The 144,179-nt window shown below is 34.0% G+C and overlaps 2 protein-coding genes across 3 annotated transcripts; one reads left to right on the top strand and one right to left on the bottom strand.

Moving 5' to 3' along the window:
• The first annotated feature begins 50,365 nt into the window (after positions 1-50,365).
• Positions 50,366-68,352, top strand: POU1F1 (POU class 1 homeobox 1). 2 transcript variants are annotated; one of them, XM_045557692.1, is made up of 6 exons: positions 50,366-50,628; positions 53,358-53,507; positions 63,361-63,585; positions 65,627-65,791; positions 66,912-66,972; positions 67,861-68,352. In XM_045557692.1, exons 1-6 carry the CDS (start codon positions 50,487-50,489, stop codon positions 68,069-68,071), a joined length of 954 nt encoding a protein of 317 aa, XP_045413648.1. In that variant the 5' UTR covers positions 50,366-50,486; the 3' UTR covers positions 68,072-68,352. The 2 variants fall into 2 exon arrangements, with proteins under 2 accessions (XP_045413648.1, XP_045413655.1); XM_045557699.1 differs by having other exon boundaries at positions 53,436-53,507.
• Positions 68,353-71,893: 3,541 nt separating this feature from the next.
• On the bottom strand, positions 71,894-96,946 carry CHMP2B (charged multivesicular body protein 2B). Its single transcript, XM_045540448.1, has 6 exons — positions 96,660-96,946; positions 84,265-84,356; positions 80,301-80,495; positions 77,707-77,809; positions 73,778-73,884; positions 71,894-73,586 (listed from the first exon to the last, which is right to left on the bottom strand). Exons 1-6 carry the CDS (start codon positions 96,691-96,693, stop codon positions 73,476-73,478), a joined length of 642 nt encoding a protein of 213 aa, XP_045396404.1. The 5' UTR covers positions 96,694-96,946; the 3' UTR covers positions 71,894-73,475.
• Between the last annotated feature and the right edge of the window lie 47,233 nt (positions 96,947-144,179).

Here is a 144,179-nt window from a genome sequence, read left to right on the forward strand (position 1 = left end):
AATTATTACTTCTGAGAATGAATAAAAATGGCCCAAAAAGGCTTTTGTTCACTACAGAATATAGACATGATTATTAAATAACTTACAGTAATCAATCCATTCATTTGAAATTAGAGACCCAAAACTCATTTTATAACAAATTCAACTATCATTGCTCCTAAATCAACACACACACAAACATGCACACACATATTTGGTATCATTTTTATGAATCTCTCTTTAATGATTCTAGCAAATAATAATTTTTTGTAGGATATGGCGGTAACAGTGATGCAACTCCCCTTTTTTCCACTTCCAATCCAATTACTACAAATAAGGGGAACACAGTTGTCTTGAGAAGTGAACCAACTCTTCAACTCATAATTACATAATACTCAAACTACGGAACCATAACATTCATTTAACCCTAGATTAGTCAATGATGTGTTTGTAAAAAGGAAAGATAACCAGAAAGAAAAAGCAGGGTGCATGAGATAAAATGTGATGGTGCAGGTCAGGCATGGCCAAGGTGGTGCTGAGCCTGCAGAGACAATAAACTAGTTGTAAGAGAGAAGTTCATGCAGAGGAACAATGGTATTTCATCAGGTTTCATCCTGGCCTGGAAAAATAGCCAGCAAGTCAATCTATATGCCTTTGCTTTAATTCTGTACTTATGACTCAGCAAACTTCTGACCAGCAACACAGATTCTCAGGTATCTTCCAAAAGAGAAATATGGTGCCCTAGATAATGGATGTGAGCAGCCCAGTGACTGGAAAGTCCTCACTCTAAATTAGCAGAGACATCAGTAGGTGTTCATTATACACTGGTATCAGGTGAACATAGTTATTATTGTGCTGTTCCTAATAACCAAATTATTCCTAATTATATTAATAAAAGTTCCATTTCCCACCTACAATGATGAGGCCCCTACACCTTAAGCCTTGGTAAATTTAGCACAGTAATATCATTCTTTGAGCCTGCTGACTTTTCTCCTGAACTATAGCATGACTTCATGACTCTGCTAAACATTACTGACAGAAATGTTATTTAATTGTACATTATACAAATTATCTCAATATATTCAATAATTTCCTAGTTATGTTCCCAACATTAAAATCACAAAACTACTATTTAGTTTAACCATATAAAATTTCCAATATTAGATGTCTTTGACCTAAAGATGACAATTTCATATGATTTTACTCAAAACTTAGTCTCTCTCATCTTGTTTCTTTACTAAGTTCACTCGTTTCACAATGAACATGTTATACATTTTCCTTGATCCTTAAACTTTCCACTTCTCATCTCTCCTTCTCCTCAATTTACACCAATGAGATTACTTTATACTTGTGGGTGCCTTGGCCCTGCTTGCTCTCAGCTGCATCCTCTTCCTATTCCCTACTCTGGACTTCTCTGTGGCATAAAAATAACTCCCAGAGCCGGAGCTTCCGGGGTCCTCTTCTCAACTGGTTGCCTGCTGGGTTTGCCAGTGGGAGGCACTGGTGGGTGATTCTAAGACATCAGGAAGGAAAAACCCGGGGCTATCCTTGTCCTCCTTCATCAGCACATAGTGGAGTCTCTGGCAGTTGCTGAATCTCCTCCTGCTTTCACTGAGCAGACTGGCTCTATTTCCAGATTCTGTGGGGTAACCTCAGCCCCTGGAACCACCTCCTACTCCATTCGTCTCCAATGGAGGGGTGATAGCTATGCCCTGCTGTCTAAATTTTTGTGTTATCCCAGTATCCCTGTATGGGTACTTACCTCTTTTGTGTAATTAATTTCCTGCGCTGTGTTCTTTCTGTTGTAAAAACTTGAAGTGATTTCTCTTTTCTCACTAATGGCTGACTGATATAATACCAGAAAAAATACAAACTACTAGATTTGTGTCCCATTTTATTTCATCATTAAATCTCTAAATTAGTTGAGTCTGAATTCATTTTCTTCTCCCCTCCTATTATATTAAAGAAATTGTCCCTCCCCTGTCAATGGCAAATTTCTCCACGTTTTTTTTAATCCCATCACTTCTGCTTTTCTAAATAACTTCTTTCTTCATTGTCAACTTTTTAATTATGCATATGGTTCATAAATACAATCAGATTCTAACAGAATTTTCCTTCAAAAAGCCCTACATTGGCTCTAAATTCTTATTTAGAAATTGCCTTAATTTCTCTGCTGTCTTTATTAGTAAATCTAATCAAAAAGTTGTCTAAACTTACTGTGTCCACTTCCTTACATTCTGGTCTATTTCAAATTAACTTCTATCTTCATCACTCTACGTAAAACTTGTCAAGTTGCATCAGACTTTAAATCATGAAACCCAGTGTACACTTTTCTGTTCTCATTTTAATTTCTCGAACAGTAGCTTTTACAATTAGCCAGTCTTTTCTTCCTGAAAGCTCCGGCTTCTCTTAGATTCTAAAAGTCCACAGTCATCTGGGTTTCTTGTTTATTGGTTTGTTTGTTTACTGGATGCTTTCAATTTCTCTGTCTCATTTGCTGACTCTGACTCCAGGATTTTCTAAAGGTTTAGAAAAGGTTCCCTAAACCTCTCTGACTTCATTCTCTCACCAGGGGATTTAATTTTCTGTGGGTTTATTTAATTTTTTCTTGAGTGATTCTTTTTCTATGGATCTAAACATCATCTCTGTAGTGATGGTTTCTAAAATTTTAACTTAGTTAAGACCACTTTTCTAAGATTCATATCCAATTCCTAATTGAAATCTCTACTTGGATATCTCATGGATAGCTTATATTTAACCTGTAATAATTTAATCTCCATTTTCTTCCAGTCTTACCTTGTCTTACTTAGCTAATGAAATAAAATAAACACAAACTTGGTAGCCCTTGCCAGAATTCTAGGAGATATATTTAAGACCCTTCTAATTTTAATCCATTAGTGGTGTAAGAACGTTTATTGAAAGTATATTACATGCTATGCACCACACTGTGTTCATTACAAGCATTAATTATTTAATCTTTATCATCCACATATGAGGTATATACTATTATTCATCTCCTTTTTTACAAATGAGAAGATTGCATCAAAAAAAGCTTAAGTAATTCACTGAAGGGCATATAGCTAATAAGTGATGTAGCCAGGATTTCAGGACAGACCATTCAGTTTCAGAGCTCATATTTTTATAACCATTACACTATGTCTCAAATTATGATAAAACCATAGATAACATATTCATAGCACTTATCATGGGCCAGGCACAATTGTAAGTGCTTTAGATATAGTAAATCATTTATGGGGAATGCATTTTTATTATGCCTATTTTGTACATCAGGAAACTGCACAGAGGTTAATCAATTTTCCCAAGGCCAGTAACGTATAGAGACAGAATTTAAAACTTTTTGGCTCCAGAGTCTGTGCTCTTAATCATAGTGATACACTTCCTTTCAGGTGTCCCATGGCTTCTACCTGAAAAGTCCATTTTGATGTTTTTCATGGCTAAGAGGCAAAACCATGCTGAGGTTTTTAGTAAGGAAGCCAGTGTGCATAACTTGTTAGGGAGCTGGAGGGATAATCAAAATATTCCAAATTGGATGAACTAGGCTACAGAGGGCAGAGAGATGTTTAGGATTGTTATTAAAATGTCTGGGTCCAGCCAGTTGACAAATATAGGCCTCACAGTAGGAAAACCCACCACGAATTCCTTCAGCAAGCTAGGTAAACATTATAGTTAAGCAGGAAGCAAAAAACAAGTCTTTTTTAATCATTATGAGGATGTGATATGGATATACCAGGCAGAAATATCCATATTTTATAACCTCATTTTTTAAGAACCAGAGGGCTTATAGGAGGCATCATACTATTAAACTGATATGCAAGTGATCTGGGACTAAGACCTAGATATTCAGATTCATACTCAAGTGATATTCCTATTACATTATGTAGGCTTTCCCCTGGTTTTTCAATGAGATTTTCAGAGTAAGCTAAAAAATAAGGCATTAGGCTTGAGAGCAACTAAAGATACATGAAAAAGCAATGATGCAAGTTAAGAAACACAGAAATTGGTATCTGGTGATCATCTTTCTAGGGAGAAATTTTGAAAGGTTATCTTCAGTGTTGATAATTATTAGAGATACTTTTTCAAAATAAATCCCTGTAATTTGGAGAAGAAGAGAAAAGGAATGGGATTAACTTTTTTAAAAATTCTTTTTTTTTTTTTTGTTTAAGACAAAGTCTCACCCTGTGGCCATGGGTAGAGTGCAGTGGTGTCATCATAGCTCACTTCAACCTCAAATTCCTGGGCTCAGGCTATCCTCCTGCCTCAGCCTCCCGAGTAGCTGGGACTATAGGCCCATGCCATGAAGCCCAGCTAATTTTTCTATTTTTAGTAGAGACAGGGCCCCTCTTGCTCAGGCTGGTCTTGAACTCCTGACCTCAAGCAATTCTCTTGCCTCAGCCTCCCAGAGTGCTTGGATTACAGCTGTGAACACTGCACCTGGCCTACTTTTTAAAAAAATTCTACCTTCATGTCATGTTTGGTTAAAATATTTTAAACTGGGATGCTGATAAATACTGACAAAGATATTTCTACAATGATAAAATTATAAAATATAAAAATATATGTGTGGGAACAGCTCACTTACATATGATTTAAGTATATCATAAGAAAGATGAACAACAGAGAACTTCAAAAAGAACTATTAATTGTGTTAGAACTTAAGAACCTAAGTATGAAATCAAGATTTAATCAGGAAAACTTAAGAAGTATCTTTGTACCTAGATCACATTTTGTAACCTGTTAACTTTTTTTTAAAAGAAAGGTCCATATGTTCTCAAAGTTTAATTTTTACATTGACATATACTGTGGAAATTAAAAGAATACGGTTTATAGTAACATAATTAGGTGCATAATTGGGTGCAAAGATGGGTGAGATTAGAGCTATTATAGATGCATAGATTACAATTTAATAAATTCTTTTTATTATTATTGTCATTATCATATTCCCTGAAAAATAACTAAGGGATTGCTGGTATAGGACAAGAATCACTTATCAAAAACTCTTGAGCCAGATGGTTTTCAGAAATCATAACTGGTTGTATTTGAGAAAGGTAATGTGGAGCATATTTTAAATATTATATAACCCTCCCTGTGGGATTTGAGCAGCACTCTATAATCAATCATATTAATATTTACATTACACGGAGAAAGAAGACTATAAATAGTCTATCATCAGATCAAGTCAGATTTTTGCCGCATAATAAATTCAGGATAGGTCTGGTTTTGCCCTTCCAAAATATGTTAAGGTAACTCATGGTTTGCTGAGCTTTACGATTTCAAAACTGCGATAAGGCTTTGTGGAGCGATCCAAGAGCATCAGTGGTGATTAACAGTGACATCTAGTGGCTAAAAAGTTTATCTGCACACATAAACATTCAATGATCACAGTGCTGGTGACACTTAAATTTAGTCAAACAATTAATCAAGTATTTTATGTCTGGCCCTGCATAGAGGAATTTTTAGTCTACGAATAGAGTTAGGTACATGTACCGTCAATACAATATGATCGGTGTGATGGAAGATGATCACACAGAAGAGGTTTTAATCCAATGTACTGGGCAAAGACGACTTTCTGAAAGAAGAAACACCTGAGTAAAGTCTTGAAAGTGACATAAGTGAAAAAGGGGTGAGATTGTTTCTACAAAGAAAACGCAGAGAGGAAAGCAAAAGCAGAAATCAAAACCAATGTCAGTATTGATATAAGATGAAGCTACGTAGGCCACGGGAATGATCCCTGATTCATGTATAGTAACTTCCTGAATACAAACATTAAGCATGTTTATTTATTTCTATTTTGTAGTATTGGCTTAATTTCATTGCTCTTTATTATCAACCCTTAGTGAAAATAAAATTAAAACCAAATCTGGGTCCTATATCATAAAATAATATCAGATTTGTTTGGAAATTTTAAAAAACAGTATTTATAAATAATAAAAATTGAAAGTATTATTTTAAATAATTATTTGCAACCAATAATATAAACTTTAAGATATGCTCAATAATCTAGGCATAAGGATAAAATAAATGTCAATCAGAGAGTTATCAAGATTATTGCATTATAACAATTTGCCATCAATACAATTTACTCTCCTGTTACAGTCTTGTATATTCTTATTTCATAATTTTTCTTATAACTACTCCTTTTTTCATTTTTTTCTGCTATCACTCTTATTGATACCTATTTTATCCTCAATTGCTTTGAAATGTTTTTATGATATTTAGACATTCTGACCCACGTTTCCCAAATCATAGCTTTATTTTCCACATTTAATGTAATATGAATATTTGTTTTTCTATTGGACAGACCTCTCAGGTCCCCACTCATGGAACTTTGGTTTCTGTTCTTAGGCCTCTGGGTGGATCAAACCGGAAGGATTCAGGGCCATGGCAATTCAATGGTTCCTTATTAAGACAGAAAAGAAGAATTTGCCATGCTCCATAGGTAGTGGCCACATGTACCTGTGTATGCACACCCACATACCCCCCACCCCCCACACACAAATGCAACTTTAATTTTATCAAAAAATAATGAAACTTACTAGATGCATTACAGTCTAACATTTTCTAGTCTGTTTCTCCTTTTTAATTTCTCTTTATTTTGCTTGCTTTTTAATGTTGGTCATAGTCCTCTCTATTGATTTCATGATCTACTAATAGATCATGATTTGGAAAGTATTGTTCCAGAAGAAATATTAGTTTCCTTGAAAAGATTATACGTATAAATGAAATATTTGAATAGTAGGACAAAATTATATATGACATATAGATAATTATGGTTGGGGGTTCAAAAGAGAGAGTTCAGAAAGGGGCTTTGTTGTAAAAAATAAGTCTTGACATTGATTGGCCTTGAAGAATGACAGAATTGTATGTACAGGGAATGGGGCAACATCCCAGGAAGGGGAATCCTCTTTGGAGTAAAGATTCAGTTGGGTTGAATTAGTATCTATAGGGCACAAAAAGAATATCAGTGTAGTATAAAGAAAATATAAAGAAAACTGGTAGAACAGTATATTAATGATAGTGACAAACTATTTTTTATTGCTTTTTCAAGACTCAAAACTTTGAAACATACATGATCTAATTTACCTTTATAGCCAATTTTCTGATCCTAATGCCCATATCCTTAAATACTAGCATAGAGGCAGATTAATTAGGAAAAACTAGCTATTGTGTAGAATATGTGAAATACTGAAATGAACAGTTTAGTTTTATATCATATAGTCAGTGGGGACTATTAATAATGTTTGATCACAGAAAAACATGAAGACATTTTCTAAAATATTAATTCATCAGAGTGATGAACTGAGATATGAGTTTAATATTATTAAAGTGTTATTAGATATTCTAGGGTTAATTTATGATAAGGATTATATTATCATTCTTAAAATGTCATGGATACATTATCAAGAGCATTATCAAACTAGAATTGGCTACTGGCAGAAAGAAAAAATGTTCAACTCTTAAGTCTTATTTAGGGCTAAAAATAAAGGACAGAATCTGAGATAGAAAGCCTGCAGTTTCTAGATCCCACTTTCTCAAGTATATCCGTACTATTAGAACAAAATTACTTACTATCCATAAGAAAGAAATTCAAGCTTCAAGTTTTTGCGTGGAATTTACAATGTAAATTTAAAAGATACAAGATATTAAATAATACTTTTTAAGATCAAAGAGATAATATTTGGTCTATCGTAGGCTTTTAATATATTCAAATGAATAAATGAATATTCAAAATTTTAATTTTAAGAATAAAAATGAGAGAGAATATTCAAATATACACAATCTTACAAAATTTCTTTTTTTTTTTTTAATTTGTTTTTTGGAGACAGAGTCTCACTCTGTTGCCTGAGCTAGAGTGCTGTGGCATCAGCCTAGCTCACAGCAACCTCAAACTCCTGGGTTTTTAGGCATATGTCACCATGCCCGGCTAATTTTTTCTATATATTTTTAGTTGTCCAGCTAATTTTTTCTATTTTTAGTAGAAAAGGGATCTCACCCTTCCTCAGGCTGGTCTCAAATTCCTGATTTCGAGTGATCCTCCAGCCTTGGCCTCCCAGAGTGCTAGGATTACAGGCATAAGCCACCATGCCTGGCCCAAAATTTCAAATGTAAATAATCTCAATTAAAAATGTTAATTTACCTCTGGCCTAACTACAATTTGTATATGGGTGTTTTTACAATATGCTTTTCACATAGTGTGAAGTCAGTGAAAAAGAGAAGATTAGAAAGAAGTATTGGGGCTGGGCGCGGTGGCTCACACCTATAATCCTAGCACTCTGGGAGGCCAAGGCGGGTGGATCCCTCCAGGTCAGTAGTTCGAGACCAGCCTGAGCAAGAGCAAGACCCCATCTCTACTAAAAATAGAAAGAAATTATCTGGCCAACTAAAAATATATATAGAAAAAATTAGCCGAGCATGGTGGCACATGCCTGTAGTCCCAGCTACTCGGGAGGCTGAGGCAGTAGGATTGCTTGAGCCCAGGAGTTTGAGGTTGCTGTGAGCTAGGCTGATGCCATGGCACACTAGCCTGGGCAACAAAGCAAGACTCTGTCTCAAAAAAAAAAAAAAAAGAAGTATAAATTGTACACAAAAATTACAAAAATAAGCTCACTTTGCTCCTCTTAATTCCTGAGAAGAATTAGAAAAGTACTGAAAAGAAAGAGGGAGAGTGGTATTTCACACTATTAATAGAATGTCAAAATCTTTTTTTTTTGCTCCACCCCTCCCAAAATTTTAATAAGTCCTTTCCAATGGTCTTGAGAAAAGGGTTCTCCCAAAATACAGGCATTTTTGTCTGTTGGCAAAAATATTTTGGAATTCCTGGAATTTTGAAATACTGGAAAGCATGAGAATGATGCTTGGATTACTAGCTTTAACTGCTTTTGTAACCAATGAATCCAAGATGACTTTGAGGTTTGGGATTTGATTGCTTAGGTTTCCACTACTGATTCTGGATAAACTGGTTTTCTGGTGTTAGCAGGATATCAAATTAAAAATTAACAAAAATTCTCTGAAAATTCAAGCCTAGATCTCAAATATATTGTGCTTCTACTTTTGCCATATTTTGGTTTAAATACTTGCTCTTTGAATTGAAGCTACCCATTTTGCTAGCATGCTTTTCCTATTTTCTGACTGTTGAAATTCTAATTATGTTTCAAGAGCCACTTTAGTGAAAGATATTCATGAAGCTGTTCTTAGAAATCAACTCTAGACTTCACAACAGCTTTTGGACTGGTTTCCCTTCCACATTCTTCTTCTGCTCGTATATCCTCCTCAAAACCACAGTCATCTAATATCTAGACAGCAAGGGCATGGGAATGAACCTTGAGGAATGTCCACATTTGAAAGGCAGAAGGAGCAAAGGAGGATCCAGGGTAATGAGTCAGTAGAGATCTAAAAGGAAAACTAGGATTGATAAATAATCCATGAGAAAAAAAAAAAAAAAACATTTCATAAGGCATGTGAGACCAAGAATGCTATACACCTTAGATGAGCAAAGAGAACTAAATTCAGCAGAATAGTGACAATTAGAGCCAACCTGCAGAGGTTAGAAATGTCTCTTCATTTCCACTATATTTCCTTGGTACAAATCTTCTTACCTTTCCATGTTCTATTATAGTTATCTGATTACAGGTCTCTCTCCATAAGACTATGAAATTTTTATGAATAAGTCCACCTGTTGTTGACCTTTGTGTCCTTCGTGTGTTGCATAGTACATATTAATAATATGTGTGCATTTCACTTATTTGAATCTATATCCAAAATAAACAACTTCTTTATTACTTTGTGCAGACATGCATTCATCCTACCCGGTTAGCTGACCCTCGCACCCAAGAAGCCTGAACAGAGCTGTCCAAGCTAGAATGAGAACATGGAGTTCTTTAGCACAGCTCAGCGGCTACAACAATCTATCAGCGGTCCCTTCCATATTTCCTTATCCTCTGTTCTGATTCCCTTATTTCACCACTGAGGCCATGCGTCTCATCTTAAGTACAGTGAAATGTCAAGGAATATTTACATTACATATGTCACTACAGTACTCATTAGTTTTGATTAAAAATAATTTAATTGGTGAAACTGTCAGAAACTACAAATTTAGCCAATATCTTAAGACCCTATCAACTTTTTGTTTTAATTTCCATCTGTCAATAAAAGGATGCAATGTTATTCACATCTTCTATAACTAAGATAATTTTTATAATCATTTTAACTGGGAAAACTAAATATGAGTGAGCTAAAAGTATAATGAAGAAAGCACTAAAATATTCTACAAAGAATCTATCGGGAGTTGAAGAAACAAAGGACAGTTATTCAAAGCCATGAGTTAAAAAGAAAGAAGGAAGCAAGGAAATTAAAGGCAGAGAGGCCAGAACGGGAATCATGGATGATCACCCATTTGTTTTTTCTCAAATGTTTTACAACAACTTGGAGAAGTTCTTAAAATATTATCCCTTCAGATGTTGAGTGTTCTTTTTCCTTCACAAATAAGCTCTTTGAAAATGTTGATTAATATTATAAAATAGAGACAAAATTTTGTTAATTTTTTGACCTCTCCTGGTTGTTTCTCATCTTGATGAAAAGTGGAACATGAATCATTTCCTGATCAGCTCCTCTTGCAACCATTAATGTTCAATATCATGTCATTCCCTGGGCTCTTGAGTCATGGGATCCTGATGCTTTTTATTTCCTCTGCTTTTTCCTTTGGGCAGGGTTTCTGTGCAGCCATAGTCTGCCACTTGTCTTTTCATATTCTTTGCCAAGTAGAAATCATGTATCTTGCATCTACTCTTCTCATTTTCTTTGGATTGGCATCCATTCATCCACCCTTTTATCCCACTTTATATTGATTTTATAGCATCTTTTATTGTTGTTTTCCTTATAGATTTTACTTTTGTTTATATACATAAAAGTATATAACTGGGCTTACTTTTCATCAATTTTGTGACAGTTTATTCAATAATTCCACAAATCCCCTGATTTCTTAAATATGGTTTATATAATTTAACAAATGTCATATGTTCTGAAGGTGGTTTTTCTGCCATTTTCTTTTTGATCTTATGAATTTGGTTTCCATTCTTTCTGTCACTTTTAATTTTTTTTTTAACTAGTACTAGTCTTTTTTAAGCAGATAAGAGCCTGTATGGATTCAATAATATTACCTGAATTTGTATCCTTTTCTGCTGTGTTTTTGTTAAATTATAAAACACAAAAATTATATACTCATGTCAAAATCATAGTCTTCCTTCCTTCAGAGGAAGATATGTTAGATATGTTTGTCTTAAAATATAATTTTAGAAATCCCTAGAATTATGCAGTCTATTAGTTAATATACAGATACATACATATATAACCCAGAATGAAATTTTTTGGATTAAAAGAATAAACAAATTTATATGAAATAAATATTTATCCCATATTTACCAATACCTTTAACTCTTTCTTTTATCCTGCCAGTCCCACCTTTCAAGATAACAACTGATGGGAGTTATATGTCCTTCCTCACTTTTTGCTCTACTGATATGGACATAGCAATACACATGTCAATATGTATGTCTATATCTACAAATCTATATATGTACATATGTGCATATATAGGTACACATCTTATTACATATCAGTGTGTAACCTGCTTTTTGGCTTAAAATTATTACATATGGTATATTTCTTTTAATAGATGCATGATATTGATGGCATCTTAGATTACGCATATTTCTATGTGTATATATAGATATACCTACTTACAGACATTCATAATACATACATACAGATGTTCATATTTTATTATTTATGTGGAATAGATTATTACAAGAGGAATTTTTATACCATGGGATATATAATTTTTGTATTTTTATTTTCAATATTTTCTGATTGTACAAATAAATATAAGTGTAATTTTGTTCTATTTTCACTTCCCAATTCACTTTCTCACTCTCTAAACTCTTTTTTCTTTTTCTTTATTTCTTTGGATTGGGGGACAGAGTCTTGCTCTGTCACTCCATCATCATAGCTCACAGCAAACTCCTGGGCTCAAGTGATCCTGTTTCCTCAGCCTCCCAAGTAGCTAGGACTAAAGCCACATGCCACAACACCGGTTAATTTTTCTATTTTTAGTAGAGACAGGGTCTTGCTCTTGCTCAGGCTGGTCTTGAACTCCTGACCTCAAGTAGTCCTCCCACCTTGGCCTCCCAGAGTGTTAGGATTACAGGCATGAACCATGGTGCCTGGGGCTCTAAAATCTTAAAGTATGCTAAGAATTCTCACCAACTTTGTCCCGATGTTGACTTGTGCCAACTCCTCTCTCTTGTTTGAAAGAATGTTAATATCATGCCATGCTTTATTGATTGTTGCAATAATTTCCTTGGCATTCAACCTACATATTAAAATTCTATCTTTGTTTCTTCTCCCCTTCTATTTACTATTAATGTGATAATGTGACATGGAAACCATGTCTATTAGCCTTATCAGTCTGTTCTCCCCTCTTTTCCTGTTTAACCTTCATTTTTATTCTCTCGTTATATATTCACTGAAGAACGAATTCTCATTCAGCCAAGAATTACATGAACAGGCTCCTTTCTTTAATTTCCTTCATTTGTCTGCACAGGGACCACAATCACCCTGGCAGTCTGTGTCCGTGTTTGATCAACCATTTAGTCAAGAAGTCATTTGGAAAATGAGAGTTATAATTAAACGTTTCACTTTACCTGCAGTGGCTTTGATTACACTGGGCCTTTGGCCAAATCACCTCCATGACCTTGGTTTTTGGCAGTAACAGAAAGGTAATATCTGTTTAACAGAAATGAAACTGTTGCTTTTCCTTAGCACCCTTGAAAATTCAGACCTATAGCCACTCAAATGAAGCATAATGTTCTGCTAAAGAAGAAACAGATAACTGTGTGAAGCTAGATAAGATTCAGGTGAACATATTATATATTGTTGTATTCTTTTTAGTACACAGTATTATTTCCCAGACATTGTCTACCAACTTTGAATTTTATATTTTACAAACAAATAAACCAAAAGCATTTCTCATGGGTTCACCTTGATAAATTTTAATGCTTGAGTAGCATGAATTCCCTTTCTAGGTCTACTTTTAACTCTCTATGATATTTTTCTTTTTCTATGTGTACCATTTTGCCCAATGTTGATAGGTCGAAGTACCCTATACTTGGGCAACGTACAAGTGTAGTTCTTTAGCTTTTTTTTAATAATATAGATATAGATATTACTTTGCTACCTGTACATCTGCCATTTGGAGAAAATGACTCTCACTTTAATCAATGACACAAAATATTTGAACTCCAGGTACTGTTTGAAGGGTTAATGGTCTTATGTGATAATAGTGGGAGACATCAATTCAAGACCAAGTTAGAAACTCAGTTTGTTTTTGAGAAAAATAAAATGCATGTCAAGCAGTCATCACTTTGATTTTTAAAGCTTTATATTCATATAATTGCTAAGCTATATACCAAGACTATTCACATGCATTGCTCTAGAAATTACTTCCAAAAATGGTCATTTAAATAATTTAATATAAAGAAGTAGTCATGTAAGAAAATGTTTCTGCATCATTTACCAAAATGCTCTTATTTCTATCTGACCCAGGGCATATTGCTTTACCTTGCTAAGTCACAAATTTCTAGGGGGAAAATTAAAGTCTTAGATGACACTATCTTTTTGACATTTCTAATGTCCACATTCCATAAGTCTATAATGGTATATATTGAAGATGCTCAATTCTGACTCAAAACACAGGGGAAAATGTGTCTTTTCTACACAGGATGCTTCCTTTAATAAGACAATAGGCAGAAAATCATCCAATCTCCTTTCTTTCCCCCTTGGCTACTAGAAAACTCGCAATCAAATTTTATGTTCAGTTGATATGATTTTCTTATCCCAGTTTCCTGGCATAATAGCCAACCATCTCCATAATTGGTTTAATTTTTACTTTCTGAAATTAATTTTACCTGCACTATGTATTTTACTCTAAGCCATCTCATATATTTTGGGACTTAAATGCATGGTAAATATGTATAAAAATATTTTCACTTTGACTATCAGGCTATATTTTGTTTCATTTCTTCTTGCTTTTTTTTTACAGGTTTATAAATGTAAATGTCTTTTGCTTGACTATATATCTTAAACAATATAAAAATTTGGATAATTTAAAAAATAATAAAAATTCAAATTATGTACCATCCTTTCTGTGAATTGTTTGGTGGTAAGAAACATAAACCTCAACATGAACATAAACCTAAACCTAAATCTAAACCTAAACCTAAATATAAACATAAAGAAGCTAAAGCCAGAAAGGGCACTGGTTGAACAGAGTCAGGGACTTTTGTGAAACTCACAGCTAGAAAGGGCAGAGGAAACTTACAAGGGAAAAGTCAGGAGTTACAGGGATCTTGTTTCCCTTTTTCTGTTTGTGAGCTTTATTTCCTTTCTCTGTAAATTTGTTCTTGCTGTGTTAGTACACACGCAAATGTAATTAATCAATAATGACTGATCCATCCTTAGTCTTACCATGAATTCCAGTTTCAAATTCTGAATGACAGAAGATTTGCTTGGGTTATCCTGGGTCAGGTACCTACTAACAGAGATACATCTAAGGCCTAGACCTTCAACAGCAGCTGTGAATAACAAGTAGTTTTCAAAGAAGAGGCTATGGGTTGGTCTGACGTACTCTTCAAAGACAATCACAACTCCCATCACCTTACTATATAAATCACTGTTTATATTTTTGTAAACTTATTTTGATTTTTTCCCCCAGGTCATTTTATGAATACATATGGTATGTATGATTTGGATCCTATTTAACCATAAGACACACATTTTCTGTCCTTATAAAAAGTGACACTATGGATAATCACCCAGGTTCAAAAAATTGAAATCAAAGGACCAAAGGGCTTACCTTTATTCTTACAGTAACTATTAGAGGTCAGTGCTCCTAGGGGAGAGTAATTAAAATGCTCAAGATTAGCAAATGCTAATTCTTGACTTTAAAGCAGTTTGTACTTTTCTTAACCTTCTAGAGGCATCAAGTGCAAATATTTTGTAGTTTAAATATTTTTTTCCTTAAGTTTGTCCACTTGATGAATACTTAAAGTTAAAAAGATCTAATAACTAACTGGCAAAGATAAGGAAGTTGTATTATAAATTTTATGATATTTGAATCTTTGTTTCAACTACAGATGCTCCTCATCTTAAAATGGGGTTATGTCCTGATAAACCCAGTGTAAGTTGAAAATATCATGAGTCAAAAATATATTTAATATTTCTAACCTATTGAATGTCACAGGTTAGCCTAGACTACCTTAAACATGTTCAAAACACATTAGCCTACAGTTGGACAAAATCATGTAACACAAAGCCTATTTCATAATGAAATATTGAATACCTCACATAATTTATTGAATGTTATACTGAAAATGAATAGCATAATGGTTGTTTAGGTAATTGAAGTAAAGTTTCTACTGAATGTGTATCCCTTCTGCACTATCATGAATTCAAAATATTTTAAGTCAAACCATTGTTAAGTCAGGGGCTTTCTATAATTTAGAAATCCCTAATCTTTATTCAGTAAACAAAAAAATCCAATGTAAAGTTTGTTACTCTTTCTTTGAGAAAACTTATTTCCATGTTTTTATTTTCTTGGATAAGCTTCATGCATTGGCTACATTGATAACTACATTATAAAAGCAGGCAGCAATGTTTCTGAGGTGACAGCCAACGTTAAAAAATTATCAAATAAAGGAACTAAGCATAAGAAGAAGAAAATATCCTGAGATGTCAGGGTTGTTTCATGTTATTTTCCCAAGGTAGAATAGTGTTATTCAAAGTAAGGTTCATAGGCCAGTACAAGGCTACAAGGCCATGATAAGGTAAGTATTGAAATTGATAAGCATTTGGAAAATTCCATAGCAATTTTTTATTGCAGTGATATCCACACACATTATCATTACATTCATCTAGTTGGACAAGGTATAGAGCAGTTTGGGTGCTGGCAAAGCCATCTGGTGAGTTTCATATGGCATCAGCAATATAGCTAACCATGCACACCAAGACATGTATTGACTTGTAGCACGCACACTCGAAAAAAATGTAAATAAAACTGGTCCCTCAGAGATAATTTGAAAACTCTGCTCTAGAAATTTTGTGACTCTACAGTCCTTACATTTAAATTTGTCATGGAAAAAAATTTTTCAATTAAAAGTTTTGAAATGAAGACTGACTATGTGTTCTTCATTGTCCTCTGGCTAGGACACTGTTCCACTCCTTCTGAGTATAGGTCTCTGGTGCTACACTATGGGAAGTAACTCTCCACATGACAGTGACCATGAAGAAATGCTTATCTCCAAGGAAGTCCCTAAATATGTTTTCATAACCCTGCACTGACAATATCTGAAAGGATTTTAAAAGGGAAAAAAAGAAATGTTTTCTTTTCTTTGACATCATTTATTAATACAACTATTTCTCTTTAATTTTAGCAACCATTTATTTGCAGCCTCTGGACTACTGATGACAAACTCACATCCTTTATGGAGCCAAACAGGTGTCAGAAAAATTATCAAAAATTTAGAAATAGGCAAAAGAGATTACTGGAAGTTCATTCAGTGCACTTTTGTATTTGACATTATATTATCTGCCTATTTTACCACTACATAAAAAGAGAAGTTAACCTGTAAATTTTTTCCCATTAAAAGTCAAGAAAAAATTTCTTTTAGGAGGACCAAAAAAAAAGTCTCAAAGATTTATTGCCAGTTTCAAATCAACATCATATCCCCTTAGATGCATGTTTATTTTATATTTATATGAGTCATGATTTTACCATTTTGAATATTATACTTTAACATAATACAGTTAATATAAATTTTCTTTTTTTAGCTCATTGAATTAGGTTTCTTTAACTGTCGATTAAAATTCACAACATGTAGAAGGTTACTCATTTCTCACAATTTTAGATTTGTCAGTATCAGCAGGAATCTGATATGGACATCTGCGATCATGATTTTCAAGATGAACTAAAATATGCACTAAAGGACAAATTTTTACAGAATAAAGGGACACAAAACTAAATTTTTCACATGTGAAGAATAATTTGTATTCATAGACATAATTTCACTGTAAGTTTTATAAGTAAATATAAATGGTATATAAGAAAACATTGGCAAAATGACCATTTGAAGAAATATTCCTGTATCATGTTATTAACCCTGGCCAGTCACGTGACATGTTATTAAAGCATTTTTAATTGATAAGACAGTCCTCATCTTTATTCTGCTTTAAGATTATAACAAAACATTTCAGGGATATTAAAGTAGACAAAAATCTGCATGTTAGAGTTGATGAAATATGTCATTAACACTTGTCAGAGAAAGATAAGCATCATAGCAAAGATACAATCAAACATTTTTTGAGTGTGAAAGTGAGAGTCAAAGTGAGAAAGATTATTTTTGTTGAATTGATCAGGGAGGTATTTCTGGAGAAAGTGGTAGCTAAAATGGGATTCGACAAATCGGGATTTGACGATCTGAGCTTGTCTATCAATGTGACATATACTTAGAGAGGATAATAGGAACAAAGCAAAGAAAGCATGGGCATGGTTGGGAAATAGCAAGTACTTAGGGAAAAACCCAGAGAATGTGCAGCGATTGTTATGGACTAAACTATGTTTCCCCCAAATTCATATGTTGAAGCCCTAACCCCCAAGGTTACTGTATTTGGAGATATGGCTTTTAAGGAGATAATTAAGGTTAAATAAGGTCATATGAGAGGGGCCTTAATGCAATAGGACTGCTGTCCTTATAAAACAAGGAAGAGACACCAGATATCTTTCTCCACGAACACACAGAGGAAATGTGATGTGAGAACACAGTTAGAGGGTGGCTGTCTGCAACCCAGAAGAGAGGTCTCACCAGAAACCAATCCTACTGGCACCTTGATTTGGACTTCAAGCCTCCAGACTACAAAAAAAAATAAATATCTGTTGTTTAAGCCACCCAGTCTGTGGCATTTTGTTATGTCTATCTGAGTAGATTAAGACAGGGATGTAGGCAGATGTATCAGCAATAACAATACATACTCTTCAGTGAATGTCTATTATTTGCCAACATGTACATTGTTTTGCATTATAGCATCTCTATTTTTTAAAACTTCCAACATGTTAAGTTTTATTTTATAGATGAGAAAATAAACAGGAAAATTTAGTAATGTGACCTCAATTACATAACTCATAAATAATTGAACAAAACTCCAAACTGATTCAAGTACAACCAGAGGTGTTTGAGGCTGGCTTTTACAGAATTTTGATTATGTACATCTCTTTCCAAAAGACCATGCTCAAAATCAGCCACGGTTGGAGTATTCACATTATAGAAATAGGCAAACACTACAAAAAACACTAAAAATGGACTCTTATTTTTCAAAAAGCTGGTTGTTAAACATTTGCTATCATACCACTGCTAGCAATACATTACCTCATACATAAAGGAAAAGAAAAAATCAGGAAAGACAAGTTGAAGTCATATCATAGAGGGTTTTGGGTTAAACTTGTTTATTGCTGCTGTAGAAAAGTACTAATTCATTAAAGTTTAGTTGCTCTCCAAGATATTATAGAATTGTACTGAAGATTACAGTTAATAAGTACTTTTCTAATTGCTTGTTAATAAAAGAGAATGAGTAGTGGCTTATGTTCTCAGCCAAAAAAAGAATGCCATTATGGACTTTCCCAATTTCGTTGCTTTTTATGAACTCTTTTTTACTTTAATTTAGTCTCTGGCTTTATGTTGCAGTCTGGAGAAATCACATGAACTGAAATGGCTGGCAAAGCAGGTACAAAAAATAGTCCTAGAGGGACATCAAAATTCCTAGAAAAATTGTCACACTGGGTGTTCAAATGCAAATTTTATGAATGTTCAGGGCACATGCATGTTCCAGGAATTGGTGGAGAAAACAGATGGCAATGATAGATTATTAGGGATTGCTACACATTGTCTTATAAAGACCTCATAAACAATATTACAGTCTAGGCAGAAGTGAATAACAATGCATGCATGCATGCTAGCTGAAAGAAACTACGGTGGATGGCCAAATCTCAAACACTGAAGAGTTAAGAACAAGGAAACATCAACTGTTTTGAGCACATCTCCATAACATCTATACTCTAAAGACACTGTGTAGCTCATTTTGAGGATCATGCTCACCTTTTTAAATGTTTTAAAATTTATTTTTTATTAATTTTCTTTTCTTTTTAATTGAAATATAATAATTGTACATATTTATGGAGTACATAGTGATTTTTGATACATGTAATTATAGTGATCAGATCAGGGTAATTAGCATAGACATCATATAAAACATTTATAATTTGTTTTGGCAACATTCAATATCCATCTTCTAGCTATTTGAAACAATATGTTATTGCTAACTTTAGTCATCCTACAGTGGTATAGAACGGTAGAATTTATTTCTCCTATCTTCTTCTAATTTTGTATGCTTTAAAAAATCTTTCCCTGTTCCCCTCTTCCCTCACCCTTCTTATCCTGTAGTATCCTTTGTTCTCCTTTTTTAGAGTTCAATTTTTTTAAGCTTCCACATATGAGTGAGAACATGTGACATTTAACTTTATGTCCTTGGTTTACTTCACTTAACATAACGTTCTCCAGTTCTAGTCATATTGTTGCAAATGACAGGATTTCATTTGTTTTTATGGCTAAATAGTATTCCATTGTGTATATTTACCACATTTTTCTTTATCCATCCATCTGTTGTTGAACACTTAGGCTGATTCTATATGTTGGCTATTGTGAATAGTGCTGCCATAAACACAGGGTGTAGATGCCTCTTTGATATACTGATTTCCTTTCCTTTGAATAAATACCCAGTAGTGGGATTGCTGTATCATATATTAACAGTAGTTCTATTTGTAATTGGTTTGGGGAATCTCCGTATTGTTCTTCACGGTAGCTGCACAGGTTTATGTTCGAGCATACCCACCTTTAATAAACATCATCATCTGCCTATAGTTTTAACATTAAGTGGACAAGGAGAGTTTCTGACAGAATCTGGGTAAGAAAATTGTAAGTTGCCTTGAGTGTTATTTTCTCCTTAGAGAGGGAAACCAATTGAGGTAAATTAAATGTTACTTAACAGTGTGATTAGCTATCCTGGTTCACTCACACTGTATCTCTGCATTGTACTTTATTCAAACTGTCGTCTGTACATATTGATAATAAGTATAACATTATGGGTGACCATAAATGCATAGGATTTCACTTTAGTTAATAGCAAGTTTGACCTCAAATATAGATGATGTAAGCTGAGTATGTATGCTTTACAAGGAACCCAAAGGGTCTGAAAGATTAAACAATAATAGTATTAGGCAATTTGATAACAGCTTCTTAAAGAAAACTGAAGATATTCTATGAGATATCATATTAGAATTTATTTAACATTTTATTTAAAATGAACATATTTTATTTTGGTAGAAAGACAATTTACAAAGATATTATAGAAATAATGACATTAATATAGATATAAAATTATAATACAGATATAAAATATATAACAAAATAGTTTATGTTAATGTTTAAAATGTCTTGTAACTTATCTTGTTTTGTCCACATTTCTAAGCAAATATAAATTATAAGGATTATACTATAAAGAGGAAACTCATAACAAAATAACTGTTCTGTAATATTTCATCAATTAAATGTTTTTAATTGGAATAATAATATGCATTTTGATGAATATATGTATGATTTTTAAATGTTAAATTGCTGTCTTCAAATTTCGTCAAAATACATTCAAATATATGGAATGACATATCACCAACAACTCCAGTAATTTAATCCAATGATTTAAACAACAACAAAACAATATAATCAGTATATGTGCGAGGAAACAAATATCATGCTGACCTCAAAATGTATCTGTGCCACACTGAACAGCAGAAGAAAATGAAGCAGTATCTATAAAACTCTGAAGTAAAAAATGAGTGCCCAGGCATACATCATCCAGGTGTGATAAAGATGTAAAGATAGAGATCATCTTAAAATTAATCACAGAAAGACCTGCTAAAAACAGTGACAAATACTTAAAAATTAGGAATCTATAATCCAAGCTTTTACTGAAAATGATTGATTTTATGTATTAAACCATATAGACATATAGAGTTAAATTAATTCATTATACATTTTCATGCAAACTTAAATAATAGAGAAAATAAGATAAGAATTTCATCTTGAGTTAAATTAATGAAAATATGTAAATGGATGGGGATAGTGGAGTTCTGTACTCCAAAAGATGACACAAAAATACTATCTTTCTAACCTTTCTTACAGAAGTTTCAAAATGATCCTCTTGCTTTTATATTTATATGAAAAATGGGAACATAAATTTTTAAAGCTTTTTAACAAAGATATATTGAAACATTTTGACAGAACAATTTATTGTGAAGAAATAATTCCATATGCAAAAAATAAAGTATAGGCAGTAATATATTAAACATGAGAAACTTAGAAACAATCTTTGCCTAGGGGAATGGTTACATTAGTATATTTATCCATAATATAGTATTTAATAAGTAGTCATTAAAAGTAATGATGAGAAATATTGCATAATAATATGGAGAAATGTTTAAAATTTTGGATGAAAAATTCACATGTATGTAATCTATATGTACATGCATACACACACGTGGCATCCAAAGTACATAAAAATCAGGTACTAAACTCTGTAAAATATATATGTTGAAATAAATACACAAAAATTGTTCCTGTTTGTATAATGGTTGTGGAACTTTAGGTAATGTTTCTTTCCTTTAGCACACCTGCTCTCACTCTCTCTCTTTCTCTCTCTCTCTCTCTCTCTCACACACACATACACACACACACACATGCATACACACACATGATCAGATAGAGCTGATTGTTGTTATTCATGGTAGTTATGTTCCATAAAGTCACCTCAAACACTGAATTAGTGAACATTGAGCTATTTCTCCTGGGTAAAGTACAGGGTTAAGTTCCTACAAGCCTCTGGTCACAATCTTTGTATCAACTGATCAATACATAACTTTATTTTATGTGTGCTTGTATTTAAAGACATATTAATATATATTTCTTACAAATAATTATCGCAGTATTTCTTTATAATAAAACAGGAGTCACAAAGGGTTTAACATTTTTCTGACTTTGGGTACATAACTGTAAATTTCTTTGGCTTTCAGCCTCACATTTATGTCCACGACACGAATTCACAAATTTAGCCATTTTCTATTCTTTTCATAGATTTGAGAAGCACTGTAGGTGTTGTTTTAGTACTTTCTGGAGTAGTTTCACATATGAATCAATAAATTTCCTCTTCCTTTCCTGGATATATTGTATTGTTGATTCATTGACAATGAACTCAAAGCCAATGGCACTACAACTCATGCCTAAACTAATCTTACATAGCACATGTATTTTCTCCTCCTTAAGATACATTAAGCTTTCATATGCTTAGGGACACTAGGCAGCACTTCAGCCTTATGCTTGGGAGCCATTTTAAATGAGAAAAAAAATCACCACCAAAAAGCACAAAAACATAAAAAACTAGGCACTAAATGGAAAAAAAGCCCTTCTTGAGGCAGAAAAGCTGAATCAAGAAGGCAGAGCATTACCTTGTTTGACTTAAGCTGAGATGTGCATGGGCAAGGGACTCAAATTTTTCACTGCTCTGCTCATGTTCACAAATGATCTTGAATGACCATGAAAGCAATAGGACTATTGATATTGGGGTTACAAATAAATTTTAACGAGCAAGCATATTCACAAATATTTAATTAAGAATAAGGATCAAATATATGTATGTGTGTGTGTATACATATATGGCATAGTTTATTGTATTCATATGCTTTTATTCCTTGAAAATATAAGCCCACTGGATAAGAAACAGAATTAATGAAGTAAATTTGTTTATAAAAATCAACAGTTTCCTTGTATATGAAGGAAGAAAACCCACTCATAATAACAACGACAAATGTATTAAAATTCTACTAATGGAAATTATTGTTTAAATTAATATTAATTTTTCTTTAATTTCATATTTAATTGGTTAATCACAATCAAAATTACCAATAATTTCTTTGGGGAAACTTTTAAAATATTTTTTAAAGCATGGAAAATTATATATAAGAAATAGCCAAGCCATATTTTTAAAAGAGGAGTATTGAAGCAGAATATCCTAGCAAATACAAAAACAAATTTAGTTTACAGAAGAGTAAACAGAAAAAATGAAGCATAATAGACAAACCAGGAACACCCTTTATGACACCTATAAGTAATGAAGAAACTACATCTTAGCAAAAGAAATCAGTCAATAAATGGTGTTAGGTTAATTGAAATGCTTATTAATTAACGTGAGACGTGTGTCTGTGCATTTACACACATATTTTAGAGTTTCATCTCACATTCTCCTTCAGTGTTAATTACAAATATTGTTTTACCGAGTAATTATTTGATTTAGAACAAGTCACCTAAACCGTTTATATCTTGAATCCTTCATTTGTGAAATGAGGTGATGGATGCATCCTTCTATAAAGTGATTGAAAGTCTTATGCTCAATCGTGTCTTGGAGCAGCCTCACAGGCTCATGAGAGTTTATTGTGCACAGCTCTTTTCATGTCCATTTTTAGTGACAGCTAATTGGTAACTTGAAGTTGATCATGTTGAAAGTATTTACACCAGGCAAATTGGCCAATGCTACAAATTGGACGTTTCTCCCATAGAAAATTAGTGTTTAAATACCAACACACCACTGCTAATACCTTTATAGATGGTATCTGTGTTATAAAACATTTGTTAACCCAAAATAATTTTTAATGAGCAGGGATTGCAGATAGTGAGAAGGAATACTTTGTGGAAAATAAGAATGCTATGAAACTTTATCTAGTATAAACAAAGTTAGAGATTAAGAATAGTATCGAAATATATTTGGGATATAAAATACTGGGTGGTGTGGGTTCAGGCATTTAACTTATCTAGGGCAGCTCTGACTATACATTAGTATCACCTAAGGCACTTGCTGCCCCCCTCAACCCAAGGTTCATGATTTAATCAGGTTGGAACGGGCCGCAGGCATCAGAGTCTGTTTAAAAGTTCGCTGTACAATCAAATTATACTAAGGTAAGCATGTTCTCTAACTATATAATTAGGGGGCTTCACTTTCCAAGATCCCATTTGTGCTGAGATGTACTTGAGTTTAAACTATTGTTTAGTTTTAAAAGTTGCACTTAAAAAATTTGTCATTGTACCTCTGAACTTTAAAGATTGAAAAGGGAGAATGTGATAAAATAGAAGAGCTCAATGCTACTTTCTTTAGCTATAAAAAAGATCTATTGATAAAACTAGAGAATTAAGCTATGAATAGAGTGGCTATGCCTCTAAGGCTGAGATACAAATCAATACAGGAGAAAACTGGAAATAAGAAAAACTCAGCAACCCAACAATAAACAAAAAGGGAGAAAAGTAAAAGATGCATAGAAATAGCAGCATTTCCAAAAACACTAAGATAGTAGAAATAATTGCAAATATAACATCAATCACCATAACTATAAATGAACTCAACGAGACGGTTAAAAGATGAAGTCAGAATGAATTAAAGAATATTCCAATTATGTATTAATTATGAGAGGTATACCAGAAATATAAGTAAAGGGAAAGTTATAATCATTCATTTATTCCATCATGTATTCAACAAATGCATTTTCACTGAATGCCTTCTATGTGCTGAGCAATATTCTCTGTTCTAGCAATATAGGCATAAACCAAATCCCTGCCTTCCTGGAGCTTCTATTTTTAGTGAGTGGTGGGGTTGAGGGGATTGACAAATAATAAACAAAATAATTATGATTCATAGAATATTAGTAGGGATAAGTGCTGTGGGGAAAAATAAGGCAGATAGAGTCTATAGAAAATGTGGAGAGAATGCAATTTTAAATAGAATGATCAGGGGAGCAAACCTAGACGGTGAAATTTGTGTAAAGACTGAAGGGAGAAGGGTTCAGCAGCATGGTTCTCCCCAGCAAGGGCACAGCAGACAGAGGAAGTGCCTGCCTGGGAGCCTGCCTTGGATGCTCCAGGAAGCCTGAGTGAGCAAAGGAGGAGTAGAGAATATGAGGGTAGGGAGTTTGTGGACAGATTGAAAAGAGCTTTTTGAGCCATTGTAGGACTTCAGCTTTTATTCTGAGTAAAATTCACAGCCACTGACATGTTATGAGCAGCGGATGGGCCTGGCTTATGGTATAAGAGAGACCATCTTAGCATCCCCGTTGAGAATAAAATGAAGAGGGTCCGACAGGTTGGGAAGCCATAGCATTAATCCACGTGAGCGAAGATGATAACCTAATCCAAGATGATAGGAATAAAAGCACTAGAAGGTAGAGCCTACAGGATTTTCTGACAATTTTGTAAGAGCAAAGGGGAATCTGAGATGACTCTAGTATTTTGGCCTGAGTAACTGAAAGCATGAAGTTACCATTAACTGAGATGAGGAAGTTTTCAGAAGTTGCAGATAAGAGTGGGTTAAGGTAGAATTTTTGAGGTTAATTCACTTGTGACTTGTCACTGGTGACAAGAACAGTTTCAATGAAGAGGTAAATATTAAGGACACAGGTAGTGAATTTGAAGAGGATGGGAGTGGAGGAATTAGACAGAGTTAGTTTGCTCAACACTTAGTTTTCCTGTAAAGAAAATAGTTTTATTGTAAAGGAAAGAAAAAGAATGGGGTAGTAGTTGGAGGGCAAAGAAGTGTCAAGATATTTCATCCATGGGATATGTAAGAGAATGTTTGCTTACTGATGGGGAAAAACCTAAAGTAGGGAAATATTTTTGTTGAAGAGAGAAGACAAAATTCTTGGTAAGTACAGGCTTATCAACAGATGTACTGTAAGGCTAATGAAGTTTAAACTTCAGGGACCCTTGCTTTCACAGCCACTTCCAAGGCCCTAAGAGGTGCTCTAGCAACACACTGACATAGTCATATGTTTTTGTAAAATTTTCAGATGCAAGTTATTTTAATATAAATGATTAAGACCAGTTTTGTTCCCCATCTCAACTTCCCATCCATCCGTGATAGGGTGGTGTCAGAGTGGCCGTAGGTATCTTTGGGGATTAGGCTGAGTGGAAATACAATCAGGGGACACGTTTGGTTTGGGTTTAGCCAGACATATTTTTGTAGCTGGAAGTCACTTATGCATGATCTAATGTAGAATGGCTTGCAGAATTTCTACCTGCTTCTCTTACCACAGTGCTGACTCACCTGCATCTTGACATGGAGGTACAGGATCAGAGGTCACATTTCAATAAGAAAATGATGTACAATCCCCAGAACATGATTTATGTTAGTAGTGGGTGATTAAAAAGTTTACAGTGTGTGGAATAAGAACCTAGTCTTTAGAAAATTCTTCAAATTATCACATATATAAATTTGGAGGTAGAGGATTTGCTTCTCATTGATAGCTAGTCACAACACCAAGTATTCTCCTGTCTGGGGTACACATGATGATAAAATATGTAAAATCATGATTGTACTATGTAATAAAACCTTTTTTCATATATTCCTATATTAAGGCAATAGAAGTTATTTCTGACCTTGAAAAGCCAAATTCCTTCAATATTTTTAATCATATCATAATCAATAATTCAATAAGAAAAGATATAGTTTCTAATAGAAATGATAAACAGATGGATCATTTGATAGTCAAACTGATAAAAAGAAGTCAATCATATGAACACATTGAAAAATATTTAAATTTCTTGAAAATTTGGATCAAATAATGACATTAATAAACATGCAATTCATGACATCAATAACAAACTGATTACTGTCATCCAGAGTACAGATATTTCAAATTGTCACTTGCAAGAGTAAAATCTTATAACTCACATGTGAAAAAAAAACTAATAGATGTTGTCCCAATTTGACAACCATCTTTAAAATTTATACAATGTTACCAATATCAAGTTGAAATAAACTTCTCCAAGCTATCAATAATAAATTCAAATTTTGATCAACAGTGCTAAAATAATGATTGGTTACTATTCTATTCACTTTAATCTATTTAAGTAATTCTAAAATATACTGTTGTCATATGAAGAAGCAATCAAAAAGTATGCAACAAAAATATGGGGAAAAAGCATTATAGACACACATCAAGCTGTTAATAAACATATTACTTTTTGAATTTAAAGATTCTTGTAGCACTTTCCAAACTTTTTATATTTGAAATGTGTGATGATTTTTTAAATTTTATCTTAAATATTCACATTTGTATCTGATTTTATATTTATTATTTTATACTTACTCTTCCCTATAAAGGGTCCCCAAATTTATCATCTCAGATCCTACAAAACCTGGATCTACTCTGTTCACAAGATGTCCTTGAGAGGTTAAAAAGAGTAGAATCTAGAATACAAGAAGAAAGTTCATTCACTGAAATTGGAGAGGGTAGGGTACATGGACAAATAAGCTGGAAAGTGGGTAGAAGAGGTAACAGGAGTTACTAAAAGCTTCCAATTGCTTATATTTTCTCAATTAAATAGGAGGCAAGGTGGTGAGCAGAGAATGAAGATAAGAAAGGAGGTGTTAGAACATTGAGGAGTGAGAAAATGGCATGAAATCATTTCAAACAGAGTGGGAGAGTGAATGAACTGGAGAAATGTTTGATTCCTGAGCAGCATGCAGAGCGCATTTAAGGCTGGTGTTGGTGAGTTTGAAGTGAGACCACTCAGCCTGGTCTGTGAGTTCCCTGTGTGTGGGAGGATGCACAGAAGAGGAAGAGTGGCTAAATCTGTGTGATTTCATCAGACCTTGAGAAAAGGGACAGATAGTTGAAGAAGTATACCCGACACTGATTAGGACACTTGATAAGAAAGTTCAGGTGGGTAAGGAGGAGAATGAGAACACAAGAAAGCGAGGAACAATCAAAAGCAGTGGTATTGATAGAATATTGGTCCTTTCGGAGCACAAGCAATGGTGAAGTTGAATTACAAAAATATAGTACACAACACATGGAAAGCTGGATGTTTCTGATAGAGGTAACAGAGATGTTACGGTTGTTAGCAATGACGTAGCAAGTTGTGAAGATTTGGGGAGGAGGGAGCGGAGAATAATCTCAAAGCTGGAATGAGGAACACAGGGAAAGCCTTCTTTATCTCCTGGCTTGATAGCACCTAAGGAACAGAAAAGAAAACTTCCCTGCAGAGAAAGCCTTGTTCCCATGGGATATCAGCAGAAAGTGAAAGCCACAGTAAGGGAAGTAAAATTATGTAGCAGAGAAAATTAAACAAAACAAATTAGTGATGCTATATTAATTCAGCCAAAACTGACTAAGGCAAATGTTGAAACAATGTTAGGGATTGTTTTAAAATTTTTCTATTCCATCTATTCCTATAGACATTATCAAAATCCACACAGATTTGAAACTAAGGCTCAAGTGGCAAAACTCTCACTTCCTGTCCTCCAGAGAACCTACCTAGGAGGCTGCAATGCAAATGTACATCCCACAAGGGTGAGGGAGTTAACGCTGGTTCGTCCATCCTTGACCAGTGAGGATGGAAATGCTTATGCTTCCTGGCCCACAGTTCTCAGATGCATTCATAAATTAGTTCAGAACCTACGACTAGCCATCAGGAGCAATGCACAACTCCACAAGGCATCCTTGATTGGCTTTTGCATCTCTGTTCTGCCCTGTCTCTCACTGACATTCTCTAGAATCATTTCCAAATAAACTACCCGCCTGTGAGCCTTTGTCTCAGGCTCTGCTTTTGGATGAAGCCAAGACAAGCATGTGATAGTAATATTTTGTAGCTAGTTTATATGTGTGAATATATAGATAGAAATAAGTTCTTATGATCATTTTTGTCTTATTTGTGTACTTTTATGTTTCAAACACTTAAGAGGACCTGACATATTACTCATGAATATTCAAATGAATAATTAGGAGAATTTTATTAAATATGTTTAATAGATTCAAGATGTTAAGAACTCAGCCAAGTAATGGTAAGTTCCTCTTTGTGCAACATATATGCCCCCACACCCAGATATTGAAGATTTTGCAACAATTCTAATCATTAGGTATAAAGGGAGATTCTAGTCTTCCTCAAAAATTTATAACAGCCCTGAAGACGTGTAATCCAAGAAGCTAAGGGTGGGCTCTGGGTCTCAGAGCATCAAAGCAGCACAGCCATTAGGAATCCTGAGCAGTGGGATATGCTCCTCCAGTGGCCCCCAGTCTCTCCGTGTTAAATTTGGTCTTGGGTCCCCTATAACATATAAACACTTCACTTATTCCTATCCCTTTCTTAGTTTCTTGAAAGCTTAGGACCTCCACTTCTGTAGAGCATATCAGTTAACATCCAACTTCCATAGCATTCTGTTGTTTTCTTTCTCCCAAAGCCTGGATATTTCTCTTTATTCAACTTGTTCTCCCTTATACAAGGAAGCCCAGAACAAAGATTCCAAAATACTTCCTCTGAGAGAAGAGACAACTAAGAGAATGGTTTTTGTTATTAATTCACAATGGCAAAATAACCAAAAAGGTGAGGTATGGGGAACAGAAACTCAATCAATTGGTCAGTATGTTACCTGGTAATGAACATTTTATACTATTTTAAGTATTTATTTAGGAGAGACTCTCAGAAGTGAAATACTAAAGCAAAATTATAAAAAAGTGTGCTGTGTTTGATACACTTTAGCAAATTGAACCCTGTAAAGGTACTTGCAAGAACCGATAAATACACGTTTGCCATCAATATCACTGGCATTATCTTTTTAAAGAATTTGCTGATTTAATAGTAAAAAAAATCTGACCACAAAACCACTAGTAGACTCTTTTACATCTGCTTTTTCATAATGATATTCTGTAATTTCTGTAAATTATTTTAACATCAAGAAAGTGGAAGCAGCCCATTATTTGTATACAGTTCTCATCTGAAACAGAAATTGTTGTTTAATTATATCATCATCCATTGAGAATAGTCATCTGAGCAATTTACAGCCAGGGAGTCCTCATTATCTGTAAAAGCCAAGTGTAATCAATTAAGTTAAATGCTTCAGTGAAGCAGAAAGAATTGCCCCCAAATATTTATTCTGATTACCTGCCAAGAGTGTAATGTATACGTAACTAAGGCACAAGCTTCAGAAAGATGTCCTTAATCAGATTTGTTTCCCTAAATCTTAGTAGTAACTGGTTAACAATGACCACAGCATTTAATTATTATCAGCTAATATTGACTAATAATATGAACAGTAGATTAAAATCATTAAACATGTCAGGTAATAAGTAGCAGGAAGTTTACTCTCATTCTAAATAATGAAGTACATCTGATTTGGCCAGACTTAAGTCCTTAAGAATTACAGCTGAAGCCGCTTTCCTTGTTCGTTAACATTTAATAGAAATGTTTTTGTGAATGCTCCAGTTTATCTTCATCTGGCCAAGGTACAATTGGGAGACCTACAAAGTGTAAGTGTTTCTGAATTATTCTAATCTATATCTGTAGAAAATCTATGTATCTAATCTTGATATCCCATTGAAATTCAAATTTCTATATTCAATTACCTACTGGCTGTGCATAGAAGACTCAAATTCAAAATATCCAATATTGAGGCTTCATCTTTGTAGGCTTTGCCCATCCCTGGTGTTTCCTATTTTCTTGAGTGGCTCCACCACCCTCCCAACTGCATAAACCAGAAACCCAGAAACTCAGTTACCATCATTGACGTCTTCCTTAGCTCCATCTCTGTGCTCAGCCCATGGCCATATGCTATCTATTCTAACTTCATGCTGTCATCCAATATTTATTGAAGATGTAAAGTGTGCTAGTCCAGGGGTTCGTAGACTTTAATGCATACATGAATCACCTGAGATCTTGTTAAACTGAATTAGCTACCAATTCAGTAGTTCTGGAGCGGGGCCTGCAATTCTGCATTTTTAAGACATTCCCAGGTGATGACAGTGCTGCTGGTCCACAGACCATACTTTGAGTAGCAAGTTGCTTGAAACCTCTAAGGATGCAGGGAAGATACAGTGACCCAAAATTCCTGTCCTCAGGCAGCTGACATTTTAGTGGGGGGAGACAGAAAATACACAAATGACAGAAGAAAAGAAATATTATTACTATGAAAAAATAAAGCAGAGAAAAGGTGTACAATATGAAGACAGGGTAGTGAGTGATACTTGAGCTATTTTATAGGGTTGTCAGGGGTCAGCCTTTCTGATAAGGTGACATTTGAGCTGAGACACATAAGAAGTGAGAGGCTGAGCCATTTGGAAATATAGGGCCGAGGATCCCAGATAGATGCTGTCTGTCTCCGCTCCATCTCCACCACCTGGGTTGAAGCACCTTCCTTCCTAGCTCAGATCACTGCTGAAGGCCTCCTCCACTTGTGCTTGTCTCTGACCCATTCACTACACTATATTCAGAATGGTCTTTCTAAAACATAAATGCGATTATGTCATTCTTCTATAATCCCTTGTTGGCTTCCATTGCTCTTAGTATAAAATATGATTACATCACACTTTGTTAAGAGCACTGCATTAACTTTTCCCCTTTGCCAATACTACCATGGTAAAGTAAATAGTGGCTGGGTATTCTTAATGTAGAAAAGATTCCTTTTACTTTTAAATAACTGCCTGCTGTATCATTGCCATTTTTTTAGAGCAATACCAAATCTGTCCATGCATTGTTAAAATGCTCAACTGAATTTAAGACTTTTTTCTTCACTAATTTCTGTATTTACAGGGAAAATATAGATTATTTCTACTCTAAATGCAAAAGTCTTTTTATATTTCAAATTTCAATTTTTATGAGCGTTCAGTGGGCAACAAATTTAGAACTTGTTTAAGCACTCACAAATTCCCAAGGCCCCTTATTTGCTATGAGAAAATATATTATTTGATACAGTTTTTAGTAAGTTGGAAGCATACCACTATAAATAAATGATTTATCCTTTTTAAAGTAGTGTTTCTTTTATATTTTTTATGTGCTTCCATGTATGGTTAACTCACAGTTGTAGCCCTAGAAGTCAAAAAAATAAAAACAAACAAAATAAAAACTGTAATACATGCATTATAAGAATCTTATTCAGAACAAAGTAATAGGCATATCAAATCCTATATTGATAGCCACTTATAAATCCATAGATACTTATCTCCTGACATATAGAACAAGTTATTCTACAGAAGAAGTATGTATAAAGATGAACGTTTTGGAAAATTGAGGCATTTTGAGTCTAGTGTTTCTCCTATTTAAGTCCAAATGTTGTCCACAGTATTTCAAGTGGGATGTCAGCCAAGTCAAAGAAAGTTGGGTTCTTTTTCTTTTGTAGTTTTCACATTACTTGGCAACTTGAATACAAGACAATAAATGTACCCTAGCAAAACACAAAGGTTAGAAATATCTGAATTGTATTATATAGGGCTCAGAAACTCAAATCCTAACTGACATGGTTTAAGTCAGTCTCTCTTTTCTGGAAACTTCCATAGAATATCAAAAAAACAAAAAAACAAAAACATGAAAAAAGTTAATTTCAACTTCAGACACACCAGGATCAGAATTCTGGGCTTGTTCCCTGCCTCCATTGTACTGTTTTCCTCTCTTTCCAATTTTAATTGAATTTAATTAATATTTCCAGAAAAGTTCTGACACTATAATTTCATTAAATAATGTCAGTTGTTTCATAAAACTTAGTGGCATAAAAAACAATTTCTTAATTTTCATAGTATTTTGGATTGCCTTAGATCAGCTGGGTAGTTCTTCAGCTCCAGGGGGGTATCAGTTGAGGTAATTTATGCAGATATATTTAGCTGGAAGTTAGTCTGTAGCTGGACATCTAAGTTGGCCTCAATTACATTGCTGGTACCTCCACTAGGGTGGATGGAACTGCTAGAGACTAGCTCTCTTTCCAACAAGATTCAACTTCTTGTATGGTGCTTGGCTTTCACCGCAGCAAAAGTAGAAGCTGTCAGATCTCTTAAACCCTGGTCCTAGAACTGATAAAGGGTCAAAGCAAGTCACAAGGCTAAGACAGATGAAAGGAGGGAAGATATATACCCCATCTCTTGATGAGAGGAGCAGTAAATATACATAGAGATAGGAGGAATTGCTGGTGCCTATTTTTGGAAACAGTCTACCAAAAAATAATCCCCCCCATAGGTTTATACATTTTCAACTTTATCTCTAACTGTAAAATAAAAAACATTGCACTACTTTTTATTAAAGAAATTCCAAACCTCATCACATTAGTAGCAAAATTCATTAGTGGCAGTACACTGGGTGCTTCCTGGAACCATCTAATTCAGAGACAGGTAACACTGATCCCTCATCTAGAAATGACTCTGGAATTTCTACGATTTACAGCTCCACTCTGTATTATTCATGTATAAAATCTAAGTGACTTTAACCACCATCAATTTTCAATAACAAGATTTATGCTTTATTCATGACTTATGGATAAATATAAGCTAAAGTCAGCAAAAATAACATCTTTGGTTTATGCAGAATATCTTTGTGTACTAGAGAGTTATTACTGAAATTCAGTGGCTCGCAAGAGCAGCAACAAATATTTATTCTTGCTCACAGATCTCTACGAGAAAGCTGGGGCAGCTGTGCCTCAGGCTATGGGCCCACTGGGCTGGGCTCCAGGCTGTGGGTTGGGTTCCTGTGAGCTCCATAGGTCTCTTTCCAGGACAGGCAGCTATTCTGGGCTTATTCTTCTTTTGACATTTAACAAAAGCACAAGACAGCAATTAGAAACACATAATGTTTCTTAAGATCTACCTATATTGCATTTTCCCAAATAAGTTTCTTGACCAAACCCAACTTGGAATGAATCAGGGTAACATATTGATATTTCACAGGCTCTAGTGCACTGCAGGGTCACATGGCAGGGGAAGGAAGCGAAGAACGGCAAACAGTATTCCTGTCTGTTACTTTTGTCCAAATCTGTTTTGTCCTTCTAATTGAAGTGGTAGATAGGACTGCTGATACCTAATAAGATAACTGGTATTCATAATACTGATCTTGAATCATCAAAGAAAATCAAAATGTTTTAAAAATGTTTTAACACCCAATGGAATTATATCTAATTTCACACACAAAAAAATTATTTCTTTTGACTATATCCTATTAAAGGACCAAACAACTGACGTGTTACTGTACTTAATTAGAATTTTCTTCTTCCAATATTCTATTTAAACTTATAATTTCTTTACTCCAAAGTCTTATTCTTCAGGCTTTTGTCTATATTCACACTCTAAAATTATATTAGAAGTACATTCTAAGAAAAGTTATTTTTTTATTCTTAATTTCAAATTTTTCTAAGAAAACCCACTGTATACTAAAATAAGCAAAGAGTAAGCCATCAAAACTGTCCAGTATTTCCACTCAAGACAGAACATATTCTATCAGACTGAAATAGCATTTAATATGGTTTTTAGTATAAGTTTCTTTTTCTTGGAATTTGTAGTAGAATTCAACGTTTAAAAAAATTGAATACCCCAAAGTTCCACTCCAAAGGCAATTTATTATATATTTTTAACTAAACTTTTGAATAATTGTAGCCACTGAAATGGAAGCACGTGGATTAAGTTGAAGATAAAATACATAGTACTATACTCTCTCCTTTATTAGCAAACTCTACTTCCTTGAACTATCTTTCTTGACATGCTTAGATAAAATATTATGATACCTAGGTATTTAAAATCTAGGAAAAATTGTATAAAAAGTTATACTATTACATTTCACTAAATTAAAAAAGTATTCTTTTTTGAAGAGGAGAAAAGGAGAATTTAGGCTTTTAAGTTCATCCCGCAGTTATTGTTTCTCTATAGAAAACATAATGTCTCTTTAGGAATTATCCTTTATAAATTAGTAACAATTTCCATTATAAGTTAAAAACATCAACAAATGTACAAAAACTCAAGAATATATTAACATATTAATATTAAAATAAACAATATAAAGTTCTGAATACATGTACCCCTACCAAGATCATTCAAGCTATTCCCTTTGTCTGGAATGCCCTTTCTTAAACTTGCCAAACTTGTGAAAACACAAATTCAACACGTTTGAAATTGTTGTTGATGATTTAGCCTCCTAATTTAGTTAACTTAAACAATAATCTCTCCTTTCCCTGAATTCCTATGGCATTTGTTGATTTTACCCTCTCTTTGGAACTTAGATTAAGCTGATTTGTATTAGTAGTTATCTTTTTTAAGTCTACAATCTCTCCCAAAGACTATAAGCTCTTAGATCTGAGGAACTGAGTCTTATAACTGTTTGTATCCTTTGGACCTCACATGGTATCCATTAGAAATTATTTGAAGTCAGAGGAATTCAGGCTTAATTAATGAATTTTGAGACTTCCTTAAATTATTTTTCTGATAATTGGTAGAGAAATCACAAGCATATACTGGATTATCATTGTAATTTTTGTTCATGCAATTTCTTCCTATAATTTGAAGTGGAAAAGATAAATCAATCTTGTATTTTAGATCTGGGTTGACAAACTGTTTGGTAAAGGGCTAGATAATAAATATTTCAGATTTTGTGGGCCATACCATCTCTGTCATAGTTGCTCAACTCAGCTGTTATAGTGAAAACATCAACAGACAATATAAAAAAAAGTGAACATAGCTATGTTCCAATAAAACTTTGTTTACCAAAATGAATGGTGGGCTAGATTCGGCTGCCCGAAGAAAGAGTTTTCCTAGTGTGTTGTTCTAGAATGTTGACCAGGCTGTATTAAACTAAAAATATATATCCTATTTCACTTGTACTTAGAGATACAGCGTAAATAAATCAATATTCACTCAGTAGAGTACATTTTTCTCACATACTCACATACTTCCTGAGAGTCAAAAATTTTATGTTAGGAAACAAGTTTAATGTGAGGTTTGGTATTGCAAATTTTGAAAATTCTTTGCAGTACAGTATATCTTTTCTTTGTTTTAAAAATATTATTATATTCCTCCATGTATCTATAGTTTCAGTGTTAAGATTATTTAGACAAAACAACAAAATAAATGGCTGTTACATTTTTCTTGAAAATTGACACACATGATTATAATTTACTGATGATTCAGTATTTATTCTAACAGCTTCATCATAGAGTATAATTTTTTTTAAAATCAATAGGTACATTTGGAAACCTTCTAATCAAATGCCACTTTAAGTGTTATTTCAGGAATCAGGCAATACTTTTTACAACTATCTACCTTCATCCTATTTGTCCTATAAACATACTCAATATGTCTTAGGGAGGGAGGCTTGTACCATGGGATGAGAAAGAATTCTCGACTCAAAGATTAGGATAGGTATTGAAGCAAGAAGTTTATATTACTTTTCAAAGGAGGAAAGGGAACAGCACAAAAGAAAGAAGAAATGCTGGCCCCAATGTTGAGTGGCTTGGGCTTTCGTTAGGGTTATAAAGAATACAGTAGTTATTGCTGCAAAATGATAACAGGAGGTGGTTGTATGTGTTTTTTCTTTTTTTCTTCTCTGCTAGGCTGGCTTTGTCTGAGTTCTCAGAACATGGTCTGGCAAATATGAAGGAGGGCTACTCATCCATTTCTGTCTGCTTAGTACTTTTCAAGTTCTGTAAAACAACTCTTAAAACAAGTTAAGCTACAGGTGGTTAAGCAAACAAAGGAGCATTGTGTGCAGTGATTTTTTTTCTTTTTTTCATACTAGATGGTTTGCTAGCAATGCCACCCTTTCAATATGTATTCTGGTTGCTTTTCTTTTGTGTGCCTCCAAATATTCTGAAGAAACAATTATATGCCTTTCATCATCTCTGTATAATTCATAAAAAGTACTCAGAAATCAAGATTTAACTTTTTATTTACAGATTTTATTAAAGAAAAATAATAAAATTAGACTTGTCTTTGAGAAAAGTTTATTTTTCTGACAATAATCAGTAGTCTCAGCTAAATGTCAACAGTTCATTTTATTTTCCTGGCTCTAGGTGTGTGATAGTGCCACCTGCTGGTTTACTTAAAGCAAATGTTAGTATCATGGGAAAAAAAAACCGTGACGTGTTGAACACAGTATAAAAGTGGATTATGATGAACTAGAAAATAAAATACTAAATAGCAGTAAAACTGTCCATCCAGTACAATTATCAAACTTTTTATAATGGCAAGATTTTCTAGTGAGGAGTTGACAACTTTAGGTACAAGAATTGATTTTATTCAAATTTTTGTTTGAAATTTTTCTAAAATTTCTTTATATAGTACAGCTTTTTTAGAATATTCAAAATGAAATTTATCTGATGCACACTCATTAATAATATCTAATATGACTTTAATCAACTTTCCATTGTTTTTCCTGAGTCTGTGATTAAAATTCTAAATCTATACTTGGAGATACAGGACCTAGCCCATCCTTGACACCCCACAATGTAGAATCTTTTGGTGAATAAATCACTCTTGAGGACTACATTTGGTAGCTTTTGAAGATACATGGATCACCAAAAGCTAGTAGAATGAGATTTAATAAAAATGAATAGTAATCTAGTGAAAAGTGCTGGCAGCTATCATAGAAGATTATTGCTTCCAAGAAAATAGTGACACATTTTCTGCTAGTGTGTTATTAATGCTCATTCAAAACAGTGGTCCTAGACCAATTCAAAGACTGAAAGACCTGGCAGGGATTCACAGAAATGTGACAGTGCCTATAGCAGTGGTGAATGTGAAGGTCCAGTAAATGTCATAACAGCCAAAGCCAGAAATTAGGACTGCAAAGCACAATCAGTATTTCCCAAGTCATGAAGAACCTGTCCCAGGAAATAGACTCAAGTGTAGGTCCATGAAGCTGAGATCAGTGCTAAAGTGATTTGCTATTATGGATACCTATTTAATACATAAAGTTTTAACACTTAGTCATATTCCTTGCTATTGAGATTGTAGTTAAATTTAGACTCCGCCAAACATTAAAGCAGCTTATGACACTGTGGTAAATAACCCTTAATTTTGAAAAGACTCAAGTGTTTTCTGATCAAGTTTTCACTGCTTAAAACTGCCAGTTAACCTAGGTTGATGTGCACATTAAGAATGAAATGGAGTATTTAGATAACTTTTTTAGCAATATGTATTTTAAAAAATACCTTCATAGAATACTTTACAATACGTATAAATGTGACAATGTTAATAGATTTTCTTTCATACAGTAACTGTCCATTTTATAAATATATTTATTCTCTCCCTGACATCTGCTATATCCACAAATTGGATATTTCCTGGATTACATTTGACATATGATGATGCTTTGGCAATATTTGCAATCTGAGAGGAAATTATAAAGAATGTTTGAAGCAAACATGTAGATGGCCTGAGTCATAGCTTATGAAAAGGGATTAAATAGTAGCTTTGGAGGATGCTTCATTACAGGCATTACATTTGCAGGGTCAGGTTGTAAGATATCATGACAACATTGGTTTGATATTTTCACTTCAAATCGTTGTTTCACAGTAACATTTTGGTTTAGGCTTGTGTTATCATGAGTTTATTTATTATCTTGTTCCACTGAGAGAATAAAGTGGTGTTGGTACTTGGAGAAGAGGGAACTTGTAGACCCAAGGATTTCAGAAAGAAGGAACACAAGTGCTTAAGAAGGTCCAGTCTACACCTAGAGCCTCACACTAAAGATTTCTTTGTCTCAAGCATTGCCTAAATGTAACAATTGAGGCTTGAAGTGACTACGTAGGTGGAACTAAAAGCGTTTCACCAGTAACCACCGTGATGAGATGATTCTTCCTTCAGAGACTGAAGCTCCTGGAAGAGAGTGGAGATGCAGATCTCTGAGAATTTAAGTTCAATTTCCCATCAGTCTTATTATATAAGATGGGGTTTTTGAGTTAAAAAGAACAGGACTCTCATAAATTAAGAAATACAGTATTTTTTGTACAGCCAAATTTATGAATGAAAATTCATATATGCTTTGAAATTGTTTCAAGGAACCTCATGGGAATAAATTATGCTTATCATGATTCTTTATTTTATATGGTAGAGCATATAAACTTTTTGGTACTTCAACCTGAGGGAGGAAGTACACCCTTAAAGTCCAGACACCTAATTGTTAGTTCCAGCTGGGCCACTTCCACACTGTGAGAACTTCATGAAGCTGTTTAGCCTCTATGGACTTGTTTGATTTGATTTTTTGGTCTTTATAACATGGATAGGGCTGAGACCTCACATTCCTTCATACCGATTGCTTTTCCCCAACCTCATCTCTGGTTGGTAGGGGAAGGAGGAGGCGAGGGGGGCCTTTTAGAATAAATATTCATTAAAGTTATACTATGACAGGTCATTGTTATTTAGAGAACTTGCTTTTCCTTGTAGATACCCAATGTCACATGCACTGTCACCCTTCCTGGGTGCATCCAGGAAGTGTCTCCCAGACCACAGATGCCTTCAAAAGGCACAGGATGGAAACGGGTCCTAGTGGTAAGAGAAATATGAAAGGAAATATGGAATGGGGACAGCCAAAAGCCTCCCATCCAGAGCTGTCCCTATAAGGTTTGTTTCCTTTGAGGATCACTTCCCACACCAACTATCCATCAATCTCTTTGCTTTAATCCAAATATTCTTTAAAAACAATCTGAGTTTTAGCCTCCAAGTTCTGATCTCCTTTTATTACTGAGTGACTGGTTTTGTATTGGCTAGCTCTTGAGGTTTTTTTATTTTATTTTTTACCAATGTCTTTCTTTTCTTTTTTAATTGAATCTCAGTATTTCTTTGTATGGTACCTTCTGTTAAGTTCTTGTATATACTGTCACCCAAGATAGTCTGTCCTCCCTCCGTCTAGTCACACCAAAACAACTCTGTTCAGCAGACAAACAATGCCCTTTCTCATGTCCTCTTCCTTATATTCGTCTGTTCTCCTCAGTTTTTTTATTGGTACCAAACCTTGGATATATGCCACAAAAACAAACAAGCAGGAAATTCACAGAGAACAAACAAGCAGGGAACTGTTTGCTGTCTAACGAATAAGTAGGGAACACACTGCCCTATTGTTCTTGAGGTTCTGAGGTTCTTCGACAATCTGCCATTTTCCCTTTTATAGTCTTCTTAGGTTTGTTTTGCATTCAATGTCCAGGTTTTAGTGCTACTTAGTGGGAGGAATAGGGAGAACTGTGTTTACTCCATCTTGTCCTAGAACCAGAACAAGAAAGCTGAGCTGGCATTTTTATTATAATTAAATATCCATATTTCTGGTAATACCCCTTGACTTGAAGACTACTTTTCTTAATATTGATATGGGCACTGAAGCTAACTTATTTTTTCTTAGAACTTGGAAGATGTTATTCTGTTGTGATTATTCAGAAGTATTCTTTCAGTCCAAGTGTATCCTTTCTTTTTTTTTTTCTGTTTTTACATTTCATTTCCTTCTAGAAATCATCATTTGTCTTAGTTGCTGTGCAATTTTACTTCCAAGTTCTCTTGGCTTGTATTTTATAGTAGTGACTTGGTTGAGGCCTATTTTTCTTCTTGAATCTGAACATTCATATCTGTCAGCAATTCTAGAAATTTCTTAGCCATAATCTCTTTGAATATTGCTACTCACAGATCTTATGTGCTTTTTTTCCCCTAGAACTCTAATAACTCTAATATAATAGACCTTCTCATTTTATACCTTGTGTCTCTTAAATTTTCTAGGCTATTTAACATTTCTTTATTTTGTTGTATTCCATTGTGAATGATGCCCATGGATAAGTTCTCTCTTCAATTGAGTCTGTTTATGCTATCCCCAGAGATTTTTATTTCAGTTATTTTATTTTCATTTCTAGAATATCAACTTGGTTCTTTTTTAAATGTATCTGTTTGTTGCCTTGTTCTTTTTTTACAGTTTCACATTTTTCTTTCAGTCATTCATATTTTATAGTTTATTTTCAATAATATTTATGTTAGCTCAAGGTCTTGGGTTGCTCACTCAGTCTTTGATTTGTTGATTTTGCAGATTCTTGTTCTTGGTAGATTTCTTCCTCATGTGATTTGTAATTTTTAGTCACTAGCTTTATTTTCAGTGATGATGGTGCCTGTGCAGGCACACGAATCATAGGTGGCCATCATTGTGGGTGAGTCCCTGCCATTGTCACAAGAGCATGGCTATGCCTCTCATACAAATAATTTTTAGGGTTATTTCTTAGAGTGAAAAAAAAACTATATTTTAAAAATTTCTTGATGGAAACTTTTGTTTTTGCTTGTGTTTTTCACCAATAGCCCGGTCATAAATAGGCTGTTTTGTCATCTTTCTTTTCACATTGAGCAAATATTTTTTTCTAATCCCTCTTTCCAGTGAGAGTGCAGGCCCTTATAAGACTACAAAGTAATAAAGCTGTCTAAAATCCAATTTTTTACCTCATATGGATCTATACTTTTGTCTTCTGTACATTAAATGTGTGACCACTAAAATCCAAGGTCCTAACTATTACTAAGCCAGACATTTGCTCTATCTACTACACCAGTAACCCAGGTCTTGTATAAATTCACCAATATATTTACTTCTCTGTTTCTAGTATCTGGAGAATTTGCTTTCTCTCTTTCTTTTTCTTTCTTTTTTAGCCCCATTGTACATTAAAAAATTTCACTTCATCATTTCTATTTGTGGCAGAAAGGTTTCTACATTATAAGATTGCTATCTTTTGAGAGCTGAAAGTCTGAAAGTGTTAAAATTAGTGCATTTATGATGATTTTAACATACAGACTTTTTGATGTGTATATGTAACCAAATACGTATGTCTTTTCCAAATGAAATTCTTATTTTTTTGTTTAACTATCAATTTACATCATGAAATCAGATAATCACCTATAAATTCTACTCATGTGACTACATTTTTTATAACAGACATTTGAATCCGTTTGTACTTAGTTGGTATATGGTCAGAAGTAAACCTCTTATTCCAATATGTTTTTTAAAAATAAGCCAAGTGTCACAGTACCATTTATTAAATAACCCTTTTTTTCTACTGATTTTAAAGACACCTTCATCAAAAACTAAATGTTCACAATGAGATTTGTATAAGTTGTTTTGAAATTATTAGTAGAATTGGACAAATTATTGTAAATATGAAATATTAAGAATTACTTTATTAGAAAAATCTCCATTATAATGTTTTTAGGTTAAAATCTTGCCTTCTCTGTCTTAGGTTTCAAAATATTACAAGTGACCTTTAATAAGCACTGGGCATCAATTTGAATATGTTGATGAAATCACTTGGCTTGCAAAATGTTTGACAGAAAAATGAAACCTTAAACTGCCAACTGTGTTTGAACAGATGATGTTTTTCTGCCTAATGCATCAATATTCATTAAACAGAAGTATGTTCCCAAAGTTCAGGTATGAATAAAAATGAAATGGATTTTCAGAGTGCTTACATGTTAATCTCCATTTGGTCCTCGTTTCTCAACACCATTATGGTTTGTACTTTGTTCTCTGATATAGAAGAAGTCATTAAAATATTACAAAGCCCCCATGAACTCCAGAGAACTTTTGTTCTCATTACTAGTCATTTTTAAACTAGAATTCTGTAGTTAGCTTTACAAACTTGCGTAATTGACTAATCCTAGGAACTTGTTCTAATCTTTCTATTTTCATCCTTTTTACCTCCCTACTTTTTCTCTCCAGATTATGGATACAAAGTACAAATAGTGTAGGTACTAAGAAGAATAAATTAAGAAGTCAAAAACAAAATTCTTATATTTTACGTTGTACTTTCTATTAATATATTACAATGAATCTCATATAATATATTTTTATTTTACATATGTTACGTGTGATACATGAACAGCATTTTCTCCTATATGTGTTCTGTGTACCTGTTACTATCTGCTTTGACACTAGCTTCTCAATGGGCCTTTTATATCCATGGTATATGATCAATCCTTTTCCATGTCTCCACCTCTCTCTCCCAGCTCCCTCTTCTTTCCCCTCACCCTCTCCAATCTATTTATCTCTTGAAAGTGTGCAGAGTTAAAGTAAGACAAGTAAGGTACATGTTTATTTCACTGTGTATTAACTAGTCAATACACGTGATTATTAAGGGGGAATATATTTTACAAGACAATTCTTATGTGTTTTTTATATTTTTAAAATATCAACATTTTAATCATTCATCATTTGTAACTTTTGAACCACTGATTCAATTTTTCATTCCAAAAATAATTATCATATAACATATAATGGACTTCAAAATGATCTTACTTCATAGAGTAAAGTAATTAGATTATCCTGGTCAGACTCGATTTTGTATTTCAGTATCTGACTCCACGGAAACTCCCTTTTTAATGTTCATTTATCCACAGTATCCTACGCATATGAACAACATTGATTTTATTTATATTATGCATTTAAATTTGTCTACAAACATTTTGAGATCAGTTAATCATTTTATTCAGATTGATTATTTATCATCCTTTAAAATTCAGAATTTAGCTAACCTAGTTTTTAAAAATTCTGTCAAGGCACTTTGTTTACATCCTACGTGTTCTCTGAGAACCGTGGGAAGAATGGCTTTAGCCCCAGAGATAGTTGCTTTCTTCAATGTACAACAGAGTGGTTTTCATTTGCAGATTCAATCTAGTGCAAGGCAGGTGTCTCAGAGAGAGAAATTCTAATTTTATTTACCCTTTATTGAATCCTTCAATTTTTCTTAATTAAACTTCCAGGCTCCTGTCAAGATTAATGCAATTATATTTGTTTTATTCAGAGCTCTAAGATCTAGACAGCAATTAATCATACACACACATATACACACACACACATACATATATATCTCATTGTTATTGTTTGGGGCATGAAGAAGTATTCTCCTATAAATTGTCTTAATCTATTCTCTCCATTTTTCCTGGCATAGACAAGCACATTTCACTTGCTCAGAATGACATTTAAATAAAGAATTAAACTTAAGTTTACTTACACATTAAGCTGCACAGTAATTGTTCAGTTACTGCTTTGAAAGAATTCTGTTACTTGATAAAAATGTATGTGGAGAGATTAGGATTTTTAAATTAAGTATAAATCAGAATATTTGGATATTTCTATGATAGTAACACTATAAAAATATATAGTAGCATGTTCTTTTTCAACCAAAGGAATGTAATTGACAAATTTATATTTTATTAGTCTATCTGTCCAACAAGGTTGTGAAAATATAGGAGAGATGTTAATATATCATTTGGAGAGTACTAAAATTACAACAATTTAAATAACATATGATGGAATAACAATGTATTTCAAAGTGCTTTGCACAAATGTGTCACAAAGTAGATGTTCAATAAACACTAGCTGAATCTGAATTTGAATTCAGAGAGAAATATTTTATTATAAAAGAAGCAATTCTCTTTTCTAATAATCGGTCACTAAAGAGTACTGCACGCCTATGCCTAATGCCAGGATCAGCCCTCAGCTATTCTTCTATAATGTCCCTCAGTCACTGGGACTTTTCCATTCATGTAGTTATGCTCCCATTTATTGCTTTCACATCCATCAAACCATTTTTTTCCTGTTTGAATCATAAATTGATAAAATTTAGTTATATGTCTTTTCCTTAGTGATTCAGAATAATATAGATTTATGAAAGTTTAAATTATTAGAACTTCTGTTTTTCAGCAGAATGAACAGGAATTTATAAATAATTCATCTGCCCATGACATTCCTGCATGATAGATAAGAAAGAAGAAAATAGCATAAATTATACTTCTAAACATGGTAATTAAAAAAAAATCAAGGATAAGCAGAAATGGTATAGACAATTTATTTTAAAATAGTCTTCAAGCAGAATCTGTCTTCTGCAGGCCTTCTGGTTCATTGTGGTCTGGGATAAGTCTCACTTGCCTTCACTTTTATATTTTTCTTGCCAAGTGTTGTGGATTATACAGAAATGACTGAATGTCCCTTTAACCTCAACAATACTGATAGGTGGCTGAATTATTTTAGTTAAAATAGTCCAGGCCCCTTCAAAAACAAAACAAAACAAAACACTAGGGCAATCACAAATAATCAGATGTATCCTTTGATCTCCATCAGAGGAAACAAAACACCTTTCTTCCTCCCACTTTGCACCGCTGTTTAGCTTTTCTCCCTTCTGCAATCCCTACATGAGATTATCTTGTGTCTTGAACTAAGCCATAGCCAGATGATTATAATTAAATAATCTCACTGCAGTAACTAAGGAAGCATTCTGCTTCTTTCATCTCTAGAGATGCCTAAATGAATAAAGGTGGCAGACTCACTCTGCACAATATCAATTAATTTGCTGTGTTCTGCATTCATTTCTTGTTACACCATATGATATCCTTGTGTTACCCGGTAAGACTACCAAGAAGCTAATCATTTTTTCTTGCTTTTACATCATGAGTTTAAGGAATGGGAATTTTGCTTCTTATTCAAGTGCAATAGCAAACATATCTCTTGTGAAAGATTTATACACTATAAAATATACCTCTATGCATTATCTATTAATGAGATGTAAGGAAACTCAGAGCAAAGAGGTTTTCCAACTAAATTAACTCAGGCACTGCAGTACACTGTTTGGACAAGACTGGATCTATTTAAGTGAGTGAGACAAATGATAAATCTACCCATGAGCTATAGTACAACAGGGATATAGCGCTTATGGGCAAGCATCATTTCTAAGTCAATGTCTCACCTTGACGTTTATTTTCCATAAGTTACAGGCTTACCCTTTAGACAGCATTAAGAGAGCATTCATCTTCAGCAAGTTTGCAAGCTGTTGACGTTATCTCTTCCTAGGGCAATAAAGAACCTTGATTTCTGGATAGGAAAGAATTAAAGCAGGAATGAACTGCATAATACATACATTTATTGCTACTTTCACAATCAATAAAGAGCCAAACATGGCATGCATGACTGATATGTGCTTTAAATAATGTCTTTTTCCAATGTGACAGAGTCCCCTTTCAAGCCATATGGCTGTATAATCTTTTCCTTAAAAAACTGCTTTGAGTAAAATTCATCATCTTTTCAAAAGTTATGAGTTGTGAGAATACTACATTTTATTGCCACTTAAGCTAACTGAATAAATTAATTTAGGTTCATATTCACTTTGTTATCCTAATGGGAGTTCCCAAGCTTAATTCCCTCTTCTTCGCATTATATATACATATATATGTATTTTTTCCCACAGCGTGTAATCAGTTCAAAGTAATTTGAATTGCAAGTTGGTGGAAAAAAGAATTATTTGCATCAACTGAACACATTATTGAATGGGGTTAAATTATTCAGCAGCTTCAGTCCATTGTCCACAAGAAATAAATGCCCATATCATTCATGTAATATAGCTGGGTACTAATACAGGCTTATATAGAGATGCAGACACTGAAAAGCTATGAGAATACCATATCTTTTAGAGAATCAGCCTTCTTTCCATGTTTTCTCTCTGATGCTAGGTGACAAACAAAATATAGAGATACATAGGGATATAGAGCTAAAGTTAGATAAATCTCTATATCAATATAGATTTTCCCTATATAATAGAAGACAGCATTGTGTAGCTTGCTCAGGCTTTAAATAGTTTGGATTCCTTTACTAGTTTCACCACTTACTGCATGACCTTTGGTAAGAATTTAAGCTGTCTTGTGCCTCAGTTTCCCAGTCTGTACAATAGTGCCTACCTAACCAGGTTAATGTCAGGATCAAATGAGATAATGTATATACAGCACATAGACTAAATAAGCATAAAAATTATTATTATATAGCTTTGCATATGACTAATTGCTAACATTTACTGAAAGCTTATTACCTGCCAGGCATTTTTCTAAGTGACTGTAATATTAGTCTCCATTTTACAGATAAAATAACTTGAGACACTGAAAGGTGAAATTACTTGCCCATTATTACATAGCTATTAAGGTGTAAAGTTTGGGTTTTCACCCAGATAGTTTAGCTCCAGGATCTATCTTCATGCTGAACATACTATACTGCTTCTGAACCCATGCAAAAAAATGCAGAAAAATTAGAAAACATAAATATGAAAAAGAAAAACAAGTTTTAAACTCTATAACCTAGAGATAAATAGATGTGAGTACTATTTCTCAATAGGATTTTTTTCTGGGCTTATGTATTTTTCTCAAAATGTGATCATTCTTTCAAACCTCAGAGTATTTTTTAAAAAACACTTTGCTTAATTGAACAGGAGTTACAAGTAATGAATCAGGCTAACAAATATGCCTGACCAAGACTTCTCTTCTGTGTATTCTCTTTTATTACTTTAATTTAAAGTAGATTTATTTCTTATTTATCTGATAGCTTTCAAATTAAGCTACAATTTTCATTATTGTCTAAGCAATTATAAATAAGTTCTAGAAACATAGTTAATATGACAGCTTAAAATGTCAAGAGGAACTTCTTTTAAGGCTCCAAAATAAAAGTAAAAAATAAATAAACCTTTAGATATGGGAGGACTTTAAATTTTAAAATCATTAAGAAATGCACACAAACAAGATCAACATGTTTAGCTCTTACATGTAACATTATGTATGTCAAAGCCCAGTATAAATTTATAAAACAAATAAGAAATTAGGAAAATTTTAAGCATAAGATGATAAAAACAATGAAAATTAACATTCTTAATATACTTCCAAAACACCCAAATGGACAATAAAACTGTCTGAATGGCATTTAAATAAAAGGACAAAATAGAATCAGTTAATTAACAAAGTGATAAATACAAAAAGCTATAGTAATGTAAATATGAAAAGATGGCATATTAGTAGTCAAAATGCAGATTAAAATAATAAAATGCCATTGTTCAGCAGATTAACAAAGCCTTAGTATTTAGACTTTATTACTCACAAGAATACAAGACAACTGTCAATTTCACACTATTAGTGCTAATGTAACATAAGACGGTATAATAGTCACATTTTACTGAAGTCTTCCCAGACAATAGTCTATCCCTCATTGCCTACAAATGCTCGAATGCATAGGGCAAACCCACCCATTCACAAGCATGGGCTTCCAGGAACCGAGTTTGTGCCTCTGGGACATACCAGTAGCCATGGCCAATAAGAACGTTTTTCTCATAAATGTAGACTGAGAAGCTACAAGATAGTCTCTGCCTGTTTGAAAGTTTAGGATATGATCTGGAGATGTGTGAGGTGACCATGGAGGGAGAATTGGCCTAAGCTCTTCTAGAGGGTAAAAAAAGTGAGAGACATAGAACAAAACAGATAAAAGAATCAAATGGGTGTGCCAAAGGGCTTCCCATTTCCTGTTAAGTCTTTCCCTCTGGCCTGACTTCCTTCTTTTCTGTGAGTTCCAAGAAACTTCCATGTCTTCTGATAATAAACAATTCTTTTTGGCTCAACTTGTTTCTGATATTTGAAAGCAAAATTGTAATAGAACAAATTATTTGAAAAGCAAATCGGTAATGATTTTGAGATGATAAAAAGTTTGTAAGACTTGTAAGACTTAAACTCAGTGATTCCACATCTAAGAATCTATCCTAAAGAGGTACATTCTAAACAATCCTACAGATATATTATAGTAGACTATATAATTGAAACATCTGTTTCCTGGCTTTACCCCATTTCAACTGTAACATTCTGGTTTGCATTTCACAGAACAAATATTTGATTTTTTAAAGCCATTATTAAAGAAATTCTGTACAAGATTGCAATTTTATAATTTTATATATCATGATAAATTACTGGCAAAGTTTTGTATTGTTTGCTAGGCAGGTTTTAGGGTACTCCTTCATAATCTATCATTTGGTTGATATACTTTCCCAATATATTCCAATGACTATATAACAATAGTAAAACCATTAAGGGTGATTTTCAGATTCTGTTCTCTGTAAATATCATTTAGCTTAATTTTTTAAATACATGACACTCAATAAACTTATTTTTAATTAATTTCTTTAACAAAGTCTCTTTATAAACATACTGAAAAACCACTTCTTTGTATATGTGAAGTCTGAAAATTACCAGAATTCTGCAAGAGTAAAATAAATGCTTTTGATTAACTAAAACCTTCTCTCATTAGAGAAGACTAATAGAGCTTCAAAGATATAGACATCAGAATGGAAAAATATGTCATTTTTAGAATAAATATTTTTCATTTACTATCTAGTGATTTGGGCAGCTTTTCACATACTTTCCTATAAAATATCAGCTGGTTACTAACAAAGTGTTCCAGTTTTTTTAAAATGTATTCCTGTCAATATTAACATTAAACTTAGTGCCAAGCAACCAATTTCCAGTTATCTTGAAACATTCCATAATACAAAATTTGAGTCTAATGTGGCATGGCCCTCATTTATCAGTAATGTCTATGCCTGTTTAGCTACTTCTGTTTGCTGTATTACCCTAGTATACCTTCTATAAATAGTATTGAGTTCACTCATTATATAAATCATGATAGTTGTAAAATCTTGATGCTAGTATTTATCTTTGAATTATTTGTAATATATTATTTTTCATTCTCATATAATGTTGGTATGTTCTGTGTGAGAATTTTGCATTCAGTGCTACCATGTTTACTTCAGGCTCTGTGGCAAAATGGCCAAGATCTCACCCTCTAGCACAGTCCAGCTTAGTGAGGATGAAATGGTTCATAACTCACAGAGGTGTTGTGAAATTTGCATGACATAACTACAAAAATGCCTGGAATATTGTCAACATCTAATAAGAGCTTACTAAATTTTGGTTCTTTGTGAGTAAATTAAAATCAAGGGAAAAATACAATCATTCATGTTCATCTTCTTTACACATTACTATATTTTGTTCAATATTTTTCCATTTTCCATTTATAATATAGTAAAAATTAAATTGGTTGTTTTAGTTTCTCAAAACTGTGCATTGTTGAGTATGAATCAGTAATTGACAACATATTCATTCTCATATTGTCTTACATGCTTCTCTCAGTATACACTTAAATATTCAGTTTCTTAAAACTTTTTAATATGCATTTCTCTTGTTTCAAGTTATTTTGCAGATTTAATGAGAAGTTATCACAAAAAAAAGAAAAACCTCTCCCATTTATAAAATTGCAATTGTGTTAGTAGCAAAAAAACACCTACTGTTTTTCAATTCATTGTAGCATTATTTCTTTGAGGGACACTTTTTCAAAGTTCTTGATTCTTCTCTAAAAGGTCTGAACTACTGAAGTTGTTAAATAAAGTTTCAGATTTCCCTCTTTGCCTCAATCTATACCCCAGAACCAGCTTCCTTCTTGGGCATGGATTATGTTTGGGTAAGAAAGGAAGACAGTTCAGATTGATAAAGCAATACTCCTGGGAAAAGACTATTAACATGTATAAAGGGATTTCCTTGCGGTATAAATGCTAGCACGCGCCCTCCTGGTGCCTCAGAGCCTTTCTGATGTATATATGCAGGTACTAAGAACTAAATTGGCCCTTTGAGACAGTAATATAATAAAACTCTGATTTGGGGAGCAGTGTTCTCTTTATTTTTCTACTCTCTTGTGGGAATGAGTTGCCAATCTTTTACTTCAGCTGATACTTTTATACCTCTGAATTCTGACGCTTCTGCAACTCTGCCTCTGATAATGCATCACAGTGCCGCCGAGTGTCTACCAGTCTCCAACCATGCCACCAATGTGATGTCTACAGGTACTGACTCCTATGACAGTTTACATATGGCTGGGCCTAAAGCTTTCGGAATGGATGCTTTGAATCTTGTTAATCTCTTTGCTACTTTTATTTTTCCATTTTAAGTTAATTTGTTTTAAGTTAAATATTAAGAACATTAAAGAAGCCAAAATGCCTAGGAATTTCAAAATAAGTATTAGTAAGAGCAATAATTTAAATGATTGTTTTATTATAATAAAAAAGATTCACTTTCTACATAATAAAACAGCTTGGGTATTTGTAATCTGAAAGTCATTTTAATGGAAATGTTTATGGAATAAGGAGCAAAAGGAAATAAATATGATAAAATAATTTAATATTTAAAAGGTGCTAATTCTTTATCTTAAAGATTTATTTGGTTTTTGGGTTACATTTGCTACTGTCTAAAAACAATTATAAACCTTATATTAAACACAACAGAGTAATTCCCAATACCAATAATAGTTTTCAAAGAATAAAATAATTAAATTAGTTTTAATAAACTTACATTTTTAGCATAATATAAAACTCAGGAATCAAAGCTAGAAGTAATATAACATTTAAAGCCCATGAACTGAGTTAAATTTTCTTAAGATTGAGTCTGAAACGACTTTGCTTCTAACCAAGTTTTAACATTTGCCTCACATAACTTTTTAAAATAGAAATCAACCTTGAAAATTCAAAAATATCGCCTCAACACAGTGAACTAAGTACTCATGTTTTGCCAATGTGTTCATTCTTTAGGAAATAACAAATAAAGTGTTTTCAAACTGATTTATAAATGGACAAAGCCTTGAATTCAGTAAATTTCTTCTATTAAATAGCAAAATACTGCTCACTCTCCATCAGTTTTGAATGCAATCTGCCTCACATTTAGAAATGAAATAAAATTTTATACATTTAGAAATCAAAATTTGAGTTAATACATTAATATTTCCATTTAAATGATTTAAGCTTTATTTTTATTATAATTAGGTAGTTTCCGAACATTTATGCAAGTTTGGCATAAAGCTTCTGCCGAATTTCAAAAAATCTAGAGATCAGATATTTGGACTTTGGTAAAATCATTTAATGTAGAGATATTTTTTCATCCACCAAAGATTTCCATAATTTAATTTAAAAGGTAATAATGGAAGTATTCTCAAATGTATTGTTTGGAAAATATAATAAATTGTTTTTCTCAAAAATAGACATTATAAATAAATCTAAACAATTACCACAAAGCTAATCATACATTTTGAATAATAGATATTTCTATACACTGGAGAGTAGGAGGTTTGAAGAGAATTTGGCCAGCATGAGAATAAAATTTAGAATTGAGGTAATGAGCTAGCAACATGATCTAGTTTTAGGTTCAAAATACTATTTATTTATTTAAAAATAACTAACATATTTAGTAAACTAGCCTCTTTGTAGGCAACTTCCTAAAATCAGAAAAACAAAAATTATTTAAACCTTGGAAGAAAAAAAAATTCATAATCAGTGAAAATGACCTAAAATATTTTAAATGATAACAGCATTGATTTACAATTTTTCCATGAAATTATAATCATATATATCAAATTGTCTAAGAAATTAGAAATACTGATTTTAATGAGAATACTTGTTTAATTTTGGAATGTATAGTAAGATTTTTACATGTAATTATTATGTTGCAAAATAACTTCAGTTCTTTCTACTTGTTAGTTATAAAGTGAAAATTTGTGCAGATATTTAAAAATTAAAGATTGTTCTATATTTTTAAGAAATCCATTTTACTTTATGAAGAGACAGTATGTTCTTAGTCACTAGATTATAATATCAATATTGTCAAATGATCCTAATTCTGTACTTTATTCCAGAAAGTGTAATTATATTATATTTATGAAAATCCACCAATATATTCAAGACATGAAGGCAAAATGAGAAAATAAAATATATGAGGAAACATTGACAAATAGTTTTATTGTCATGCTGCTAATCATTGACAAGTAGTTTTACTGTTCATGCTCCTAATCATCTTGGTGATTTGTGTTTAAAACTCGATAAAAGTTTAGTAATTCAAATTTACTTTCAAAAAACAGATTGATTCTATGACTCATATAATCAGTTTTGAACAATGATGTTTATATAAGGCTTTATGGATGTCAAGTCACCCAACAATCAACGGAACTTATTTTTTGACCAGCTTTATCATTAGAACAGCTGAATCAATTGTGTGCATGCTGAAAACATGCAACTTTGTGATTTCAACATCAGCATAAATAGATCATACATTGTCACAACACTCTTCAATGTAGTAGAATGTTTATGATTGTAACTAATAGGAGGCTAGTTGCTCTGCCATCTCCTCTTTGATGAAAGAAATTTGTTAGGAAAATAAAAGTACAGACTGTTAGAATTGTAAGAGACTATTCCTCTAGTCAGTTTGTTGTAATGTCTGTATTGGATAGAACCTACAAGAATTCTGCAGCTCCTCAAAAGCCAAGCTCCAGACTGGTCAGTCATGTCTTCATGGGGCCCCTCCTGGTGGCAGCACAGAACGCAGGATAATTAATGAAGGATATAGTCCACTTTGATGCTTTATGATCTCATTACTTGAGACAAATTTGACCCCTAGTTTTAACCTACTCATCAGAGAACTTTCCCCAAATGAGAATAAAATAATAAGCATATAACTTTAATAATTGCATAAATGTGTATTTTTGAGATGAAATGAATGTGTCTTGAATCCTCATACATTTTCTTACCAGTCTTGCCTATTCTGTCTTTGATTCAAACTCCTAAATGTTTGCCCACACATTCCTTGGTGAAAACGTTGGGAAACGCAGCAACGGGACTTCATTATTCTGTTCCTTCGTGTCATTATGGAAACCAGCCATCAACCTATGGCGTGATGGCAGGTAAGAAAAATTGTCTTTATACATGATATTGAATTTGGGGACACTTAGATGGATTTTCCGGGCCTGAGAGAATTATGACCAGAGTGTGGCATAAAATTCTGATCTCTTAACTTTGGAAATTATTGTTTAAAACCACCACTTATTTATATATTCCCTGATCTGTGACACCCTCAGACACGTAGGGGTAATAGATAATTGCCCTGTTTTAAGCAATCCTGAACTGCTGTGCTTCTTAATTCTTGTTTTTGCTTTGTATGATTTTCATTTGAATTAGCTGCTGTCAAACTGCTGGTTGTCACTTTTTGGTGCTATTGGCGGCCTTGCCTACACTAATAATGTAGTAGCTACTGGCCTCATGTAGCTATTCAAGTTTAAATGTAAATAACTAAAATAAAATAAAATTTAAAACTCAGTTGCACTAGCTACACTTCAAGTGCTGAATAACCACATGTGGTTAGTGTCTATCATATGGACAGTATAGATTTATAGAACATCCTGCTCATCCCAGTATTTCTTCTGGACAGTTGGCTTATAAAGATAAATAAGACACTGATTGAAGGCAGAGAGCGATTGATAGGGGCTTTAGAGATAGCTGTTTCAGGATTTAGAAGCTCTTTCTGAATTGTTTCTGAGTCTTAACTGGGATTGAAGTAATTGAAGCTACGTACTTTTCTACTCTGGATAAGTAAAGCATCCCTGTATCAAGTGTAACTACTTATGTTCATGATTCTTACATGAAGGAATTGAAGCATAGTTTTTGAGGAATGGGAAAATCTGGCTGATGAGATCCACTCATCACAAAATTCATCTCTTAATTTCAGGACATGACCAGATAAAAAACTTAAATGATTTTAAATAGTGCATAGTTTTGTTGTGCACAGGTTTTTTTATTTGCTGGTTTGTTTTTAAAGAAATTATTTGATCTTTTATATTTATTACTGCAGCAGGACAAGAACTCTTAGTGATAACAAATTAACACTGTGTGAGAGAATCTGTGTGTGTGTATGTGTGATACTGAGAGAAATTATGGATATAAGAGTCACATGTTAGAGAAATCTTTTCTGACTTGTGTTTTGTTATTATCCAGATAAGCAATGAAAAAAAAACAACCCATGGATGTATGCTTATAATTTCCAAATAAATTGGAGCAAAGAATTTAACTTTTTAATTATTTAATTTCTCAAAATTTCTCAGTTTAAGACCAAAGAAAGCATTAAAACTTTAAAATAAAACAATATTCCAGAAAAATGTTAACTTCTCTTACATTCTATGAAGAGTATTCTGAATAAACTGATAACCTCACAATTATGGTAAAAATGAAAACTGATGTTTTTTAATGATTACCTTTAAATTCTGATGTCTTTTTTTAATAATGAAGAAATAAGGAAAGCTATATTTTTTCTTCCTCTCTGGAAATTGATTATTTATGATCCATGTATTTAATCAATATTCACAGTTAATGAGAACAGCCCTCCTGGACCATGAACTTGTTTCATTATAAAATAGTAAAATATATGCACTTAGATGCTGGAGGTGCAGGTGGAATGCTTGCTGTGGCCTTTACAACATTTTGATTATGTGGACAGGAAATGCCCAACACATGCTGCTGTTTCCTGGAGGAAAAGCCTTACAGTTTATTTGAAGTGATTCCCAGGAACCAAGAAACACTTTTAGTTTTTTCTCTTAATCCAGCACAGAGGTAGTCTCCGTCAATTGACAGAGGTTGGCACAAAGATAAAAACCAGTCACAGGCCAGTGGCCAATAAACTCTTGCTCAAATACCGTAAGATGGTTTTACTACCACCTCCGTCCCCACCAAATCAAAGAGGACCTGCTGTTGGCCTCATGAGTTCTCAGCCGGCCCCAGAATTCTAACACCCTTCCTGCTTAGAACTGGAGCCAACAGGGCCATGTTTACAATGTCGGTCAATGGGCAGCTCAGGATTTGCTGATATACATTTCCTCAAGCAGGAACTCAGAAAACCCTCTTTTATGAACCCCTTCATCATTATAGTTAAAAAGGAAAGGCCTCAGGAAAAGCCTTTTAAAATGACTCAAAACCTGGCTTAGTGACACCAAGAGCAAAAGGGTTATATCAGGATTTGGAGATATCATGTTAGTCTTAAATATATTTTGTTACTGAAAGAAAAACTCGAGATGGCGAGCATAAAGATTATATTTGAATATTTTTTGAGAGGAATATTATTAAATTGTGATATGCTGTATAATTTGTCAGAACGTGTATATTTTGACATATAGTCAGTATTAGCATTTGTTTCATGGGAGATTAAATCTTACAGAATCTAAACTCCCCTGCCTTTATCCATAGAGAAGCTGCACAAATTAAGTTACAAAATACAGGAATTAGAAAATAATAGAAAAAAAGTATGAAATACACATTAAAAACCTGGTTATGTCATTTGAATTTTCTGAGAAGTCTCCAAGCATTTATCAAATCAGCCACTTTCACACAATCCAAGGAGCATCTCCTTAACAACACAGACATGTTCAGTGACACATACCCTAGATAAAAGTGAAAATACAGAAAGAACGCTATTTCTAAATGATGTGAAATTACCATTTTAATATGGTTATTTCATTACCCATACTCTGATGCTTACACACGTAGTTAGAGCATTTTATTAAATTAACCCACACGAAGGGAATATAGCTAATATTTTGTCAGGTTGGTAGGGAGGACTTTAATTGTCAGCTGAATGCACTGGACTTAATAGTGCAGATGCAGGCAAACTAAAGAGAGGGATTAATTGGTAGCAATGAATTAGCTACACCATTAACTAATTACTAACCTTACTCAAGTCACTTAACACCTGAGTTTCAATCTCTTCATATCTAAATTGTGGTGGATACTAAACTCTGTCAGGGTTGAGTTGTGGCAGATTTGTACCAATTCAAGCTACCTTCTTTTTCAGTCTTCTCTTTAGATACACTTAAAGCTAAATTCCTCTTCTGTTCCTTCACTCCTGAGAATTTAGATAATTCAACAGACTATAGTACAAATAACAGGAAACAGAATCACAAATGCTATTCAAAATTTCATCTAGATAAACACAAAACAAAACAAAATATCAAGAAAAAGTCCTAAAAATGCTGATTCCTGGGTGTCTGAGACTGTTTCTGTTCTCCAGTGTGAAAAGCAGAGTGAAATTTAGGAAACAGTCTCACTGGGCTGTTCACTCTTTCCACTGTCCCGTGGAAACTGAGCAAATCAACCTCATGCAATGAATGTTAAACCTGGCCTGGTTATATGATATAATGGTCAAACCAAGAAGTGGTGTGAGAGTCCTTGTTTTAAAAATTAATTTTAAGAGGAAAGCACCATCAGCTGATGAGTAGATAAAGAAAACATGGTGTGTATATATATACAGACACACACACATATATATATAATAGATACACCATGCAATACTACTTAGCGATCAAAAAGAAGAAAAAATACTGCCTTTTGCAGAAACTAGGATGAAATTGGAGGTCATATCCTAAGTGAAGTATCTCAGGAACGGAAAAGCAAGTATCACACATACGTACAAGCGGGAGCTAAATGATGGGTATACAAGTCACACAGAGTGGTATAATGCACATTGGAGACTCAGACAAGGGGAGGGTTAGAGCAGAGTGAAGGATAAAAAATTACCTATCATGTACAGCGTACACTAGTCACGTGACGAGGACACTAAAAGCCCTGACTTCACCACTATACAAATCATCCATGTAACAAAGAGACAACTGTACCCCCTAAATCTATTGAAATAAAATAAAATAAAAAGAAGAAATCAAAAATTAAAAATCTGATGATTGGGAATTAACCAAGATGATTAGCATCCATTCTTTTTTTTTTTTTTGAGACAGAGTGTCACTTTGTTGCCCGAGCTAGAGTGAGTGCCATGGTGTCAGCCTAGCTCACAGCAACCTCAAACTCCTGGGCTTAAGCGATCCTCCTGCCTCAGCCTCCCGAGTAGCTGGGACTACAGGCATGCGCCACCATGCCCGGCTAATTTTTTTTCTATGTATATTTTTAGTTGGCCAGATAATTTCTTTCTATTTTTAGTAGAGACGGGGTCTTGCTCTTGCTCAGGCTGGTCTCGAACTCCTGACCTCGAGCTATCCACCCACTTCGGCCTCCCAGAGTGCTAGGATTACAGGCGTGAGCCACCGCGCCTGGCCAGCATCCATTCTTTTGATGAGAAGTAGATAATAAAAGATCCTCATGCCTGAAAAATGCCTTCTTCACCTGGGCTAATACAGAAGGCAACAGAAATCAGTTTGACAGTTGATATGCAGAAATAGTCTACTTTGGAGCTCATCTTTTCATTCTTTTAAATGTTTTCTTTCTATATTTCTTTGGTTCTTTCTTTGCCCCCTCCTCACTCCTTCCCTTCCTTCCTTCTTTCCTTCCTTCCTTCCTTCCTTCCTTCCTTCCTTCCTTCCTTCCGTCATTTTTGCTTTTTTTTTTTTTTTTTTTTTTAATGTGGTCCTAAATTCCTCTGGTTGTAACAACTCTGAGGGAAGGAGTAATTCTGAAGATCTTTTTCCTGATTCATGAAAGGTCTTTCAGTAGCAGTAACATGATGTATTTTCCTTCTAGACTAAGGATTGGCAATGTTTTCCTGTAAAGAACCAGACGGTAAATATCTTAAACTTGTTAGTCTCTGTTGCAACTACTCAATTCTGATACTGTAGCCGAAAAGCAGTCATAGGCTATATGTAAACAAATAGGCATGGCTTTGTTCCAATTAAACTTAATTTACAAAAGCAGTCAGTGGACCCCTTTTCTACATAAATAGGATTTACCAAGGCACAAAAGTGAAAAGATCACAATTGCAATTTATGATTTGCTTCGAATTGTTGTGCATGTGGAAAAAGTGGGAAAAAATATTTATATACATGTTCCTGTGCATGTTACAAGTACAGAAGTGTGGTATATTTGCTTTGTTCCTATGCTTCCCGTAACCTGAGATGCTGTCAGCCAGCCACATGCTGCAAAGAGCAATTGCCGCATGCCATGGTACATTGAGTCAGCGCCTTACAAGGCAAGCCCTATCCCTGCCCCTCATTGCCTCCTTTAAAGGATTTACTTCTTTTCTCCCTCCTTGCCACACAGAAATACACACAGCAATTCAGAAGGGCTCTGGTGGATTAATCTGCAAAGTAAAAATAAACTTGGGATTGTAGAGAGTGTGCAAGCACTTCCCAGCTATTTAAGTGTGTGCGTCTAGGCCTCAAGACAATTTTGCTTTACGCATGTTTGAGAAAATGCATGTGAGACCTCTGCTGCATGTGTGACTCACATCTTTTATCTTCTTCCTATTTTTTTTTTCTTTTTCAGGAATCTAGGCTTTAAAAAAACTTTGAAAAATATCTTTCCGTGTATCTCATACCAATCACTCCCAACACTCCCCCAAACACAGCAGTTTGTTTGGCTGTGCTTGTAACTGCTATGATGAATTTCTTGGGGTTAGTTCCAGGAAAATTGTGACCGTGCAAATAATTTTGGATACTTTCATATAATGAAAAATAAAAATGTATCACACATCATGTTTTTATTCTTGCTCTGGATGTCAAAGCTTGGACCACAGTATTTTCTGTGTACTTTCATAGACCCTGATCAAATGTGTTTTCCTGGTGTCCACTTTCCCATGGTATTTATGACATATAAAATACATTCTCAATTTTCTGGAAACAGGGATGGTACAATCCTAATATTTTAAAAAATAATTATAGTATTTTTGTCTGAAAATTTTCAGTGTATTTCATACATTATAAATATTTATTAGGTTGGTGGAAAAGTAACTGTTTTAGGATTGTGGAAATTTGCCATTTGATATTGGAATACATTTGTAAATAAATGTGGTTATACATCATGTGAATGTGCATTTCTCGCTTTATACATTTTTTTGCTAATGACATTACTTGCTATTTATTTTATATTTATTTTATACTATGGAAATGATGTTAGAAAAAAAGCAAATTTGATCGATTTTCTTATTCGAGTTCAAAATGGGTGGTAAGCAGTGGAGATAACTCACAACATCAACTATGCATTTGGCCCAGGAACTGCTGATGAACATACAGTGCAGTGGTGGTTCAAGAAGTTTTGCACAGGAGAGGAGACCCTGGAAGATGAGGAACGCAGTGGCTGGCCATAGGAAGTTGACAACAACCAACTGAGAGCAATCATCAAAGCTGATCCTCTTACAACTTACTACATGAGAAGTTGCAGAAGAACTCAAGGTTGACCATTATATGGTGGTTCAGCATTTGAAGCAAATTGGAAAGGTGAAAAAGCTCAATAAGTGGGTGCCTAATGAACTGACTGAAAATCAAAAAAATTATAGTTTTGAAGTGTCATCTACTCTTATTGTACACAACAACAATGAACCATTTCTAGATTGGAGTGTGACATGTTAAGAAAAGTGGATTTTATACAACTTGCGATGACTAGCTCAGTGGTTGGACCAAGAAGAAGCTCCAAAGCACTTCCAAAAGCCAAACTTGCACCAAAAAAAGGTCATGGTCAGACCTGTTTGGTGATCTGCTGCCGGTCTGATCCACTACAGCTTTCTGAATCCCGTGAAACCATTATATCTGAGAAGTATGCTCCACAAATCGATGAGATCCACTGAAAACTGCAACTCCTGCAGCCAGCATTGTTCAACAGAAAGGGCCCAATTCTTCTCCATGACAACGCCCGACAACACGTTGCACAATCAGTGCTTCAAAAGTTGAACGAATCCGGCTACAAAGTTTTGCCTCATCCACCATATTCACCTGACCTCTCACCAACCAGCTACCACTTCAAGCATCTGGACACCTTTTTATAGGAAAAATGCTTCCACAACCAGCAGGACGCAGAAAATGCTTTCCAAGAGTTTCTCAAATCCCAAAGCATGGATTTTTATGCTACAGGAATAAACAATCTTATTTCTCATTGGCCAAAAATGTGTTGATTATAATGGTTCCTATTTTGATTAATAAAGATGTGTTTGAGCCTAGTTATAATGATTTAAAATTCACGGTCCAAAACTGCAATTACTTTTGCACCAACCTAATATTCAGTGTAGCCCAATATGTTTAACTGTAGGAAAAACCTTTAAAGAAAAGTCATTTATCTGAGTATAGACTGCCTGGAAAATAAAGTAGGTAATTATTTTGATGTGGTTTATCACGACGCCTATTGGACTTTATTTCTAGTTTCAACTGCATCGTTAGTTCATCGTGGCACTACAGGAAGTTATTTAATTTCTTTCTACTTAAATTTTTTAAATTGTAAATTGGTGGGAAATATATATATATCTTTTCTAACTCATTTGTTTATTTAAGGACAAGTAAGATGGCAAATGTGAAATGAATACAGGACAAAGTGTTGCATAGATTTTTATAGTAGTTGTGCATGGTTATGATTGGCTAGAAAAATTAAAAATAATGCTCAAGGTTGTTAACAAATTCAGACTTATGGAATACTATGTAAAAATATGCAACAAATTTTTTATGTTAAATAAACAATTTGACATAGGTTAAATGAATTATCTAGTGTCTTAAATACATTAAATGTACAAAATCAAACAGTAGCCTTTTTTCTTTTGTTTTTACTGTTTTCAGGTTATCCCATTATTATTAATAAATCTATTAAGTAATGTCTGATATATGGGAATGAAGAAAGAAATGAATTTTTTAATATTTGTAAGAATCAACTCTGAAAGCATAATCAACAGACAGGTCTTGAGATAAATGTTAAGTATTAATAGATGCTAAAATAAATGTCGTCGGTTTTCTTTTTATATAATTAAAAAGTCTTTTCTTTTAGTTTAACTAGCAGAAATCCAAAACTAATAGGAAGCTAAAAATGAACCCCAGAAACAGTGAACATTTTCAAAGAAAAGCTATACAATTAAAAGTTGATACAATCGCTTTATAAAATTTTCTCCATACTACACACTAAAGCATAAAGCAGATAGCTGACTTTTTAAAAAGTAAACCTGGATAATTTGGGGGTGTAAAAATATCATGGATTTTTCAAGGCAAAAAATGGTTTCTTTCAAATCTTTTCCACATTTGTGAAGCAGATAAATTTATGTTATGCCACTTCGTTTGATCGCTTACTTGTATGTTTACTTTGCTTCAGAAAAGTAATATATTCTATTAGATGTGGTACACTTTATAATTACATATTCTTATATAAATAATACAAGTCAACAATTTTCTGAGTTACACTATTCTTTGCTCATTATATATTGAAATATTAATGCAAGATTTATATATTCTGGCAAAAATAATTATTACTCATGTCTTTGATTTGTTAATATATTTATGGAGAAATTATAGGTAGCATGAACTCAATGTATTTTTTCAGCACATTTCCAAGAGTGATGATTGCATGTGTTCCATACTAATTTATTCTGAAATATTCATTTATACTTATAAGAAAATGATCAATTACTCAATATCTTTATATTAAAATGTCTTGGTTATACAGTCATCCCTCGATATCCACGGAGTATTGATTCCAGGATCCCCAAGGATACCAAAATCCACAGATGCTCAAATGCCTTATATATAAAATTTTATAGTATTTGTATATAACCCGTGTGCATCTTCCTGAAAATTTTAAATCATCTCTAGATTACTTATAATACCTAGTAAAATGTAAATGCTTGGTAGTTTTCAATTTGCATTATTTTTATTCTTTTTTTAATTTAAAAAATATTTTTGAGCCATCATTGGTTGAATCCATGAATGTGGAGCCCATGGATACAGACAGCCGACTGTACCTGTCATTTAATATAAATTGAAGTAAAATCTTTACCAATAAAAATTATAGTATATCAATGAAGAAAACAAGAAACAAAGTGTTCTGGACTTTGGTTTAAATGTCATCCCCTTACCTATGTTTCTCAACTGAGAGAGATTCTTCTTTCCTAATAAAGAATAAAATCTGGAAGTAACTTTCTTTTTAATTTCATAATATTTTACAGGTTTTGTGATGTATCATTTAAATCACACAGTAGAGTCAATGCTTCATCCTTTATGGGTGATTACCTGTCATATCCAGAATTGCATCTTTTCTTACCACTTACTTTTGCTTCTCGTTAAATAGTAATCAAGAAGTGATTCCATGATACGGTATATTTTTCAAGAATACATGTGGCTAACTTTTTAATAGAAATTTTAAAGTTACCTTTTGTTAATTTCTATTCACTCTTCAAATCTATTTAACCAATTTAATGTATTGTACATTGTCATAATTCTCTTCTTACCTACCTTTGTTAAATTAAAAAAGACGCGATTATTTTCTATTAAAATCAAGCATTTACCAATAAAACAGTGGGGCTTTTTAATACTGTAAAATGAATTTCCCAATCACAAAAAAACTTCCCAGCACAGCATTTTGCCCAAAGCATTTAGTGCCCTGGTTATAGCAAACATCACAGATTATTTGTTCGATGATTTAAGGATACGGAGATCAACGTGTAGATTCTGGTTAGAGTCGAACCTCAGATTCCCAGGAATAGGTGTCTTTTAAGAGAAAATTAATGGAAACTTACAGTTCTAAGAGAATTTGCTTATTTTTGTTTTAATTATTCCCAATCCCCTATTTCTTTCCTTTAACACTGTCTTTGCTTTTGCTGCTCTGGAGTAGGTGGAAGACAAATTAACCCCAGTTTTACTAAGCTGCTTTGACTCCTCCTTTGGAAGACTGAATGTAAGGTAACTTTTAAGTATTAAGAATGTCTATAGGAGAATAATGGGCTCTCGCAGGCAAAACTGTTTCTTGTACAGAAATAAGGAATAATTACAAATGGTCCTTTCCTTTCTTTTTTTGTTTCTCTCACAGGTAGTTTAACCCCTTGTCTTTACAAATTTCCTGACCACACCTTGAGTCATGGATTTCCTCCCATACACCAGCCTCTCCTGGCAGAGGACCCCACAGCTGCTGATTTCAAGCAGGAACTCAGGCGGAAAAGTAAATTGGTTGAAGAGCCAATAGATATGGATTCTCCCGAAATCCGAGAACTTGAAAAGTTTGCCAATGAATTTAAAGTGAGAAGAATTAAGTTAGGTATGTGCTTATTAAGAGCAATGGGGCAAATAACTTGGTCTGCAAATCCTTACTCTATTACTGTTAAATCTCTTATAATCTGACTCAAAAGTCTAAGACAGCTCTCAGTCTACATCTCTACTGTGGACTTAAGTTAGTCAAATTATAGCAATCCTACAAAAGCCTTTATTTTCTTATAAATTCTTAATAGTCAAAATACACAGATTTTTAAACTGATGGCACCCTTTCTCAATTTTACCCACATCAAGGTTAGTTTTGATGTGCCCATTTTCATCTATATTTTATTTGAACTTTTCAATAGATAATATATTCATGATTAAAAAAATGAAAGAGTATAAGTGACATGTATCTCTTCTGATTGTCCTTCCTTTTAATTGTTGTTAGTTTCTTTTGTATCTTTCTAGAGACACATTATGCATATATAAGCAAATATAGATATTGCTTCATATAGATGTATTTTGGAGAGATTTCAGTATTAATTTTTCTAGAGATCTTTTTCTTTTATGGAGCTGTTAAATTCCACCTTATGACTATACTACCATTTATTTAACCAGTTCTCTACTAGTGGAATTTAGGTGATTTCTAATCTTACGATGTTAAACCATGTAATTAGCCCCATTAAATGTCATTTTACCTCTATGTAAATATTAATATAGGTGTAGGAAAAATGTTAGAAGCACAATTGCTTGATCAAAGAGTATATGTATTTGTTATTTTTATAAATGTTGTCAATCTGGTCTCTATAGAAGTTGTACCAAATTTTACTACCACTGTGAGTGTCTCTTATACCACCTTGAAAATATAAACTCCATGAAGGCACAAGATTTTTGTTTATCAATTTCTTTTTGTTTTCTCACTAATGGTATCCCCAGCATCTGAAACAGTGTGCCTGGAACATAGAATAAATATATAGTGATTGAGAAATACTATGCTATTAGTCTTTTGGATCTTTGGAATTAGACAAGTCAAAGCAGCATCTCATTGTAGTTTCATTTTAAATTTATGTTATTATGAGTGCAGAGTGAAAGTGAAAAGCATTCTTTCATATATTTGACAATCATTTGTATTTCCTTTTCTGTGAACTGTAGAGTTTGCTCATTGTTTCTAATATAAAATAACTATAACAATTAACTTTGGTTAAAATACACATGAAGTTGTGTATTTTTTTAGTAGATTGAAATGATAGTTCAAACCTCTGCACTTGGGGAATGAACCATAGGTAATTTTATAATAATATTTATTTATGGCCTTCATAAGTAATCGTTTATATATATATAGGTATATAGCCTTAGGGCCTAAAGTAATATGTAGTTATTGCATGTAATAAACATAACAGTAGGCATCTTTATAACATTCATTTTCAATTTTCTATTTATATTGCTATGAATGTTTCAAATTATATGTTGATGGTTTATTTCAGCTTGTCCTCTAACAATGTTTGGGAAAATCAATAAGGACCTTTGTCTGAAGATAGAACCATTACCAAACAATACAATAAATGTATTCAAAGGTATACATGGAATGTGTGATCATAGTTTCATAATAAACATGATTTTAGGGAAATTAAGCATAATTCTTAGTTTTATTTGATACTCAACAATATAGTTGAATTTTCACTCCTCCAGTTGAAATAAAAATTTTATGATATATCGCCATATATTTCATGCATTATAATTAATATATTAAAGATTTTTGAGCATGTATCATCAGATATTTAATAATAATGATAAAAAGAGCAAGAATGTTTAAGTGTCTCAGAAAGTGTTCAGGACACACTTGTGCAGCCTGGCTAGATATTATGAATGGCAGACGTTCCTATCTGAGTTCTTTTGACTTTCAGAAAAAAATAATTTATTAACTTGAAGAAGTACTGGACAATCCTACACTGAACCTTACTAAATAATTCTAATTTTCCAAAAGTATATGATTAAAAAACAGTATTTAATAACTGACAAAGAAAATACACAGGTTTGTGTCATAATGGACCAAAATTAATGGTTTTTGAAAAGCTGGAGCTAACATCTTTATTGTCTTTTCACAGGATACACCCAAACAAATGTTGGGGAAGCCCTGGCAGCTGTGCATGGCTCTGAATTCAGTCAAACAACTATCTGCCGATTTGAAAATCTGCAGCTCAGCTTTAAAAATGCATGCAAACTGAAAGCAATATTATCCAAATGGCTGGAGGAAGCTGAGCAAGTAGGAGGTACTAAAGCTATATCTCTGAAGGCTGTGCTATATGTTAACCTAAAAAAAAAATGGCTTCAATTGGTGGGACTAATGCTAACGTGAGAGGTTTGATGGAGTTTTTTGCCCTTTTCTTTTTGAGATGAAAAACCAGTATCTTGTCACATCACACTAAAAAAAAAGGAAGGCCAACATAAGTTTGGCAAGAATTTACTGAGGAGAGAATAAACCATATAAGGAAAGCTTTCTGGATACTATGGCATCAATGTGAAGTGGTGAAATATTTATTTTTTAATATATTTAGATTTTTTGCCTGTGTGCTATACTGAAGTAACTGTACATGAATCACTTTTATAATCTAATATTAGTGTACACAGGCCAGGTGCGGTGGCTCATGCCTGTAATTCTAGCACTCTGGGAGGCCGAGGCAGGTGGATCGTTTGAGTTCAGGAGTTCGAGACCAGCCTGAACAAGAGTGAGACTCTGTCTCTACTAAAAGAATAGAAAGAAATTATCTGGACAACTAAAAATATATAGAAAAAATTAGCCAGGCATGGCGGCACAGTGCGTGCCTGTAGTCCCAGCTACTCGGGAGGCTGAGGCAGGAGGATTGCTTGAGCCCAGGAGTTTGAGGTTGCTGTGAGCTAACCTGATGCCACGGCACTCTAGCCCAGGCAACAGAGTGAGACTCTGTCTCAAAAAAAAAAAAAAAAATTAAAAAGTAAATAAATAAAAATAATATTAGTGTACACAGCACATTTGTACACACTAATCTTCAAAGTAAGTGAAATAAGCAATTGCTAGATAAGCAATTTAATGAGATAAAATCATCACTCATGGTACTGTCAAAGCTGGATAAAAAGTCTGAAAGCATTCACAGCAAGTGTTCCAACAAAAGTAAGGTGAGGATATTATGTATAGAAAATTCTTTGCTAAACTCATATTTATTTCTGCATTAACATTTTTCTCCAGGGCCTGTAATATATTAATAAAATGACTTAGATTGCAAAAACTTAAGACAAAAATTTATGGCATTTTAATATTTCATGGTTTTAGAAAGAAAATTTAAAACCCAAATGTAATAGTTAAAAAAATAATCTACTTTGTGTTCCTAATTATGCCTCTATTCCACATTATAGCATTGTACAATGAAAAAGTAGGAGCAAATGAAAGGAAAAGGAAACGAAGAACAACTATAAGGTATTTTTTATATTTTATAAATTATGTTTATTTTATAAATTGAATGAGCATTTGAATGTAATAGACATGCAACATAACATATAAATGTAAAGTGAATAAAGTCAACTGAAGAAATAAGATAGGTTTTTAAAAAGTGTAATTTAACAACTTAATTGTGAGAAATGGAGAGCAAGTAATTTTTAACGTTTGATGGAAAATTTTATATTGTTTGATTCAAGAACACTTCTGCTCCAGGAGTTTTGGATAAATACAGAAACCAAACAATCACTTCTAAAAGAGGGACCATCTCTACTGTCCCCTTATATACATGCTCTTGCTTTGGCAATAAGGTATCTATGGTATCCGTGTTATTAAAAATAGCAACACTGCTAATCAGTATTTCAGTCTCTTAAAATTTCAACATAACCTTTTGCATTTCAACTCAGAAAGACTTTTCATTGATATTTTTGTAGTTTCTATGAGACCCACATAGGAAATGCTAAAATATAGGTTTTGCTTTGATTGGTTCGTTTTTCACTACACATTTCACCTATTGTAAACAACCTAAATGATTTTAGGGGGCTATTTAGGAAAGCCTATGGAAGTGTTCATTTCCTTTTCAAGATCGCAGTGCCCTCTGGTGGCGCAAAGTGGGATAAACATAGAAGACCTGGGTACCCCTACTTATTTCTTCCTGTGACTCTGGTAACGTTAACCCTGCATTAAGACAAACATCTAAATATTTAACAAATTGTACATTTGTTCTTGTTGAAGTGCTTTGCAAGTGTGTTCAGAGTCCTTAAGTTTCCTTTGCATGTTAATATTTGGGAGTTCAACCTAACTTAATTTTGATCTGCCAAAAACTTAACTAAAAACATAATTTCACCCCTTACTCCCACCCTACCCCAGTATTGCTGCTAAAGATGCTCTGGAGAGACACTTTGGAGAACAGAATAAACCTTCCTCTCAAGAGATCATGCGGATGGCTGAAGAACTGAATCTTGAAAAAGAAGTAGTAAGAGTTTGGTTTTGCAACCGAAGGCAGAGAGAAAAACGGGTGAAAACAAGTCTGAATCAGAGTTTATTTTCTATTTCTAAAGAGCATCTTGAATGCAGATAAAATTTGTTATTGTGCAATCACCATTTTTTCCCCACTTTCATTCCTTTCTATTCCTCAACAAAAATAGAAATTACTTAGTTGACTTCAAAAATAATTTTATACCAGTAACTTTAGCAGAAGTTTTTCTTTACTACTATTTTTTAAAAAAGAACCCAACAATTTAAATTATATCGGTAAGTTATTTTATTTAAAATAATTATTCTCAAAAGCCCCATTACACATTGTAAGCCAAAGATACTAAGAGGAATAAAACAGTAAGTCTCTCTCTCTCTCTCTCTTTCCCTACCCCCCCATCCTGACACACACACACACACACACACACACACACACACACACACACACACAGACATATGAGTGTGCATATAGGTCTTTTGGCTTAAAAGTTTCTTTTCCAAGCCTATTAGCTTAATATTTTAGTCAGTACTGTCACATATTTAAAGAAATTCACCAGGGAAGTTTCAATTACAAAATTCATTAATCAATGTTCTACTTACCACCACCACCTTTAGTTTGTTTGAACTAAATGTTTTGAACTCAAGAACTGGAGGTGTCTTAGAATTTTATCATTGTACTTAGGAATAAGCTGCAATCAGAACTGATACCTTTGAAGCTAAGCTATTTATGGCTTAGAACCCAAAGAACTGTTTCAAAGGAGCTATGCAGAAACATTAGTTCATGAGATTTTAATTCTTTGCCAAAATTACCTTTTTGATGTTTAGCTATAGAAAATATGCTTTGTGGATTCTTCAGCCCCAAACCCTTAGTGCACAAGCCACAAGAGCTGGGACAAGACCTGGTTTGTTTGCTGTTATTTCTGCAGTGCTTGGGAAAGTAAGTGTTTGCTCATAGTAGACGTGCAATCTTTGTTAAATGAATGAAAGGGTGTGTTGGTAACAACGACTATAAACATGAAGGGTGTCACCTAATTTGAAAATGGAACCTATCTTTGAAATCTCACAATCCAGAAAATCATCTGAGATCCCACAACAACAGATGATCGCTGTTGGTACAATTTGTTACAATTTATTATTAATACAAAAACTTTTGATATATTGAGCTTTTTAATTCTGAGAATTTTATCTCAAAGAATGTTTACTTAACTTTTAAGAATGCACTTCTTTGAAACTTGCAAGTAGAAACAAACTGTAGTGTGAAATTTAGAAGTGACCTTTTTTTGCATTTCGAATGTAAATTTGCCGCCATTGTTTAACTTATTTTATATAAAAAATGGAAACAATTAGACCACATTTTATTGTTAATTTAGAATGCTTACTAAATAAATTATACTGATCAGTCTCCTTTTATATTACTAAAGACCTAGCATTTTTATACATCATAATCTACATAGATCATGTATGTATGCGCACACATAATCACCATCAATTGGATGGGCAGAAATTTGATAGGTTACTAACAAAGATAGATATTTAATTAACAAAAGATAGTTTTCAGTGACCTAATCATCCATGCGTAAGCACACACTTAGCATCCAAATAGTAATAAATATAAAAATTTTATTTGAGAGTAAATTCCAAATTATTCAGCGATGCAAGTGTTCAAATTCCTTTTCTGGATAATACAGTATTTCTTTACCTACTTAAAACATATATTAATTAGGGAAGGGATTCTTTAGTTTGCAAAAATCAAGATCATGTACACATACATTTATACATATATGCAAAAATGCATATATGCTCTTTGAAACTTGCAAATAGAAGCCAAATGTAATACAATATAAATCTAGTGATTTTTTGCATTTTAAATATGAATCTGCTGGTAATGTTTACTCTGACTTTATGTAACAAAAATAATCATGTATATGTACTTAGATCATCTCTCTATATATGTTTAGATCATAATAGATATTATCAGACGTTCATCCACAAGGTCATTCTTTTCAAAATTAGACACAACCAGCATTGGGAACCAATTTTTCTCCCTAAAAGAAATCATGTTGAATAAATAATATTGAAATAGGAATTCTTTACTCATTTAGATATCTATAAGTTAGTTGTAAATATACTAGTATTTACTATTAACTCATTTGTGCTTATGAGTTTTGAGACTGTTTTCTACCTATATTGTGATATTTCAATATAGATTAAAATTTTAATAGAAAATGGTTAATGTTATTTACAATCCTAAACTATAATTTAGCAAATGACCAATGTCATTTACTGTGCAGAATTAATGTTTATATTTCAAATAAATATCAAAGGCTAATTTTAGCCATACAGTCTTTCCATCTTATGTCCTTGTAAGCTCCTCAGTGGTAAGTCCCTAGGAATTCAGTGGAGTGGTCTATTAAAATGGAGAGATGTTTGTCATTTAGGTCAACTGGTAAATTCAACTTTACCTAGTAGAGGTGATTGACAAACTCATTCATATAATTTACCTTTCCATCTCTAATGGTGGAAAGGATTTATCTAGTCAAAGAAATATTTTCAGTGTTTGGGCATGAGGGTGTGTGTGTATTTTCAAGTTGTTGGGGGAGTTGTGGGGAGGTGTGGTGTTCCAAGAGTACCTGCAATCATACTTTCTCTAAGGCAATGCCAATTCAATTCACTCTTAAAGGAACTAAGCTTAGAAGAATGGTTTTGAGTCTGTTTATGGGACTCAGCTTCTACAGAGAGGAAATTGGAAAGTTGATCTGTGTGTCTGAAGCTGCAAAAACCTTTTCATGCAGAGTACCAGGGAACATTATCATAGGTTTGTTTACAGACCTGGACAGCCCGTTTTAACACAAAATGTTTAAGAGTACATATTTAAATTAGCCCCACAGGGATCAGCTGAGAATCGTGGTAACTGGGCTTGTAGGGAAAGTACATTTGGCCATAGAGAGAGTGCCAGGTTTCCTCTAAAGGCACTCAAATGCCACTGATAAAATATACATCACCCTGCAGGTCAAATAACATAAAGCCCATAGGCTGCCAGCTTCCTCCTTCTCGCCTATACGGTCTCAAACTTGAGCCCCTTTCCATTAGCCCCTGCCATAACCAGAGACTCCCCCCAGAGCACACAGTCTGTACAACAGAATCATCTAACAGATGGTCACGTTATGTTTTCTGAGCACAGGTGTCACCATTGACATTTTTGTATCACATTCTACTTCTCTGGTACTCTGAAATCTCCCCCATCCATGACTTTTTCATCTGGTAGCAAAATGTGACATTGGACTGCATCCTTCTCAATAACAGAAATACTTTTCTATTCTCTTTCTGCAGGCAACCTCTTGTTGCTTGAACATAATTATTAAATAAATTCTTTTACCAAAAAAAGGGAAGTTAGAAAAAGCAGTTTTTTTTTTTACAAAAATCAATTATTTCCATTGAGCTCAATCTAGAAGACTCCTCATTTCCTATTCTTAAAGGGCCCAAAAGGAACTGTTTTGTTTTTAGCAAAGGAAATGGTAATATTACAAATTTGTAGTGATTGTGAAAACTGTCACCAGAACATTTTATAAATATAGCCAAATAAAAATGACTATCTTTTGGGTCCAAAAGACTTTGTGGTAAACGGAAGAAATCATGGAGATTTATAAGTTTAAAAATAAAACTTAAAAATGTTTAGTTTCTGGAAATTTTAGGAATGAAATTATCACATTAATTGAATGTGAAACCACTAATTCTTAGGCTTATTAACATTCACAAACATCAGCTTGTTACCAATACTAACTCTTAAAAGACACTTATTTTAGTTAAATGTAAGTAGCAGAGTTATCTAATGGTACTTCTGAGAAAACACAAATCATTCTTTTGAAAAATTATCAAATTTGCATAAAATTTTTAATTTTAGCAGAAGCCAAAGATAGAATAAAAGAGATAAGGGATAACAGCAATAAATCTTTATTGGAATTTTTTTAACAAAATAATTTTGAAAAACAAAAGCCCCCACATGTAAACAAGAAAGTAAATAAGTTAGATGTCATTATTATGTACATCCAAGAATCAAAACATGTTCTGGGTAAACATTCAATAATTCAATAAAATGTTTTGACCCATCACTGTTCAGAAAAATTGTGTCTTTAATACTATCGATAATGAAACCTAATCTTTGAACATTATAAAATGGCTTACAGAGTGTAAACTATACAGTTTAGTTTTTCATTCCTCCCACCAATCCGTATGTCACAGGTGTACTAGTCCTAAGATGTATTTTACTTTGTCAACATTAGTCCAAAATATCCATTATCCCAAATTAAACAGGTTATACATACCTGATCTCCTTCAGTTTTTATGATGGGATGTGCTAAAATCCATATATTACATCATTTTTCAAAACTAACCTAATCCTAAATTCTAACTTATTTGGCACTCCTTCATTTTCTCTCACGCTCTATACATACATTAAATACCACAGCAACTTTACCTTAAAAAATACTGCTAATACATTAATATACATTTAGGCAGTAATTTCTAACAAAATTGTAGTTTTACCAAAAAAAGTTAACTTTTATGTTAAAAACTTAGTTTGAGTATTGTCATTGCAGTAGTACTTAATTGAGAATAATGGCTTCAATTTAGAGAAGTCAATATACATATTAATACAGTTCAAAATTAAACAGAGATTAAATTATAATTCATATGGACAAAATTTCCTCAGTTTTTAGAAGGCCAAAATATATTGTTTTATTACTGTAAAATGTTATTAATTCAGTGTCTTTTTTTGCTAATTATATTCAATTCGCTTTTATAAGCTTTATTAAAGAGAGTCTAGAAAATCTTTGTACAAGGCCTCAATTTTAGTTTAAGATGTAATTCTTTTTTGCCAGTCAAAATAATTTAACGATGTGTACAAAATGTCTGTGCTATTTAAGGCAGGTGCCAAGCACATTTGGAAAGGTAATAAACTTAGCAACTAGAATGTTCTCCCAAAGGAAAAAAAAAAAAAAAACCATGACAGTTTTTGCTTAAGACAGATGTATAAATAGCACTCTTCTTTTAGCTCATTTAAAAATAATTTGGCAGCTGAACTGCCTATGGTCATAACACATAATCGCTTACGAAAGACAAGCAACAGATACAGAATTAATGATATACTTTTAATATTTTTACAAGTCTCTTTAAGTTGATGCCTAGTGGCATTTAACAAGATTTTTACATTCAGTGTAAAAAGATTTAGAACATAAACTGACACTAAGTAATGAATATAATTTCTCTCTGCCATGCAGGAAAAGTCAACTTTTTACACATCATCACCCCTAAATAGTTCTAATTAAAATCCAAACTGTTCCCATTTTTGCATCATTGTCATTCTTTGGCAAAAGATTCAAAATAGCCACGGGTTACGAAACAACTGTTCAATCATGTTCTTTATTTTTGCAAAATAAATGTGTTTTGTAAAAGGAATCTGCACTGTGCCTGGTTTATATTACATAAGCAAAAATATTATGACTTTTTTTTGACTAATCTACTCCTAAAGCTTTGAGTTGCCGTTCAATCTCTTCATCAGAGATTGTAGCCTTTGAAGTAGAGGCAGACGGTAAGCTTCGGGCAGCTGATGGAGCTTTGGCCATCTATATTAAAGAAAGGAAAAGAGGAAAAAATGTGTGTTAGCAAACATTTAGGCTAGGATATCAAGGATGTGATGTAATTACTTTTGAAACAAATATAAAAATGTGCAGCTACTAGTAAAAAACAACTTATAATAATTAACTGACAAAAGTGGTAGAAACTATTTCCAACTAAGAAAAGAACATGTTCACACCTTTCCAGAGATTTCAATTCCAATTTCATCAAGGACTTGATTCACAATATCCTGGCTTTCTTCTTCATCATCAGAACCCTCAAAGATGTCATCGAGTGTATCATTGACTGGGGGATGGGGAAAGGAGGGAACAAAGCAGTTACTGTCAAACAAATTCCAGGTTAGATTTATTAATACATTTTTAGAAGCTAGCCCAGCTATGTGTATATTTTTTTATATTTACATTATAGAAAGTAAATTTAGTGAATCAATCATCTACAGAAGTCACTTTAAGATATCAGTAAAGTACATTGGTAAATACATTTTTGAGCCACTAAATTTGGAATAATGTTCATTCCAACACAAATGTACTTGTTTTACTTCTATAGTAAAATAAGTCTACTCTGCTTTTTAAAAAAATTACATTTAATAGAAAAAAACTATGTGATATTTATAGCTATAGGCTTAAGATTTAAAAAAAAATATGATTCCACAAATTGTATCCATTGAGCTGGTAGCTGTTAAACTTAACCAGGGAAGAATATGCATCAATTAAATATCCTGTTAATATTTAAAGACAATTTACTCTTTTTATACCTATAATCATTATTTTCATATTTCTTAAATTTACATTAAAGATATAAGGATAATATTCTAATGAAGTCTAAGGTTCAATATTTTATTAAATTTGCCCAAAGAATGATGTCCAATTTAACCTTGCAGGATAACTATTTCTATGACCCTTCCTCCCTTCCCTTCCCAAAATATTTATTGAAAGCATTCTGTATAGAAGGCATCATGTTCAGTTGTGGGGAAAGAATTTTTGAAACTGGACACTTAAGTGCTTGGCATGTAATATAAATATGATGGACGGATAGATGGAGAAAAATAAAGACCTTAGGTAGTTTGCACTTGAGTACAAAAGAAAAAATTAATAAACAGATTGTGGTAAGTGAAAAGATAAGTGATTATAAAGTTTCAGACAAAAAAGATGACATCCAACTGGGAGGAAGGAACGTGTGAGGCAGTCCTGCAGAACACGGAACAGCGTGAGCAAAGATACGGTGAGGCAACAGGGACACAAACAAGAAAGAGTAAATTATTCTGTTTGGTTGTTATTCAAGGTCCATGAATGGACAATGTCTGGAAGAAAAAAAATTAAAGCAGCTGGCTTGTAATCATTCCTCTCCTGATTACTGGGGGATGTCCCCAGAAAAAGAAAGACAATCTGAAACCTCGTCTGATCTCCTTGTAATCACATGGATAATTGGGGCTCCTGGTAAATAGACTAATATTTGCTAGAAAGAGAGCCCTTGTCTATGGAATGCTCTTAGCAGGATGTTCTAGTTTAGGATGCTACAGTAGCAAACCTACAATCTATGGGTTTATGAGCCATGACTCCCTGGAAAATGTCACATAAAGTAGCTGACTGTCTGGGGTACTGGAGATGTTTAATAATCTAAATAATCCCTTCAACATGAGATGATAAGCAACCTCATTAGATACATTATCTATTATTCCAGGTCAGAGAGCTTGTATTTGAAATAGGGAGAAAAGATCTGGTGATTGATTTGGGATGTCTGAGCCCTCTCGTTGCTTTGCCTGTCCATTTTAATTGTCTGTATCCTTGACATTATTAATAAAGGTTAATGTTGGTTAAGGTCTCTGATCTGTATGAGCATGATTTGACAGTTTAATTTTTTGAGTTAGCTCAATAGTATAAATTTGGAAAAGGCTAAAGAGCTTAAGGATTAAAAAAATGGAATATCATCTTGGAAGAAATGAAGTTAATGTTAACATTTGAATTATAATCTCATTTAGTCCATTACGTACTCAGGCAACTTTGGGGGAAAGTCATTTTATCTCTCTCTGGGACTCAGTATTCTCACTGGCAAAATTTTAAAGGCGCTTGACCAGAAAATTATTTTGATTTATTATTTGGGGATTTTACTTTGTAGTCAGCAGAAAGCCACTGAAGGAATCTGATCAGCATGTGTAGAGGCTTCTGGAAAAATAATTCAGTAGTGTGTTACTTGTATGGTAGTTATAAAGGAGGTAGGGAGATGGGGAGTTTATAAGGGTCTGAATGAAGAGGTAGTTGCAGAAAAAAATGAATGAAGGGGATAGATGAAAAACACCAGAGAGGTTAATCATAGATTAACAAAGAATGCTTTCAGGAAAAGTGTAACAAAACTAATCACATCTATGAGAAAAATTTCCCAATGATCTTGTCTCTAAAACTTGAATGTGAATAAGTTTTGGAGCAACATGGCAGAATATAAATTCTAATGGTAAAAAGATATATTCATTTATACCTTGAATTTAACTTTGGATAAAAATATTGTTAGTTTACTTTACTAGGTATTAAATAAACGAGTAATCATCAATAACTATTATTTCAGACTAACTTACAAAGTACTAAAATACAAATGATAACAACTATGATAGATACAATAGATATATGATTAAATAAAGGATTGATTCTTTTCATTATAGCTTCATGGAAAATTTAATTTCTCTTATAAGACCTGCTCACACTTGTGCCATCATTGGAAATCACATAAACATGTTAAATACTGTGATCATTATATAAATGACAATTTTCTTGGTCACTAAAAATTCACTGAAGTTTCAAGAGCCTTGAAAGAATCATATTTTTCAAAGTAAAGGTTTGAAATAAAAACTAAAGAACTTCTGGAACTATCCTATATACACATACAGTATGATTACACCCTAGAAGAAAAATGGGTACTTTGAAACAGAATACTAGAACAATGATGAGTTTAGTAACCCTGGTTATTTAGTTAGATACTATTTTATAAATTAAATGCTACTAAACTAAAATGCTAGCAGATAAGCAGAGCTAAACTGGCATGTCCCTACATAGATGTAAAGCAATTAGAAAATATCTTTCAAAACAATGATGCCAGTTTTTGACATATAAAAAAAGTAATGATTTAATGTTGACCAAGGTGCTATGAAGGTCATTCATTCATTACTGGTGAAATAAAAATTCTTTCTGGGAAATTTTTGTTTTTTGGTAATATGAACCAAAAAGTCTTAAAGAAGTTCATATTCAAAGGAAATTTAAGAAATTCAGTCAAAGATAATACATAAACATATTTTTCAAATAATTATCAAATATACTGAAAATTTTAAAACAATCTTATTGACCAATGTAAGAATGGTTTGATAAATTAGGGTATATTGATGTTTTGTAATATTAAAGCTATTTTTAAAAAAGACTTCAGAGATGATTTAAAGTCATGAGTACATGCTTATGTTATATTATTACATTTTTAAAAAGCAGGCTAATATTCGTTATTATACATGTAACATGATCTCACTTTTATAAAATATGGGAAAATACAGGAAGGAAATGTACAACATTATCAGTAACCATATCTGGGTGGTGTGAGGTGAGATGATTTTTATATGCTCTGTTTCTTTGGATTCTCCATATTTCCACGATAACATATAAATTAGTTTATATTCAAAAAGAAGAAAACTAAATACTAAATGACTAATGTGAGAGGAAAAAAAAATAAAAGAATAAAAATAAAAGGAAGAGCTCCACCTCTACCTCCAATATAAACACTATAACTCTGAAACTACCTAATTTATATCATGAAGAATTATTTTATTCACAAGTTGGTTTTGGTACACTAACCAATAAGTAAAACTGCTGAAGCCAATGTGTCATAGAAATACGGCATAACATATTTTATATTTTTCCCTCAGTTAAATGCTAATAGAATTTTGAGACACACACATTGCCAATTTAAAAATACATTGAATTACAATATAAATATCTACTATAAGGTTGCTCTATTACATTTTGTTTCATTACTTCTGCCTTCATAGATGAGAATATGAGAATGTTACTAAATAAACTTAGCTAATTCAAAGAAGAGAAAACTGTAAATTTCATTACAACTTCTTAAACTTACTCATTTCTTCAGTCATCTCCATTTTCATGTTTTCCTTCTGGAAATTCTGCATTGTTTGTAATGTCTTTTGTGGATCCATCTTCTTGTTAACTGCCTGCATTGTCTTTAAATATATTAAAATAATTCATGTTAGCTTCATAATCATGAAAGTTTTACTATGGAATAAATCAAAAGGGAATATATCAAATATAGACAGGCTTTTAAAAGATATCTGTCCTGTCATAATCAAACATACTGTTAAGTATTCTAGGAAAAAATGAAATATTCATTTGTAAACTATCTCCTTAACATCTATATAATAAAAGCCAGTGTGAAAAAAACCTTATCTGAACTGCAGGCAAAAAATTGTGTAATAAAAAATATTTTCAACATAAAATTCATTGCTATTCCAACAGGAAAATGTGCATACATGTATAGATAAGGTCAATAAATTAAAAAAATTCTTAAAAATTTTCATTAAAATTTTTAAAGTCTAAATTATTATAAAAAAGATTAGAGGATATTTTAGCATACATACTTAATCTATTAACACATTTTAAACTATGGTTTAAAGAAATTTAAAAAATTGAGTTTTTTATAAAATTATGTGAAAACAATACTCTTATACTATATATCTCCAACTATTTCATTATAAGAGATTAATACTACCTAGTATGTACAAAATTTATTTATAGCCATGTACCATATACTGATGTTTTGGTCAACAATGGACTGCATATACAATGGTGATCCCATAAGATTACAATGCTGTACTTTTACTGAACATTGTCTATGTTTAAATACACAAATACTTACCATTGTCTTACAGTTGCCTATAGTATTCAATATAGCGTAGCCTAGTAGCAATAGGCTATACCATATAGTCTAGGTGTGTAATAGGCTATGCCACCTAGGTTTGTGAAAGTACATTCCATGATGTTTTCATAATGATGAAATTGCCTAAGGATGAATTTCTCAGAATATATCCCCGTTGTTAAGTGAAGCATGACTGTATTTATATATATGATGTGTATGTATGTATTATACAGTTAATTCAGTATGTTCAAGATACCATACAATAGAAAATATGTTGGTTTGAAAGATATGAAGTAAACATAATCCTTTCTCAATCTGTATGCCATGCTGTAGCCAATGTAATCACTGCACTCCCCGCTACTTCTACTGCTCTTAGTGCCAAAAGCCAAACTCCATAATTTGCCTATGAGACCTAACATTGAGTAAACTCTGCTTAATAAGATAGTCTCCTTTTGCACCACTGTCCTCTAGGCACACTGCTCTTTTATTCCCTCAAATGTGCTATGTTCTGTCCTGCCACAGGACCTTTACATACAGTAGTCCCTCACTTGGAATGCTCTTCTCCACTTGCTTGCCCTATCAATACTTCAGATTTCAGTTTATATACGACTTTCTTAGGAAAGTCTGACACCCCAGATTAGAACAGATACTCCCGTTAAATCCTACTCACTATAGATGAAATTTTATATTTATTAGTGTAAATTATATTACTTTAATTGCAACCTACACTATTGTTATAAACAATACTAATAACAATAATGATGTTGATGATGACAGTAGGGTAGCTAATGCCTATAAAACCTTACTGTATGCCAGGCAGTGTTCTAAGCACCTTACGTATAATAATATTAATATTAAAGTTAAATAACATTTAAACCTGAGGCAAACTTTATGTGCTAGGTATTACCATTTTCAGTATATTACAAATAGAGAATGAAGGCACAGAAAAGCTAAATAACTTGCCCAAGGTCACACAGCTACTAAGTAAAGTGAGATCTGAACCCAAGTAGTCTGGCTCTAGAGCTTATGTTCCTAACCACTGTACAAACTACCTTTCAAATGGGCTGCCTCTTAAATAGACTGTAAGCTTCATGATGGTTAGGCTCATGCCTGGTTTTGCTTGCCATTTCATCCTTATCACTTCTTATAGTTTCTACCTAGAGGACATAAATATTTGCCGTGTTAACACATTTCTATGAAATCTAAGTGAGAATTCCAATTCAGACATCTCTATATGGCAGGACCACATTAGGTACCTTTTCCTAGGCTACCAATTGCAGAAGATTGCAAAATGAGTAATCTTTACCCTCAACACTATTATTTAATAAAAAGTTTCCAGCCTAGGCAGTAAGTTAAACATAAATTCCAGAAAAACAGTAACTGATAAATCCTTCTGATAGTACTTTGTGTCCTTGTGGCACATTCATAAAAATGAATAAAGAGGAAATTACTACTCAAAAGAAATCAGACTTACAGCTTAATGAAAGAAGAAGCCCAAAAATCTTCCAACAGTTTAAGGTAAGAGAGCAAACACTTTTAAAAGTCAATTTTATAAATTTAGAAGCTACATGAGATCTTAGGAAGATGAAAATGTCCTAAAAGAAGAAATTTCATATTAAAATATATCAATAAAGAATCTAGAATTACTTGGATTACCTAGTATTATAACTTATTTTACTAAAGTTATAGACTCTGCACCACATATACACCAAGAGATGCTTTTAAATCTGACTTGAATATCAATATTTAAATATCTTTGATAAAAGTATAAATTTATGGATATAAAGGCTGCAACTTACTTTTGCTGTGGTAGACATTGCTCCAGCCATCTTCATCTGGGAATTCATCACTTTTGTTTGTGTGGACATAGAAGTAACTTTTGAACTTACGGCAAAAGTTCTTGTTTTCTGTTTTCGTAGATGTACAAGCTGTTTGGCTAAAACTCGACAAGCTTCTTTATTACCAATCTTGGCCATTTTCTTAATTTCTAATTCCTGTGAGAGCAAATAAAAGGAGGGGAATAAAATTATTAAAGAGTAGCCTTCAATAATTTATTTCAGAAGAATAGACCTATTATATATAATACACTCTTTCTCCCTGATCATGAAGAAGGGAAGAGGCTATCATAACGTCATAAAGAGAAAGAATAATCTGAGAGGGCAATTTCCTCCACATGTTTACATGGAAAAAAGAGAACTAGGACCTTCATCCACAAACACAAAGCAAATCTTCAAAAGCGTACATACGTAGAGCCTAGAAGAAAAATTTAAAAAAAACTAATACAAAACTAGATAGGAAAAAAGGAACAAACAAATTAAAGAGTTGGTGGAACAGAGAAAATAAAGAGCAAAGTGTTAGATTTAAAGCTAATAATATGGATAATTATATTAAGCAAAATGGTCCATTTTATATCTCAATTAAAAGGCAGTTTGTCAGATAAGAAAGCATACCCAACTATATGCTATCGCAAGACACCAACTTTAAATACAAAAACAAAGCTGGGTAAAAGATGAAAAAATAAATACTATATAAAGATTTACCAACATCTACAAATCTGAAGTGGCTATATTAATATCAGATCAACTAAACTTGAGAACAGTGACTACTACCAGAAATAAAAAGGAACATTACATGATTTAGGATTCAATACATAAAGATATCATGACAATGCTAAATGTGTATGCACCTAATAAAAGTGCTTCAAAATATATGGAATACAACTGACAGGACTGAAAAGAGAAATAGACAAATAGACAATTATCATGAGAGATATCAACAACTCCTCTCTTAAGTATATAACCTATAAATATTACAAGTAGACAGAAAATCTGTGTCCATACAGAAAACTTAAAAAACACTATCACCAATTTGACCTGACATTTATAAGAAACTCCATCACCTAAAGCAGAATATACATTCTTTATAATTGGGCACTAAACAATCACCAAAATATTTCATATTCTGACAGAAAACAGGACTCAATATATTTTAGAGGACTGAAATCACACAAATATACTCTCTAATCAAATGAAATTAAACTAGAAATTAATAAGAAAAATAGGGGAGCAAAATCACCAATAAGCAGAAATTTAAAAATACAGTTCTAAGTCATGCATTAAAGAAAAAAAAAAATCACAGAGAAAATAAGATCACATTTTGAACTTAAAGTGAAAATGCAACATATCAAAATTTGTGAGTTGCAGTTAAAACAGTTCCTGGAAAGCAATTTATAGCATTAAAGCTTGTATCAAAAAACAATGAATACCTCGTAAGCTTCAACATAAAGTAGAAGGAAGAACAAATGAAACACAAAGCAATAACCCATAAGAAGGAAACAATATAAACAAGAAAATAAATTTACAAACTAAAAAAGAAAAACCAGTACAGGAAATCAGTGAAACCAAAAGCTGTTTTTTTTATATGAGATCAATCAAACTGATAAAACACCAGCCAGACTGATGAAGGAAAAAACCAAGACAGACAGAGAAAGATAGAGAACACACAAATAAATATTGACACTGCAAAGGAGGGTATCACTTCACATCTTAAAGATGTTAAAGAATAATAAGGGAATATTATAAATGATATATTGAGTAGAAATGGACAAATTACTTGACAGACTCAAACTACCAAAGCTCATTCAATGACAGATAACTTAATTTACTCTGTATCTATTAAAAAAAAAACAAACTGTAGTTTAAAAAACGTATCCACTAGGAAAACTTCACTCATAGATGACTATACTGATGAATCCTATCAAACATTTAAGGTAAAATATACAAACAATTCCAGTAAAGAAAAGAGTATGGGATCCTTGCCAACTCATGCTATGAGGCTAACATTATTACTTTGATATCAAATCAAATAAAAACACTACACAAAACCCCTAACAAGTCAGTATCTTTCATGAACATAGATAAAATTATTCTCAGAATTTCAGTAAATTGAAAATACATTCCAAAAAATACATCATTAGCAAGTAGGGTGTATCCCAGAAACAAAAGGTTGATTCAACTTTTGATAATTAACCAATTTAATTCACTACATTAACAGACTAAAGAGAAACTACACAATCATTTCAACAGATACAAAAAATATGAAACAAAATATTTGACAAAATTCATTTTTGATAAAAACTCTCAACAGACTAGATAAAAAGGAACTTCTACAAGCTGGAAAAGGGCATCTACAAAAAGCCTATACTTAATATCATACTTAATTGTGAAAGACAATGTTTTTTCCCCTAAGAAAAAGTAAAAAGATAAGCATGTCTGTTCTCAACAATTACACTCAACATTGTATGGGAAGTTCTAGCCAGTGTAAAAAGGTCAGAAAAAGAAATGAAAAAAGGTTTCAAGATTGGGAAGGAAGATGTAGTAGTTTTATTTATTCACATCACATGATTATCTCTATGTAGAAACCTCATGTAATCTATAAAAAGTCTACAAGAACAAGTGAGTTTATTAAGATTATAGGATTCACGACGAATATACAAAAATTTAATATAGCTCTACATACAAAAACCAAAAAGTCAGAAATTGAATCTGTTCTTAAAATATCATTTGGCATCAAACACATGAAATACTCAGGGATAAATCTGACAAAAGAAGCGCAAGACCTTTAAACTTACAAGTACAAAACGCTGCTGAGAAAAATTAAAGATCTAAATAAGTAGAGAGAAATACTATCTTCATGGGTCAGAAGACTTAATATTAAGATGTTAATTCTTCCCAAATTGACTTACATATTCAATGCAATCCAAATCAAACTCTAGACCTTTTTTGTAGAAATGATCAGTGAATTCTAAAGTTCACAGGAAAATGGAAATCACCAAAAATACTCAAAACAATTATAAAAAAAGAAGTACAAAGTTGAAATATCCACACAATGGAATAACATGCATCAATAAAAAATATAATAATACTGATGCATGCAACATTGATTAATCTCAAAATAATTATGCTGAGTGAAAGAAGATATATATAAAAAAGAGTTAATTATCATCAAATTCCATTTACATAAAATTCTAGAAATGTAAACTAATCTACAGTAACAAATCAGTATTTGACTTACTGAGGAACAGGGAGACAGAAAGGGTTCGGTAGGAGGGATTCCCAAGGGCATAAGAAAACTTTTGGGGTTGATGGATATGTACAAGCTTGACTATAATAATGGTTTCCTGAGTTTATATATATGTCAAATCTATCAAATTGCATGCTTTAAACATGTACAGTTTATTGCATGACAATAACTCAATAATGCTGTTTTTTTAAAGATTTGAGGCAATATATATTTAAAAACATAGCATACAGAATATTTAAAGATGAAGGAGATGAGTCTATTAAAAAAAGTACATTCATTGTCACAGACCCACCCAATGATGTTTAAAATATCAAGTAAGACACCTATGAGCTAATGTAATTACTTTTTTTATAACCCTCTCTTGTTTTCCATGACTACTTTATCTTTGCTGTTAACTAAGAAGGGGCTTCCGTTTTGAGCAGTATTTCTTCCTAGGCATTCATGACTTTCATAAACTGAAGAATAATTTGATTCAGAATACACAGAATCCTGATAAAAGTCAGCAGAATGACACAATAAACAAAGGTAAGCAGAAGATGCAGGAAGTCATTAAATGCCATTTCTTAGTCAAGTAAATCACTTACCACCTGCCATGTGCCTTTTTCCTAGTTAGCTAATTATTCCAACACTAATTTCCAAATTTGTTTGAAAAGTTACACTGAAATTTAATGTTCTACTTACCAGCTGTTTCTCTTGTTTCTCTAAAGCTGCTCGATCTCTGATTATAGCCCTCTGTGTACCTCGTAACTCTCGATTCTGTTCCTTTATGACATCTAAGAGAACCACAAAAGAAACCTAAATTTATGGGTTGTAAAATTTTCAATACCATTTAAAATACTGGACTCAGAGATCATGATTTAAAAAAACCTATACTTACTACATGTTACACATTTGTATTTCAATTTAATATACTAAAAAGTTAAATATTAAACTTGGATTATAAATATCAATTATATGAAGAATTAACAGAAGTAGAGTATAAAATTCTACAGCCTGAGATTTAATCCAAAGTATACATTAAATCACAATAAAATATTCCCTTAGAGAACTGATTTGTACGTAACATTTTATATGGCACATATATATGTCTGTCCGTGTCTGTCTGTCTGTCTGTCTCTCTCTCTCTCTCTCTCTCTCTCTCTCACACACATACACACTCCCATGCTTTTCATCTCTCCATACTCTAGTACTATATGAAACTTCGGGAAGGCAGACAGTTCTTGTATTTATTAAATCCTTTTTTTTTTCCTACAGTAAGTCATAACAGTGAAACAGCAGACCTTCCAATGAGGCAGATACGGATTTAAATGCCACCTCTGCCACTTGATCATTATATGATTATATCTTGGAAAAGTTAGTAACACTCTAAACCTCAGGTTCCTTACTCAAAAGAAAGGATTATTTTAAGGAGTAAATAACACCTCGATGTTTGGATATACTGTAAACATATACTCAATCATAATGTCTTTCCAATTTATCTCATCACTTGGATTCTTCAGTCCTACCTTTTGAAGAATTAAAGTATTACTCTAGGTTTGATGAACTGTAATTTGGGTTAGTTGTTACTAAATGATTTCTTCAAACGATCACAGAATCAATGTTAATTCTTGCAAACACTGATCTCTTATAATCAACAATCTTGTTACATATAAAACCACCGTTTTCAATAAAAGGGTGCAAGGCAAGAACTGGGGTAAGAGCCTGAAAACTCTGTGAAGGCACAGGCTAGTAAAAATAATGATAGTCACTGTCCCTTGTTTGCTTCTCTATAATTGCTACTCTGTAGTCACATAGCTGGTAGTCATAAAGATTCTTAACTTTGTCCTTAGATAGGTAGTTTCTGAGATATCTTCCAAGTCCCGCATTCCAGTGGGTTGGCTGACCCACCCAGACCAGTGGCCCATACCAAGAATCTGACTCAAGTGGAACTGTGACCCCAACCCAGGAACAAATTCAATGCAAGATTTTGCCCCTATTGCCTAATCCTTTGACTGCCAAACTGTCTTTAAAAACCTCATCTCCCAAATTCTCAGGGAGGCCGATTTGAGAAATTCCTCCATTTTCCCACTTAGCGCTCTGCGGAATTAACCCCTTTCTCTGCCGTAACACCTGCTGTCTCAGTGTATTGGCTTCCTCTTGGGCAGTGGGCAATGAACCTGGTTGGGTGGCAACACATACACTGTTCAATTTAATGTTCATAATAATAATACTATAGAGTTTCTATTATTTGATATATAATAAAATTAAGTGTTAGGTTAAATAGCTTGTCCAGTGTCATGTAGGTAGCAAACAGTAATACCAGATTTGGATCCAAGCATCTATCTCCCAATGATCTTAACCACTTCACTAGAGTAACTTTTTAATAAAGAGGTAGATTAAAAATAATAACAGAAAAAACAGTCTCTTTATCAAATAGTACCAGAACAACTGGATGTCCACATAAAAAAAGAATAAAATTGGACCCCTATGTCATACTGTATACAAAAATTAATTCAAAAAAGATCAGCGACCCAAATATAAGAGCTAAAATCATAAAATTCTTAGAATACATAGGAGTAAATCTTCATGACTTGGAATTTGACAACAGATTTCTAGATATAACACTAAAAACATAAGGGACAAAAAAATAAATTACACTTTATGAAAATTAAAAACTTCTGTACATCAAAGGACATTATCAAGTGAAAAGACAACCTACAGAATGGGAAAAAATATATGCAAATCACTTATCTGATAAGAGTCTGGTATCCAGAATATATAAGTAATTCTTACAACTCAAACAAAACACAACTCAATTTTAAAATGGCTTGAAAAATACAAGCCATTTCAAAGCTTGAAAGATACAAAGGTCATAATTTATGATTACATTTATATGAAATATCCAGAATAAGTAAAGCCATAGAGACAGAAAGCAGATTGGTGGTTGCCAGGGGTTGGGAGCGGGGAGGATGAGTAGTCACTGTCTAATGGGTACAGGGCTTTATTTATCTGGAGGTGATATGAATATTTTAGAACTAAACACAGGTGGTGGTTAAACACCACTGTGAATGTACTAAATGCCACTGAATTATTTACCTTAAAATGGTTATTATATGAATTTCATCACAATTAAGAGAACAAAGCCAGCACTCCTTAACCTTTTTAGGATAATTGTAGTTATTATTAAATACACAGTCATAGTAGTCATGGTAATAGTTATTATATTGCTGATAAAACCAATCAACCAGAATGACTTTCTGAATAAAGGTTAAAATAAAATGTCAACACTCCTTTATCTTACATACATTTATTATATTTTTCCTTCCTTTGTTTACTGTTTCTCAATTAAGTTATACTGGTGGATATCTAATGCTTAAGATTTACTAGGAATGAATTCTAAAGTTTAAATATAAAAATATGAAACCATAGCATATTGGTAACAGAAATGAAGAAACAGGGGCCTTCCAAAATGACTAGGCCTGGATGGGAAATGTACATTTCATTTAAAAGAGAGAGAGTGCATGTTGAGAAGGAGCAGGGACCTCTCAAGTGAGGAAATAACGAAAAATATCGAGTCCCTTTAAGGGAAGTTCAGGGCAACTATCTAGCCAGCCCTGAAAAGTGAATGGGCAACCTGATGACCAGGAAGACAGTAATAACAATGGTCCTCAGTACAAGCCAGACACAGGGTGTTTTGGTTCCCCGTGGAAAGTAACATATGTTCTTGAGTTGTTTTTCAGAAACTCCCACCAGTTAGAAAATGCACTTAAGGGAGAACAGAGGAATTGAAGCGCCCATCACATCCAACTTAACATTCCTTTCCACTAATCTAAGAATCTCTGAGTCCACCCATGACACTTAAGCCCCACTTCAGGAATCCTGTCTTTTGGAGCCAGGCCAATGTGTAACCCCCATGTACTGATTTACCCTTTGCCTGCAACTTCTGCTTTTCTGAAATGAACCCCTGCCTTTAAAAACCCTTGCTTGTAAGCCATCAGGGAGTTTGGGTCTTAAGCATTAGCCGCCTGTCATCTTTGCATGGCACCATACAATAAAAATGCCTCTTCCTCCCACTACAATTCTTGGCTTCAGTGTCTGGCTTTACTGTGCCAGATGAGTGGACCCCAGTTTGGTTTCATAACAATGTTGTGTAGACAAATATATTTGAGAAATGTTGAAATTGAATAAAAATAAATAAATTTCTTTGTTTCAAGGCTTCTGAGAATGTTTAATTTATGAATATGCATTATCAATCCTTAAAAAGAGATTACAGATTATTGTCCAAATTTATTAAGCTAAGAATCCTTTTTAAGAAGTATCTATTAACATTTCCTTGATATTAGATTCATAGAGCACTGGTTGTGATCCTATTCTAAAATAACACGCCGTGTTAGTTTGCTAGGGCTGTCACGGGCTGTCATAACAAAATATCACAAACTATGTGATTTAAACAATAGAAATTCATTTTCTCATAGTTCTGGAGGCTGAAAGTCCAAGGTCAAGGTGGCAGCAGGTTTAATTTCTCCTGAGGCCTCTCTCCTTGTCTTGTAGATGTCCACCTTCTTGTTATGTCCTCAGATGGCCTTTTCTCAGTGTGTGCCTCTTCCTGGTGGATCTTCCCCTTCTTATAAGGACACCAATCACACTGGATCAGGGCCCCATCCTTATAACCTCATTTAACCTTAATTACCTCTTTACAGGCCCTATAAACTATAGTCACACTACGGGTCAGAGCTTCATCTTATGAATCTGGAGTGGGGATGGGACAATTCAGCCCAAAACACACTATATCTTTCCTCACTTAGACATCTATAAATTGATCTCAAACAAACAACAAAAAACCTGTTGTTTTCCTTATTTTTCAAAGGAATAATTAACCTCTTCACCCTCAACACTCAAACACCCAATTTTCTTCTTTTGGACTTAGTTCCCTATCTAGTCAAAGCCAATGGACTGGTATGAAAACATTTACCACTTACCCCATTGTTTTGATAGAAAATGTGTTCTAAATTTAAAACTATGAAATTACAAATGAACTTCTAGAGTACAACCCCTTCGTGTACTAAGGAACCCTAAACTAGTACAAAAGAAGTGATAGTATCCAATACTGATGGCAGTCTCCTACAGCTACCACAGTACTGCTCGGAAAGAGAAGCAATTATATTGAAAAATTACACTGTGGCCAGATAACTAACACAGGTACACAGCAATTGCTGAAAGTCTTGATTGCTAAAACCTAAAAATTCTATCAACATGTATTTTTCTACATTACTAGGGTATCAATACAAATTTGGTCTTTGTCCTGGGTTCCTGCCAGAGAGGGATTAAAATCCTTAAAATTTCCTAAATGATAAAAATATCTTTTGTTAGTCATAACAAACCCCTTTCCACCACACCTAAGCATGTCCTGTGGAGAGGCTGGTGGCTGATAGCTTCAGGATGGAGTTGGTTTCCAGTAAAACCAAGCACTTGATCAGAGGGCGGGAACTTTCAGCCCCACTCCCAGACCTGAGGGGAGGGAGGGTGCTTGAGATTCAGGGAGCCTTCCTGTTAGTGAACACATTGATATGCTAGGAAGATGGAGCTCCCTGTCCGCTCCCCACCTCAACCCTTGACCTACATAACTCTTCCATTTGGCTGTTCCTTAATCGTATACTTTACAATAAACCAGTAATAGTAAATAAAACACTTTCCTGAGTTCTGAGAGTTGTCTTAGCAAATTATCAAACCTGAAGACAGAGTAATAGAAATATATGGTCAGTCAGAAGTATGGGTGGCAACGTGGGACTTGTGAGTGGCATCTGAAGTAGAGACAGTCTTGTGGGACTGAGCCCTTAACCTATAGGATCTGCTCTAACTCTAGATAATTAGTGTCAGAATTGAATTGAATTGCTGAACACCCAATAGGTGTCTGAGAATCGGAGTTGAGACTAGACATAGTCATCTTTATTGAAAAACAAGTATTGCATGCAATTTCAAAAAAATATGTAATGTAATTAAAATAGTTTGATTCCACTTTTCTTAATTTTATATAACTATTAATATATGTATCATAACTGTCACTGTATATCATAAAAGGAAAAATAAAGCAAATTAACTACTGCACATTCCACAGCCTCGTAATTGTTAAAAGACCTATTAATATTTAAACAGTTCTAAGCTATAAACTCAGAGTATCTAATATTACATACTAAAACATAATAACACTTTAAAACATATTATGGTAAGTAGGAAAATATAGTCAAACATCTTTTCATATGAGATGGTAAGAATATCCTATAAAACAAACAAATTACTCTACATTTCTTTTAAAACAATTCCTATATCAAACCCACATTTAATGATTTGGCCTTTTCCATAATTCAGAAGGAATAACATAAGAACAGTTCTGAGACACCTTTAATGATTTTATGGCCAAATTTATTTTCCATTAGATTTATTTCTTAGTAGGTATGATTTTGTCCCAATATTATAATCTCTTTAAGGGTAGGGAATACATGTACTTTATTTGTTTGTCTTCCCACCTTCCTTCATGCTAGATACTATTCCAGTAAGTCATGCTCACTAGTGATCTAAAGGAGTACAAACACATATATTGAAATGTGAAAGAGTTTGTCTTATAGGCATATTTAACACATTCTTTTAAAACATATATTAATAATAAAATCTACTGGTTGTCAAGAAAGATAATTTAACAACAGTAAAATCTAAACTATGATACATAGCTTTCTACAATGGAAACACACCGCATTAAAATAATCAGCCATTTCCCTTATAATTTTCTGCCTTCCCCTCTTTTTCTTTTTCTTTCTTTTTTTTTTTTTGAGACAGAGTCTCACCAATGAACAATAAAATGGGAAGGCATGCTGGCTATGTGGGGGGATGTTCCATCTTCTTGGATTTATGAGCAGAAAAAAATTTTCAAAAATGCTTCAAGCTTTAAAGCTAAGGCCTAAAAAAGAAACATTAAAGGTCAGTAAAATGTTGGTTCTAGGAACCAGATTTACTCAGAGGAAGAAGGAAAATGACAGTGAGAGAGTGGGTAAGGAGAGATCAGAACTTGATATGAAAACTAAACTTGTTTCTCACCTTTGGAAATGTATCAGAAACTCAAAGATGAATATTATCAGCTTAATTAACCAGTTTTAATACATGGAAAAGAAAAACAAAAACAAACAAGCACCTTTTGGAAATGTTGTATCAGAAACTCAGGGATGAATATTATCAGCTTAATTAACCAGTTTTAATTCATGGAAAAGAAAAATAAAAACAAGCAAAAAGCAACAATAGGAAACAGAAAGAACATGCCAACAGCTTTACTGCTCATATGGTCAAGGGAGCCAACCAACTGAAGAACCAGGTTGAAGCTAAAAAACTCAGCAGGACCTGGAAGGAAAAGACACAATATTAAAGAGAAAACAGGAGAGGCAAATTCTATGGCAGCATAAGAGGAAGCAAAAAGAAATGTGTGGATCCTACCAGTAAGTCTTAAAAGTCACTCAAGCCTTGAAGAATTCATTCAAATGCATTTATTTTATTATTAGCAAAATGTCAGTGTTTTCAAGAGCTGAAGAAAGGTATTGAGATGGACGTGCATCAGTGGCCCTTTAGGTGTCACTTGGTCCCCAAAGACAAAGTCTTTGGCAACATCATTAATAAAAGCTTCAGTTCAGAAAACTATCAAAGGGCATATTTCATCTTAGATAAATGAGAGACTGAGAGGGAAGGTGTCCCTCGAAGAAAAGTCTCACAAACCTACGGACTTGAAGATAGGAAAGAATAGTACGCAAAGAAACACCTGTCTTTGGTGTCATGCTAGGGATGGAGAACACAAAGGAAAGAGATTTTTCTACAGAAATAGCTGTTCTAAGATTATGGAGAAGTTTTGCTAAGAAAAATGCTCAGAAGAACATACTGTGCTCCTGAAACCCACACTCAACTATTTTTCTTTGGTGTAACAAGAATGTAGGGGTTAAATAGAAAGTAAAATTTGAGTTTTTAAATATTCAGAATAAGGAGTACTAGGCAGACACACAATATCGTAGGAAAGATCTGAATACTGTAGGTCCCGCCATGAGAATGTCCTATTGTATTCTGGAAAAAAGAAGAAATGTGTTGGAAGGGTACTCAGTTTATATAAATTGTAGATATTATTTCCTCTTAACATATCAGAAATGTGGCATCAAAACTGACCTGTTGACAGATTTATCCCAACTAAGTCAAAACTTCACAAATTCTAAGCTCTAGAAAACTAGCACATATGAATATCATTCCAATGCGGCAAAAACCAAAAATCTTTGTTCCTCTTCATCTGCAACATTCCTAAAATTATCTCTAAGCTTCCACTAAAGCTTACAATAGGTGACAATAATGTGGATATAGACTATACTAAGCTCTGGATTCTGGAAACACTACTTTTGATCAGTAAATGCTATCATTTTAATGATTGAGTCTCTAAGTTATACACTACTGCAGAGATATTTTCACATACGCTGAAGGCTCTGAAACCTTGCAATTATGAAATGTAGGGAAAGCTTTAAAATAAACATAATCCAACTTTGGAAGTGTAGAAGGATCTACTTTGGTTCTAGTGAATGCACATCAGAAAGCAAATGTTACAAAACAGGAATACAAGAAGTGAGGTCCTTAACACAGTTTGAGGTAGCATCAGAGAAGACTTACTGGAGAAGGAAAAAACCTGAGATAGTTTAGGTTAGCTAGAGGAAGGGAAAATGAGAACTCTAGGCATAAGGCCATCATAAGCAAAAATATGTCAGGGTAAGAAAGACTATAGTATATACTGATGAACAGAAGAACTGTGTGGCTGGACAGTAAAAATGTCAATAGACATGGCTGGAAAGAAAGACAAGGCCAGATTAAGGAGAGTCATACATGCATTATTAAAATACTCACACTTGGTCCTTTCAGTATCTGAGATTCAATAAATGGGTTTACACTAAAGAGCAGCATAATCAGATTTAGGCTGCAGGTTTATCAATCACATAGCCAACTTTGTGGATGAAGGATTTAAAGGCTATGAAGTTACAGGGAAATAAAGTAAACAGGTGATATGGTAAAAATCAAACATGAGTAGGATCTGAATTACAGCAAAGAGTTGCAGGCACACAGAGGAAAATCATATGTGCCAAATACGTAAAAGGAAAAAGAAGTGAGACTTGGTAATTAGTTGAAAGTAGAGGACAACCTCAAGTACTGCCAACACTGGAGGAGGAAAACTCAGGAAAGAAACTTTAAAGGAGATGATGCTGAATTCTGTTTGAGATCTTTAAATTGAGGTAACATGGGACATTCAGGTACAGATATTCAGCAAATTGTTGGACATACTGGCCTGAAACTCAAAAAGTATATCTAGAGACATAAATTGGGGATCCATCAGTACTTAGGTTATAACTAGAATAGAGTTGAATAAAGATCATTCAGGGAGAGAATGTACAATCAGAACAGTGGTTGCCCAGGATGGAACCCAGAAGAGCACTAACATTTAAGGAGTAAGTTAAACAAAAAACAAAAAAAAAAAAGGAAAGAAAGAAAGAGAGAAAGAGAGAGAAGGAAAGAAAGAAAAGAGAAAAGAAAAACTTGAAAAAAGAAAGAAAAGGATTGGTCAGAGTAATTTGAGGAAAATTAAGAGAGTTAGGTCATGGAAGTCAAGAAAGAGAGAATTTCAAAGAAAAAATTATCAGAAACAAATGCAAAACATGGACTCAAGATGATCACTAAAAAATCGCCATTAAATTTGACAATCTAGAGATCACTGATGATCTAAGCAAGATCTACCTCACTGCATGCAATACAAAGCAGACTGCTACAGAATGGGGGGCATCTGAGAAGTAAGGAAGAAGTCGGTATAGGACACATCACTACTCCTTCAAGAGATTAACATGAGGAGCAAAAAGAGATTGGACCATACTTCCTAAGAAATGCTAGGTCTAGGGAGAGTCAAGAAAAAGAAGGGTATTTTCAGTTCTACCACCATCAGAAATTAAAGTGCTGCTACTAATTCCAAAATAAGAGTCTAGTTCACATACAAAATGTAAATACTGCATGGCACCCACCAAAAGTTGAGAATTCCAACTGTGACCTATTTACTGAAGTTAATTATGTACTTGTTGTACTTAACAAGAACAACAACATGGATTGATCTCTAATAAAAAAATAACAATGATAATACATAAAGCGACAAGGTCCTGGCTCTGACACTTAGTAGCTGTATGATCTTGGGGAAGTTACTGAGTCCTTTGCTTCTCAATATCCGCATCTATGAAATGAGGATAATAATAGTACTTATGTCAGGTTTTATGAGAATTAAATAAGATAGCACATGCAAAATGCTTAACATGATGCTGCCTTAAGAGTTGGACCTCAAATTTGTCTTTACTGAGGATAACAGACAAAAAATTATATAATGCTTAAAGAATTTCACTTTTTAAAAGGCATGTTTAGTTATGCATTATGACAGGTTCTCATGGCATCTTGATTTACAGGTTCATAATTAGCTTCAATAAATAGGTCACAATTAGTCTCACAGGGGAAAAATAAACACTGTCCATGAACATATTAACAATATATATGTATATATATATTAAAGTAAGTAAAAGGAAAACCAAATAGTACTCAATTGTAATTTCAATTCACAAGAATCCTTCTCTTCAATGGCATTGAGGTACACCTCTCATTAATTTCTGTAACAAAGTATACACTGCAGAGACTTGTTCATCTTTGTGTCAAAAATGAATTAAACATAACTCTGAATAGTAATAAGGGCGTAATGTTGTCACCCTTTTTAATTTACATGTGCAGTAGTCTTTAATGATACAGTATATAACTCTTCCAGCCAATCCAAAGAGACAAAAAGATTCAATTATTCCCCAGATCTATAAGCAGTTACATATTTTGCTTATATATCAGAATTTTATTACTGCTGGAACAGATAAAAAGTCAGCATACAATAAAAGATCTTACGATCAATAATCAACACATCTAAGGATCTGAGAGAAATGCATAAAAATACATTAAATTTCATAATACATAGCCTCATTACTGCTAAGAAGAATGCTGCCACCTTTTAAACAAAACTCAAAACCTTTCTTGTAATAAAACAAGAAGTAAAAACAGTGAAGCTGTATATCAAAATAATGAAAATACAGATCTATAATTAAAATGTCAGTAAATGATTTGAACTGACATAATTTTTAAAAAACATCAAGTATGCAGCTTGGTAGTTATAGTAAGTATACATGGTGGCCAAATTTACATTCAGAAATCTCACATATAGAGCTTTAATTTAATTTGCTAGGCATAGCTCCTAGCAAAAGGCCTTAAGACTTTTTTCACAAATAAGTCTACTCAGCAAAAGCATTATTTCTTAGAAGAATTAACTCAAAACACTCTTACTGCACATCCTCTTTGTCTTTTTTCTCTTTCCTCTACACTTTAAGTACAATAGTCCCTAGATTGCCAAAAGCACCAGGAAGCACAGAAATGGGATTTATGTCTTTGAAAACATTTGACAGATAGAAAGCAGTTAAAACGAGGACATTTGGCTTTTGATGTTAAAAAAATTATTTCAATGTTTAACATCATAGTAAGAGAGATAAACCCATTTTTCCTCTGTTTAGTAAATTCTCACTATATAAAACTCAAGCAACAATAAAAAAAAAAAATCCTAGCCCACCGCCCCCATGCCCAGAGTACTGTATAATAAATGAAGATCACGATATTGGTGCTGAAACAGTGAAAAAATAAAGTGCCATGTTAAAGATTAAAGAGCATTCTCATGAGAAACACACATAAAACCCATTTCTCATAATTGTGTTACATTATATACCAAGTTGGTAGCTATTCCTGGTATTGTAAATGGTACTTCTCAATTAATAAAAAGTTCATAAACCAAAAAAATATTTTTTCCAATTTTTTCAAATACCCAGAATAAGCAAAAATGCATAATGCTGTGTGATGGATTAGAGGTAAGGTGGTATTTATGTGGTGCACTGAAGAGTAGAGCAGTGAGGTAAAGACGATGGCTTTGTTGTCCTTCCCAAAATAATTTTGCTGGCAATGGAGCAGTCAACACAAAGGAATGAAGGAGTTATTCCCAGGTCTGGATTGAGCACCCTATTTGTACCAATCACTGTCTAGCTACCACTGCTCCTTTTGTGGCAGAGTTAGACCCTTACAAAGAAGTGATTCTTTGGTTCAACCAGCAACAACCTAGACTCAACATGTATTGGGAAACACGATTTATAAATGACTTGAATGAATTTAAGTCCTGGTAGCAGTCAATGAAAATCAAGACTAATTAATCAGTGTTATGTAAATACATTACAGGCACTGCATAGGAACACCACAAAATGTGTACATTTCTGTATTCACTTTTTTTCCCCTCTGAAGATGATGCTGAGCTAAATGTCTGAAACAATGCAAATATCTAAAATCTAAACTTCTATGCAGATAATACATACCACATCTTTTACTATAGTTAGCAAAAGATGATCATAAGGGTGAAAAATCCATTATGAAAACTAAATCTGGACATTTCCCTTGGGTTCCTTTTATTTTTCTACTGGAGTCAATTAAGAAGCATTTATTTCACACCTCCACTGATACAGTCCTAAAGGGGCAACCTGCCCAGACCAAAGTTCATTTTGTAATTAGAGCCTATTATCCCCTCCCCCTACTCCAAGACGGGTTTCCTGGTGGATGCCTAGAAGTCGTACGTCTCCAAACTGAAGAGTAACAAATCGAGCAGAAGAAACCAGCAAGAAACTCATTAAATCACCGAGTCTAATGACCCTCAAGGGCTAGCAGCACCCTGCCTCCTGCGAAAAAGGATCCTGTCGAGGAAAATACGAGGGCGGGGGACGGGTGACCAGAGGGAAGCAGCCAGACGAGCCAGGTGAGGCTGAGGTGGGGTCAGAAGAGATGGAGAAGCAGAGAAGTGGCGCAGCGCGAGCAGTCACCTGTGGGGCCACTCGAACCAGCTCCGCCACAGGGACAGCCCCGAGAATCGCAGCCGAGAGCCCCCCTAAAAAGCCGGGGAAACGCAGAGCTGGGCCCTTTCAGCCCGGCCTGGAACTCACCGTCTACGGTTTTCTTCTTGAAGAGGGACGCCATGGTCAGGGACCGCGCCCTGGCGGCCCGGCGTGGCCCGGTCCGGCCCGAGACAGGGAAAGGACGGGAGGAAAGGGACAGGCCCCTGGCGGGTCGGGGTAGCGCAGCGAAGGGCCGGGGGGAGGTGGGCAGGGTCGCCAGACACGACCCGCGGAGGGCGCGTATCCTCCAAGCCACCGCGGCCGCGTCGCCGGGAGCTCAGGTGACTAGGAACTAAGACACTTTTTGGAGAAGTCACTTCTAGGCGGCGCCTGCGCGTTGGGCGCGCGCCTGCGCACTGCGGCGCCTGAGGCCGCTGCCACTTCCCTCCGCTCCGCGGCTGCCCTCTCTTCGCGCCCGCCGGGTCGCCGCGGGGCGCTGCCGGGGCTTGCGCGGGTGTGAGAGCGCGGGACCCGGCGGGCGCTGGCAGGGGGCCTCTCTGCTCAGGTCCTTGGCTGACTGAGAACGGAGATCAGCCTTGCTCGGTGCTTTCCTCCTCGCCCCGGGAGAAGCTGGAATTAGGGGTACTCCGGGGACAGCAGAACCAGAGAGGTTCGTCCCGGAGCCGCCTGGACCCGCTCCGCGTTGATTTTTCACCGTCCCGTCGCTGTCAGTATTAGTATTTTCCTTCGTGCGTAAGGGCAGCGTCCGGTGGTAGTGCTGAGTTCCTCACCGGTGACTGTCCCTCGAGTTCACGCTCTTTTCGGCACTGACTCGCGCGGCGACCTCCCCGCGCAGCCCCTGCGGCACCCGGGGCGCGGCCCGGCCCGGCGCGGGTTCCCGGGAACGCGGGGTCTAGAGTTGGGGTTGGCGCGAGGAGGAAGGGAACGAGAGCAAGGTTCTTAATGGAACACTTCGATGTTCTTGGCCGGAAACCTAAAAAAATAAAAAATCCACACATCTGTAAACCAGTTTGAATGTCTCCAACTCTCTTGATTTCTTGTAAATCATGACTCAGAAAATCTCAAGGTTATACCGTGATCCTATTAGAATTCTACATTGCTGTATATTGGTGTTTGATGGGGGGAGGGTCAGGGGGAAAACAACTCCATATCATATTAAAGGAATAATGTAATGAATCATTTAAAGAATCCTTGCATGTAGGACTATAAATATGGAAATCGTGTGTCTGTACATGTATACACACATATCTCTGTTTAATGTGTTATTTCGTTATTTAGAATCTTAATTTAGCATTGAACTTTTCCTCCCAATCCACTGCTGCTTTAAGCAACACTGCCTTCCACAGGGTAAAAATAACAGTAGTATTTTATTTCATAGATGTTGTTTCTGATAGGGAATACGCTCCAATAATCGTGTCAATATTGTTAATCACTTCTGGATTTATGAATTACGTCTCAAGAATTTTTATGTATTTGGGACAATCATACTTGCCTTACCCATTTTTTCCCCTCATGAGATATCAAAGCCCGCATAGCCACTGATAGGGAGGCTGCTGCTAAAATTTAGCTAGGAGTCTGCTCAAGAAAACTTTCTCAGAATGACAAAGTAATATGCAAGGGATAATTGTTTTGCTCCTCCTCAAGGTATTCTAGATATTGTGGGAAGGTGAAGTAAGGAAATATCGGGAAAAAATGTGAGGAGACACAGTCTCTGCACCCCAAACCTGGCCTTTTCTGGAGTAATCTCTATGGCAGTTGGCCCTGGCTGCCTGTTGTAATGAAGAGCATAGATCTGTGCTTGAATGCATGAGAGGCAATAAGCTGTTATGTGTGTAGTAATCCTACTCCTCCCTGCTGCAGTCACCCTTATTTTATTACTCCTATACAATCCCCCCCACTGACCCAATTGTAACAGTTGGGAAAATGCCAAAATACTTAGCAGCAACCATATGGAAGACCCTCCAAAAGTGCACAGCAGGAGCTAAAGACAGGGCTTGTTCATTACAATAAAGACAAAATAGAAATATGCACTATTTAAATTCAACACTCTAATAGCTTGATTCTCCCATAGTTGAAGCAGGCTGATATTCAGCTGATATGCACCAGTCTAACTGGCATCCATTTGGATTACTTGGTGGCCACATTGTACCCGTACATATTTTGTATATTGCTCTCTACTTGAAGAGTATGATATAGTTAAATATAGCTTGAGATTAGGGACTCCAAGAAACTGTAAACTGGAATACAATAGTATTCTTCATTTGTTTAAAACCACTATCGTCATATACAAACTTAATCACCAAGATACATATGTAAACATAGAGAATAAAAAAACATTAAAATTGTATTCTTACTAATATCCTACGGTCACATCATTTCTACCCAACAGTCTTCCTCCAAATTGCTCAGACATTGAAAAATATTTATTACATAGCTAATGACACACATAAAATGCTGTGTACTGAGGATACACCAGTGAAGAAACAAACATAATTTCTCTTTCCTTTTCTTACCTACCTTCCTACCAGTATCTTCACCTTTTCTCACTCATGTATCACAGAGACGGATGCTTTGTCTCATTGCATACATAAGTAAGTGTAAAAGAGCTCTTAAAAGTAGAGCTATTCTAAAATAATATGGGTGCTATGTGAGGTAGTGAGTTTTTTGTCACTGAAGTATTCAAGAAAGAGCAAGTTGTAGACAATATTCCTTTAAAAAATCAAAGCTTTGATGAGAATATTTCTAAGGTTCTTTTAAAATCTGAAATTATACTATGGATAAAATGCAGTTTAGGCCAAATACTTTGGTGTGTGGTGTTTCACACCCTCCATGTTATACCACCAGATCTTGCTGCCTTTACCTTTAAAAATACAGTAAAGCCAAAAAGAGCATTTCACCATTTTGAATCATCCCAATTCAGGGCAACCTTCCTCTCTGTTCTGCATCATTACCACCTATCTTGTTTTCCCACTTCCATCCTATCTCCTCTGCTCTTGTCTCAATATAACAGAGTAATTCTGTTAAAATATGAGTCAGATTGTGTTGTTCTGTTTCTCAAAAAGAGATCAACATATTCTTAATACTTATGTCTGGAACACACACACATATCTATCCTATATATTAAATTTCTCTTATTCATTAAATGTCCAAATTTTTACCATCCAGATTGCCCTCCTGATTATTTCCCTTCATTATGTGTCACCCAGGTGAAATATAATTGTTTAGATGTGACCTTGGAATTATGTAATCTATTACCTCTCTTGTCCTGTACACTGTATTTCTGATAACATATTCTGCAATTGCATAAGAAGTTTTGACAATAGTGATCTTTGAATCACATTAAAATTTTAGTTCAGCAAAACTTTAGCACTTTTTAAAACATAAATTCCTACTCAGTCCTCCCCATTCTATACTTGATTAATGGATAATTTTAACTGAAATGATTTTTTGTGCATCATCTAAAGACATTCATTCATCTTTGTATTGATTCACTTATAAACACTTTTGAGGGATTATAACTATCTATGAATTCATTCATACAAAGTCATCAAGATTTTATTTAACTTTCATTTCTAAAACCATTTTGAAGACTTTTAAAATCTTTAATAAGAAAAAGATGTTTGCTGATATCAAGGTATAATAAGCCCATGTTATATTCATATTCTATCAGTTATAGCAACCATAAAGATAAAAAAAAATGAGTTGAGTTTGGTATAATTCATTCTTGGGGGAACAATAGTCACTCCACATGATCAACATTTCCTTCCCCAAGTATTAACAAAATATCATTTAATCATCTATTTAAAGTTGTTTTCTGGAGTATTTCATAACAGTTTCCTCCTCTTTGAAAACTGAAATATTTGCCATTTTTTATTATTTTGATCCTTTGGGTTTTAATGTGAATGGATGCACTCTTCTGCTCTTTAGACTTGTGAAAGAAGATGACACCACATTGGAGAACACTGACTCTGGACACAGATTTCTGGGGTCTGTAAGCACTTCTGTGATATTATACCTATTAGAATTGGGCCAAGTCACTGAAATTGTCCATGTTCATTTCATCATATGTATGATAGAGATAACAATAGTACTACCTTTTATATGGCTGTTGCAAGGATTAAATAAGTTGATAGATATAATACACAAGTAGTGCCTAACACATAATGTCTTAGTTTGTTTGAGCTGCTATAACAAAATATTACAGACTGGGTAACTTATAAACAGTAGAAATTTATTTCTCACAGTTGTAGAGGCTGGGAAGTCTGAGATTAAGGCACCTACAGGTTTTGTGTCTGGTGACGGCTGCTCTCCCCTTCCAATATAGTGCCTTGTTGTTGCGTCACTCAGAAAGGAAGAGTGCTGTGTCCTCACATAGTGGAAGGGACAGAGGGGTAAAAGAGAGGGAGGCAGTTCCCTCCCACCTGTTTTACAAGGGTGCGAATCTCACTCCTGAGGGCTCCACTGTCATGACTTAATCAGATTCCAAAGGCCCCACCTCTGAATACTATCACATTGGTGATTAATTTCAACAAATGAATTTTGAGGGGCACATTCAGTCCATAGCACATAAATAGCACTAAAAACATATTAGCTGTATTATTGTTCTGTCTGTACTATTGTTCTTAGCTTTCTCTCTCCTTCCTTCCTTCCTTCCTTCCTTCCTTCCTTCCTTCCTTCCTTCCTTCCTTCCTTCCTTCCTTCCTTCCTTCCTTCTCTCTCTCTCTTTCTCTCTCTTTCTTTTCTTTCTTTCTTCCCTCCTTTTTTCTGTTTTAAGACAGAGTCTCTCTCTGTTGCCCTGGCCAGAGCACTGTGGCATCACCCTAGCTGACAGCAACCTTAAACTCCTGGGCTCCAGTGATCCTCCTGCCTCACCCTCCTGATTAGCTGGGACTAGAGGCACATGCCACCACACCCAGCTAATGTTTTCTGTTTTTAGTAGAGACAGGGTCTCACTCTTGCTCTGGCTGGTTTCGAAATTGTGACCTTAAGCTATCCTCCAGCCTTGGCTTCCTAGAGTGCTAGGATACAGGCGTGAGCCACTGCACCTGGCTCTCTTAATTCTTTATGTGTTCTCAAGAGTAATTGCTTCACTTTGAACTTCACTACTCTGTAATAGAGAAAACATAAATTGAAAATTTATGCTTTCGGATTCTGATCTTGGTTACCTTCACTCTGTCAGCCCCCTACACCCAAATTAGCCCTTTCTCCTTAATTATAAAAAACATGTTTTTATTGCTCTTAAACTATTATTTTTATAGTCGACTTGTTATAGAAACATGTATATAACATTGGTATTCATTATATTGGAAGGATTTAGTGCAGATTGCTTTGTGGTTTTTTTTTTTCTCTAAGCTCCAATCCTAAATTCCTTGGGTTTATACAGAATATCTTCTAAGACACTTCAATAATTTTTGTTGGAATATAAATATATTTAGTGGAAACTTAATATGCAATAGTATTTTTACATTACCTATGTTTCAATATTTTTAATGTAAAATGACATTATATATGTTTAGTACATTTGTGTTTACTTTACACACTTAATTTCAAGTCTCCATATATCTGAAACATCTAACATCTATGTCCATAAATATCATAGGTCTAAAGAATCTGGTTCAAAGTCAATAAATAATTCTTTCTTAACTCTAGGTAAGGATTTATTGTGGATGCCCTCTTTTTTGTTTGCTGTTTCACTTAGATTCAAATTTCAGCATACTCCAAGCTATTTTGCTATTTCACTAACCACCTTACGCTGTATTCTGCTTTATATTTGATAATGCAACAATACAAAACATGAGTATTCACAAATGCAAATCAAAACTACATTGATATAACTTAACTCCAGTGAGAATGGCCTTTATCAAAAAGTCCCAAAACAACAAATGTTGGCATGGATGCAGAGAGACAGGAACACTCATACATTGCTGGTGGGACTGTAAACTAGTACAACCTCTGCGGAAAGTAATAGAGAGATACATCAAAATGCTAAGAGTAGAACTACCATTTGATCCAGCAATCCAATTACTGGGCATCTACCCAAAGGAAAAAAAGATATTCTATAGAAAAGATATCTGCACTCAAATGTTTATAGCAGTACAATTCACAATTGCAAAGATGTGAAAACAACCCAAGTGCCCAACAATACATGAATGGATTAATAAATTGTGGTATATGTATACCATGGAGTTCTACTCAGCCACAAAAAACAATGGTGATCTAATACCTCTTGTATTATCCTGTATGGAGCTGGAGCCCATTCTACTAAGTGAAGTATCACAAGAATGGAAAAAGAAGCACCACATGTACTCACCATCAAATTGGTATTAACTGATCAACACTTATGTGCACATACAGTAGTAACATTCATCAGGTGTTGGACAGGTTGGAGGGAGGAGGAGAGGATGAGTCCATTCATGCTTAATGGATGCAGTGCACACCATCTGGGGGATGGACATGTTTGAAGCTCTGAGTCGATTGGGGCAAAGGCAATATATGTAACCTAAACATTTGTACCCCAAAAGTAAAAAATAAATTAAAAATAACACAACTGTATAGCATTTAAAAAATTTTTTAGAGACATAGAAGCTTAGTACAGAAAGAGTCATTTAATAGTTTAAAAATCTCTCATATAAATTTCTTAGTCAATTTAGGCTGCTATAACAAAATATTTTAACTGGTTATTTTATAAACAATAGAAATTTATTGCTTATAGTTCTGGAGGCTGGAAAGTCCAAAATAAAGTTTGCATCAGATTCTGTGTCTAGTGAGGGACTATTCCTCCCAGATAGCATTTCTCTGTTTCCTCACATGGCTAGAAGGATGAACAAGCTCCCTCAGGCCTCTTTTATAAGAGCCCTAAACCTATTCATAAGGATGAAGCCCTTATGATCTATTCACTTTCCAAAGCGCCACATCTTAATAGCAATACAATATGAATTATGTTTCAACATATGAATTTTGGGGGGGACACAAACATTCAGACCATAGGAAGAGGTAAGCAATTAACAAAGAAATAAAATGGCTTCTCTAAGTTGTATAATTAGTAAGGTGTTGAGTCAGTGTAAGTGAAGACAGACCCGTTGAGTGTGTTCACATTTCATAGCCAACCATGTAGGCTGTTTATCAATTTCCTTGTGACTAAGTCTAGGTAGGTTGTGTGTGCTCAGGGGGCAGGACAGTGAAAAGTGTTAACCACAGGTTGTTACTTTCAACATTTACTCACAAAGGATTACAAGGTTTAGTTTCAGGAAAAGATTAACTAGAATTATAGTCCTGTTGTACCTTCCTTTCCTGCCTCCATGCCCTTCTCTTAACTTCTCCAAATTCAGCGTAAGTAGGCAATACCTTATTTACTTATTCTGACTGACTAAAGACCAACTATCAAATAAAATTATCTTAAACATATGTACAATTTTTGTACATTTCATGCCAAATAATGTATGCAACATTTTCTCATGTTTCAGTTCATAAGCCTTAAAATTTGTTTTTTTCCATAATTTCTGCAACTATACTAGTTCCAGAAATTCACCACATTTTTCTCTTTGTTAAATCTTGCTTTTAAAAATACATGCCATAAAGAATGAGTCAGACTATTCAGACATTTAGTCAATGAAAAGCTAAATGAGTGCCCTAAATGTGTGTGGCTGCACATCATTGGTTTTATAGTCTAAAAGACTTCATGTGTTATTTGGAATATGTAACAACATGATCCTTCTTGAAAAATAAACTAAACTTTGCCCTGGATTCCTCACAGTGTTAATAGGAGTTGCACATGAGTAAATCAAAACAGAATTTGTGCCCCCTGGCACAACAGAGCATATGTATATATTTGCTCTTCAATTCAATAAGGATTCTGGAGTGCAGAACTACTACCACACAAAATAGAAATGAACGTAGATATGGGGGAAATGGATTTGGCTCTTCAATAAAATAAAACTGTAATAGCTATCTCTCTTTATATTTTAAATGAATAGAAATTAAGAGAGGCTCTGAATGTTAGATCTTGGTAAATTAGAAAGTATGAATAATTTACTAAAGCAATAGCACTGCATTTTCTATACAAATAAAGTGGCTTTTTAAAATAATGATACCCATTTCAAGTTACATTTACAGGGTCTTCCCTTCATTGTTTTATTTAGTCAAGTAGCAAATTCTTATAGACACTTACTGTGTGAAATGTATTGTGCTAGTTAGTCACTCTGAGGGATCTAAAAATGAAGTAGACATGGATTTGTTCCAAAGAAGTTAAAAGTCCAATAAAGTTATTGGAGCTACATCAAGAATTAACCAACAAGGCACTCTATATGGCCATACAACTTGGGATCACTAACAAAATTACATGATTGAATTTATGAGTACAAATTTTGTTTGGAAATCTTTCCCAATATTTGGGCTATAGTTAATGTATTATATTTAGAACTATATCCTCATTTTTAAAATGCCTCCTTTTAAATTTCTTTCTATTATATACAGGGAAGTAGTTCAGAAGCTCAAAAATGTCTAAAGTCAGATGAAAAATTTACATGATTTTGAAAATAATTTTAGACATATTTGAGGTAAAGAAATATAGGAATGTCTAAAATGTATTAGCCTGAATTTACTGATAGACACAACAGTGATGATAAGTAATATCTGAATGTATGTAATGTTCACACTCTGGGAGAACACTGTATCATTTTTCTAGTTTAACATGAAAATTGTTTATCCTCACTCTATTTCTACTTTATTTGCGAGAATTACAATTTGGGCTACAGACTACGAATTTCAAAGCATGTAATAAAAATTTAAAATTTGAATATTACTTTTATATTATAAATTGTTAAGATAATCACTCATAAATAAATACCCAAACATTCAGTTTGTTGCAATCTTGTCAATAATGTGTATTTATACCCCATTGTGGAGTTGCTCTCTACCTGAGACAAACTTTTAAATGTTCCTTGTGGTACCAAATCAATAATCATATTTAGTGATGGCCTCTGATATTTACAGCATAAACAGATATAAAGAAGCATTAAGATAGGGTCTTTACCAAAGGAAAATCTATTTTGGATGGTAACAACTAACCCACAGGCAAAGTAACTAGTATTAAGAAGATTAAATATATAGTTCAGAACAGCAAGTTGAATTGTCATGTCAGAACAGACTTTATGGGTTAAAACACTTATTATGACAACATCTGCTGTATTTGGAGTTGTGGAAAGTCTTACGTACAATTTTGAGTTTAGTTGGAACAAGATATTGATTTATAAAAACAATTGTCCAGAAGTTGTTTTCTCTCTATCTCTCTTTTGGATGTCTTCCCTGGGTTTTCTACCAGAAGGACACTGTATTAGTTTCCTATTGCTGCTGTACCAAATTACCACAAACTTAGTGGCTTAAACAACCCAAATTTATTATTTTACACTTATGCAGGCCAGGAGTATAAAATGGGTCTCAATGAGCTAAAACAAATGTTTCCTCAGGGCTGTGCTCCTTCTGGAAGTTCTGAGGAGAATCTGTTTCCTGCCTTTTCCAACATCTAGAGGCCACCTGCATTCTTTGGATACTTGCCCCTTCTCCATCTTCAAAGCTAGCAGACTAATATCTGCAAATTTCTTTCTGACTCTTCTGCCCTTGTTCCGCATTTAAGGACCCTGATGATTACTTTGAGCACACTCAGATATTCTCAGATATTCTCCTTATTTTAAAGTCAGCTTATTAGCAACCTTAATTCCATCTGCAACCTTAGTTCCCCTTTGCCATGTAACATAACATGTTCGTAGGTTCCAGGGATTAGGTTGTGGACATATAGGTTCCAGGGATTAGGATGCGTCCACCACAGACAAGACTAAGTTTTTAAATACAGTGTAAATTTACTGGCCCTAAATAATATTAATAACCTAATTGACCCTCATTTGGTAGATTGCTTTCTCCATGTGTCTGACATCTCCCATATGGTTAGAAAGGGCACTGTTGACATTACTGACACGAATATGCTATTCTTTGCTACTGTTGTACATCATGGTTAGACGTGTTCAAAATGTTAACCGAACTGGCCCTCATTTGGCAAAGTACTCCTCCTCATGTTTTCTGAGATCAGCTCTAACAGATTTCTAGGAAAGAGACAAAAGACATTTGGACAAATCCTGACATGAAATTTTGCATTGGAACACACGTGGTTTAATGCTTTCTTTCAAATTCTGCTTTATGGATATAGTACATTAGTATTTAACAGAAATTTTATTTGTCATTTAATTGTGTCCTCAAGCTGCATTCATAGTATTGACCATCAATATATTTTAAATGTTTGTATAACTGACAGCCTTTTTCTTTTATCCTCCACATATATCTGGCACCTAAGCGTCCAATAAATTGTTGTTATATTAAGTCAAAACGATTCAATCAACATTTAGCTTATAATTAAAATACATCTCAAAAATGCATGTTTGAGTAACACCACTCAATTTTTATTGTAATAAAGACAAACTAGGCAGAACTAGACCAAAATTCCCAGTAATTGTATTGCCATTCATTTATTCATTTGTTCATTTACTTATGCTAGAATTTTAGAGGTTAAAGGGACCTTAGAGGTCATCTATTACAAGCCCTTTATTTTGCAAATAGATATGTCAGAACCCATAACAAAGAATTGCCAACCTCAGGGTTGGGCAGCAGAAGATCTACACCTATGAACCCAGATGACCTAGCTCTCAGGCCAGTGCTTCTGCTGTACTATAGATCTGTCTTAACAAAAATGCAGAGAATAAAAAAAATGAGAGAATAACTGGAAGGTGGGCTTTAATAAATCCATAGACGTTGTTGATACATTCAGACATTTTGGCATATGAAGAAATGACAGAATGTTCCCACCACCTTCAGGGCCCAGGATTTAACTCATGTAGCTCATTGAGGTTGGTTGTATAAATATCAGAGTCCAGCCCTTTGAGCAAACTTTTTTCCATTCTATTAGGTATATTTGGGCTAAGAGTTTTTTAGTAAATGTTTGCTGACATTCAACATAGAGATTTAGAAAAACACACAACATTTTTATAAAGATACGACTTTTGAAGATATAAAATCATTTTAGGTCTGAAGCATAATTGGGGTAAAATGGGATCAGTCTATAAAAAGAATGAAGCAGAAATGAAATTGGGTTTATGAAGATCAAATTTTATGAAGCCCTACACAGTCTGCTAAGAAAATTAGAAGGTGATGAAAGCAATTCCTATGAACAAGTCATCACGTAACTCTGTTCCCAAATCATATTCCAATTTCAAAGCCATTAGAAACAGTTCTAATTCTTACAATTCCCTCAAACACAGTCTGAGGTTATCCTGGTTGGGGTGATGGAGTAGGTATAATATTAGGAGAAAGTACTTACTAGTAGTTCTGTGGAGCACATTCTGCATTGAAAAAGCAAAAAGCATAAAATTGAACTCAATTAAAATTATGGAGAGACTCAGTATCTTCTAGGATACAGTTTTAAATTGAAAAGTAAATTACAACAGGTTTCCTGTTAAAAGAATGCCAAATGACTGGAAAAAGTTTTCCACAATAGAATCAGAAATGTTGGTCAGAAAAGAAGTTATATGAATACAAACACATATGGTTAATCTTGTCATGTAATATCTGACATTACAAGAGAGGGCAGATTCCTTTTCTGTATTTTGCACATAATCCATTATGTAGAAAAGCAGACCTAAGCCCAGGGTTGTGTTACCAAGGGAGGTTAGGGACTCTCTCCTTGGGGGTCATAAATATAGCTTTCCATCTGCCTGAAACTGTTTAGGTGAAACATGCCTGAAGTCAGGGGCTGGATCAGATTATCTCTGGGGGTCTCTTCCAGCCTTTTGAGTCTTTGAGAGAAATTTCTAATCAGCATGTTAATGAGTACTTTAAATTTATATTCTGATTTCCTTGAAGATAATTACCAGAAACACTAAGTGGAGAACAGCATTTCTATATGCCTGTTTAAAAAAAGAATAGAAGAGGAAAGAAAAAAAATACTCTGCTTAAAAAGAAAAAAAGATGTGACCCATTTGATATCAGAGAAGGCAATTACCTTGGAAGGCAGTATGGTTCAGTGGTCTTGGTAACGTCTGAGAAAGTCCAAGGCTACTGGATCTATTCCCTGTTCTCATGATGTCATGCTGTGTGACCCAGGGCAAGTCACTTGACCTTAGTTTCCTCATCTGAAAACACAAGGGCCCAGGAGTTGTGCTTGATTACCTGACTAATATCAAGCTACAGGGATTGAATGAGGAGTGGAATTTCATTTTGGGCTTCGTCACTGCTGCGGGGATGACAGATGGGAATCATACAAATTAGGTTAGCCCCTGCGCTTCATTAACTGACAGAAAGTCTGAATGACATGGATGGTAAACTAAACTTTAAAAACCCCTTGAGAAATTTTAATTCTAGATGCTCTATAGATGATAAATATAGCAAAGATTTATTTTAACTTCTGCATATGGTAAATCAACTTTGATATTATCCTATGTGCTTAATTAATCTAGTAACTCCAAAATTGGCCCTAGAAGAAAAGGCACAGGAAAAATACATACTCTGTTAGGCTAGTATCTTTTCTTTCTGTACTTAGTTTTTAGTGAGGTGCGAACCTTTTTATTAACATTGATGTATAGCTATTTTATAAATAAGAACAGAAGTGTATTAGTCCAAATTATTTCTCTCCCTCTGTCTTTCATTTCTTTACCAGTAGTAAAATAAGTTTAATTTGAATTTTCATGTTTCTTGGCACAAAATGTGATTTACTCTGACTAAACTGGCAGATTTCCAAACCTGGCACATAGGGTTAAATGCTTAGCTCCATGCTATTTTCAATAATACATTTTTTTTTTTACCAGAGATAACTTCTTGTTTTAATAGACATGCTCCCAATAATAAATCAAATAAGGAATGAATTAAACCTATGCATAACACAGAATATAATGCATTCTAAAATTAGCTAAAATTATGTTTCTGATACACCCTTTAGAGAAGACAAATAACAAATTAAAAAAAATACTAAGATGACATAAAACGGAATTGACATTATGTTTGTGATCAAGCTTAGAAGACAGGAATATCTTTATAAAATAGGATCTCTGATAATCTGATCTGATAGGATAATTAATAATATTATCTCTGTTTTAATACACTTATATATTCCTATTAAAGTGAACAACCTAAACCTATTCTGAAAAAGTAGGTGGCATTTTGATTTGAGATTGAAATTATACGCAGCCTTTTGTTCATGAATGTTAAAAAAAAAAAGGGCAGAGATATCACTGAAAATACTGCTCTACATGAGGTTTGGGGAATCATAAATTCTGGTTCCAACTCTACTATTCAGCTTTTAGATGGCATTATACCTTAGTCTCACCATCTGTACAGTATGAATAATCATATTTTGTTAACTCACAGGTGTGTTGTAAAGAATAGACAATAAAAAGTAACTCTGAACATACAATCGTTCACAGAGCCAAGACAACAAGGAAAACGAATGGTTAAGAGATACAAAGCAAATGGGTTGAACTTTCTGATGAAAATCTGTGAAACATTTAACCTGAAAGCAGAAATATTTTCTGACAATATTTGCTTACCAAAATTTTATGTGATTTGATTGTATCCATATTCAAAAATCTATGAGGAAAAGCACATCCTAACCCTACAGAGTGTTTTGATATTTCTTACATAAGGGATCAGCTAATGGTAGATTCTCACGGTAAGTTTATGCAGTATTTAATATTGAATTACACCTTTAATTAAAAGATTGAGCCCTGCACTTGATCTGAAAAGCAGGGGCTAAGGCAACTGTAAGGACTTTGAGGAACTCATCTTTTTCTCCAGATATTGGCATGTATTATCAGGACATAGATAAAAGCCCAGCATTTGTGTCTCTCCCTTGTGAATTTCTAACTCCAAGAACACCAAATCTGTATGCCTAATTTGGGCCAGCTGTCTACCACCTGTCTATTCAGGTACACTCAGAATAGAAAGTTTAGAGTACAGATGTGCCCACAAAGCACCCACTGTTGCTTATTAATGGGCTATCCCCACTTAGGAGAAAAATCATTGTGAATCAAGAAATCACTCCAGTTTGTGACTTCTAAAAGCTTGTTGTTAAATGTTAGTAATCCTTTAACATATGGGGGAAAGAACATGTTCACTTTCTTCTTTATGTTTGAGAGAACATTTCCTACTATGTAATAGCTGATAAAAACCTTTTCATCTTAACATGTTTACCCTCCATATAAGAAAACCAGAATTTGAAAATGCAGAGTTGGAAAGTTGTATGTTTCCGAAGTCCTTTCTTTGTATGATTTTCTGGGAAAATGTTGTTCTCAACATACCACTTTCTTTTACCAACCTCCCTTAACTTCTTGGTTTGGTGAAATTAGAAATTCTTACAAGAAAAATAAACAACACAAATAAATAAGTTAAACGATTCTAGTTTCATGTTGGGAAAGTGAGAAGGAAGCAGCATTTCAAGGATGAGTGGTCAAAACTGTTAAAATCATACACAGTGGATAAAAAAGAAAAACCCATTCTCTTTGTGATTATCTTTGGTGACCTTCAGAAATGCAGTTTTATTAGTGTAGGGGCAGAAGGTTAAAATACATGGAGTTAAAGAGAAGTGATGGCGGGAAAGGAAGTGGAGGGAGCAAGAAAAGAATACACTTCAAAATTTTGAGAGTGAAATGAAAGGAAGTAGATAGTTCCTAAAACTTTTAAAGTATAACCTCACCATTATGCTTCATGACATCTGGTGGTGTGTGTAGCTCCAGGAACTCCTTTTAATTAGTGGATCCAAATTTGATTTGCTTTGGAGAAAGGTGAGAAAACTTGTTAGGTTTTGTCCAGGGCTCCCTTTAGTTTATGCCCTATCAGCCTTGAATGAATGCCCAGAAGGACCTTTACCTTTTATCATTCACAGCTTTTCTCGTTTTCATCCTTTTCCTCATCCTCCTCACCCTCAATGGACCAAAGGCAATAGACTACCTTGCAGTCAAGGAAACGAATACTCTTGTTTGGGGGTTTCATTCTGTGCTCAGTTTGGGATGGTTTAGAGCATCTGAATTCTTTTGAGTGTAACATCTAAAAGGCAAGCATCTCTCTGTGAGTATTGATTACCTTAAAGGAAGTGAATAAAAGGAACAGGAAACTTATGTTGCTCCATGGGTATAAATAACAACATGAGAGCTCTCAGTGGAGACATACAGATGAACGATGGTAGCACCATTATTTACAAATGTGATCTGGAGCCTACCTACATCACAGTCACCTGGAGTACTTATCTATATGCACAGATTTGTTAGGCAAAGTGCAAAAAAAGAGAGTTTATTCCTGGAAAGCAAAAATAATATCACTGTCTCTGAGATGCAAGCAAAGGAAAAGAGGCTGGGCGAGCTTTATGAAAAAGTGGACAGGTGAGCACATAAGTAGCTTGCTTGTAACACCTCTATTCTTTACGTAATGTCCATTGAGAAAGAAGCAAATGAGTGAAATTGTGAGCTGACAAAAAAGTTTTAGAGTGGTCATTGTGCTGAATTCCCTAGGAATCAATAATATTTTGTTGTTTATAAGGCACAATTTTTTTCTAACATTTTAATAGCTGATGGCAATCACTGCTGGCTAAATCTTGATGGAATTGCTATTTCCAGCAGATGTGGGAACTCCATGATAGCTATTCATATTGTCACTTAAGTTGAGTTATGTGCATTGCTGAAAATGTCATCAAAAAGATTACTCTGGGATTCAACATTGAAACAATAAGTTATTTTGTACTTAAAAGGGCATGGAAACAGAGTAGTGGGGCATGAATTTGATATTAATGAAGCAAATATTCATTAAAGGAGGAATGAACACAATTCCATAATTTCTTGCAAAGAAAAACCAAAGCTTTAACAGGATTCACACATATGAGACATTCAGATATTTATTACTAAGATGTTTGTGAAAAGATTGGCTATCACACACCAAGTGCTGCAACTGAACGTGAGGGAAACTGCTATATACCTCCGAATAGATTGATGAAATTTCAAAGCAATGACAAGCTGGTGTGACTAATTCAATTGTAGCACAGAATTATCTTTAATGTGTTTGAGAGCCATTTGTCAGAAACTTCCAGCTAACTGAATAGCAGCATTTTCACTTTTAGCAACGTGTGATTCAATTGAGGAAAACAATATATATACGTTTACTCAAATATGATAAGCCAATGAATCTTGGAGCTCTTTAACACACTTCACAATTGTTCTGTCGATACTAAAGGCATTAGAGGGAAGATTCTGAACATAGTTGAAGAAAGGCAATGCTATCACTGGAAAGCTATGCATAAATGCCAATGGCCAAATATAGTCTCCATGTTAAATGTTTAACCTTAAAATACTTCTGAAGAATATCTCCCCCAAAATATTACTTTGTATTTGCATGCATATGCATGAGTACACATGCTCATATACACAGAAATGGAGGCTAATGACCAAGGTGATGGACTGGCTATATCTGAAATAGACAGCTAGGATCCCTTCTAACAAATGTCAATATTTCACTTTTTTATTTTAGTTAGTGGACATGCATCAGCTGGGTTTAAAAATAAGCTTACCAAAAATAATATAGTTCTTTTTGCTATTAGTATTAGTGGATAACTACAAACTTACAATGTTCAATAAACCAACCATTTAAGAACCATTTGAAGAATGGCATGAGTCCTTGTTAAAAGAAAACTATCCGCACTTTCTGATAAGACTGGTAAAATGCTAGATATAAAAACCTGCAGAATGGTGGCTAGAATTTAGATGGAAATCTTGAAGAAAATAGTGAGATCATAAGAAATCTGTGCATCAACAACACATAGCAGCCCAGAAAATAATACCTGGTGGGAAAACATAATCATTGATGAGTGAGTCAAAAAGTGATTCTAAAGAGTGAGACTTTGAAGGTGAGCATATTATAGGAATTTCATAACCAATTGAATGGCGAATTAGTAAAGTTTTGTAACCTGCCCCAAATGACATAGTCTTATGTTTTTATTTATATGTATGCACAAAATTATATTTAAAAACCTTCATATATCTAAATAAGTTTAAAAGAGCTCTTTCAATAAGTATAAGTTTTTTAAAAATACAAGTTTCAGGAAATAATATGTCATAGCTTAATTGGCAGAATTTTTTCCTTCTCAATAGCACATAAAATAATGGTACTTCTGAGAATTGATGGCACCTTAGATTAAATGATGTACCCTAGTAGGAATTTCTATGCTGTTATTTGTTGCTTTCCTTTCCATTCACTCTCACTGATTCATCTATTGTGCATCATGTAATAATAAGCAGCCACTTTGTTGTAGGAATTCTACTAACAACTAGGGGAAAAAAGGTTAATGAGTCATGTTCTTGTGCTTAATATGTTCACAGTCAAGCTGGGGAGAAAAGTAGAAATAAAAATATATTAAACAAGGTGATAAGCACTGTAGTAAAAGTATATATGAGATGCTATTATTGGAGCACCTATGAGGAATTCACTGGCTCTGCCTGTGAGATCCTTAGAAAACTTAACAGAAGAGAGACTAGAGATTAAGTCATGAGTAAGGATACATTGGACAAAGAAAAGAAGATATTTTGGACAGAGCAAACATATATGCAAAGGCCCAGTGGTGATGAAGTGTCCTGAAATATTTAACAAATAATGTGAGGATCAGGGTAACAGAAACACCAGTAACAGAGGAACTTAGTGGGGTAAACTGGAACTCGATTTGAAGTATCTAGTTTGCAGTGTTGCAGAAGTTGTTGTAAAGGGAATCACTAAAGAATTTTCCCCAGCATGAAGTATTTTATTTATTTAATTCTTTTTATTGTGGCAAAATATACACGACTAAAATTTATCTCATGTAAGGGTACAGTTCAGTAGTATTAAGTACATTCACATTGTGGTGCCAACATTTGATTTTTGAGAAGATAATTTTGTAAAAGATAAACTGAAAGCACAAGCCCACTAGGTAAAAGATGAATTAAATATTTCAGTTGAGTTATGATAGCTCGTAACTGGAGATTGGTATATAGATTATACTAATCGATTATAAATGTTAGTCACAATTTATAACTGGAGATTAGTATATAGAGACAATTAGGATAAAGTTTGTGGGAAGAGAATTACTGGAGGAATACAAATGAGTTCCACACTAGACATGTTATGTTTCGTGTGTATATGAGACAGCTGTGTGAAACCCTCCAGCGCACAACTGAAAGTATAGTTTGGAGCTCAGGGAAGATGTAGAGCTAGAGTCATTAGTCTTGTTGAAGTGAATTTGCTTAAAGAATATTCAAGAAAGTGAAGAAAATGGAATGAAAGATTGAAGGTTGGTGAGATCCAGCATTTAAGAGCTCACTAAGAACAAGGATTCAACAACATATGTATCAATAAGGAATAAACTGGGAGAAGAACCAAGAGAGGCAGACATTGCAAATATCAAATAAAGGAAGTGTTTAAAGTGGCAAGAACATCTGACAGTATCAAATATTAATACTAAAACAAAATGAACACTTTTAATGTAATTCAATGGATTTGACAATTAGGAGGTCATTGGTGATGCTTGCAACGGTGAATCCATAGGTTTACGGGGGGTGAAGTTATGGGCAGAAGTGGACTATAGTGGGTGGAAGAAAAATAATAGAAAAAATAAGAATAAAAATATGAGACAATAAGGATGAAAGATACTATTTCTAGAGTGTTCTGGAATACTATGCCATTTAATTCCTCTACCAACTATGCACAATAGGTAGGTACCAACATTTTATAGAATAAAAAATTGAGATTTAGAAAAGTTAAATTACCTGCCTGAGAATAAATAGCCTTCTGTAGTCTTCTATAAGTGCTCAACCCAGGTGTCCACTACTCTATATACCTTGGACAAGGAGTAAATGAAAATTCGGGATATGAACAAAAGTAAGTGTTCTTTCAAGAAGTTTGATCACATAGAGAAAGAGAGATTAATCAGTAACTAGAGGAGGTAGTAAAGTTGAGGTATGGTTTTTGTTGTTTGTACAGGGAGGCAGAGCTGTTTTTAGATCGAGTAACATCTATTTTAATTACGTAAGGAAAACAGATTTTATATAATGCAAAAGAGAAATAATTAGTGGAATGAGATCACGGAGAAGAAAAGAGAAAATTTCCAGTTCATGGGTCAAAGGTTTACTCTCAGAGAATTGGAGGAGAAAAGGAAAAACAGATGTGTGGCATTGCATATAGAAAACTGAGCCTGGTAGAGGAGTTATGTGATTTTTGACTGATGTGCATCTTTTCTAACAGTGTGGAATATGGTTAGGATTTTAAGAGTGTAGTACATGTTTGGAACAAATATTTCAAGAAAGCAGAAGAAAGGCTAATTATAATAGCAAGTACTTTATTGGTGCGATTTAAAGTAGAAACCACACTGTCTGTGAATGCCAAGGGACATTGTAGTGTGATTCATCTTTACCAGTGTGTGAGACATCCATAATAAAAGATGATTGAAGTGGTGCTTGTATTGATTCATGGATAGCGATTTGTTCTGAGGGTGTAGAATGATCAGACAGGGAGAGAATTCAGGCAAGTGTTGAAAATGCCATCATGGTGAATTCAGCAGAGAGATGCAAAACAGGTTAGGGTTAATTATTGAATTGCTAAATTGAGGTCAAAGAAGAAATACAGTGTTGAGAAAGAGACTAAGAAGAATGATATGATAGGTGGTTGTGAGAATACCAGAATATCAGAGTTGAAGCTTTTAGGAGCACTCCTGAGAGTTTACTAGTGAAAATGTTTCATCTTAAAAGAGTTTTGCTAAAGAAGGAGGAATGAAAAATCTCTATATTAAAATCCTGTCTGGTAAAGTAAATAAGGGTTTTAAATAATTTGAAATTTTAATCCTAGCTGAGTACTTTTCCATCTTGTTATTCAACAGTGGCTTTGAAAAAGTGATTCCCCCAAACAATTCCACTAAAAACAGAAATTCCTAAGCCTAATCTTTGATTCCATTAACATTAACCATTTTTTTCACCACTCTGAAAAAGACCCTTTCCTAGTAGACAAGGTTAAGAGTAGTTCCTCCTTGACTGCCAGTTGTGGTTGATCTGGATGCAGCTGCTGCTCTGCTTCTAGGATCCTGCATCTCCCTCAAGGCTTAAATCTTGGATCCATTTGAACATCACCATAACTCTTTTCCTCAGGGGTTAGTTTTTTGTATTTGTGATCAGTCACTGATGATTGGCAAACATTTTTGAGGAAATTTTTTCATGTTTTCATATCTCTTTATTACTAAGACCACACTCAAGTATTTGCATAGTATCAATTTGCATAATGTACTCCATCAGCATTTATGTGACATTTTATTATTTCATGTCTTCTATTGTCTTCTTGTCCTCTGCCTTTAACTGTCTCATAGTTTAAAAAAATAAGCTTATTTCAATGACAAAGGCATCCACAGTTGAAGCATAAACACATATTCATACCTATTATTACTATTTTAAGGTTCTGAGTAATAGGGCAAGGGAATTTTTACTTAGTTGCATCTAGTTCACATTTTTTTGTCTTAATCAAGAAATATAGAATTACCTAAAAACTGAAGTCTGTGTACAATCAGGTAACATATTTATAAGTTGTCTTCAAAGCTAACTTACTTTATGGTAACTAATAGGTACCAACATGGACCCTTACCCTGCTTCCTGACCCAGTTCAAATGCTACTTATCCTAAAATCTTTTCTGATTTCCTCAGGCACAGTTAATTATTTCCTTGTTCATAACGAACTCTGCTCATATATGTTACTCATCACTGATCACATTGTGTTGTGTGATCTGTTTGCAGATCTGAATCTTTTTTTAGACTTTGACTTGCTTGAGGGTTGAGGCAGTCTTATTTATCTTTACTGCAAAAGAGGTTAAATGTATGACTCATAGATACTATGTAATTCAAAACAAGTTTTTAAACAATTTGTTACAGTATAAAACAGATAAAGAAAAGTGTACAAATCCTAAGTCTACAACTTGATGAATCATAAAGTGTATCCAACTTTGGTTATAAAACGACCCCTCAGAATCACTCCCTGTCACTTCTCATTCTGAGGGACCTCTCAGACCTACCCTCTCCACTCCTCAGAGTCCCTGTTCCTTCCCTATGTCTCAAAGTAATCACATCCAGACTTTTAATACCATAGTTTATTTTTGTGGTAAATAGTAAAAAACTATTTTACATAGCTTTGGGGTCCTATATTTTTGAGTAAAGGATTTTGTACCTTCTTTATTTTTATCTTTATTACATGTTCATATGAATAAAACACACACTGATAAGTTCAAGACCAAGCATAATTAAAAATTATCTATGTCAATAATAATATCAGGCAGTGTTGGTAGTGCTTACCTAAGTTGAACACACAATGAAGATATGTGCTACACTAAAAAGTAACTGATAATTATTTCTCTCATTATTCCAAGAACAGAGGAACAGATAGTTTTACTATTTTCAACGAGCATACAATGTCTAGGCAAGAAGTTTCAAGGGTTGTTATGAACTGAATATTTGTGTCCCTCCCACTCCAAATTCATATGTTGAAACCCTAACCTCCCAATGTGATAGCATTTGCAGTTGGGGCTTTGGTGAGATAATTAGGGTTAGATGAGGTTGTCAGAATGTGGCCCTCATAATGGGATTAATGCCCTTATAAGAAGAGATTGCAGAGAGGTTGTGCGCATGTGTGCTCACATTCTCTTTCTCTCTCTGACTCTTTCTCCCCGCCCGCATACACTTCTGCTCACAAAGAAGAGCTCATGTGAGCACACAAAAAGAACAGAACTGTCTGCAAGCCAGGGAAAGAGCCCTGAACAGATTCCAACCATCTTGGCATATTGACATGCTGATCTTGGAGTTCCAGCCTCCAGAACTGTGAAAAATTAATTCTGTTGTTTGCTTAAAGACAGTCTAAGCTATTTTGTTACGGCAGCCTGAGCTGACTAATACAATGTTTATTACAAAAGTTTTATGATATTTGAACCATAAGTTTTTCATGTGTTTGTCATAATATTTCAATTTCCCAGAATGTGTATAGGAAACAAATGAGAAGCCCAGCTCTCTCTTGCCACAGATAGTTTGTATATTATTTTCTTAATTCAAATTTTGCAACTGAAAGTTTGGTGATAGTTTCTTTTTCTAATGTAATGATACAATTTTGTCCCAGGATTCAGATTGAAATACAAAAAGAAAAAAATAATGATATAATTAAAATATTGTCAAATTCAGATTAATTCTTTCACTCAGAGCGGTCGTTCTCAATGAGGATCTTCCCGCCATCCCCGCCCCGCCCTGGACATTTTCTGGTTAGCACAACTCATGGTGTGTTTGTGGGGTGGGCTGGGGCCGGGCCCTAATGACCTCTAATAGGTAGAAGCCAGGGATGCTACTAAACATTCTACAATTCGCCAGACATCTCCTCACAACAAAGAACTATATAACCCTAAATGTCAATAGTTCCAAGGCTGAAAAAAAATCTGACTTAGAGGAATTTCCATGGTAAAATAAATTCCATCTCATGTTAACTTTTATACTTTAATATTATTTGTTGGATTTTTTGATACCTAAGTTTTAAAAAATGTTGAATGACATGCATGTGTCATTTTTTATGTTTCTTTACATTTTAATGTCAAGAGCATTAATATCAATTTAAGGGAAATTAAACTCAAGCTATCTGGAGAAATATAGGAACTAAAAATGTTGAAACATCACTTCTGGTACTTCCATCTTGTAAGTTTCAAGGAAGGGGCTGCCTTGGCTAGAATGTCTTTAGACTATACTCAGTACCAGGTAGATATTATTTACAACAATAATTATGGATATTCTGAATCACAAGATAAAATGAGGTGAAGATGTTTCACCTCTTGTTAACACTACTGCATTTTATTTCATAAACTACGATACTGCCATCTAAAGTGTGTTCGCATTTCCTGTCTGTGCAAATTAACAATATGTGAAACACCTTTTCCAGTGGAAAGGACACCAGGTGTCATTTATTTTCTAAACCGTGAGTCATGGGATATTCCCCTACCTGAATGTTGTGTTTGGCTTCTGAAAAATGGTTACATATAAACGGTGATTTTTTTATGACTTTGCCAAAGGTAAAACTCCAATCTAATGATGTCACTTTAGTAAAATAAATACTGCTGTTCACTTCTTATTATGATTTACAATAAGCCTTGAATATTAGTAAAGAAGGAGAGGAGGAGAGAGGCAAAGAGAGAGCAGCAGAGGAGACAGATTACACCCAGGCTGTATATATTATCACCCTGAAGTCAGTAGGGAAGGCTGCTAAATGCTCTTACAACTGTAATAGCCTATCTCATGTTAATTCTAGCCCGAAGCCTCCTGACACTTCTTGTTCAGAGATAATGGGGACAAAACTACTCTTTTTTTTTTTTTCTGGTTGAACAGCAGATTTTTTTTTTCCCAAGGACATCAAATAAATTAAGCAGTCTTTGCAAACAGCAACAAAAAAGCCTTTTGCTTTGTAGGAATTCCCAGTAATAACATGCAAGAGTTATTACCCTTGATACTTAGTGGATTTTTTAATGGCTAGCAATAATCATTTTGATTGAATATTGGCTTATAATAGGCTTGTAAAGGAATTTAAGCACCCCTAACTGCTTTCAACCTTAGCTTCATGTGCCTAGGGAAAGATCCTTGAAACAGTAGATCTTGGAGTCATTAACATGGAAATATTTTATAAAAATGAAAGTTAATACCTATTGACCTCAAAAGTGAAGCCAATTAAAATTTACTGTTTAAATCGATTTTTAATAATACAATGTATTATTGATACTCTTTTGAAAGAGGAAATTATTTTACAGCAAGTTACAATTTAGTTTCCTTTGACATTCAATTCTCTTTTATGCAAAGACATTTTATAATTTTCATAATTTTTGGTATAAAAATCAAGTGAAATTTTATGTACTAAATTCCTAATCTAAATATTCCAGACTTCTTTAACCAGTTGGGAAAACATATTTGGATGTTTATTAAAAGAAACCAGTATTGTTTGAAATATTGGAAAGTAAAGTTGTTTTAACATGATTTTGTTTGATATTTATGTCTCCTTAGTGAGAATGCTCATAGCTATACGCTGTTTCACTAGACTTTGTGAGTAAAAAAGAAATACTCCAGAGACTAATCTGCTGAAAAATATGTGAAGTGATTCCATTCTGAGACAAGAGAGTCCACTAAAACTCAGCTCCTCAGCATGAATGGACTGCGAGAGAAGTGGGTTTGAGGCTAGATTGGACTCTGAAGAATTATGAAAAATGATTTCTTACTTCTTGTTTTATCACTTCCTATCTGTCAGGGCAGGATAGTGTCAGTAATTGAAAAATACACTAGTGGAGACCCTAGAGTCTCTTACTGCCCAAAGGAAACCATAGCACAAAGCTATGGGGAAGATGGCTATAAAATGGAAGGTCTGCATCTGCTACTTTTCTCCTGCTTTGAAGCAATTGCTGATATAAGCGATGGACACTCTTAGATTGCCAAGGAATTTCCATTATTATCATATTTAAACCACTAAACAAAGTACTCTTGTTATTTTCTCATATGTATTTTAATATTTCTCTATGTTCATTGGTTGATGATATTCATTCTGTTCTACATGTGTAGTACTGAAATGCTTGATAGGTCTTTATAAAATGGAAAGAGCCTATTGCCTTCTTGCATATATTCACCAGTACATTTGCTTTATTAAGGCAGAAAACCATTTAATAGACCTTTATTTAATAGTTACTGAGTTAATAAGGGGATGCTCACATATTCTTGCACATTTAAACAGACTACTTGATTGAAACAATACTGAAAAAGAAATTGATTAGATACCAATTGGGCATAATTTTAGCTATACCCTTATGTACAAAATTAACAGAAATGACCCATAATCAATAGAATATGTATGCTGAATTATATACACATTCAACATATGGGATTGAATATGTTGACATACCCAACATATTCAATCCAATATGGGTTATGCCACTTTCTCTACTGAGCACAAGGGCACATTTGTATGATTGACTTCTGGGGCAGATGGCAAGGTCAAGCACCTTAAAATACAAACAGTGGGGTAGGAAAATTGTTCATGGTATAAATCAAACATACGATGTTAAGCTAATTAGCATCATCTTCCAAATAAGCATTTAATCATTACAGTAAATTCCAGTTTATCCATAACATTCATATTAATCAGTTATCATCTGTATTAACATTTTCTTCCTCACCAGGCTTGCTCCCCTTACTCTCTACTTAGTGGCATTTCCCTGCCACTCTGTAACTATCTTGGGACTACAAGTCTCCCTTCTCCCCACCACATACCCCCTACAATGATGTCTCAGGCCAGACTCTTTGCTGACACCTGCACTAATAGCAGGGTAGATTATCTACTGTTCTTAATTATCTCTCCCACAGCTCGCCTCCATTAGCTTGGATAATTGACTGTATGTATAACATTCATAAGCAGAACAATGTGCTATAGGAAAAAAATAAAGGAAAAATGAACCTTTAGTTTATATAAGATTAGCTGCGGTGTACTGTCAGACATTGTACAGCATCTGGAGTTGTAAGAGAAGCATCTGTTTTCTTTTGTTTGGGAAGTCATTAAGAAATCAGAATTAGATTTTTCAAAAGACAGGAGAAAGTGTTGCATGCATTTTTCATTGAAAAGGTATGCAAGAAAGGGAATTTCAATGAGGGAGAGTTATTCTCTCATGAATGTGAGGACTGGGGGCAGCAAATAATGATAACATAAGAAAAACAAAAATGTTTGCCACAAGTTACAGAGTTGCATGGAGGCCTAGACGTGAATTCAGGGAAAACTGTTTATCAACAGAAAAATTTGGAAGAACAGTATCTTTTCTGTATTCTTTGGTTCATTCCTATAGATCTCTTGTGTAATTTTTATCCCTATGAGTAATTATTCTTATTACATGGCTAGCAAAACCATATATTGAATAGATTTAGCCATTTTTCCTAGTTGACAAAGGGTGAGAGTGTATTTTAAACCTGGGAGCAAGATGCTTGAGGATGGACTGCGATTCAGCATTTTATTTGTACCATTTGGACTACCTAAAAAATCGTAGCTTAAAGTTATCAATATGTTGCTTTAAGAGCAAACAAATAACAACAAATACACATATATAAAATTATTACTACAAGTCTATACTACCTTAATGATGTAAATAGTGAATGCTATATAATACATCAGGAGAATTAAAATGAAAATAAATTTTGATTTAGTTGTCAGAGCACTGCTTTAAAAGCCAAGATAGCTCAGGAATACTTAGGCAAATACAGGATTGAGGAATTGTTCAATTGTAAAATAATGATATATTCCCCCATTCTTTGTGTTAGGTTATATAATGGTACAGATTTCTTTAATTTTGCATATTTTAAAATTAATTTTCACAACAAAGATAAAAGATATCTCTATACTTATCTGTCACGAGCACTTATGACCTACTGAGACTGCCTAGCATATTCTTATTGAGGTTCTAGAAGTAAAAGTCAGAATTTCACTCGGTTGTACCTTTCATACTTCTGATGGGTTGACCTCGAAAAATGAATGCACAAAAAAAGAGAGTTTACTTTGAAATGATTTATTAATTGAGTTTGTGTGAGTCAGAGTTGTTTAAAGCTTTTTAAAATTCAGATTTCATCTTGCTTGGTTCAATTTTCATGCTGGTAGAAGTGTTTAAAGCTGAAAGGTTTTCATTTGTGTTTCTGCTGACTTGCACATTTCACACAATAGGCCTTGTTATCAAGGGCCTGATCATGGTCAATGCAATTTGCAGTGTTAGCTAATTTTTGAAACTAGTAGTGAATTTAAAATTAATTACAGACCATTTTGAGTTCATTAGTGTCCATGTTTTATGCCTGTTTGTTTGTCTTTAATTGAGTAGAAGGGACAAAAACAGAAAATGCTGCTTTCTCTCATGTGCAGAAATAAAGCTGTTTATTTAACAGAAGTAGTGATAATAGTAGCAGCAAAGACAATAGAATCATTTGATTTGGCAATGAGAGAACGTATGCATCTATCCTATACGCTATTTGTACATCCCAAAGCATGGAATAAGAGGGGCAATGTTAAAATAACCAAGTGACAAAAACAGAGGAAATGACACAAGTTTTGCAATTTCATGCATATTTACTGAAAAGGGACAAAATTCTAAGCATTCCATATAATCAAATAATTTATTAGGTTTGTGGGGTTAACTGCTAACAGCTAAGCAACTTGTAGCTTAATTGCTTCTCATACTACAGGAGAGTTAGAAATATCTGTCTGGCCCCTATCCCCAAAGCGGGAAACCCAGCCTGAGGCACTGAAAGTGCTATACAGGAAACAGTAGGTAGCATAATTCAGCCATGTCAAATTAATGCTGCTATCCTGGGAAAATAGATAGCATAATGAAGGAAGAATAAGGACATTTAGGAGAGAGAGTCCTTCAGTAGGACATCCCTTCTAGTTTCTATTTATGTGCAGATAATAATTTGTCTCCCATTAAAGAAAATATTTTAGAAATTAATTTTGAGAGACAAGCTATACATTTTAGATTCATCCATTCATACTTCTTTCTATCTGATTACTTCTCTATTGTAGCTAAGTTTCCAAAAGGGGAAAGGGGAGGAACATTATATGTAACTTGAGCAAGGAAATGTTGAATTGAATATATTTTTGTGTGGAGTTCAATGCATAAATCTCCTTGTAAAGCCAAGTCCACAACTGCTCTTTGCTCCTGTAGTTTTAAGTCATCCTCAGTCTTGTTAGATGATAGATTATCTGCAGAGTAAAACAGCAGGTTTGTGGTCACAATGATAGATAATGGGTTGAATTACAGTGTGTTCCTGAACTTGGTTGAACAACCAGCCTCATCACTTGAGACATTTAAAAATACACTGGATAAAGTAAAAGAAAAATGCCCTTCAGGGAAAATCATTTCCTCTATGCATAGATAATCTGTCTTTTCAAGATTTCACTTTGTATGAAAAGTGGAACTAATGGTATTCCAACAGGAGCATGAGAAATCTTCTTTAAACTCACAAAAGAATAGCTGACAACTATGATGTGAGTGAGAATAAAGGTGGTCTGTCCTCTACCACTGGGCATGGAGTGAAAGCCTAGGAAGGGCTCAGTTTTACTCACTGTCTGTCACTTACCTAAGCATCTACCTAGCAGCATGCTCTATAATATCTTAGTAACATTTCTATAATTCGCAGAGAAAGAATAGTAACAACAGGTAATTCATGCCAATAATTACAAAATGATCACAAGTGGCAAATAGAGGAGGTTTCACTTTTCTATAACTTAGGAAGTCATATTTTGACATACTGTGATTACATATGTGGAAGTCACCTTCTTAATATATTCAACAAAATCCACAACGTCCTACTAAGTGAGAGTTCCTAAATCACCATTACAAAAATACTCAAAAGAATACTTTTCAAACTAAGTTTCATGTGTTTAATACAATTAGAAAATTGCATTTGTTCAAGTTGTAAAGTATTAGCTCTATTTGAAAAAAACAATCTTAGACACAAGTGCCATAATGATTAAAAAAAGATGTAAAGCCATCTTACTCTATTATTTGTTTTAATAAGCAATAGCAAATGAGATATGACTTGTTCCAGATATTTGGATTTCTTAATGTGTTGTAGTAAATAGATTGTTGCTCATGATATAATAGATTGGACTCATTGCCGGGGGAGGGGAGACTGCATTATAATTAAAATGTTGCCAGAGGGGTTACCACAGAATTATTTCCCCAGGTTCTTAAGTTCTTTGAACCAGAGAGTTCACTGTGTTTTATAAACATTTATTTCTTAACATTGAGGAAACTTCTCAGAAGGTTTGATATTCTATTTTCTTTTCTGAGAGAATCACTAGGGCATTTCATATTATCTATTCAAATGCATAGAATATCTATGGCTAAGAGGAACTTAGTTCTCTAGTTAAAAGAATGCTGAAAATGTATGTCATCAAATTTTTATAAATTTTAGATTATTGCATATAAACACATTTTCAGAAAACTTTCTAGTCAGCTCCTGGGAGAGAAAGTTTGCATTACAAAAAAAACAAAAAAACAAAAAAAAACTTGTTGTAGTCTCTTTTCCTGATCCCTAAATCTGCTTTTACTTCCCATTCTCACTTTGCACTATTCTAATTCCAGTTTCTTTGCCACCGATAAAAAGAACTTGTCCAGGGCAAGGGTCACATTCTGTTTCACACTCTTTCCCACCATTCATTCCTGGGCTGGCTCTGGCCCCCTTCAGGGATGATGACTGCAACAGGAAAGATACAAGAAACAGAAAAGAGCTTTTTGACAGGTGCAGGTACAACCTAGTGTTGGTACTCTGAGTGCAGTCGTTAGCTGATACTGACACTCCATGTTGGATGCTTCCCTGGACTCCTCAACATGCCTTTCAGGGAATTTCTGATTGCAGTGCCTCTGAGGTGGGCAGAAATGTCAAACAGCTCATTCCACATATGATCCTTCCTTCAGGCCCTTGAGCACCTAAAGGCCCACCCCTCTGTTGGGGTCACATAAACCTGCAAGGCAGTCATCTACAGTAACATTTAAAAGGGCTTCCAGCTAGTCACCGTGGCTCATGCCTTTAATCCCAGCACTTTGGGAGGCCAGGGCAGGAGGATCACTTGAGGCTTGGAGTTGGAGGCCAACCTGGGCAATATAGCAAGACCTCATCTCCACAGAAAAGATAAAAAAAATTAGCTGGGTGTGGTGGTGCAAGCCTGTAGTCCTAGCTACTTGGGAGGCTGAGGAGGGAGGATTGTTTGAGTGCAAGAGTTTGAGGTCACAGTGAACTATGATCATGCCATTGCACTCCAACCTGTGTGACAGAATGAGACCATGACTTTAAAGAAAGAAAATAAATAAGTAGAAAATAAATAAGTAAAAGGGCTTTAGGCTGCACATGGTATATATCTTGCCCCAACATCAGAGCACACTATATACCTTTCTTCTGACTTTAATGGAATTTGTTCCCATTGTAGCTTCTTAGCTCTGCCATCCGGTATACTGCCCATGGACTGTTTAAGGTAGAGTTCTGGTACCAATTTCTGTACCTAATACATTTCAAGGGCCAAGGGTTTCTCTTGAAGACCCTGCCACTGGGCTTGGATCAGGAAAGAAGAACCATCTTTCCCTTTCCCAGTGCATGAATGTGTGTGCGTGTGTGTGTGTGTGTGTGTGTGTCTGGCTGTGGAAGGAGGGTGAATGGTAAGGCACTTAAGAAAATTTCTCTATAGCCTCACCTTGGAAGTGGGTGATAGGTTGAAAGTTGCAAATCCGGTTTTGCCATTCTCTCGGTAACTGTACATGGATAGTGCACCACCTCATTTTGGAATGTGGCTACATATAGCCCCTGATGTTTTGTTCCAGACCTTATGGTAATAGCTGACTAGTTAAATACAGAAGGAGTTGTGGTTTTAAATCCTTTTGAATGTATATGAGGATTTAGGTTTTATCCGGAAGGCTATGAAGAGTCACTGTATTAATTTTAGGTAGGTGAATGAAATGAATAGTATGTTTTAGGGAGTTCATTCCAGCAGTAGTATAGACAGCGGACTGGAGAAAATGAGACTAATTTTGGGGAGATATGTCAGGACACAGTTGCAGTCACCTAGCTAGGTAAGTAACTTATTAGTAGATATTGTCTAACTTGAAATTGGGCAAAAACTGTAAAGAATGGTGAGGTGGAGTCAGACTTCAGAGACATGAAGGGATTAGAATCTGTATGACTTGGTTATTCGTTATATACAGGGAATGAGAGGAAAGGCAAGAAAGATTTTTAGGTTTCTGGGTTACATAACAAAACAGAAAGTGGTGCAATTAATTGAGATAGGGAATATAGGGGGGAGCAAGCTTGGGTGAAAGATGGCAGTCAAGGATTTTATGAGTTGTGTAGTGAAAACAGATATATATTTATACACATACAGAAATATAATCTATACTCACATTAATATACCATGTACATTGTTCTCAATTAATTCTTTCTGCCACTTTTATAGAGATTCAGGTTGAAAAACTTTCACAAAGAAGCACAAGAATCAGAGGGCCTCCATTGCAAACTGCAGGTAAGATTCTGGTGCTTAGAACAGAAAAACAAATAATAAGCATTGTTTGTGTGACGGGAGCCCTCTAGATTCTTACATTTACATTTTCTGTTAGGGATTATAGGGACACAGCTGAAATACTAACTTAGTAATACACTATTTTGCTGAAGTTTGGGAGGTCAACTCAACTGGGGCTTCAGAGAGTATTTTTAAATGAGCACTTGGCCGGGCGCGGTGGCTCACGCCTATAATTCTAGCTCTGGGAGGCCGAGGCGGGTGGATCGCTCGAGGTCAGGAGTTCGAGACCAGCCTGAGCAAGAGTGAGACCCCGTCTCTACTAAAAATAGAAAGAAATTATCTGGCCAACTAAAAATATATATACAAAAAAAATTAGCCGGGCATGGTGGCTCATGCCTGTAGTCCCAGCTACTAGGGAGGCTGAGGCAGTAGGATCGCTTAAGCCTAGGAGTCTGAGGTTGCTGTGAGCTAGGCTGATGCCACGGCACTCACTCTAGCCCGGGCAACAAAGTGACATTCTGTCTCAAAAAAAAAAAAAAAAAAAAATAAATGAGCACATTTCATTTAGCATCACAATGATTCTTCCCATTCAGCTTATTTAAAGCAAAGAAATTTGCCTTACTGACATGCAATCAAGAATCTTTAATTTGGAAATCTTTTCTTGTGAATCAACAATTAAATTGTTAAGTTGAACCCTGGCTAAAATATTTCTGGGCTTTCTGAAGCCAAGGGGATTGGCTACTTTTTCCACACTTCCATCACCTGATTAAGATTGCTGATGGTCCTTGACTTATGGTGGTTTGTCTTATGGTACTTAAACTTTATGATGGTGTGAAACACATTCAGTATAAACTGTACTTAGAGTACACATACAACCATTCTGTTTTTCACTGTTAGTATAGTATTCAATAAATTACATGAGATATTCAACATTTTATTATAAGTTTTTTGTTAGATGATTTTGCCCAACTGTAGGTTAATGTATGTGTTCTGAGTATGTTTAAGTTAGGCTAAGCTAAACTGTGATATTCTGTAGGTTAGATGTACTACATGTATTTTTGATTTATGATATTTTCAACATACAGTGGGTTTATTGGGACATAACCCCATCCTAAGTTGAAGAACATCTGTATATAAAGAAGGTTTCAGCGAAAAAAATAAAAAGTAGTTTGTTAACTATAGGGCTCATGTGTACATTGTACTTAGATTAGGCCCAAGCCCAGTTACAAAATATAATAAATTTATCCCTAAATTACCCAAAGTGACAGTGGTAGATTATAGAAATTGACCATAATTCTTTATAGCTACTCCATTCAAGAAGTAGAGTCCATTCCCTCTATTCCTTGAATTCGGGTTGACCTCATAACTTGCTTTGGCCAATAAAATTTGGCGGAAGTGATGTCCTTGTTCTGAGCCCAGGCCTCAGGAGACCATGTATTTTTTTTCCGTTTTCACTCTTGACTACCATTTGAATAAGCCTAAATTAATCTGCTGCATGAAGAGAGAATGGTCCAATTATGCTTTTTGCCCCATATGTCAGCTGTCCAATATCCAGACACGTGTGGTACACTACCCCAGATAGCCAGAACTCGGCCACCACTACACTGGCTGACTGTAGATAAATGCATGAACCCAGCTAAGATCAGCCCAGTCCAGCCCAGATCAGTAGAGCCACCCAGCCAACCTGTAGACTCATGAGCATGATAAATAGCTATTGTTTTAAGCCACTAAATTTTGGAGGAGATTGTAACATAGCAAAAGTTAACTGACATAGGAGCTAGTCTTATTGAATTATTGCCAAATTTAATTTGCCTCATTCTCCTGTTTTATGAGATATTTAGACCAGGTCTGATTACATGACAGCTAAATGACAGCTAACTGAGCCAATTATCAAAGTAGGTGCAAAATGCCAGCTATCATGTAAATAAAACATGCACATTTTAACCACAACTCTAGGTTTGTATTTTTTTATTTATATTTATTATAAATTATGCAGATATAACATATACTGGGCTGTTATTTTCTAACTTTAGAATCTTAGAACTATTATTTGACTACTAACAAATAGTGGTATCCATATTTTAAAATAGGAAACAAAAGATAATTTCCTCCATTATTTGCCTTATATTTAGAACTTATTTCAAAAGTAGGAAAAGTTAAGCAATTTTTTGTACATAATGCAGTATTTTACTATAGAGGACAGCCATGTGATAAAATGTTTCATCCTAAAATTAAATATATTCACACTAAGATTCAAGAATATATATATATAAACATTTTAAAAAGTAATAGATCAGCAAATAGAGAATAATAGGGCCACTATTTACTCACATATTATACTGTCTACTATTAGTGATTTAGATTTAGCTAATTTCTATTGGGATCAGCAAAGAACACACTGTGACTAATTATCTAATCTATACCTCCAGGGTTTTAGTAATGGTCTCTTGCTCAATTAAAAATATTCACATGTGATACAAGATATTTTGTAGTTTTTTTAAAAAAAATTTTTGGTACATTGACTAATAAGCACAGTTAGTTATTATATGAAATGATGTAAGTCTCATTTGGAACATGTCCAAACAGCAATAGTCAGTATTAAAATAGATATTCTATATTTCAAATGAAAACTTTCTCTTGTATTCATTATAAAATTGTAGTTAGAATTCAACTTAACTCATTCTATTATGATTTATTAACATTCTATTAAATTATTCTTGAAACAATAATATAAGAATAATGATTTTATGATTAATTAGCATGAGTACATCTTTGGGCATCTTTCACAGTTTCAAGGCTAAAATGAGAAGAGATAAGATAAGCATAAATGTTCATTCCTTTTTATTTATTTAAGAAATATATAATTTACTTTGTAGCAGACACTATTATAAGTGCTTATTAATATTAGTTCATTTAATCCCCATTAACAACCCTAGAGGTATTAGTATGTTCAAGTTACAATTGCAGAAACTTAGAGAAGATAGAGAAAAATTAAGGAAAAGAGAAATAAAGAAACTTGACCAAGGTTACATGGCTAATAAATAACAGAACATGGACATGAACCCAGGAAGTCTGACTCTATCATCCATATTTTTAATGACTAGTCAACAAAGTATGCTTGCTTCCTCAGTTCATCACATTGCGGATATCGTTAAATATTTGGTCTCCTATTCCAGAAAAGAGACAAAATTTCTTTCCACAAACCATGAGTTAATTTCCCTGGTATTGGCCATTTTCAGCTACTCTATGTCATCCTTTATATGATTTTGCATTCACAATGCTCAGAGCTGATTTTACCATCTTTAAAGACTTAAAGGGATGTTAAAGGTTGGATGAAGCTTGGAAAAATCTTTCAAATATTTGAATATTTAGCTTAAGCAATGCTAGATACAGAAAAGTTCTTGAGTGTTTGAGTCAATAATATTATCTAATTACTGTTGTATATAATATATATGCATATATATACATACACATGTCTGTTTCACAGCACTAAAAATTCTAATATTCTCAATGTTATAGTTGCCTAAAACCCAAAGTGAAGCAACAGATGGAGGGGAGGATGCAGATAGTCGCCAGGGGTGTTTGCTAATTATCATGTACTACTGTATGCAGCAGAACTGTATGTAAATTGTCAGTAGTATATTATATTTATCACTAATGTCATCCTTTATCTGCAGGCTATTTTGAAAAGCTAAGTACTCTGCCCAAACTATTAACCACTTCATTTAGTACAAAGTGGAAAGGGGGCTTTTATGAGTGGAAATGTATGGAGGTAGCAGTCAAATTCATAATTTAGTAATGCATCATGAATCCTTAACTTTCCCATTTAAATATTCTACTTTGCGGGCAAATATGGGTTCTCTTTCAAAAGTATGGCCATAAAATATTATCTCCAGGAAATAAAAAATTATTCTAATGTGGCATAGCACCAAGATATTATTCCTCTGTCAACTTTTAGCTATATCTTTCCTTGGGGCAATATTTAATGCTGTCATTATAAAATATTTTGACAGAACATAATTTCTGCAAACCCAAATGCTGCAAGGGATTTTTTTTTAGATAAACTCAACTTTATTGTGGAAAAAAATCAAGTTGGCTTTTATAAATGTAGGAAGTTACATATAATAGAAGGAAATATGACTAATATCTAGACAGATTAACACAATTTCAGTTGAAACAACATGATTCCTGCAATATTCTATTAAGAACACATCCAAATTCATATGTTAAAGTGGAAAGTGTGGCCAGACGATGGCTAGAAATGTAAGTGTAGGCATTATGTAGAAACTAATTATTTTTGAAGTCAAGAGGATGAAATTAAAATAGTAAAACAGGCAGTGTTATGGAGTATTGGATATTCTGGTAACAAGTGTTTGAGGACTTGACCGGGTGAGAGTAAAGGCAATAAGCATCACATCTGGGTGGCAGGATAACAGTGGGTGGGGGATGAATGTCTGTTTGGTGTGTATGTGGCAGAAACAGCCTCGTAGGTCTCATATCTTTTCCTGTGATTTCTCTCCTTACTGTGCCTTTGAGAACAGAATTAGGAGGGAATAGTGAGAAGAAATCTGCTTACCTTTGGGGAGATTATACATCACATACACTTAAAAGTTAAACAGATGATCACTATTTTAGGACAGAGGTATTTTCTTCTGGAGGTATCTGTAGGATAAGCATGGATCACCTGTGGCTTTTATGAAGTCAGGGGGGCTTATTCTGAGGGCTTATGAGTTTAAGTTCTGCCAGGGCAGTCATAACAGGTAATATAAATTTGCCCCAGCATGCTGGAAAGAAAATAAAAAGCAAAGATGTGTTATTGTCTACATTTCAAGAGAAAACCTGACGAAAGATTTTGAATTGAACAAGGATGAAAAGTGACATACAAAGAAATCAGCATGAGGAGGGAAGATCACAAAAGGGGAGACACAAATAACTGGGGTCCAAATAAATGCAAATGAAAACATGGATGATACATTATTCTTTGCCTATCAGAATGGAAACATTTTCAAAATGGTAAATTAAATTACTAAGAATGGAATAGTGCAGTGGTTCTCAAAGAGTGATCCAGGAACCCCTGGCGGATCCCTATGAATTTTTCAGGAAGGCTACATGATCAAAGTTTTTCCCAATAATATCATGACACTATTTGACCTTCTCACTCTCTTCTCTCACATATGTCCTACAGAGTTTTCCAGAGGTTGCCTAATGTGTGATGAGTAATCACTCTGATAACTAATGAATGTGTGCTTATTAGGTTTACATTTTTCCCTAGTTTTAATTTCTAAAATGATAAATATAGATAGTGCTAACTCACATAAACAAAAGCTTTCTGGGGTCCTTAATATGTTTTCAAGAGTATAAAAGGGTCCTGAGACCAACAAGATTGAGGGCTGCTGGTATAGTTATAATGAATGAGCACACAAATAATTTTTTGGAGAGTGTAAACCACTTAATTTTCAGAAACCTTAAAAACAATCATTTCCTTGACCTAGCTTCACTTATAAAATCAAATCTACACTAATCATCAGAATGTAGATTAAATATTATCTATAATAATAAACATCATAATATTAAACTAGCAAAATATTGGCATTGTCCAAAAAATGGAAATGTTTTAACAAAACTATTAAATCCAGAGAAATCAAACTTTCAGAGATTTAAGAAATGGCTTACAAACACAACGGTCTTAAGATAATTATGCCTTAGTAAAATGATCATGCTTTATCTGCCTATCAAAGAACCAGAATTATGTCGTGGTTAGAAGCAAGCCCTGGGTATGCAGGATGCCGGAGAGCCTGCCATAGATTAAACAGTTGGTTATTATGTGAAATTTTACAGGCAACTTAATCATTTTAAAGGTTAGATAGTATGTCTGCCAATTGGGTACTATAATGGTCCTACCAAACAGAGTGGTTTTATTAAATGAGATACTACATACAGCATTTATTAAATAGCACAAAACTTGGTATATTGATCAATAAATGTTAGCTATTATAATTATCTATGTGAAATATTAGAAACTATGCTAAAAATATTCATTCATTTAATAAATGTTTATTACACCCAATACATACCATGCACTATTCTAGGTACTTGGGTCAGATCTGTGCAAAAAAGAAACAAACAACTGTTTTGGAACACACATTAAAGATGGTTTTCTTTGGATAATGGGCCTGTATGTAATTTTTTTCCTGTTGATATTTTTCCAGATTTTCTACATTGAGTCATATTAATTTTAGCAGAAATTAGAAACATACTAAACATAGAAGAGGTAAGTAGCTTCTATTTTTGATAATTTTTTCTATTTTTTAGTTAGAAAAATTTAAATCTATAAAGAAATTATGTGGTTTTCTTTGAAAAAAGAAAATACATTTTCTTAGGAATCATAATTAGCATTAACATAATCTCTAGCTAGTCTTTTTAATATATAAAACCAGTGTAATTAAAATAATTGTGTGATACTAGGAAACAAAATTTAGAGATAGGTATTTGGTTCATTAAGTAAAAGTCATATGGTTAATTTAATAAGTAACATGGTGTTTCAAGCTATCTGAAAAACAGTTTTCAATTTTCATAAGATATTGGAAATGTTTATAGACTCTGACAAAATAATTCCACTTCTAGGAGTATATAACAAGTAAATTATCACAAAAATCTGAAAACATTTAGGTAAAAGATATTTATAAAATTACTACCTTCCAAATAAAAACAAATAAGCAGGGAAAAGTAAAGACACAACCTCAATATCTAAAAGAGAGAAGAGTTAAATTAATTGTTGGACAGCCATAAAATAATTTAATGTGGCCATTAAAAATAAACTTTAATGAATATTTCTAATGATTGGGGAAATGTTCATGATGTAATATTAAACAGAAACTCAGACTGCAGCATGCTATAAAAATTGGATCTCCACCAAATAGAGACCTAGACATACATACCCATTAAATATCCCTGCCACATATGCTTAGAAAAAGAGCCTGGAAAAAAATGCTCTCAAATATTACAGAAATTTTACTTTTGAATGCTTTGATGTAAGCATGCATTATTTTTATAATCTGAACAAATGGGCATAAGAATGAAAATACTACAAATTATCATTTATCCTAAAGACTACGTAGCTTTATGACTTTTGTATTAGGACAATGCAACGATCCCAAATCCTTTTGAAAGAAAAATATGATACCTGCTTTGCAGTTCCCTGACAAAACTGTAACCTCCAATCTCTTTTACATCCTAGGCATCCATAGCCAACATGCCACTAAGTCCTGTCATAATCTAAATATCTTTAAATAGCACTCAACTTTGTCCTCTTCCCACTCTATCTTCTATTTAGCATAGATCTGGGTCCTGAGCTTACCTCATCTGGTATATTGCATCTGACTACTCTCCTTGTCACATTGCCAATATCTCGTATCCCCAACTCCAACCCTTCCTCCACAGAATTCCCAGGGTGACCTTTCTAAAACACCTGTCGACTCATCTCTGTCCCACTCCCTTGCCTAAAACCCTTCAAAGATCCTAAGTACATCCAGGATAATGTTCATATAACAAACATGGCTTTTCATAATCTAATCACGGCATACTTTCTCAGCTTCATATCTTCCTTCTTCTACATGCAGTCTGTCAAATCATTTGCTTTCCCAAACAAGCCGTAACTGTTCACACTTCCATGTCTTTGGCCCACTTATTACTCCCCTTGGATTGGGTGTCAGCACCTACAGAATTTAATTAACATAACAACAACTCAGTGTGCAAGATTCAGTTAAATCCTTCATAAATGCTTCTCTGACACCTCTTAGGAGTAATGCATGTGTTCTTTCTCTATGTTCCCAGAACACCACCATCCTACTTTAGCATTTTCCCAGTGACATTATAATTGTTTACTTAGCAATCTGCCTATACAGCACATTTAACCTTCTTTATCCCCAGAACTTGGAAAAGTATCTGTCACTTGGAATGTGCTCATGAAGTAGCTTGCCTTTCATAAACATTTCCCTTTTCGCAGCTCTCTTTCTCTTCTGTTTCTTTCTCTGGGAGAAGGCACCTCTACCAGAATATACCAAGAGCGTGGGTGCATGGTTAAAACAAGCTGACGCCCTTCAAATATGCAGCACTACTTAAGAGACAGTAGAGGGATTCCAAGGTGGGGAGGAATGGGAGGCGCTAATGAGACTGGCGATTTCTGTAGTTTGCATTAGTGATCTATGATAATTTCCTGATTGCCATTTCCATATGGGCCTGTTAAGCAAATCGTTATTCCAGTATTACTTAAAATATTCCATGAATCTTTAGGCTCATAGAAAAAACAATCTGAGATCAAATGTGCATAGGAAATACTGAATATTTTACCATCTTCTTGGAGAATGGCAGTGCATGTAAGTTTGTAAAAGTGTTAAGTCCCGCAGGAAAGAAACATTTAATTTGCTTTAGCTCAAAATTTCCCCAAATCACTTACCATGGATTCTCCTTCTAATTCAGAAATAATTAAACAAAGTAAATATAGTACTTAGGAACATTTCAGGGAACTAATGATCTGAGGTATAGCAAAGAGTTGTGTTAAGCCCAAAACACTGACAATGTCTTATAGATTTTCAAAAATTTTCAAGGACACCTTTGGAAAAAGTTCATCTCCAAAATACCTAGGATTTATTTTAGAAGGAATCAAACTCTTCTCTCAAAGGTTGTTGTGTGAAGATTCAACACTTTTTATAAAGTGCTCAGCACACAGAGAGGACTCAATAGACCTTAGTTATTATTACTTGTCTTTTTATTATTAATATATCTTACTATAAACTCTGTTGATAGTCCCAACACCATAAAATAATTTTGTTTTAATCATGTAACATCTTAATTTTGTTTTTAATCTCATTTTATTTGTCACTACAACTTTTTTTGACTTTAACATTAGAATTACACATCAGTTTATTTATTGATTATATTGCAATATCAGAACTTGGCATTTTACCATTGAACAGTATTATTTTCTAAAGTAATAAACTTTATTATTAAACATCATGTTTTATCTTATAAATGACACTAAGTAAAAAATTATGTGGTTCTGGAACTACATTTTATAAATTAAACTTCAAATATATAAAAATCGAAACAGACAAGTTATACAACCTCTAAATAGGGGGATGATATTCACAGAAAACATGATGAAAATTTAATATATTCAATTTTAAATATACATAATACTTACAAAAGTATAGAACAGCAAGTCCCTAAAAAGTGGTAAAATGCCATCATAAACACATCAAATTAAAAAAAAAGAATTAGTAAACATATGGAAATATATTTACCCTCAATGGTGATAAAATAATACAAATTAAAAAAATAAATTTTCGCTGGGCGCGGTGGCTCATGTCTGTAATCCTAGCACTCTGGGAGGCCAAGGAGGGCAGATTGTTTGAGCTCAGGAGTTCGAGACCAGCCTGAGCAAGAGCGAGACCCTGTCTCTACTAAAAATAGAAAGAAATGATATGGACAGCTAAAAAAATATATATAGAAAAAATTAGCTGGGCATGGTGGCACATGCCTGTAGTCCCAGCTACTCGGGAGGCTGAGGCAGAAGGATCGCTTGAGTCCAGGAGTTTGAGGTTGCTGTGAGCTAGGATGATGCCATGGCACTCACTCTAGCCCGGGCAACAGAGTGAGACTCTGTCTCAAAAAATAAATAAATAAATAAATAAATTTTAGGAAATATAACAAAAATCTAAAATAATTAGTATGCTCTTTGTTTTTGGGTTGTAATTTTTAACTAATACATTTTAAATTGGTAGAATTCTTTGGCAAAGCAATTTAGCCTTTGTTTAAATTTTTTAAAAAGTTTAATCTCTTTACCCAATACTCTCAGTCTTCACAAATTCCTTATTTAAGGAGGGGAAAAAAAAGAATCTCCATATATACTTATAAATATTCTAACTAAAGTTGTTTATTTTACAGGGCATATACATTATGCCTTCATCAAATGACAAGAGAACATCCTGTTTTCCTTATTTTTCTATACACATATCTCATTTTGGAGGGCTTTATTGTGCTTTGCAAATATTATGCTTTTACTAACTTAATATTTATGGCCACCCTGTATCAAGCAAGTCTATCGTTGCCATTTTTCCAACAGCATGTACTCGCTTTGTGTCTCTGTGTTACATTTTGGTAATTCTCAAAATATTCAGACTTTCTCATTATTATATCTGTTATGATGATCTGTGATCAGTGGTCTTTGATATTATTATAATAGTTTTGGGACACCAGGAGCTGTGCCCATAAAAGACAGTGAACTTAATCAATAACTGTTCTGTGTGTCCTCACTGTTCCACTAACCAGTCATTCTCCCACCTCTCTCCCTCTCCTCTGGCATCTCTATTTCTTAAGAAAATAATGTGAAATTAGGCCAGTTAATAGCCTTACAATGGCCTCTAACTGTTTAAGTGAAAAGAATGGTTGCATATGTTTCACTTCAAGTCAAAAGCTAGAAATGATTAAGCTTAGTGAGGAAGCCAAAGTACACAACAAGATACACTGGGGAAAAGAAGCCCTATTCAGTAAATGGCGCTGGGAAAATTGAATAGCCACATGCAGAAGAATGAGACAGGACCTCTATCTCTTACAGCTCACAAAAATTAATACAAGATGGATAAAAGATTTAAATGTAAGACATGAAACCATAAAAATTCTAGAAGAAAATGTTGGAAAACTCTTTTAGATATCAGCCTAGGCAAAGAATTTATGACTAAAACCCCAAAGACAATAACAGTAACAACAAAAGTAAATAAATTGGACTTGTTTAAATGAAAAAGCTTCTGCACAGCTAAGAAAATAAGCAATTAGGCAACCTACAGAATGGCAGAAAATATTCAAAAACTATACAGCTGATAAAGGGCTAATACCAGAATCTACAAAGAACTCAAACAAATCAGCAAGAAGAAAACAACCACATTAAAAAGTAGGCAAAAGACAAGAACAAAAGTTTTTCAAAGATAGACAAAAGGCTAAGAAACACATGAAAAAATGCTGAATGTCACAAATTATGAGGGAAATGCAAATTAAAGCCACAATGAGATACAATCTTACCCCTGTTAGAATAGCTTTTATTAAAAAGTCCCCAAACCATAGATGCTAACATGGCTGCAGAGAGAAAGCGATGCTTTTACACTGTTGGTGGTACTACAAATTAGTACAACCTCTATGGAAGATAGTATGGAGATTCCTCAAAGAACTAAAGGTAGACCTACCTTTTGATCCAGCAATCCCAGTACTGAGTATCTACCCAAAGAAAAATAAGTCATTTATTGAAAATACACCTGCACTTGAATGTTTATTGCAGCACAATTCACAATTGCAAAGATGTATAATGAACCCAAGTGCCCACCAATTCATGAATGGATTAACAAAATCTGGTATATGTATACCGTGGAGTACTACTCAAGTCATAAAAAGAATGAATTAATGCCTTTTGCAGGAATTTGGATAGAATCGGAGACCATTATTTTAAATAAAGTATCTGAATAATGGATAATCAAACACCACGTGTATTCTCTGTTAAACTGGAATTAACCAAGAGACACACATGTGCACAGAGGGAAGTCAAAGTCACTGGAAGCCAAGCAGGGAGGAGGGGGAGAGGGGATGGGCAAAAACCTACCTAAAAGGTACAATGAACACTATTTATGTGATGAGCACACTTATAGCTCTGACTCAAGTATTACAAAAGCTATCCATGTAACAAAAACATTTGGACCCTCTTAACATTTTGAAATAAAATAAATAAATAAATATGACAAAATTTTTAAAAACTTGAGATAAGCCAAAAGCTTGGCCTTTTGTGCCAAAGGAAAAGTTCTTGAAGAAAATTAAAAATGATGTTCCAGTAAGCACATGAATGATAAAAAAGGAAAACAGACTTATTGCTTTTATAGAGAAATTGTTAGTGGTCTGGATAGAAGATCAAACCAGCCACAATATTCCCTTAAGCCAAAGCCTAATCCAGAGCAATACCCTAACTCTCTTCAATTCTGTAAAAGCTGGGAGAATTAAGGAAGCTGCAGAAGAAAAGTCTGAAACTAGTAGAGGTTGGTTCATGAGGTTTAAAGAAAAAAGCCCCCTCCATAATGTAAAAGTACAAGGTGAAGCAGCAGGTGCTGATGGAGAAGCTGCAGCAAGTCATCCGGAATATCTAGCTGAGATTGGTGAAGGTGGCTACACTAAACAATAGATTTTCAATGTAGATAAAACAGACTTACATTGTAAGACGATGTCATATAGGGCTTTCGTTGTTAGAGAAGGAAAGTCAATGCCTGGCTTCAAAGCTTCAAAGGACAGGTTGACTCTCTCATTAGGGGCTAATGCAGCCAATGACTTGAAGTGGAGGCCAATGTTTGTTTACCATTCTGAAAATACTATGGCCCTTAAGAATTATGCTAAAGCTACTCTCCCTGTGTTGTATAAATGTAATAATAAAATCTGGAAGGCAGCACATTGCTTACAGCAGGGATTACTGAATATTTTAAGCCTATTGTTGAAGACTACTACTCAGAAAAAAAGATTCCTTTCAAAATATTACTGCTCATTGACAAGGCACCTGGTCACTCAAGACCTCTGATGGAGATATACAAAGAGATTAATGTTTTTATGCCTGCTAACACGACATCCATTCTGTAGCCCATGGATCAAGGAGTAACTTTGACTTTCAAGTTTTATTTAAGAATACATTTTGTAAGGTTATTGCTGCCAAAGAGAGTGATTCTACTGATAGATCTAGGCAAGGTAAGTTGAAAACCTTCTGAAAAGGATTTACCATTTTATTAGGTCATTAAGTAGGAAATGTCCAATTTTGAATCAAAAGTTTAGTTTATTATATCTCAAATAAGATGCTGTACAATTAATCAAAATATACACCTAAACTGTAAATACAGTTTTGTCATCTTAATGGTAGCTTGTTTATGCCACCAGCAAAGAAGCCTGGAGAAAGAGTGGCCATGAAATCACAAAAGGAGTTTTCCACAACTTGTGGAGAACTGAATATTTTTCCTTGCAAGAAGTGATCCAAAGCTGGGAAGAAGTGGTGGTCAATTTGTGTGAGGTCTGGTGAATATGGTGGGTGACAGAGAGTTTCCAAATCCAGCTTCTGTACTTTGAGCAGTGTTGCTTGTCCAACATATGGTTGAGCGTTGTCTTGTAAGAGGATTGGCCTGTCTCTATTGACCAGTCTCAGCTGCTTAATTGCAAACAACCTCATCATTTCATCCAATTGCTTGTAGTAGACATCTGCTGTAATGGATTGACCAGATTTCATGAAGCTATAGTGGTTAATACCAGCACTGGACCACCAAACAGACATCATTAGTTTTTTTGATGAATATTCAGTTTTAGACTGTGTTTTGGCACTTCATTTTTATCCAACAATTGTGCTGAATGCTCATGATTGTCAAAAAGAATCCATTTCTCATCACACATACAATATGGTGTAGATATGGTTCACCTTTTTGTTGTGACAACAAGGAAAGGCAAACTTTGAGATAATTTCTCTTCTGATGCTCATTTAATTCATGTGAAACCCATCTATGTAGCTTCTTTACCTTGCCTATTTGTTTCAATGGTCCAGTATTGTCGAAATAGTAACATCAAACCTTGCTGCTAATTCACTCATAGGTTGAGATGAATTAGCTTCCACTACAGCTTTCAGCTCACCATTATCTACCTCAGTCTGAGGTCATCCAAAGGCTCATTTTTAAGATTAAAATCACCAGAACAGAACTTCTCAAACCATTGATGTACTGTGCATTAATTAGCCACATCCTTCCCAAACACTTTGTTGATATTTTGAGCTGTTTGTGCATTTGTTCCACTAAAGAACTCATATTTGAAAATAACACAAATTTTAGACTTAGTAACTGCAAATGTGGTGGAAATAGTGAGAAAACTAGAATTAGAAGAGAAGCCTGAAGATGTGGCTGCATGACTGCAATCTCATGATCAAACTTGAATGGTGAGGAGTTGCTTCTTATAGATGAGCAAAGAAAGTGGTTTCTTGAGATGCAATCTATTCCTGGTTAAGATGCTGTGAATACTGTGGAAATGAAAACAAAAGATTTAGAATATTTTATCAACTTAGTTGATAAAGCTGTGGCTGGGGTTTCAGAGGATCGACTCCAATTTTGAAAGATGTTTTACTGTGGATAAAATGCAATCAAACAACATCGCATGCTACAGAGTAATTTTTTGTGAAATGAAGAGTCAATCAATGAGGCAAACGTCATTGTTGTCTTATTTTAAGAAATTTCCACAGCCACCCCAACCTTCAGCAATGAGTCAGCAGCCATCAACATCGAAGTATGACCATCTACCACCAAAAAGGCTACAACTCATTGAAGGCTGAGATGATTGTTACCATTTTTTAAACAATAAAGTATTTTTAATTAAGTTATGTGTATTTTTTTAGTCATAATGGTATTGCACAATTAAAAGACCAATGCATAATAGAAATATAACTTTTATATGCATTGGGAAACCAAAAATTTGTGTGACTTGCTTTATTGTGATACTTTATTGCAGTGGTCTAGAATGGGACCCACAATATCTTCAAGGTATGCCTGTAATTTGTCATTATTTCAAATTAATATTAAAGTCACTTAATTTGACTTTATTAATAAATCCAGGATGAAAATAGTAATTATATTTTAATTTTGTATGTTTTAAAATTATTTATAAACTGTTGAGTTCTATACTATTATAGTCTGAATTTCCTTTTTGTGGCTTTTTAAAAACCTTCCTGATTATGTTTCCAGACTAGATTGTGAGCTCATTGCCAGACTATCCCTTTCCAGAGAACCAAGTTTCTCTCATTTGTTCTAAACCCTCTGTGCCTAGCTAGGTAGCTGTCATGGAGAACATATGCAATGCATGTTTATTGACTAATGTATAAAGAAACAACTTCTAGATGTTAATCTCTTCCATTTGGAAATTTTGCTTCGTATTTTCTTCAAGGATGTATTCTTTGTATTTTAGAGTGGTTGTTTCTCTTTAAATATATTCAGTCCCTAAGGGATTGTTTCCATCTAATTTTATTCAGATGGTTCCAATCTTAAAAACAAACATAATCTTTCAAGTCATCTACCGTTACTAATTTTTGGCCATTTTCCATATTTCCTTTCCTTTGTCTTAACTTCTGGGATATTTTATGACCTAATTTTTTAAAGCTAAGCCAGAGCTTTGGTGACAGAACAAAGAGTTGAGAGGGATTTTAGAGACCCAGTGATCTAAATATATAGATGTAATAACTGGGTGTCAAATAATTTGCTCACTATTAAACAAATAACTTGCAGCAAAGTCAGGACTAGCACCCAGACCTAGATTGCATTGCTTCAATCTTCTTCCCACTAGAATGTTAAATTGTGAATTTCATTTTTTCCTGATTTTTAAAATTTTAAGTGTTCATTCATTCAAGAATGGTATACAGAGGGTATGCTTTAAGCCAGGCCCTGTGAGGGTCACCAGTGTTAAACAAGAGCAAATGGAAAGGTCAGCATTTGATCTGAGTAGACACAGTTGGCAGTTAGGAATATGGAAATGTTCTCTCCCCCATGTGCAATACTTCTTAAATCTTTTCAGATCTGTTGTTTTGTGTCTTAAACAAGCCGAGTCAGCCTAGTGTTCGACACTGAGCTCTTTTACTATTTTTTAAATTATAGCCTTCCCTTGAGAAACTTGATTAATTCCTATTGCTGAAATTATCACCTTAGTGCAAATGACATATGGTTTCATTCTGTTTCTAGTCACTCTGGTTTGGAACATATTTTGGAAACACTAATAGATTTCTTATCTTGGAAGCCTCTTAATGCTTTGACATTAAAGATAGGCATTAAAAATTGCAGTGGTGTTAATTGAGAATGGTAATCAGGATGTCACCACTGGGTCCTATTTCGTGCAAGTTAATGTAATTCAATTATGTCTTGTGTCCTTAGAATGGAACTTTAACAATGAGCTATTGTTTTAATTTTATATTATTTCTACATAAAACCGTATTCTTTGTTAAATAACAGTATTTAAAGTTTTCAAAATATAAGAAATAATTGCTGCTACAGTTGATGCTAGTGTTTACTAACATTCTCAAGGTCTCTATTTTCAAGTTCCATTCTTTTAATAGGATTTTTTTTATTTTAAAATGCACACATGCCTTATAATATTAATATTAGCATTTTTCATTATTTAAGAATAGTAAGTTTGCCCTTAAGTTTGAGAATTCAACTAAATATTTTTTAAAATCGCCATTCAGAAAAAACTAGTAATAATAATAGTTGGTTGACCAAAATGTGCATTTTAAAAATTGCAATTTAAATCTAAGACTCTTCTATATCTAAATCATTTTCTCTTGCCTTACTCTACCTTAGTGTTTACATGTCTGGAGTACAACACTGGAGCCAAGGGTAGAAATGTCAGTGTACTTGAAAGGACTGTTCCTAAGATGTACTGAGTTCACCGGAA

The sequence above is a fragment of the Lemur catta genome, chromosome 1 (genome assembly GCF_020740605.2).
Source record: "Lemur catta isolate mLemCat1 chromosome 1, mLemCat1.pri, whole genome shotgun sequence".
NCBI lineage: Eukaryota > Metazoa > Chordata > Mammalia > Primates > Lemuridae > Lemur > Lemur catta.

What these genes read in the sequence shown, in the direction of transcription:
- POU1F1 (XM_045557692.1), top strand. Translation starts at nt 50,487, where the DNA reads ATGAGTTGCCAATCTTTTACTTCAGCTGATACTTTTATACCTCTGAAT. An exon ending in AGTGAGAAGAATTAAGTTAG is followed by an intron (nt 63,586 to 65,626) that starts GTATGTGCTTAT and finishes GTCTTTTCACAG; the next exon opens with GATACACCCAAACAAATGTT. An exon ending in AAACGAAGAACAACTATAAG is followed by an intron (nt 66,973 to 67,860) that starts GTATTTTTTATA and finishes ACCCTACCCCAG; the next exon opens with TATTGCTGCTAAAGATGCTC.
- CHMP2B (XM_045540448.1), bottom strand. Translation starts at nt 96,693, where the DNA reads ATGGCGTCCCTCTTCAAGAAGAAAACCGTAGACG. An exon ending in AGAAACAAGAGAAACAGCTG is followed by an intron (nt 80,496 to 84,264) that starts GTAAGTAGAACA and finishes TTGCTCTCACAG; the next exon opens with GAATTAGAAATTAAGAAAAT. An exon ending in GAATTGAAATCTCTGGAAAG is followed by an intron (nt 73,587 to 73,777) that starts GTGTGAACATGT and finishes TCTTTAATATAG; the next exon opens with ATGGCCAAAGCTCCATCAGC.